The 141,777-nt window shown below is 56.1% G+C and overlaps 1 protein-coding gene across 1 annotated transcript; it reads right to left on the bottom strand.

Moving 5' to 3' along the window:
- Positions 1-89,578: 89,578 nt before the first annotated feature.
- On the bottom strand, positions 89,579-116,975 carry COL6A1 (collagen type VI alpha 1 chain). Its single transcript, XM_058296373.2, is given in 36 exon segments — positions 89,579-90,972; positions 91,047-91,076; positions 91,534-91,714; positions 91,800-91,832; positions 91,834-91,984; positions 92,397-92,506; positions 92,881-93,014; positions 93,306-93,314; positions 93,677-93,713; positions 94,112-94,147; positions 94,967-95,032; positions 95,291-95,353; positions 96,331-96,366; positions 96,505-96,555; positions 97,227-97,289; positions 98,212-98,274; positions 105,622-105,684; positions 106,740-106,802; positions 107,092-107,127; positions 107,222-107,275; positions 107,426-107,488; positions 108,341-108,403; positions 108,603-108,656; positions 108,963-109,007; positions 109,179-109,205; positions 109,670-109,696; positions 110,109-110,153; positions 110,866-110,919; positions 111,261-111,305; positions 111,382-111,402; positions 111,522-111,542; positions 111,955-112,083; positions 112,516-112,675; positions 114,801-115,001; positions 116,119-116,248; positions 116,771-116,975. Coding segments are annotated over 36 exon segments (3,081 nt in total). The 5' UTR covers positions 116,865-116,975; the 3' UTR covers positions 89,579-90,349.
- Positions 116,976-141,777: the final 24,802 nt, after the last annotated feature.

Here is a 141,777-nt window from a genome sequence, read left to right as displayed (position 1 = left end):
TCTCCACACCACATCTCTTCTTCCCTCTCCCTGCCCTCAGCAGCTACTGTGGCCACTGTCTCCACATCAATGACACAGTTTCTTCAATTGCTAGAGTCACAATAGTTCTATAGTAGAATACCAGTAAGTCCACTCTAATCCATATTTTATTCCTCCATCCTGTGGACTCTGGGATGGTGATGTCCACTCCACCTCTAAATCGAGAGGTGGCTTAGATCCCACATGGTTGATGGATGAAATCTACTTCTTGCAGCTGTAGGCTCTCTTGTTTCGCTGGTGTGGTTGTTGACCATCCTCACCTCCCTGCCAGACGACCTGAATAAGTCCAATGAACCGGAGAGTAGGAGTGGCAACTCTGCTGAGGCTCAGGGCCCAGCTGGCACATGGACAGTCCAGAGAGTCAAGTCTCCTGAGTATACACTAACCCCAGCACCAACCACAGGTTCAGTAAAAGTGACAGAAGAGGCATGTGTAGAAAGGTCACATCTGAGTCCAACTCCATCACACTCAGGAACACAAATAACAAAGTAGGGCCCACTGAAAAGGCACTGAACTCCAGAGCCATCTGCCATGACTGTAGAACCTGTGTGTCTCTGTAGCCCTCAGGAGCACCACTACCTGGGGTTGTATCTACTTTGGCTGTCTCTTGGATCTTGCTGAGATGTGCATAAGCACAACCCCTCTGATGACCTCCCACCTCTTTTTGGAAGACTCTTAGCCATATAAACTCATTTGTCTTTACCATTATCCCCCTTTTATTCAAGGACTTTTTCTAGTTGCATCACCAGCTAGTGATTGGTAGTAATCCCTTGGCGCCAGGGAGGCTTATCCCCAGGAGTCATGTCCCATGCTGGGAGGAAAGTAATGCATATACGTGCTGAGCTTGGCTTAGAGAGTGGGCACATTTAAGCAACATGGAGGCTCTCAGGAGGTAACTCTTAGGCACCCTGCAGCTCTAGGTCTAGTTGGAATTTCAGGCACACAGGCTCATAAGCATAGTCATCAGTATCAAGGGCTCATCTTTGGACCATCCTTCCTCACTGGTCTTTGCCCTTGCCCTTGAGGGATTGTTGCTGATCCATTGGGGAATGTGATGAGGTTGGTTCTTAGAGGTCAGTTTCAATATGGAACCAAGACCAAGTCAACAAGCCTTTGTGCACTTGTGAGAGATGAGATGGAAAAGGTAGGGGAAGTCTTAGTGTTACCACCAAGTTTTGACCCTTGGAACCCCTGAAAGGAGCTCAGCACCCTCTGGACCCCTGGGCCACCCTTTGAGGACCACTGTTCTAAGGGGTCAAAGGGGAGAAACACTGCATTGTGGCCGGGCCTGCTGGGCACCGGGGCCTGGGGAGTCCAGGGACAGCCAGATCAGGACTCCCTGTGGGGATGGCATTCAGGGAGCAGGTGGCACCAGCAGCCGAAGAAGAGAGGAAAGAGGAGCACTCCAGGGGACCCTGGGGGGCTGGGCCTCCCAGCAGAAAGGAGCAGGGGTGCTGCTACACCCACCATACAGCCTCACTCACCTGTTAGAGCTGGGATCAGCCTGCTTCCCAGCAAGGTAGCTGGACACTGTCTCCCAAGTAGTGGCCAGGTCACACAGGGTTTATTCCCAGCATTGAGGTCTGGTGTGGTTGCTCCATAGGCCCGATGGGAGACGCAGGCTCCTGACTGCCTGCTCTGTCATCCTTAATAAGTGACTTCTATTCTCACAACTACCTCATCACCCATGATGACTGCTGGAGCAGCTGCCCTCACTTCTGCATCCCAGGACAGCTGCAAGGAGCATCGGGGAAGGACCAGAAGGAGCTCCCTTCAGGCAGCCTTCCTGGAAGCCCCCCACCAATAGTTCCACTCACATCTCATGGACCACGACCTGCGGTGATAGTGGCTGGACGTGCTGTGTATGGGGTGGTGCGCTGTCCCGAGCAGCAAGGCAGAGCCTGACGGGCGTCGGGGTGAGCGCCCAGAGACGCCCCTGCGGCCTCCTACTGGCCCCACCCTCCTGCACGTGGCCCTGCCCGGGGCTCTGGGTGGGCTCCCTGCCCCTGGCCCAGGTCCCAAGCACGGGGTGTGCCAGGATGCGACAGCCAGCTTCCCCGCCTGCTCCTGGGCCCCTGCCCAGAAGCCCCGAATCCCAGACGACGGCTCACCCCCCCGCTGCCTGGAGAGTGGACCCCGGGCTCGGGTGTTGCTGTCCACTGGCCGTCTCTGCACATTCTGAAATGAGCCAGCATCTGCAGGCTCATAGCACCCCAAGTTCATGGCACCCCCAAGTTCATGGCACCCCCAGCCTCATAGCACCCCCCTGGCTCATGGCACCCCCAGGCTCATGGTACCCTCAGTCTCATAGCACCCCCAGGCTCATGGCAGTCCCAGGTTCATAGCACCCCCAGGCTCATGGCAGCCCCAGGTTCATAGCACCCCCAGGATTGTAGCACCCCCAGGCTCATGGCACCCCCAGGCTCATGGCAGCCCCAGGTTCATGGCACCCCCAGGCTCGTAGCACCCCCAGGCTCATGGCAGCCCCAGGCTCGTAGCACCCCCAGGATTGTAGCACCCCCAGGCTCATGGCAGCCCCAGGCTCATGGCAGCCCCAGGGTCGTAGCGCCCCCAGGCTCGTAGCACCCCCAGGCTTGTAGTACCCCCAGCCTCATAGCACCTCCCAGCCTCATGGCACCCCCAGGCTCGTAGCGCCCCGGCAGGAGGGCGCCTGCCAGCCCGATGGTGGGAAGGAGGGAGGGGGAGAGGGAGAAGGGTGCCAGGGCAGGCCTGGAGGATCCTCTGGCCTTGGGCTTCAGGGGAGGGCCCTCAGCCCCGAGCACCAGCGGCCGCCCCAAGCTGGGCTCCAGCCCGAGCGGCCTCTGGGGAGGCCCTGTGAGCGGCCGGGGTGCACCTCGGCCCGCACCGGGACCAGGGCAGTGACCCCAGCGCAGGGGGGCCCGGTGGGATCGCCCCCACCCGCTGGCCCGTTTCCCGCCGGCTCCCGGGACGGGGCGGGCACCTCTGCACCCGGTCCTGTGCCCCGCACCGAGTGGGGGACGGGGGAACGGGCCCCAGAGCCCGGGCGGTGCGGCAGGCGGCTCCCCACGCCCTCCCTGTGGCTGGAGCTGCGCGGCCCAGCCCCACGCCCTGCCCCACGCACGGAGGGTCGGCCCGGGACCCCCTGGCCCTCAAGGCCGCGGTGCCAGGGGGCGGGGGCTCCGCTCCCCACAGGGCCTGCCGCCGGGAGAGGGCGCTGAGAACACCGGGCTGGGACCAGCAGCCCGAATTCCACCGCCTAGCGCGGCCCCTCCCGCAGCCCCCAGGGGCCACTGCGCCCCCAACAGGCCCTGCCCCTCCCCGGCCCCCTGCTCGCCCCGACTTCCCGTCACCACCCGCCTGGGCACGGCTTCCGCGTGGGGAGGGACAGCCCGCTGGCCCTTCCGGCCCCCTCCCCGGCCATCGTTTCCAAAGCCCCCTGGGGAGGGGCGGCGGCCTGAACTGGACTCTGGTTGGGACCCCCCGAGTCCCACCCGGCCGAGGACCCGCGTGGCAGCTAGAGTGTGGGGGCGTGTGGCGGGCCGGACCCCTGGGACCACAAAGTCCCCGGGGAGAGATGCCGAGGGCCCTTCGGAGCGAGGCTGCCGTCACCCACCTCGCCCGTGGCCCGTGGCCCGTGGCCTGTGCCCGTCCTGCTTTGGGGGAGCCAGGCGAGGAGCAGCTGCGGGACGGGGTTTGCGCAGCCTGCCGGCCCCCGCGGGCTCCTCCCTGGTGGAGCTACTGCTGCGGGTGGGGGTGGGGGGGGCGGGGGCCGGGGGTGCTGGCACGTCCCCGCTGCTGCCTGGGCTCGCCTCCTTGGAGCACCCAGGGCAAGGCACATTGCCAGGAGGAAGCTTCCGGAAGGGCGCCGGCAGCTGGACCGCGTTTTTAATGGGGCGGTCGTCCTTACAGCCCTTAGACGCGTGCTCCGAGCAGACCTTGCCTCCCCGGGAGCGCGCCGTTTCTAGGTGTGCACCTTGGGCTGAACTCCCTCTGACAGGCCGCTTCGTATGAAGACGTGAGCCTACTGGTAGAGCACCCGCCTACCACAGGGGAGATCCGCGGTTCAAACCCAGGGCCTCCTGACCCGTGTGGAGCTGGCCCACATGCAGTGCTGATGCGCGCAAGGAGAGCCGTGCCACGCAGGGGTGTCCCCTGTGTAGGGGAGCCCCACAAGGAGTGTGCCCCATGTGAAAAAAGCACAGCCCACCCAGGAGTGGTGCCACACACTGGAGAGCTGAGGCAGCAAGATGATGCAACAAAAAGAGACACAGAGTCCGGGTGCCACCGAGAATGCAAGCGGACACAGAAGAACACACAGCGAGTGGGCACAGAGAGCAGACAACAGGGGAGGGTGGGAGGGTGGGAGAGAAATAAATAATAAGATAAATCTTAAAAAAAAAAAGACAGGAGCCTAGAGCTGCTGTGAATATCAGGGCCACGGGAGCAGGAAAGAGGAGCCCCCAGCCGGGAGGCAGCACGGGCGCTGTGCAAAGAACAGATTTGACGAGACGTTCTCGGACGAGATGGTTAGAGCTCGTTACAAGCTGTACGACCGGCCATTCGAGCCCCAGATTTAGCACCCCCGATAAACAGGCCACAAAACGAAGCCGGGACAAAGGGCGGGGAGGCGCCGAGCCGCTGGGCACGCCTCCCCCCTGCCCAAGTCCTCGTCTGACCCCCGCAGCGGTTGCCCAAATTTCCTCTGGATTTTGGATTCACAGATGGCGAGTTACGCAAGACTCTCCCCGTGTTTGGCACAGGAAGCTGCCGAGGGGTTTGGAAGGAGCGGTGTGCAGCTCCGGCCAGCTGGGCTGGGGGGCCGGGAGCCCGGCTCGGGGCGGCCCAGGGAGGCCCTTGGTCGGGGGAGCGCCTCTTCCTGGGCCCCCTCCTCTGGAGCCAGAAGCCGCGCCAGGAGCCCCCGGGCCGGGTGAGGGGCGTGCGGCCGCCCCGGGCCGTCGCTGGCGGGGACGTGCTGCCTCCCCTGGCTGGGGCTCCTCGCACGGCCTGGGGGAGGAGGGCACGAGGGCGGGCGCGGGCCCCTCTGCCCCGCTCTGGGAACGCGGCGCACGCTGAGGCCCGTCGCCAGCGAGGCCCCGCGGCCGTGCTCAGGGTCTTGGCCGCCTCCCGGGGGCTTCGCAGCGCGGCGGGGGCCTGGAGGAGCCCCTTCACTGGAGGTCGGTTTTCACACAAGACGCCCCCGTTAAGTGCACAGGTTTTTAAAAACCCGCAAAACCTGGCTGGAGCTCCGAGAGCTTCATTGAAGCGGTTCATGGACTGAGGGGTTCCAGCTGGCAGCGGCGGCGCGGGTAGGCAGAGGGCGCGGGCAGGAAGGCCTGCTGGCGGGTCCGTCTCCAACCGTGGCCAGCGCGCGGGGGTCCCCGGCCAAGAGGAGGGCGGCGGCCACCGCTGCGTTTACTGGGCGAGACAGGCCTTGACAGCGAACAGAAACGCACTTGGATTTTGGTTTTGCTGACACGGGGCTTAGCACGGCCTCCAGCTGGGCCTTCTAGATGTTATTTATCAAGCTGGAGAATCGTGCAAATGTGTACACACGTGGGAGCACTGGCTTCATCAAGACAGAGAACTCGCCCTTCGTCCCCAAGAGAGCCTGCGTCCTCTCCTCAGTCAAGTCGCCCCCACCCCGTGCATATCCCACTCGCTTTTTTTTTTAATAATTTAAAAAGAAAATTTATTTCTCTCCCCTTCCCCCCCCTCCCAGCTGTCTGCTCTCTGTGTCCATTCGCTGTGTGTTCTTCTGTGTCCACTTGCATTCTTGTCAGTGGCACCGGGAATCTGTGTCTCTTTTTGTTGTGTCATCTTGCTGCATCACCTCTCTATGTGTGTGGCGTCATTCCTGGGTGGGCTGTGCTTTTTTCACACGGGTCGGCTCTCCTTGCACGTGGGGCTCCCCTACACGGGGACACCCCTGCGTGGCACGGCACTCCTTGCGTGCATCAGCACTGTGCATGGGCCAGCTCCACACGGGTCAAGGAGGCCCAGGGTTTGAACCCTGGACCTCCCATGTGGTAGGCGGACGCCCTAACCTTTGGGCCAAGTCTGCTTCCCCTGATTTGCTTTTGTAACCGTGCTCTCTGTGCTACTTCCGTGTGAGGGAGCGAGACGATGCACTCCTCCGGCGCCAGCGGCACCTGCTCACCTGCTCGGTGGTGCGGGCCAAGCACGGCTTGTGTCTGCTCACTCGGGGGCACTGCCAGGCCCTCAGTGGGCTGCCGACGGTGGGCAGCGGCAGGAGCCAGCCTGCTGAGCTCATCACCCAGCCTCTGGCGTGGCCTGGACCGTGCTCCCCAAAAAGCTGCGCGAAGCCCTCTCCCCAGCGCCCTGCGGGAGGCCTGTTTGGACGAGGGTCTTGATGTGACTATTGAGAAGAGGCCTCGCTGGGCTGGGTGGCCCTGGTCCAAGCTGACTGGTGTCCTTGTGGAAGAGGGAAATGAGGACGGGGTCACAAGGTACAGGGGCGACGGCCGCAGGCCACGAGGCAGACCGACGTGGCCGACTTCAGGCCCAGGAGCGCAGAGGATGCCGCACACAGAGTGGAAGAGGCAGGAAGGAGCCCCGAGCCCCCAGGGAACAGCACTGCTGGCCTTGCGTTTGGACTTCCGGCCCCCGGGCTGTGGCACTTTGTTAGCAGCCCCCGTCACTCAGACATGCCTTCACTTCTGTGGGCATCCGTGGGATGGAATGGCCGGGGCACACGGTGAGTGCACGCTCAGCTCCCAGGAGACGTCAGTTTCCCCAAGTGGCTGCACCACTGGACATTCCCAACAGCAGCCTGTGGGCGCTCCAGTCCCTCCACGCCTGCACCGCGTTTGCGCTGTCAGTCTTTGATTATAGGTGTTAGTGAGGGCGTGTGGTGGAAGCTCTTTGCAGTTTTAATTTGCATTTTCCTGAGGACTAATGATGTCATGCACAGTTTCATAAACTCTTGTGTGTAAACTCACTTTCAAAGACCCACTGGAAATTCATATATTTTCTTTTGTGAAGTGTCTGTTCTAATAATTTCCCATCTTTTTTTTAGGCTCATATAGAAATTGCAAAGCAGGGCGGAGTTCCCATGCACCTGCATTCAGTTTTCCCAATGGCACTACCTACACAGCCATGATATCTTATCAAAACCCAGGAAGACACTGGCTCAGAACTATTAACTAAATACACATCTTATTAGGATCCACCAGTCGTTGTATGCATTCTTTTTTTAGAATATGAAGATTTATCACATTTGTAGGGTTTCAAATACAGAACTTTTCTATCACCCTAAGAAACTCCCTCACGCTTCCCCTTTACAGTCTCATTCTCCCCCAAACCCCAGCACCTCCATCTCTGTAATTCTTTCATTTCACGGATGTTTTGTAAATGGAATCATCCAGTCTGTAACCTTTTGAGATTGGCCTTTTTGCCAGCAAATGCATTCGAGAGCCAGTCGAGTAGCTGTCTGTATCAAGAGGTGGCTCCCCTTTGTTGCTGAGTGTGTCACGCTGTGTGGAGGGCCCCAGCGCATCCTTCAGCTGTTGAAGGACATTTGCATTCCTGGGACAAACGTACTTGGTTTTGGTATAATATTCTTTTTAAATATTGTTGGGTTTGACTTGCTGCTATTTTGCTGATAGTTTTTTAGATTTTGTTCATGAGGCATATTGGTGCATGGTGTTCTTTTTTTATGCCGTCTTTGGTTTTGGTATCAAGGTAAGGCTGGCTTCATAAAATCACATGAGAAATGTTACTTGTTCTATTTTCTGTAAGAGATTTTTGGTAGAATTGGTACTATTCCTTTATTTTTTTCCTTCTTTATTTTTTTTCAATTGTTATGTTAAAAAAAATGAGGTCCCCATATACCCCCACGCCCCTCACCCCACTCCTCCCACATCAACAACCTCTTTCATCATCGTGGCTCATTCATCGCATTTGGTGAATACATGTTGGAGCGCTGCTGCACCACGTGGATAGTGGTTTACACTGTAGTTTACACTCACCCCAGCCCACCCTGTTTCTTTTTTAAGGGTTTGGTTGAATTCATCAGTGAAATTGTCTAGGCCTGGAAACTACAAACTCAATTTATTCAAGAACTATATAATTATTTAGAGTATATATTTCATCTTGGGTGGGTTTGGGTAGTTCATTTTTGTGAGTTTTTGAGTAATCAGCTCATTTCATCTAAGTTGTCACATTTATGTGTATAGAGTTGTTCATAGCAGTCCTCTATTTTCCTTTTAACATTTACAAGTTCTATAGTGGTTTCCCTTCTTTCATTCTTACATGGGAATTTGTGTCTTCTCTCATTTTTTGTCAGTTTTGCTAAAGACTTATTAATTTTTTATTTCAAAGAACCAACTTTTGTTTCCATTGATTTTCTCTGCTGTACTTTGTTTTAAATTTCACTGATTTCTGCTCTTAACTTTGTTTTTTTCTCTCCCTTCTGCTAGCTTTGTGTTTATTTTGTTCTTTATAGTTTCTTGAGGTGGCAGCTTAGAATACAGTTTTGAGATATTCCTTCTTTTCTAATATAAGCATTTATTGCACCACTTTTCCCTCTAAGCACGGCCACGGCTTCAGCTGCACCTCACAGATTTTACACCTTCTATTTTCATTTTCATTCAATTAAATATAATTTTTCATTTCCTTTGAGACTTCCTCTTTGTCTCATGAATATTGTTAGAAGTATGTTGTTTAATTTCTAAGACTTTAAAGATATTCCTATTATCTTTCTGTTACTGATATCTGGTTTGATTCCATTACAGTAAGAGAGCATACTTTGCATGATTTTTTAAAATGAATGAATTAAAAAAAAAATTCTATCTCCCCCTCCCACAGATGGTTCTCTTGTCTATCACTCATTGTTTTCTCACTTTCTCCAGGAGGTACCGGGAACTGAACCCGGGACTTCCCACGAGAGGGGTGTGCCCAACAGCCTGAGACCATCTGCTCCCTGCAGGCTGTGGCATCAGCTGGCTTGTGGTATCTGCTCACTGCAGTGCCTAACTTGTTGCAGCAAGGTGGTGTCTAGCTCGTTGTGGCGGAGGCGGCATCTAGCTCGAACTCCCATGTGGTAGGCGGGCACCCAACTGGTTGACCCACATCCACTTCCCATTCTGCATGATTTTAACTCTGAAATTTGTTGTGGAGCAGGTGTAGCTCAGTGGTTGGGCACCTGCTTCGCATGTATGAAGTCCCAAGTTCAATACCTGGCACATCTTTAAAAAAATTGTTAAAAACTTTAAAATTGGGAAGTGGATTTGGCTCAGTGGATAGAGTGTCCATCTACCACATGGGAAGTCCAAGGTTCAAACCCAGGGCCTCCTGACCCATATGATGAGCTGGCCCACACAGTCCTGATGTGCGCAAGGAGCGCCGTGCCACACAGGGGTGTCCCCTGCGTAGGGGAGCCCCATGTGCAAGGAGTGTGCCCCATAGGAGAGCCGCCCAGCGCAAAAGAAGTGCAGCCTGCCCAGGGTGGTGCCACACACACGGAGAGCTGACACAGCAAGATGACACAACAAAAAGAAACACAGATTGCCTGTGCTGCTGACAAAAATGCAAGCAGACACAGAAGAACACGCAGCGGATGGACACAGAGAGCAGACAAGAGGGGGAGGGGGTTGGGGAAGGGGAGAGAAATTTAAAAAAAATTTTTTTTAATTAGCTAGGATATGGTTTATCTTGGTGAATATTTCATGTGTGCTTGGAAAGTGCTGTGTTCTGCTGTCATTGGGTGGAGGTTTCTATACATGTCAGTTAGAGCCCTTTGGTTGACAGTTGTGTTCAGTTCTTCCGTATACCTGCTGAGTTCTGGCAAAGGAGTGTTGAAGTCTCCAGCTCTAATTCTGAATTTGTCTACTCCATCAGTTCTGTCTTCATATATCTTCATATGTCTTCATATATCTTCATATGTCTTCATATATCTTCATATATCTTCATATGTCTTCATATATCTTCATATATCTTCATATGTCTTCATATATCTTCATATGTCTTCATATGTCTTCATATATCTTCATATGTCTTCATATATCTTCATATATCTTCATATGTCTTCATATATCTTCATATATCTTCATATGTCTTCATATGTCTTCATATATCTTCACATATCTTCATATGTCTTCATATGTCTTCATATATCTTCATATGTCTTCATATGTCTTCATATATCTTCATATGTCTTCATGAATTTTGCTTCATATATCTTGAAGCTGCCTTGTTAGGTGCATACACATTTAGGGTTGTTACATCTTCTTGGTGAGTTGACCCTGATCATTTTGTAATTTCTTCTTTATTTGATAATTTTCTTTGTTCTAAAGTCCATTTTAGTTAATATTAAAATAGGTACTCCAGATTTTTCTGTGTGTGCTTGCATGGTATCTCTTTTCCCATCCTTTTCATGCTACATATCTATATAATTATATCTGAAATGAGTTTCTTGTGTTTAGTATATAGTTTGGTCATTTAAAAAATCATTCTGACAATCCTTATCTTAATTTAAGCCATTTACATTTAATGTAATTATTATATTTGGTTTCAGGCTTACCATTTTATTTGTTCTTCTTTGATTCACCTATTTTTTTTTCCTGCAGTTGTTGTTGTCACTTTGTTTCCCCATTCTCACCTTCTTTTGGGTTATTTGAACATTTTACAATATTTTATATTATCTATTGCATTGTTGATTATATCTTTACAGTTTTAAGAATGGTTTTTATGAGGATTAAAATATGCATGCTTAACCTTTTGCAGTCTGCTTAGAATCAATATTTTACCACTTCAAGTGCTTTGTAGAAATCTCACCACCGTGCAGGCTGCCACACTTTCTGTCCTTTTTGTTCTCTTTGTCCTGTGTTCTACATCTACATGTGGTGAAAACCCCATCAGACAATGACATGATTTTTTTACTGCAATCATCAAAAGTATTTTAAAGAACCAAAGTAGGGAAGAATAGTCTATTATATTGATCAGATATTTACTATTTTTGTTGCTGGTCATTCATTCCTAATGTTCTGTGTTTCTCTTCTGTCTGAAGAACTTGCTTTAGCCATTCTTTTAGGTCAGGTCTGCTGGCAGAAAATTCTCGTAATTTTCCCTTCGTCTGAGAATGTCTTTATTTCACCTTAATTCCTGAAGGAAGCTTTTGCTGGACAGTTATTTTCTTTTAACACGTGAAAATTGTGAGGTCCCCTTCTGGCCTCCGTGGCTTCTGATGATAAATCCACATCCTGGTTCTTGCTCCGCCATAAGCAGCCATTTCCTGGGCTGTGTTTGCGGTATTTCTGTCTTCAGTTTACAGCAGTTGGCTTGGGGTGTGCCTGGACGTGGGTTTATTTGGGTTTTCCTGCTGGGTCTCGCGCAGCGCCGTGAGCTTGAAGGAGGCGGGGGTGGGAGGCCGGCCTGCCCCTGACTCTGGAAGGCCGGCTCCCGGGCCAGGCCTGCCCACAGGACCACCAGGGAAGGAACTGGGCAGCTCTGAGCAAGTGCCCGCGGGAGCCCCTGTGCCGTCGGGCAGCACTTTCCAAGGGCAGCTCGGCCGGGCTGGCAAGCTGACGGAGACAGGGCCTGGGGGTGCTGCGGGTGGCCGGGCAGCCTCCGGTCTGCTGGGGGAGGAGCGCACCTTTTCCTGGTCACTGGGGCCACAAAGTGGCTGAAGGGCCCAGCTTTGTTCACCGCCTGCCCCCCCCCTTTACTCACCATGAATCTAGGACGAATCAACTTCAAACAAGTGAATCCAGAGGGGCCATGTCGTGGGAAACTGGCTAACCTGTTCCTTGTTGTAGATGGTGCACCTGCTCTGTTGCAGATGTTGCAGTTGTTCCCTGTTATAGTAGATGATGTCGCAGTTCTGATAGTAAATAGCTGCTTGGTAGTTCTGAATAAATACAAGCTGGAAGCTAGGGTCGAGGCTCTCAGTTCCAGAAGCTGTGAGTCCCCTCGTCCCAGCTTCATCTCCTCTCTGTGTCTCTCTCTCTGTCCTTTATTTCTTTAAGCTCTAGGCCACCTTCCCTCCGAGCCAGCCTGTCACTGAGCTGACTGCGGCAGGACTGTCCTTACCGCACCTGGATCAGTGGAGCTCTGCCCCTAACGGCTAAATGATATTTCACGGCAGGGACCAGCCTGTGGCTGGGCGTTGAGGTTGTTTTTCAATATTATAAATGACATGGGGCTGATAGCTTTGTGTGGAACTATTAGCATTCTCTTAGGAAAACAGACCTGTGGATGCTTTTCGAGAACACATCATAATCACAAAATTATATTGAATGTTTCTCAAGACCAGACTCCAAAATGCAGAAGCTGAGGGGTCTCCTTGCTTCGTGCTCTCCTGAAGTTGGAGGTGGCGGCCGCTTCCCGGCTACGGTCCATCAGCGGAGGTAAAGGCGGCTGCAAGGGGCAGCAGACCTACCCCTGGACTCAGTCCACTGTGGCCTTGCTCTCCAGGTAAGAGGAATTTAGAGCCACCCCTCGTATCATCAGCATCTGTACATCTTTACCTCCGAGGAGAAGCCGGGGACGGTGAACTGGGGAGGGGCGCTCTCAGCTTGGGGTGGGGGCAGCAGACAAGCCTGGAGGTTGGATGGGGTTCCAATCGGGGGGCTCCCAGGCCCCCTCTTCCCTGGCCTTCTCCTCCCTAGACCTCTGCCTCCCCAGGGTCTCTCCTTCCAGGTCCAGCATGACTTCTGGGTCCTGGGGAAACTGAGGCATGGTGTGTGCCTGTCCTGGGGATGAACGGCCACGTCCTGGCTGGGGGACGATGGGCTGAACTCAGGGCACTGACCCGGCAGGACGGGGAGGAACATGGAAGGAGGAGGGCAGGGCAGGGAGAGCGGGGGTGTGGAAGGGAGGAGGGAGAGGGCTCCCCTGGAATGTGGGAGGGGCACGGGGGCCCGTGAACACAGAAGGCACGGTAAGAGGGCCTGGCGGGACCAGACGGGGGTGTAAACAGTGGCCAGCTGCTCCAGGAGGACAAAGCGAGTACAGCATTTGCCAGTCTCCGTGGTGTAAATACCCCACCAAGAATAAATGTTCTCGAACACAGAGCTGGGAGGAGAGGGAGCACAGTAGTGGGTCATGTTTTCACCCAGATGCAGCCAGTGTAAAGAACCCAGGACCCTTTTAATGTAACATTTTGTGTGATCTATGTATCTTTTTTAAAAAAGGGGAAAAAAAGATAATTAAAAAAAAAGAACCCAGAACTACAGCTCTAGGTGTGTGCAGCGAACAGTCAGGAGGTGATGAGCTTTGAGTATTGATTACCTTTGTTTTAATGAAATTTATTTCATGTTAAGTTCATGTAGTTTGAATTTTAGTAATGGCTGTGTGGGGTGACTGCCCGCAGAGTTCTTGACAGTGTGCGTGGGGCTGCGTGGGGCCACGTGGAGTTAGGGCTGGGGGCCGGCTCTGGCCTGGTGGGCTGCCTGGGGCCGCGTGGGATTAGGGCCGGGGGCCGGCTCCGGCCTGGTGGGCTGCGTGGGGCCGCGTGGGGCCGCGTGGGGTTAGGGCCGGGGGCTGGCTCCAGCCTGGTGGGCTGCGTGGGGCCGCGTGGGGCCGCGTGGGGTTAGGACCGGGGGCCGGCTCTGGCCTGGTGGGCTGCGTGGGGCCGCGTGGGGCCGCGTGGGGTTAGGGCCGGGGGCCGGCTCCGGCCTGGTGGGCTGCCTGGGGCCGCGTGGGGCCGCGTGGGGTTAGGGCCGGGGGCCGGCTCCGGCCTGGTGGGCTGCGTGGGGTTAGGCCGGGGGCCAGCTCTGGCCTGGTGGGCTGCGTGGGGCCGCGTGGGGTTAGGGCTGGGGGCCGGCTCCGGCCTGGTGGGCCGCGTGGGGTTAGGGCTGGGGGCTGGCTCTGGCCTGGTGGACGGTGTGGGGCCATGTGGTGTTAGGACCGGGGGCCGGCTCTGGCCTGGTGGGCTGCGTGGGGTTAGGCCAGGGGCCGGCTCTGGCCTGGTGGGCTGCGTGGGGCCGCGTGGGGTTAGGGCCGGGGGCCGGCTCCAGCCTGGTGGGCTGCGTGGAGTTAGGCCGGGGGCTGGCTCCGGCCTGGTGGGCTGCGTGGGGCCGCGTGGGGTTAGGGCCGGGGGCCGGCTCCAGCCTGGTGCGCCACGTGGGGCTGCGTGGGATTAGGGCCGGGGGCCGGCTCCGGCCTGGTGGGCTGTGTGGGGCCGCGTGGGGCCGCGTGGGGTTAGGGCCGGGGGCTGGCTCCAGCCTGGTGGGCTGCGTGGGGCCGCGTGGGGCCGCGTGGGGTTAGGACCGGGGGCCGGCTCTGGCCTGGTGGGCTGCGTGGGGCCGCGTGGGGCCGCGTGGGGTTAGGGCCGGGGGCCGGCTCCGGCCTGGTGGGCTGCGTGGGGCCGCGTGGGGCCGCGTGGGGTTAGGGCCGGGGGCCGGCTCCGGCCTGGTGGGCTGCGTGGGGTTAGGCCGGGGGCCAGCTCTGGCCTGGTGGGCTGCGTGGGGCCGCGTGGGGTTAGGGCTGGGGGCCGGCTCCGGCCTGGTGGGCCGCGTGGGGTTAGGGCTGGGGGCTGGCTCTGGCCTGGTGGACGGTGTGGGGCCATGTGGGGTTAGGACCGGGGGCCGGCTCTGGCCTGGTGGGCTGCGTGGGGTTAGGCCGGGGGCCGGCTCTGGCCTGGTGGGCTGCGTGGGGCCGTGTGGGGTTAGGGCCGGGGGCCGGCTCCAGCCTGGTGGGCTGCGTGGAGTTAGGCCGGGGGCTGGCTCCGGCCTGGTGGGCTGCGTGGGGCCGCGTGGGGTTAGGGCCGGGGGCCGGCTCCAGCCTGGTGTGCCGCGTGGGGCTGCGTGGGGTTAGGGCTGGGGGCTGGCTCTGGCCTGGTGGGCTGCGTGGGGCTGCGTGGGGCTGCGTGGGGTTAGGGCCGGGGGCCGGCTCCGGCCTGGCCGGCTGCGTGGGGCGCGTGGGGAGTGTGGGGGCTCGGGCTCCAGCAGCCCCTGGAGGGCTGGGAAGGTGGGCAGATGCAAGGCCGCACACGGGACTCCTGACTTCGGCGGGGACGGCCCCCGCCCCTCCCGTGACTCAGAGCTTGGAGCTGGGATCTGGGTCACTCGCCTCCCCATGACTCACACGCTGGCCGCGGAGCCGTGGGATGCTTCCCCGTCCCGAGGAGGCCGCCCACTGCCCGGGCGCTCGTCCCAGGGCCCGGCGAGGCAGGGCGCAGGCCAGCTCCCAGCGAAGCCGCAGGGCGTGGGCGAGGCTCCCGGGAGGCTTCTCTGTTTGGAGATTGCTTGGGAACGCGTTTTCTGTGGGTTCCCTTGAGGCCCCGAGTGGCGTGGAGCCAGCGGGGCAGAGTGAGGGGCTGTGGGAGCGTCGCCAGCCTGAGGCCCGGATGCCAGCGAGGCCGCGCGCTGGCCACAGGCCTCCTCGGCCGTCCATCGTTGCTTCACCCATTCGCTCATTCATTCTCCTTTTTAATAGACTTTATTCAGAGCAGTTTTAGGTTTACAGAAAAATTATGCGAAAAGTACAGCCTGTCTATGTGCCCTGCCCCCGCTATTAGCCTCTTGCATTAATGGGGTGCAATTGTTACAATTGATGAACCAATGTTGATACATTAGTCACTAAAGGCCGTAGTTTACATTGGGGTTCACCCTTCTCTTTTTTTTCCCAGACACTGGGACCATGGATTGACCCTGGGACGCGTATGTGGGAAGCTGGTGCTCAACCACTGAGCCACATCGGCTTCCCTGAGTTCGATTTTTCATGTTTTACGTGTTTTTTTTTTTTTTTTTTTTATTTCACAGGCACCAGAGACCAAATCCAGGCCCTCCCATGTGGGAAGCAGGTACTCAACTGCTTGCACCACGTCCCTCTATGCCTTTTGTTAGCTTCACATCTCATCTCTTTTGATAGCTGAGAAATATCCCATTGTATGCATGTGCACAGTTTGTCAGTCCGTTCTCCTATGGGAGGGCATCTTGTGCCCAAGTTTGGCAATTATGAATAAAGCAGCTCTGAGCGTCATATGCAGGTGTGTGTGTGTGTGTGTGAGAGACAGAGAGAGACAGAGAGAGAACATTCTCACTCATCTGGGTCAATACCAGGGAGCCGTGTTGCTGGGTCGATTGTAAGGCTGTGTTTAACTTTATAAGAAACTGCCAGACTGTCTTTGCAGCAGCCGCATCCTTTTGTGGTCACCAGCTGTGAAGGAGGGCTCTTGTGACAGCGTTTGATGTTGTCAGCACTTGGGGTTCCAGCCATTCTAATATGTGTGCAGTGCTATCCCACTGCTGTTTTGTTTGCAATCCCCTAATGATATCTGATATTGAGCATTTCTTCATACGCTTAAAATTTTCTTTGGTGAGGTTATTTATCATTATGTAATAGCCCTCTTTATCCCTAATAACTTTCCTTACTCTGAAATCTGCTTTGTCTGAAACTAATATACCTATGCCAGCTTTCTTTTTGTTAGTGTTAGCACGGTGTATCTTTCTCCATCTCTTTACACTTAGTTTAAAGTGAGTTTCTTATAGATGATGTAGAGTTGGGTCTTGTATTTTTATCCACTTTGATAGTCTCTGTGTTTTAATCGGTGTATTTAGACCATTCACATTTAAAGTGATTACTGATAGAATTGGATTAATATCTACCACATTTTTCAGTGTTTTGTATTTGTTGTGTTATTATTCTTTTTGGTTTTCTACTCTTGACCTATAGTTTTAACTGAGCATGGTATGTGATTTCATTTTCTCTTTCTCTTAGTAAATCAATTATACTTCTTAAATTTCTTTTAGTTGTTGTTTTAGGGTTTGCAATGTACATTTACAAAGAATTTAAGTCCACTTTCGGATATCGCTCAGTGGGTGCCTGGGCAGAGCAGGCACCTTGTGACCGTACTGTGAGCTCTCCTTCCTGCCATGTAACGACGGTGGAGCACGTTTCACCTACCTGTGAACTAGAGTCACCCAATATGGTATTACTGTTATTCTGATAAAGCTGTTATGTTAGGCCAGTTAAGAATAAGGAAAAGGAGGTATTTTATTTTACCTTCACTTACTCCTTCTCGAGCACTCTTCCTTCTTTATGTGTTCTGAGTTTCTGACCGTAGATAATTTTCCTTCTCTCAAAAGAACTTCTTTTAACATTCCTTGTGAGGCAAGTCTACTCATGATGAATTCCCTCAGTTTTTATTTGTCTTAGGCGTCTATTTCTCCTGCACTTTTGAGGACAGTTTCCCTGGACACAGAGTTGTCTTTCAATACTGTAAGTATTTCCCTCCATCTCTTCTTGCTTGCATGGTGTGGTAGATTGAACCACGTGTCCCCAAAAGGCACACTCTTAATCTTGATCGCGTTCCTGTGGGTTAAAACCTGTTGTAAAGAGGACCCTTGAAGGTGTAGATCAGCTCAGGTGAGGGCTCACTTGTGAATAGGATCTTCTAAGACCCCATTTGGATGTGGCCCGACAGACACGGCACGGGCCTTAATCTATTACTGAAGTCCTGTATAAGCAAAAGAAATTCAGATGTGGTAGGTCAGATAAAGTCAGAGGGGTGAGGGACGTTGCCTGTGGCGGGAGGCAGAGATGCGAGCCGAAGACCCCCCAAGATGAGTCCGGGAGAAGCAGCCTTGCCCGTGCCTCGACTTTGGACTTCCAGCCTCTGAATCTGCGAGACAGTAAACTCCTGCGGCTAAGCCAACCAGCGTGGGGAACGTCGGGGAGCCCTGGTGAACCCGCACACGTGGTTTCTGAAGAGAAGCGCGGTGCCTTCTTACCTCTGCTTCTCTGTCGGTAAGGCGGGTGTGGTGGTTTAGAGCTGCGCGCACCACAGAGGGTGATGTTCTCAGAACCGCTCCACGCCTGCGGTGGGAGCCTGTTGTAAGTTGCACATTTGATCAGGGTACTTCGTTACGGCGTGGCTCGAGGCCGGTCTTCGTCCTTTCACGGGAGTCCTTTTTTAAGAGCGTGGACTTCAGAAAGAAAGCCACGGAAGCCAGACGCTGGAAGCCATGGAACCCGAAGAGCAGGGAGAGACCAGCAGGTGCGGCCGTGTGCCTCGCTGTGGACAGAGGGGCCGGGGAGTGCCAGCGTCTGGTCTTCAGGGAGAAAGCTTGGCCTGACGAGGTCTTGATTTGGTCATTTTCATCCTTGAAACCGTACGCTCATGAGATAATCAACCCCCACAGTTCAAAGCCAACCCAGGGGAGCAGACGTAGCTCAGCGGTTGAGCGCCTGCTTCCAGTGCACAGGGCCTGGGCTCAGTCCTTGGTAACTCCTTTTAAAAAAAAGCCGATTCATCTTACAGTGCCTGCTTTGGGCAGCCGAGCGAACTGAAACAGTGGGTAAGATGTTTTGTTTCCTCTGCATCGTTCAAGATTTTCTCTTTGTCGTTAGTTTTCTTCAGTTTGAGCATGTGTCCAGCTGTAGAATTCTTGGTGGCTATTCTGCTTCCCTGAGATTCCTGGAGCTGTGCTTTGGTGTCTGTCCATAATTTTGGAAGTTTATCAGCCATTATTACATCAAATGTCCTCTGTTCCTTTCTCTTTTCTCCTGGTATTTCCATTATATTAATAGGTATGTTACACCTTTTGAGATTGTCCCAGTCCTCGGAAATTCCATTCTGTTCTGTATTTTCCTTTCTTTTTTTCTGTCTTTGAATTTCAGTTTGGGAAGTCTTTATTGGCATTTCTTCAAGCTCCCTGATTCTTTCTTTGGCCATGCCCAGTCTACCCGATCTACTGACAAGCCCATCAGTGGGCATTCTGCCTTTCCGTTTTAGTTTGCTAAAGCTAAGCCAGAACTGGGTCGGCTTTTACAATGGGAATTGATGAGCTTGTGAACGTGCAGCTCTGAGGCTGTGAAAATGCCCAAATCCAGGCTCATCGGGAGACGCTTCTCCGGGAGACTGGGCGCTGGTCGCCCACACGGGGTCTGGCAGCATCCGCCGGGTTCTCCCTGCACTTCTGGGTTTTGTTGCGTTCAGCGGCCGACGGTCATGGCTTTCCCTTCGTCGTCTTGCTTCTGTGGTTTTCTCCTCTCTCCGAACTACGTTCTCTTATGAGGGCTGCACCTGGCCAGGCCTGACTTGAAGTATCTAATCGAAGTCCCAACTGACAGCAGGTTCACATCCACAGGAGGGATTCGCTTTGAGAACATACTTTTCTGGGGTACGTGTAGCTTCAAACCATCCTCATTTCTGCTGTGATGGTTTTAATTTTCAGAATTTCCTCCTGAGTCTTTCTTAGAGTCTCCAGCTCTGTACTTACATTAGCCTTCTGTTCTTGCATGTTATACACTTTTTCCATTAGAGCCCTTAGCATCTTAGTCATAGTTATTTTAAATTCCCCATCTGATAATTCCAAAATCTCTGCCACATCTGAATCTGGTTTTAATGCTTGCCCTGCGTCTTCAGACTGTGATTTTGTTTTTGGCTTTTTAGCATGCCTTGCATGAAAATCACATGATGAAGTGGGGGTACTGATGTGGTGGCAAGATGTGGGGGGTGAGAAGCGTTCCACAAAGCCATGATGAGGGCAGGCCTCTCGACGGCTCTTGTGATCACCACGAGGGGTCTGAGCTGCTTCCCCACCCCGTAGGTGAGGCGGGGATCTGCTGGGGCTGGAGACGGGTGTCATCCTCCCCCAGCGGGGAGGCTCTGCTGAGAGGTGCCCTCCAGCGCAGGCCTGAGCTGAGACGGAGTGCTTGTACATGTCTCAGGGTGGTCACTCCCTCTCCCTGCCTGAGGCGAGAGGACTTGTTCTCAGGTTTCCTGTGGGAACCTGGGGCTGCTCACAGCAGGGGCACGTCTCCAGGGTCTTCCTCTCCAGCCTGTGCTCAGCTCCAGCAATCAGCCGTCAGCCCCCAGTGTTCCGCCGCCTCTGGGTCCAGCCGGTTCCCGCCGGTGGCGGCTCCGCTGGGCTGAGAGTGGCTGCATCTGCCCCCTCCCAGGTTTGGGCGTGGTGGCTTGCCCTGTGCCTCCGTCCTCTGATGCCTCCGTCCTCTGATGGGTCCAAGGGCAGTTGCTGGTTTTTTTTTTCAGGTTTTTTCTTGTGAGGATGGGAGGGAAACTCCCAAGCTCGTTCCATGTGGCCTGGAAACATCCACTCACTCTTTCCAGTGCCTCTTGCGGAGAGCCGCAGTGTGGGCTCCCTTGGCTCAGGGCTGCGTGGCAGGGAACGGGGCAGGCGTATTTGGGGCATGAAAGAAGACCTTTGGCAGCCAAACTCAAGCCCCGGCTTCCCTTGGCCACAGCTGCCCCGCTCAGCAGCCCCAGCAGGTGGGAGCAGCCCTCGGTGCCCAAAACACGGGTGCCTGCACCCCAGGTGAAGTCCACAAAACATTTCACCCCACGTCCTAGCGACACTGCTATTCGCTGTGCTTAAAACGGTTGGTCTAAGGTGTACTCTCTATTTGGCACTAGCAGAGTATTTCCAAGCAGTATTTCAAACCCTTGAAAAGTATTTTTTGTAGTCGTTGAAAGTCAGGCTAATCGGGGTTTGTTCAAGTCCGCGTTCCTGCGCGTACCGGTTGGGGGGCTCTGGGAGGTTGTTCCAAGACCAGCTTCAGCGCGCAGGGGGGGGCAAGGCTGCTCGGGGGCGCTGCGGGCACTGAAAGGATTTGCACGAAGCTCTTCAGGTGCAAGGCAAGGGGGCGGAAGGACCGCTGCTCGCTGCGTGCCGCACTGCGACGGGGGTGATCCATTTCTCATCTCAAGGGCGTCGTGTGGCTTGTGTTTTCCTCCAGGTAGTTTAGATATCCCGGTGAGGAGACCCCAGGGAAAGCACCTGGATCCTGGAGGAGCGCCGCCTCAGCCCTGGGCACCCGGGGAAATCCCTGGGCCTGCTGTCGGGGCAGGACGGCACTGCCCGCTGCTGCCCTTCCCCGCCGGGCGGAGGGAAACGGCCACGGGGATGTGCCCTGTCGCCGTGTCGGGCGAGGACACCGGTCCTTGCAGTGCGATGAAGGGGGAGAGCCCGGCTCTCTAAACTTCCTGAGTATTTGAAAGGCGTCTGCACGGAAGGCGGGTCACCCCTGCCCAGGGGCCCAGGGGGCGAAACCAGGGCCACGCGTGGACGGACAGGGAGCTGGCCTCAGCCCCAGGGCAGGGTTTTCTGGTGAGTGAACCGGGTGGAGGGCTCTTCATCGTAGACGCTTCCGGCACAGTGTGGGCGATCGCTTACCGAGAAGGTGCCCAAAGATGTCTCATCGGGTCCCTTCCAAACTGCGAATTCTGAGTCAGTGGAACCCACCGCAGGCTGGGACTTGGGCGCCTTCGCGAGCAGGCTTGGCTCGTGGCCGGGAGGCTGAGCCGCCTGCGGGGTGCCCCTGCCCGTGGCGCGGTGCAGCAGGGGCCGGGCTGGGTTGGTCCTCACCGTCGGGCGACCTGCTCCCCTGGCTGGGCCAGCAGCCCCGACGCTGGGTCCAGGGTCCAGTGACCCTCTCCATGGGGCTGGTCCACCCCTCCCAACACTATCTGAGAGGTGGAGAAAGTACTTAAATACTATTGAAGCGCTCTTGGACTGGAAACCCAAAATGTGACGCCCAGAAGGACCGTGGAGACCCCGGCCCGCGGCAGACTGACAGAGGCTCAGGGGAGCCCTGGACGCGTGGGCCCAGGTGTGCTGGCGCTTTCAAGAACCAGAACCTGCGAGCCCTGACCTGCGCCCCGCACAGGCAGGTGACCTGCTCACCTGGTGGCACCGTCACCTTGGGAAGCAAAGTAAGAGCCATCGACTCCGAGCCAGCACCCCAGGGACACCCACCTTGCTCTGTCTTAGTGTGAGAAAAACGACCTTGCTGTTACATCTTAAAATGACATTTTCCAACACTAAAATCAGTGACGGAATTGCACGTTTTCTTTCTTAAGGTGGGCGTGTTGATAAGTGCATTTTGTGTTGGTCACTAAACCCTTACATTAGACGTCATGTGTGCTTAGCACTAGCCGGGCTCGGAAGGACTGAGCAGAGCGTATGGGAAGGTTTCCCACTGTACCAGTCAGCCAAGGGGTGCTGAGGGAAAGTACCAGACTCTGTTGGCTTTCAGAAAGGGTATTTATTGGGGGTAGAAGCTTACAGTTACCAGGCCCTGGAGAGTCCAACTCAAGGTACATGAGAGGTACTTTCTCACCTACAGTCTGTTGCCTCGTGTTGGGGCGAGACGGCAGGTGACGTCTGTGGGGGCTCAGCCTTCCTCTTCCTCTTCAGGCTCTGTGGCCCCAGCTTCTTGCCTCTCAGCTGCAGGCTGGCCTGAGGCTCGTCTCTCTCCCTGGAGCTGGCTTCTTTCTGCCTCAGCTCTCTGGTCTCTCCACAAGGTCAGCTGTAGCTATCAGGCTCATCTCTTCCCGGCCTCTGCCGTGTCTAGTGAGCCGTCTCTCTTCCTCTTGTTCTTCTCTGTGTATTCACTCACTGGGGCTCCAGCCTCAAAACTGAAAACTCTTTCCTCTGCCGTGTTGTTTTCTCTGTGAGTCCCTGCCCACCAACGGGGGGGGGGACTCAACGTCCCAGTCAAAGCCCTAATCATAATTTAATCAAGTAAAAGCGAAACCTCTAATTTAACACAATCTAAGGCACCCAGAGGAACAGAGCAGTTCACAAACACAACCCAGTATCTATTTTTGGAACTCATAAACAATGCCAAACTGCCACCCCACGCTCAGAGAAAAGAGCGCACAGAAAGGGTTTCCACCCTGCGCCTGGCGTGCTCGCGGGTCGCGCTTCTTGAGTGCTTACGTTGGGGACATGCGGTTGGCACGTCCCATGGCCAGGCCCTCGTGCCGTGGGGCGGTGGGCACCTTGCGTGCCAGGTCCTCGTGCCATGGGGCGGTGGGCACCTCGCGTGGCCAGGCCGTGGGCACCTCGCGTGCCTGGCCCTCATGCCGTGGGGCGGTGGGCACCTCGCGTGGCCAGGCCATGGGCACCTTGTGTGCCTGGCCCTCATGCCGTGGGGCTGAGGCCTGGGGGTGGGTTTGGTTTGGGCGGGAAGGCTTGGGGAGGAGTGGGGGGCTGCCGACGGTGTCGGACAACTCCTGGGCTCGGCGGGGTGGGTGGGAGGCTCAGGCCGTGGCGTGGGCCCAGGACCCCAGCCTCAGCCGGGGTGTCTGAAGTCAGCGCTGCTGCGTGGGATGCCCCCAGCACTGCGTCTTGTTGGATGCAGGGCAGAGGGAGAGGGCGGAGGGCAGGCCTGGGTCTTGGAGGGCAGGCCTGACGGGCAGTGGCCCGGCAGCCAGGGCCATGGCCCTGCGGCCTTTCCCTGGCCTCACACCAGAGGGCCCAGCACCCGGTCAGAGGCAGGTTCCTGGGCTGCACCTGCAGGGCCCTGGCCCCGGGCCCCGGCACCCTGTGCCTCCCAGCTTCTCCCGGACCTCGACCACGGCCTCGCTGCCTGGGCCACACCCCCTCCCGTTTGTCTGTCCTGAGCTGGCCACACTCCCCTCCTGTCTGTCCGTCCTGCTCCGGCCACGCCCCTCCTGTCTGTCTGCCCTGTGCTGGCTCCACAGCTGGTTCTCCTCACGCGTTCCTTTGCACCGTCACCTGCTCGCCCCCTCCTGGGTTCCCATCCCTGGGTGACAGCTGCAGGCCGGCCGCCCACCCCTCCAGCCTGGCCTGGCTCCAGGCCCCTGCTCCTGCTGCCCCGCTGTTTTGATGGTCCCTGGCTCCATCGCTGGGGTCGACGCCCGTGGCCCACACAGTGTTTATGAAGGGGCTGTGTCCCTGGCGTGGGAGGTTGCGTGGCTCGAGGGCTGCGCCCACGCCCATGCCTGCTGCCCTGTGCTCCCGAGTGGAGGGTACTCCTCCCACGTGGACAGTCCCAGCCCCTCGCCCGGCTCCGGGCTCCCTGCAGGGCTGTGGCTCCTTCTCTGGGGACTATCCAATGACGCTTGATGCCACGCAGGCTGCAAGCCCCCGGACACTGCCCAGGCTCTTTGGCTCTTGAGGCGTCCAGGGGGAGCCCAGTGCTTTCTCTTTTTCACAGGATTCAGCCCAGCCCAGGGTCAGTCAATCCCCGAAAAGGCCCATCACGGCAAAGGCACGGGCCCCACGTGGCATGGACCCACGTGGCATGGGCCCACATTACAGAGTTCCACGTGACACAGGCCCACGTGGCAAGGGCCTCACGTGGCACAGACGCCGACATGGCACAGACCTACATGTGGCAAAGGTACCCTTCCCCCCACTCTGCTCCCCCTTCTTTGTTTGCCAGCCCCTCAGATCTTTTGGTCCGTGTCTGGCCCTCTCGCCTGCTTTCCTCCCCTCTTCGACTCCCACGTCTTCTCCGGCTAGCCTCCTCTTGTCCCGGCAAGCTGTCAGAATTCCTAGGGCCCCCTCTTGCTGCGCGCCCCCAGTTTCAGTCTGGCAGGTCTCGGACGCCTCGCTCTCCCTCATGCCACAGACGCGGGCTTTGAACAGGTGCTGGCTGAGCGCGGGGGTGGCCTGGAGCCACCCCGTAGGCCCCCTGGAGCCAGGTCCAGGCCAGAGGACTGTCCTGCAGCCACAGCCCGGGCGGTTCATGGTTGGGAAACTGGGTGGGGATGGCAGAGCTGGGACCATCCCGGCACTTTTGGTTACATGGAAAGCATTTCCTTGAGAGCCTTTGAGCTGCTGGGAACGGGACAAGCTCAGGCCCAGAGGGGCGGCCTGCAGAGAGGAGGCTGCCACGCCCACCTGGGTGTTCCCCGAGGTCCCAGCACGCCCACCTGGGCCACCTGGGCCACCCGCGAGGTCCCGACGCCCACCTGGGCCACCCGCGAGGTCCCAGCACGCCCACCTGGGCCACCTGGGCCACCTGTGAGCATCCAGCACGCTCACCTGGGCCACCCGCGAGGTCCCAGCACGCCCACCTGGGCCACCTGGGCCACCTGTGAGCATCCAGCACGCTCACCTGGGCCACCCGCGAGGTCCCAGCACGCCCACCTGGGCCACCCGCGAGGTCCCGACGCCCACCTGGGCCACCCGCGAGGTCCCAGCACGCCCACCTGGGCCACCTGGGCCACCTGTGAGCATCCAGCACGCCCACCTGGGCCACCTGGGCCACCTGTGAGCATCCAGCACGCCCACCTGGGCCACCCGCGAGGTCCCGGCGCCCCCCTGAGGCAGCGGAGGCTGAAGCAAGCCGGTGGCGGCCTGCGCTCCTGCCCCCTGCAGGGGCGGGATTTCCTCGCCCTTCGGCCACTGGCCCGGGTCCAAGGAGGAAGGGCAGGCTAGCTTCCGCGGTCTCCCCGCCACCCCCCTGCTCAGCTCATTTTGGGTGTTCTCCTCCCTGCTTCACCCCCTCCTCAAATTCCGCCTCCAGGCAGACCAACTCGGGGCGCCTCCACCCCCAGGCCCCGCCTTGGCCCTTCCCGAGGCCTGGACATGCCCCCGTCCCGGGCAGCAGCCCCTTGCCTCAGGGCTGGATGCTCCCCCCAGCCCACCCCCCGGCTTTCTGATTTGGTGGGGGCAGGTGGGGCCGGGACGCTCCGTCCTGCACCCACGGAGCGGCCGAGGTGAGACCCGTGCTGCGCCGAGCCTGCCGCTGCCCTGCCGCGCCCCCCCCCCCCGTGCCCTGCCCCCGTGACCTGCCGCCGCCCCTGCTGTCCCCGCCCCCCCGCTGCCCCTGCCGCTGCCCCCTGTGACCTGCCGCCGCCCCCGCTGACCCCGCCCCCCCCGCTGACCCTGCTGCCCCCTGCTGACCCCCGCCCCCCCACTGACCCTGCTGCCCCCTGTGACCTGCCACCGCCCCAGCTGACCCCGCCCCCCCGCTGACCCTGCCACCGCCCCCTGTGACCTGCCACCGCCCCGCTGACCCTGCTGCCCCCCACTGACCCCGCCCCCCATTGACCCTGCTGCCCCCTGTGACCTGCCACCGCCCCGCTGACCCTGCTGCCCCCCACTGACCCCGCCCCCCATTGACCCTGCTGCCCCCCATTGACCCCGCCCCCACTGACCCTGCTGCACCCCGCTGATCCCGCCCCCCACTGACCCTGCTGCCCCCTGCTGACCCCGCCATCCCCCCACTGACCTCGCCGTTCCCCGCTGACCCCGCCGTCCCCGGCCGTGGCCTCCTGTGCGCCCCGGCCCTTGGGCCCTGCATTTCCCCTTGTCCCCTTTGTTTAAGCCTGGGAGTAGAGGTCTCTTTTGTGCCGTGGACAGTGACGGGCAAGTCCACTGACAAGGAGCGCTCACTGCTGACCGTCTGCCCACTCCTCGAGCCTGCGGCTTGTTAGAGGAAGTAGAGACCAGGCGAGAGGCCGCAGGCGCCGCGGAGCGAGCCAGCCCAGGAAGGACGCCCGGCCGCGGGGCCTGGGCCTGGGCCTCCTCTCCCCGCGCGGCCCCTGCGGGCGCCCTCGCAGCGCACCCGGCCCACTGGCGTCCTTTGGCCGGAAGTCCTTCCAGACAGTGCTGGGTAAGACTGCGTCCCCAGACCCGGGGCCACACTAGAGCCCCGGCGGCTGCGCCTCGCGCCCGAGGTGGATGCACCTGCGCAGGTGTCTCCGCGCGGAGAGCTGCCTGTTCGAAAACGGGATTTCTTATTTTTATTTGGATTTTTTTGAAAAAACTTTTAAAAATTTCCAGCTATAAAATATACTTATTTTGGGTCTGCGTAGATTTGTGTCAGCTCGGCAATCAGGATGTGACTGTTTCCTCACCGTAGACTCCTGGGGACCGCACCCAGCCACTTGGATCAGGCCTCCAGCCGCGGCTCTGCCTTTTCCCGAAGGTCCCGTGACGGGGACGGCAGCGCGTCACTCCCAGGAGGCTTCGCTCCCTGGCCTGGGTCTCCGTGTGCGTCGTCGCGCGTTCCTTTCCTTGCCGGGTTCTCTGCCATCGTGTTTAGTCTTTGGTGATAGACTTTTTGAAACTGCTCAGTTTTTAAAAATGGGTACATGTTTTCTTCCTGTTGCGTTCTGAGAGTTCGTTTTATATGCTGATGTCTTTGTCAGACCTGGACTAGCAAATACTTTCTCGCAGTCCGTGGCTTGTCTTATTCTCCTAGCAGTGTCTTTCAGAAAGAAAAGGTTCTGATTTCGACGAAGTGCAAGCTTGCTGTTTTCCTCTCACGGCTTGCGCGTGGCTGCCAGCTGGGCCTCGTTGCCTGCTCGAGGTCACCAACACTTCCTCCCGTGCTGTGCTCTAGATGTCTCAAAGCCTTCGGTGTTGCTTCGCTCCGCGATCGTTTGGGAGCTGACGGCGCTGCCTTCCCGGCAGGGGCCCCTGGCCCAGCACCGGCGGGCGGGCGCAGTGGGCATGCGGGGAAGTCCGAGCCCCCAGGAGCCCTGGCACGGGGCAGTGTTTCCTCCACCAACTCCGTTCTCACGTTTGTCAGCTCTGCCCGACTCATGTACAGAGGCTGCCAGGGTGGGCAGAGCCTCCTGGGGAGGGACGGGAGGTCAGGGGTTGGGGGTCAGAGGGGTCAGAGAGGTCATGGGGGTCAGGGAAGTCAGGGGGGGTCGAGAGGTCAGGGAGGTCAGAGAGCAACAGGGAGGTCAGGGGGTCAGGGGGGTCAGGGAGGTCAGGTGGGTCAGGCGGTCAGGGAGTGACAGGGAGGGATAGGGAAGGACAGGGGGCCAGGGGGGTCAGGGGGTCATGGGGTCAGGGGGACCAGGGGGGTCATGGAGTCCAGAATCCGTTGGACGAGCCCCGGCTCGGTCCATGGCCGTCGGCCGTCACCTCCGGGATGGGGAAGGGAATTCCCGGCGGTGTTGGCCCCTCGTCAGGTGACCCCAGACTGTCCCTCTCTGGTGCCTGCCTGCCCGCCCGGCAGCCCCCACGCCAGCTGAGGCACGTCTGGGCTGCCTGGCGCCCAGGCAGCCGGCCCTTCGGTTGGGGGCAGCGCCTCGCCCAGGCCACCAGCACCGGCTGTGCTGCCCAGGGCCACGCGACCTCCCTGCACGGCTCAGCAGGCGGGTCACCGTCCCCTCCCGGGCCGCCCAGGGCTGCGCCAGCACCGAGCAGCCCCACGTGGCCAGAGCCTGAGTGGCCTGGCCCCGAGTGGTCCATCTGGAAAGGCTGCGCCCACCTGCTCTGGGTCCCGAGGGCTGCTCCCCGCCCAGGAGGAGGAGACGGGAGTCAGCCCCCAGCCAGCCCAGCCCCCAGCCAGACCCAGACCCCCTGCCAGCCCAGCCCCCCAGCCCCCAGCCAGGCCCAGCCCCCAGCCAGACCCAGACCCCAGCCAGGCCCAGACCCCCTGCCAGTCCAGCCCCCAGCCCCCAGCCAGGCCCAGCGCCAGGCCCCAGCCCCCAGCCAGCCTCCAGCCCCCTGCCAGGCCCAGCCCCCCTGCCAGCCCAGCCCCCAGCCAGGCCCAGCCCCCCTGCCAGCCCAGCCCCCAGCCAGGCCAGGCCAGCCCCCAGCCCCCAGCCCCCAGCCCCCAGCCAGGCCCAGTCCCCAGCCAGGCCCAGCCCCCCTGCCAACCCAGCCCCCAGCCCCCAGCCAGGTCCAGCCCCCGCTGCTGGCCCCAGCCCCAGGCCCCAGCCCCAGGCCCCCCAGCCAGACCTAGCACCAGGCCCCAGCCCCCAGCCAGCCTCCAGCCCTCTGCCAAGCCCCCTCTCACCAGAGCCCCTCCCTCCGGCAGATCCTGAGCTGAGTGTTTCCTGGAATGTTGGACGTTTACGTTGCTGTCAAAATTTGATTAAATATTTGCTTTACAGACTAATTCGTGGTAAGTATTCCTAAAAAGAGTTCCTGGGTTTCAGGAAAACAAGCTTTTTGTGTGTGTTTGTGTCTAGTATTTAAATAGAAATAACCTACAACAGGAAAAGGCACCAGTCCTGACCGAAGGCCGGTTCTCCCCCCGGGCACCGCTCACCTCCCAGCTGAGAGGAGCTGGCCAGGACCCCTCCTCCTCCAACGCCAGCAAGACCCCCCTTCTCAACGCCTCCTCAGGTAGCCTCTGCTCTGACTCTGACGCCGACGTGAGACCTGCGTCCTAGAACTTCACGGATGGAGTCCCACGTGGGGCTTGCCCTCGGCCTGCTGCTCTGACTGGCCCGGCGCACTCCGGGAGCGCCACTTTGTCGTGTGGCAGCTCTGCACTGCGTGGCTGCAGCCGCTGGCCTTGCCTGCTGGCGGTCAGTTAGGTGTTTCCTCGGGGGCTGCTGTGAGCCCTCAGCTACAAGCCACGCCCGAGTGTGGACAAGCGCGTTCGTTTCTGGGGCGTAAACGCTCGGTGTGGACTTGCCGCGTCACAGGATGTAATAGACACCACTAAACTGTGTAACTTTACACCCCGACCAACAGACCCCACCGCCGCTGGGCGTTTTGGTTGTTGCACATCCTTGCCAACACTTCAAAATGACAGTTCCTTTAATTTTGGCCAGTTTGGTGCCTGTTTAGTAGTATCACTTTGTGCTTTTTAATTTCTGTTTTCCTGAAATTAACGATGCTGTGGCAGTTTGATATTATTTATGAATTCCAAGATTAGGTATAGATTATGTCTGGAAACTGGTTGGTTCCTCTGGGGTGTGACAACCCTTGATTGTATTAGATTCAGCTGAGACATCTGATTAATTTGTTAAGATTAGGGCTTTGATTCCACCATGTGTTAGAGTGTGGCTCAGCGTCGAGTCCCAGGCCCCTTGGTGATAAAACAGACTCTCACATGGAAGTGGACACACAGAGCAGATACGCAGGAAGAGAGAGTGCGCCACAGCATGGCCCTGGGAAGAGAGGCGAACCCGGCAGTCCACAGCTGACCTTGTGGAGAGAGGAACAGAGTAACGGAGCCCGGAAAGAAGCGAGCCCCAGGAAGACAGACGAGCCCCAGGCCAGCCCACGGCTGGGATGAGAAGACGCTGGGCCACAGAGCCTTAAGAGGAAGAGGCAGGCTGAGCCCTCGCAGACGTCGCCCGCCATCTTGCTCCCACACGTGGCAATGGAGTTTGGTGAGGACGTAACTTGGACGTGGACTCTTTAGAGCCTTGTGACTGCAAGCTTCCACCCCAAGTGAATACCCTTTACAAAAGCCAGCAGAGTTCTGGTGCTTCGCTTCAGCGCCCCACGGCTGACTAATGCAGACAGTAAGCACTTTTCAACTCTGAGTCATGTGGATAATTTCTTTGGAAGTGCTTATGTAAGTCTTTTGCCCTTTTTAAAAACTTGAGCTGTTTATCTTCTTTTTATTGATTTCTAAGAGTTCCTTATATGTTCTGAATGAGTCCTTTGACAGAAATAGGTACTGTAAACATTTTCCCCAGTCTGTTGCTTGCCTTTTTACTTTCTTATTCATAAAGTGTTTTGCTGAGTTGAAGTTTGTCATTTTTATGAAGTCCCACTTGTCAAGTTTTTTCTCTTATGATGCACTGTTGAAAATCTTTGCCTCCCAGGGGTGTGAAGATACCCTATATTTGTGGTTTCACTTTTCACATTTTGGTCTACAATCGGTCTCAAATTATTTTCTGGGTATTGTGTGAAGCATTAGTCGGCCAAAGGGGTGGTGATGCAAAATACCAGAAATCTGTTGGCTTTTGTGAAGGGCTTTTATCTGGGGTAAACGCCTACAGTCACAAGGCCCTGAAGACTCCAACTCAAGGCTGCTGTCTCACCAAGGGCAGCGGCCACGCGTTGGAGGAAGATGGCCACTGGTCTCTGAGGGGCTTCAGCCTCCCTCAGCGCGTCCTTTCTCTCAGATAAAGCTGGCTCAGGGCGTGTCGCTCGGGGCTTCCTCTCTCTCCTGGCAGAAGGCTCGTTTCTTTCTGGGCCTTCTGTCCGTCTTGGCTCTCTTCCCAAGGCCAGCTGTGGACTCTCAGGCGAATGGCTCAGCGACCCCTGGGCGCCAGGATCAAACACGGCAGAGCTCTCTCTTCCGCGTGTTTTCTTGAGGGAGTGTTTGTTTATATCAGCTCACCAAGGCCTGGGCCTCAGCCTGAGTTATGCCCAATCAGAAGCCCTAAGTTGATTTTATCAAGTAAACTTAATCAGGGGCCCCTCAGTGAATTTAAGATAATCAAAGGCTATCACACCCAGAGGAGTAGATTAGTTTGTAAACATAATCTTCTCTTTTTGGGATTCACAAAGATAATCTCAAACTGTCACATGTGAGTTAAGGGGCAAAGCTGATTTGTTCCAAAGAGACATCCAGGTGTCCAACAGCATTTATTGAAGTGACTTTCTTATCTCTGTTGCATTGCTTTGGCGTCTGTGGTGATTTGAAGCTGCATGTACCGCAGAAAAGCACGTTCTTAAGTGAGTCCATCCCTGGGGGGGAGACCCGTGGTAAGGATGAAGCTGCTTCAATCAAGGTGGGACCCACCTCATGCGGGATGGGCCTTCATCCTCTAACTGGAGTCTTTTATAAACTGGATGAATACAGAGAGAGAGAGAGAGAGAGAGAGAATGCCATGAAGCGAGAAGCTGAGAGGAAACCCAGAAGAGAAGGGAGAGGCCAGCACATGCCGCCATGTGCCTTGCCGTGGACAGAGGAGCCCAGGGTCACCGGCGGCCAGTCTTTGGGGAGAAAGCATTGCCTGGAGGGTGCCTTGATTTGACCATTTTTCTCAACCTCAAAGTGGTAAACTAATAAATTCCCATTCTTAAGCCAACCCATTTCATGGTGTCTGCTTTTAGCAGCCTAGCAAACTGAAAGAGCATCTTTGTCAAGAATCAATGGATAGTATATGTGTGAGTCAATCTCTAGACTCTATTTTGTTTCATCTATTCAGCGTACTTACGCCAATACTTCACTGTCTAAATTACAGCATTATGGTAGGACTCAAAATGTGGTAGTGAGACTCCTATAACTTTGTTCTTTTCTTCAATATTATTGAGGCTAATTTTGGAATTAGTTCATCACTTTATCCAGAAAATGTACAAGAATTTTCATTGAGGTTGCACTGAAACTATAGATCACTTTGGGAAGAACTGACATCTTAAATACACCAAGTCTTCCCATATATGTTTTCGCCTCTCTTTAATTTCTCAACATTTGTAGTTTTCAGTGTGTGTGTCTTGTGCATAGTTTAAAAAGTTATTATTGTATATCTTATGTTTTATTATGCTATTGTAAAAAGAACTATTTTTAATTTTATATTACATTTGTTTATATCTAATATATAAAACACAACAGATTTTTTAAAAAATCAAATTTATTGATACATATTGATAAAGCATAAATCCATCCAAAGTGTATAACCTATATTTGGTATAATCACATAGTTGTGCATTCATCACTTCAATCATTCTTAGAGCACTTGCAGTATTACAATAATAATAATAATAATAATATATAAAAAACAAAGAAACAAGCAAAACTCATCACCTTTCAATCTCTATGCTTCCTCTGCTGCTATTCTTTTTCCTTCTCTCTAGTATATTTGTACTTACACTTTGTAAAAACAGTCGTACATGCAGTGTCACCCATATTCGGGTTTTGTATGAAGTTTACTGTTTTACACGGTCCCGTGTCACAGGCATCAGCTCCCTTCAGTCATAGACGTGGCCTCAGGCTTCCCCACTCACCCACGTCACACCCACACAAGGGCTGTTAGCTACAAACACCATGATGTGCTTTCACCATTTCTACTCATTTCCAAAGATTTACAAACAACCTTTTTTGCCAATTCTGCACCGATTAACCCTCAGCTTTCCTTTCTCTACCCTCCTTCTATATTCTAGTGACCTATATTCTAATTATTAACTCCATGAGTTTACACAGTACATTTAGCTCATAACAGAGCAATCGTAGAGTATTTGTCCTCCTGTGTCTGGCTGGCTTCACTCAACATAATGTCCTCCAGGCTCATCCATGTTGTCATATGCTTCACGACTTCATTTCTTCTTACAGCTGCATAAAATTCCATCATGTATATACACCCACAATTTGTTTATCCATTCTTTGGTTGATGGACACCTGAGTTGTTTCCAACTTTTGGCAATCATGAAGAATGCACTATGAAAATCAGTGTGCAGATGTCTGCTCATGTCTCTGCTCTCAGTTCTTCTGGGTATTTACCCAGTAGTGGTACTGCAGGGTCACATGGCAAGTCTATATTCCACTTCCTTAGGAACAGCCAAACGGTCCTCCACAGTGGCTGTGCCATTCTACATGCTCATCAACAGTGAATAAGCATTCCTCTCTCTCCACATCCTCTCCCACATTTGCCGTTTTCTAACTTTTTAATAGCAGCCAGTCTAATAGGTGTCAGTGATATGTCATTGTAGTTTTGATTTGCATTTCCCTAATCACTAGTGATGTTGAACATTTTTTCATAGGTTTCTGTGGCAGTTTGATATGGTTATGAATTTCAAAAATAGATGTTGGATTATTTTGTAATCTGGTCTGTACCTGGACGTGATTAAGTTATGATTAGGGCTTTGATTGGGCCACGTCACTAGGGCATTGAGTCCCCACCCCTTGGTGTATGGGAACTCACAGATAAAAGGCATGGTGAAGGACAGAATTGGGGGTTTTCTGATGTTGGAGTTTTAATGCTGGAGTTTGATGCTGAAGCCTTAAGCTGGAACCCTAGGAAGTAAACCCATAGAGGAAAGAGAAGCCAGCCCCAGAAAGAGGGGAACCCTGAACCCAAGAAGAAGCAAGCCCTGGGAAGAGAGGAAACTTGACCCCAGAGAGAAGCAAGACCCTGGAAGGGAGGAACCCAGGAAGCCTGAGCCCTGGCAGATGTCGGCAGCCATCTTGCTCCAACACGTGAAAATAGACTTTGGTGGGGGAAGTAACTTATGCTTTATGGCCTGGTATCTGTAAGCTCCTACCCCAAATAAATATCCTTTATAAAAAACAACCAATTTCTAGTATTTTGCATCAACACCCCTTTGGCTGACTAATATAGTTTCTTTGCCATCTGTATCTCTTCTTTGGACAGTTGTCTTTTAAAGTCTTTTGCCCATTTTTTAATCAGGTAGTTTGTCTTTTTATTATTGAATTGTATGATCTCTTTATATTTCATGGATATTAAACGCTTATCAGATATGCGATAGCTAAATATTTTCTCCTAGTCAGCTGCCTTTTCACCCTTTTGACAAAGTCCTTTTGGTGCAAACATGCTTAATTTTGAGGAGGTCCCATTTATCTATTTTCTCATTTGTTGCTCGTGCTTTGGGTGTAAGGTTTAAGAAACTACTGTCTATCACAAGATCTTGAAGATGTTTTCCTAAATTTTCTTCTGGGAGTTTTATGGTTGTTGCTTCTATATTTAAAAGGTCCTTGATCCATTTTGAGTTAATTTTTGTATCAGGTGTGAGATAAGGGTCCCCTTTCTTTCTTTTGGGTATGGATATCCAGTTCTCCAAGCACCACTTATTGAAGAGACTTCTGGCCCAGCTGGGAGGGCTTATTGGGCTTGTCAATACCACTTGTCTGTAGATGTGAGGGTCTATTTCTGAGTTTTCAATTCAGATCCATTGGTAAATGTGTCTGTTTTTACGCTAGTACTGTGCTGTTTGCTTTTTTGTTTTGTTTTGTTTTTGTTTTTTGTTTTTTGACCACTGTAGCTAAGTAATATGCTTTAAAGTCAGGAAGTGAGAATCCTCCAAACTCATACTTCTTTTTAAAGATCTTTTTGGCTATTCAGGGCCCTTTACCATCTCAATAAATTTGATGATTGGTTTTTCCATTTCTGCAAAAAAGATTCTTGGGATTTTTATTGGGATTGATTGAATCTGTAAATCAGTTTGGGTAGAATTGATATTTTAATTATATTTAGTCATCAATCCAAAAATACAATAGATTTTTATATGTTGGCCTTGTATTCTAAAACCTTGCTGAATTAATGTATTAGTTCTACCACTTTCCTTTTTTATTTCTTAAGACTTTCCACACCAACTCTCAGATGACTTCTTATTTTGCAATATGTGTTTTTTTAAATTTCTTGCTTTATTGCATTGGCTACGACTTCTAGTATGTTGAAGAGAAGTAGTGAGAGTGAATATCCTCATCTCATTCCTGATCTTAACAGAGAAATAAACATTAATAAGGATGTTAACTTTAGACTTTTACAGATGCCTCTTAATAGGCTGAGGAAGTTCTCATCCTTTCCTAGTTTGCTTAGAGTTTTTATCACAGATGGGTGTTGAACATTGTTTTTTTTTTTTTTTAAAGATTTATTTTTATTTATTTAATTCCCCTCCCCTCCCCCAGTTGTCTGTTTTCTGTGTCTTTTTGCTGCGTCTTGTTTCTTTTGTCTGCTTCTGTTGTCGTCAGCGGCACGGGAAGTGTGGGCGGCACCATTCCTCAGCAGGCTGCTCCCTCCTTCGCGCTGGGCGGCTCTCCTTACGGGGCGCACTCCTTGCACGTGGGGCTCCCCTACGCGGGGGACACCCCTGTGTGGCACGGCACTCCTTGCGCGCATCAGCACTGCGCATGGGCCAGCTCCACATGGGTCAAGGAGGCCTGGGGTTTGAACCGTGGACCTCCCATGTGGTAGACGGACGCCCTAACCACTGGGCCAAAGTCCGTTTCCCTTGAACATTGTTGAATGCTTTTTTCTGTACCAAAAAAGATGATTGTATGGTCTTCCTCTTTTATTCTGTTAATAAAGCTGTTTAGATTTATTGATTTTTGAATGTGAAACCAACCTTGCATTCCTAAAATGAATCCCATTTGGTTGTGGTATGTTATCTTTTGACAAAGTAATTTTTGGAAAAGAAGAACCAAGTTGGAAGCCTCATGCTTTCAGATTTTAAAACTTACTACAAAACTATAGTAACCAAAAACAGTATGTTATTGGCATAAGGGCATACATATAGACTAATAAAATAAGAAACGAAAGTCCAGTAGTACTTTTATGGTTGTTTTTCAACAAGTGCCAAAACAATCGAATGGGGAAAGAATAGTCTTTTCAACAAATGGTATTATAACAAGTAGATATCCACATGCATAATAATTAATTTAGACCATTGCCTCATACCAAATATAAAAATTAACTCAAAATGGATCAAAGACATAAAGGTAAGAGTTAAAACTAATAAACCTCATAGGACAAAACATGGGTGTCAATCTTCAAGATCTTGGATTAGCAATAGTTTCTTAGATATGATGCCAAAATTACAAGCATTGAAAGAAATAATAGATAAAGTGGACTTCATCAAAATAAAAAGAAATGTGCTTCAAAGGACATTTTCCAGAAAGTTAAAACAAAACACACAGAATGGGAGAAAATAGTTGCAATACACATATCTGATAAAAGCTAGTAATCAGAACACAAAAAGAATGCTTATAGCTCAAAAGTAAAAGGCAAATAACTCAACTGGAAAATGAATGTGATGGTTAGGCTAATCTCTCAACTCGGCCAGGTAATTGTGTCCAGCTCTTTGGTCAAGCAAGTACTAGGCTAACTGTAATACAAGGCATTTATGGACTTTAGTCACCATTGACTTTGGTGGTAAATCACAGATAGCTGATTACAATTACATCAATCAGGGAGATTGCCATCAGCAATGAGTGACACTTTATCCAAACAGTTGCATGCCTTAAAAGGGGAAGTGATTCCAGCATGGAGTGAGAATTTCCCAGCTCGTCTTTGGACAGCCAACATCTTCCAGAACTTGTCAAGAATCTTCACTGGACTTTCATTGCAACCCCTGGTGCAGCCTGCCTGTGGACCTGGACTTGCGCATCCCCACAGTCACGTGAGAGACTCTATAAAATCGCATACTATTGACAGATAACTGTTGTTGATTCTGTTTCCCTAGAGAACTCTGACTAATACAGCTTGGAACCGGGAGTGGTTCTTGAGGAACAGTCTTAAACTTGGGGTCTCTGAGGTGGTTCTGGGAGTTTTGCAATTGGCTCTCTACTCTAATTGGACACAAGGGTATTGACGACTCTCTCTCCAATAACGAAGAGGCTGCTCGCAGTCCATGGCAAGAGTTGGCAATCGAGATCCACAAAACAGCACCACTGGATTCCCCTCCTTCCACGCTTACAAGAAGCAAGGATCTGGGTGAGAGTGTTTTCAACACCTTAACAGACTTCTGTGGAGTCAAACTGTATAATGATGTTGGCTGGCTCCTCCTAGATACTCTGGAAACTGTTACAAAAGAAAGAGATGAGTGCGTGATGCGAAAGTTTCTATGTGTGCTCTGAAAGAAAATCTTGTCTCCTGTAGACATGGGTTCGAAATGTCTGAAAACCAAACTCAGACTCTCATTGTAGGAGGAGCAGATTTACAAAGGAAACTAAAATCTCAACCCCGTGGGGTTTCTGCAATTAAAATGAAGGCATTGATTGGAAAGGAATAGAACCCCGAGATTGAGATGGAGACCTATGGGATGATGATAATATTGGTGGAGACAATGGAACTCTGAATTCTGCTGAGACTTCACCAGATAAGCCTGCCTTGGCCTGCCCTGTCCAGGCCACACCTTGTCAACCTTGTATCATCCTGCCTCCAGCCTGCCACAGGGAGTCTGAAACAACTTCCAGCCGTGAGGTGGCGACCAGCCAAACTGAAGCCTGCCCTGCCCAGCCTCCGGCCTGCCCCCGGGAGCCTGGACCTCCTCCCAGCCCTGGGGTGCATGCCAGCCAAACTCCAGCAAGCACTACCCAGTCTCCAGGCGGGCCCTGAGGAAACTGCCTTCCAACCCCTGCCTGAAGAGATTAATCCTACCAACCAGAAAAAAATGCAAGGGAATGTCCTGAGGTCAGTAGCTTGCAAGGCATTTCTAATCCTTCTCCTTACCCACCCCACCACCTCTCTTGTCTTCCAGACCTATTACTAGACTAAAATCACAACAAACCCCTAAAGGTGAAATACAAAGTGACCCATGAGGAAGTAAGGTATACTCAGAAAGAACTGCATGAGCTTTCCAACTTATGTAGACAGAAATCAGGGGAATATGTGTGGGAATGGATACTAAGGGTGTGGGATAATGGTGGAAGGAATATAAAGTTGGATCAGGCTGAATTTACTGATATGAGCCAACTAAGCAGAAATCCTGGATTCACTGCTGAAGCTCGAGGGGTTAGAAAGACCTCTAACTGTTTGTTTGGGTGGCTGATTGAAACATGGGCCAAAAGATGGCCTAGCATGTCGAGGTTGAGATGCCCGATTTGCCCTGGTACACAGGAGATGAGGGAATTCAGAGGCCTAGGGAGACTGGAATGCTAGAATGGATTCACCGTTTGAGAGCCGCCCACCCACCCAGGAAAGTTCAGAGGACACACCTTTCACCAGGGCTGTGAGGAATGAATTTGTAAGACTAACTCCATCTTCCCTGAGGAGCTCTGTGGTTGCTCTTCTCTGTGGTCCAGACATCCCTGTAGGGAGGGCTGTGATGGAATTAGAATCCTTGAACTTTATGGGATGATTGGATGTCAGTCTGGTAAAAGTCAAGTATCTGGCAGTTAATTGGGGAAGTCAAGGTGGGCGTGGCTACTGTAACGAAAGGCAGATTCCAAAAAGGCACTCAAAATATCTGAGTCATGTAGAGTTATGGCGTTGGCTAATGCATCATGGAGTACCTAGCAGTGAAATAGATGGCAGTCTACTAAATTTTTTTTGGATCTGTATAAACAGAAGAGTTCTAGGTTGAGTGAACAAAACCCTAAATCAAATTACAGATGCAGAGGATCATGGTCCTTCCTACAACCAAAAAAGAGGCAGAAGGCTTAGTTTGGTCTCTTTGGATTTTGGAGACAACACATTCCTCATTTGGGTGTGCTACTCTGGCCCATTTACTGGGTGACCAGAAAAGCTGCTAGCTTTGATTGGGGACTAGAACAAGAAGATGATCTGCATCAAGTCCAGGCTGCTGTGCAAGCTGCACTGCGACTTGGGCCATATGATCCAGCAGATCCAATGGTGCTGGAAGTTTCCATGGCAAGTAGAGATGCTGTCTGGAGCCTTGGCAGGCGAATCACAACACAGACCCTTAGGATTTTGGAGCAAAGCCCTGCCATCCTCTGCAGATAACTGCTCCCTTTTGAGAAACAGCTTTTGGCCTGCTACTGGGCCTTAGTGGAAACTGAACACTTAACCATGGGCCATCAAGTTACCATGAGACCTGAGTTGCCTGTCATGAGCTGGGTATTGTCTGACCCACCAAATATACAGTTGGGCATGCACAGCAGCACTCCATAATAAAGCAGGAGTGATAGATACAAGATAGGGCTTGTAGCAGTTTGATATGGTTATGAATTCCAAAAATAGATATTAGATTATGTTTGTAATCTGATCTGTACCTGGGCCTGATTGAGATATGATTAGGGCCACATCATTAGGGCATTGAGTCCCCGCCCCTTGGTGGTTGGGGACTCACAGATAAAGGCATGGCAAAGAACAGAGTTGAGGTTCTTAATGTTGGAGTTTTGATGTTGGATTTGATGCTGAAGTCTTAAGCTGGAGCCCCAGGGAAAGAAAGAGACAGAGCCGTTTGCCTGATAGTCTACAGTTGACAGCAAAGCCCAGAGAGCCTCATAGTCTACAGCTGACCTTGTGGAGGACACAGAGGAGCTGAGCCCAGAGGAACCCACACAGACGTCAGCAGCCATCTTGCTCCAACATGTAGAGATAGACTTTGAAGAGAGAAGTAACTTATGCTCTATGGCCTGGTAACTGTAAGCTCCTACCCTAAATGAATACCCTTTATAAAAACCAACCAATTTCTGCTATATTGCATCAGCACCCCCTTTGGCTGACTAATACAGGGCTCGAGCGGGTCCTGAAGGCACGAGTGAGTTACATGAGGAAGCAGCCCCAATGCCCATGGCCACCACCCCTGCCATGTTACCTTCTCTTTCCCAGCCCACAGCTTTGGCCTCTTGGAGATTCCCTTACAATCAGGTGACTGAGGAAGAGAAACCTCGGGTCTGGTTTACAGATGGTCCTGCACGATATGCAGGTACCACCCGAATGTGGACAGCTGCAGCACTACAGCCCCTTTCCGGGACATCCCTGAAGGACAGGGGAGAGGGCAAATCCTCCCAGTGGACAGAACTTCAAGCAGTGCACCTGGTTGTTCATTTTGCTTGGGAGAAGAAATGGCCAGAGGTGCATTTGTGCACTGATTCATGGGCTGTGCCAATGGTTTGGCTGGATGGTCAGGGATTTAGAAGGAACATGATTGGAAAATTGGTGACAAGTAGTTCTGGGAAAGAGTTATGTGGCTAGACCTTTCTGAGTGGGCAAAAAACATGAAAATATTTGTGTCTCACCTGAATGCTTACCAGAGGGTAACTTTAGCAGAGGAAGATTTTAATAATCAAGTGGATAAGATGACCCACACTGAGGCTAATGCTCAGTCTCTTTCCCCAGCCACTCCTGTCACTGCCCAGTGGGCTCATCAATAAAGTGGCCGTGGAGGTGGGGATGGAGGCTATGCATGGGCTCAGCAACACGGACTTCCGCTCGCCAATGCTGACTCGGCTACAGCCACTGCTGAGGCCCAGTCTGCCAGCAGCAGAGACCCACACTCAGCCCCCAATATGGCACCATTCCTTGAGGTGACCAGCCTGCTACCTGGTGGCAGGTTAACTACGTTGGACGACTTCTACCACGGAAGGGGCAGTGATTTGTGTGAACTGGAATAGACTCATACTCTGGATGTGGGTTTGCATTTTCTACTCACAATGCTTCCTCCAAAACTACCATCTGTGGATTCACCAAATGTCTTATCTACTGCCATGGCATTCCACAGGGCATTGCTTCTGATCAAGGAACCCATTTCACAGCAAATGATGTGGGGGAATGGGCACATGCCCATGGAATTCACTGGTCTTACCATGTTTCCCATCACCCTAAAGCAGCTGGATTGATAGCACAGTGAAATGGCCTTTTGAAGACTCAATTATGGTGCCAACTAGGTGACAATACCTTGCAGGGCTGGGGCAGTGTTCTCCAGGAGGCTGTGTATGCTCTAAATCAGCATCCACTCTACGGTGCTGTTTATCCCATAACCAGGATCCATGGTTCCAGGAACCAAGGGTTGGAAATGGGAGTGGCCCCACTCACTGTTACCCCTAGTGACCCACTAGGAAAATTTTTGCTTCCTGTCCCTGCAACCTCAAACTCTGCTGGTCTACAGGTTTTAGTCCAAAACAGAGGAGTGCTGTCACCAGGCAACATAACAATGATTCCACTGAACTGGAAGTTAAAACTGCCACCTGGCCACTTTGGGCTCCTCTTGCCTCTGAATCAACAGGCAAAGAAGGGAATTACTGTACTGGCTGGGGTGATTGATCCTGATTGTCAAGGGGAACTAAGACTGTGTATTAGTCAGTCAAAGGAGTATTGATGCAAAATACTAGAAATTAGTTGGCTTATATAAAGGGTATTTATTTGGGGTAGGAGCTTACAGATACCAGGCCATAAAGCTTAAGTTACTTCCCTCACCAAAGTCTATTTCCATGGGTTGGAGCAAGATGGCTGCTGACGTCTGCGAGGGCTCAGGCTTCCTGGTTCCTCTGGGCTCAGCTCCGTTGTTTCTTCCACAAGGTCAGCTGTGGACTATCAGTGAACAGCTCTGTCTCTTTCCCCAGGGCTCCAATTTCAGCAGCAAACTCCAACATTAAAATCCCTCAACTCTGTCCTTGGCCATGCCTTTCACCTGCAAGTCCCCACCAACCAAGAGGCAGGGACTCAATGCCCTACTGACACAAGAGGTAAGGTTTACTTAGTCAAGTAAACCTCTGAATCCAATATACTATCATATGCCCAGAGGAAAAGATCAGTTTACAAACAAAATCCAATATTTCTTTTTGAAATTCATCAGTAATATCAAACTGCCACTCTTCACCCTCTGAATTTGAAAAAGACATTACAGTACTTTTAAAAAACTTAAATCAGTTACAATGCAAGTACTAAATCATATCACAATCAATTTTTTAAATTTTTTATAAATTTTTATTTATTTCTCTTGCCTTCCCCCCCACCCCGTTGTCTGCTCTCTGTATCCACTCGCTGTGTGTTCTTCTGTGTCCACTTGTATTCTTGCCAGCAGCACCAGGAATCTGTGTCTCTTTTTGTTGCATCATCTTGCTGCTCAGCTCTCTGTGTGTGTGGCACCACTCCTGAGCAGGCTGCACTTTTTTTTTGCGCTGGGTGGCGCTCCTTATGGGGTGCACTCCTTGCGCGTGGGGCTCCCCTACATGGGGGACACCCTGCATGGCACAGCACTCCTTGCACACATTGGCACTGTGCATGGGCTAGCTCACCACATGGGTCAGGAGACCCTGGGTTTGAACCTTGGACCTCCCATGTGGTAGGTGGATGCTCTATCCGTTGAGCCAAATCTGCTTCCCCACAATCAATTTAAAGAAATACAGTTTGTCCTGGGGCAAAGTCATGTCTGCTATAGACCTCTGAAATTACAAAACAATTTATCTGCTTCCAATACACAAACGGATAGGAAAAGGATAAACATTTTCATTACAATGAGGAGAAATTGGGAGGGAAACATGAGTCACAGTTTCTCTGCAGTTCAATAGACTTGCAGGGCACCCTCTAATTGATTTCAAAGTCTGAGAGTTATTCTTAAGAAGATGGTTTCTTCTCCTTGGGGCCTTATGGGAACCCCCCCTTTCCACACGCTTGCCCAATGGCCACTTTCCACACATTTGCACCCTCATCAAGCATCTGGGTGTTGACAAGCTCCAGACCTCACCCTCCAAGAGTGTTGGGGTGATTGCCACACCTTACCCAAACTTTGGGTTAGAGTCTTAACCCCCCTAGTACAAGTGACATGAAGACAACATTCCCCCTAACCTTTGGCAATCAGGCTCAACCCTCTCAGAGCAATGGGACAGGTCCACCCCTCTCAGACCTGTGGGGTGCTGACCTTAACTGCCCTAATCCTTAGGGAATATGCTCCACCCTCTCTGTACCCTGTGGCAGCAAAACTCTCCCAGAACATCAGACTGGAAAATTCACCCTCTTAACTGCTGGGGCAAGCCCACCCTCTCTGTACACATGGGTGGGGTTCTTCTCTTGGTCCAAGGTGATGTCCTAATTCCAGATCTCAGCTTCCATGGTTTTCCTCTTAAGGCTGTTTCTCCTTCAACCTCTCCTTTCTATGTCCTTTTTATTCTTGGCTGACAGTAGTTTTGTTCATATAACTCTCTCAAAAACCTTGTTTGTTTGGCATGCAGGAAGCAGGGGTCCAAGCAACCAGACAGTAAGACTTTCCACAAGTCTTTCTGACATAACTTTATCTTCCATCCTGAATTATGAGTTCCAAGTTTAGTTAAGTCCTCCAATGGAGCACTTTCATCTGGGAGCCTGATTTCCAGAGACTTGGAATTTTCAGAAGCAGTTTCTGTTTTCTTTGTGCCCAACAGTCGGTCCTCAGCATCTCTCTCTCATCTAGCATTTTGCTCCAAGCTCCAAGCAGAAGCTATGCAGATTCCACATTTACTTTGGAAATTTCTTCATCTAAATGTCCAGGCTCGCCATTTTCAAATTCTGCCTTCCATAAACACAAGGAGTTAATCTTGCTAAGTTCTCTGTAACTTTAAAGCAAGGATAGCCTTTCCTCCAGTTTCCAATAATAGTTTTATCATTAACTTCTAAGGTATTATAAAAAGTCTCTTTAGCATCCACCTCACAATCATTTCCTTCTAAGGCCTTATCAAAAATAATTTTAGGCTTCATAGTGCTACCAATAGTCTCTGCAAAGCAATTTAGGCCTTTTCCATCAAGTATCTCACAATTCCTCCAATGTGCCATGTCAGAGGGCCCTACTTTGGAATTTGTGCTCCTGAGTGAGATGGAGCTGGACTCAGATGTGACTTTTCTACACATGCCTCTTCTCTCACTTTTACTGAACCTGTGGTTGGCGCTAGGGATGGTGCATACTCAGAGGACTTGAATCTCTGAACTGCCCATGTGCCAGCTGGGCCCTGAGCCTCAGCAGAATTGCAACAGCTACTCTCTGGTTCATTGGACTGAACCAGGTCAGCTAACAGGGGGTGAAGAGGGTCAACCAGCACACCAGGGACTCAAGAGTGCCTACAACTGCAAGCAGAGGAACTGCATCCATCATCCATGTGGAATCTAAGCCCCCTCTTGATCTAGAGGTGGAGAGAACATCACCATCCCAGGGTCCACAGAATGGAGGAATAAAATATGGATTAGAGTGGACTTACTGATATTCTACTATAAAACTATTCTGACTAGTAATAGGAGAAATTGTAGCATTGAGGTGAGGTGAAGAAAGTGACCACAGGAGTTGCTGAGGGCAGGGAGAGGAAAGAAGAGATGTGATGTGGGGGCATTTTGGGGACTATGAGTTGTCCTAAATGATATTGCAGGGTCAGATTATGGACTTTATATATCCTGCCTTAATCTATTGAATGTACTGGGGGAGAGTGAACTACAGGGTAACTATTATCCATGTGGTGCAGCAGTGCTCCAAAATGTGTTTGCCAAGTACGATGAAGGTGCCACAATGATGGGGGAGGTTGTTGGTGTGGGAGCAGTGGGGTGGGAGGGGTGGAGGTATAAGGGAACCTCTTATATATATATTTTTTTCAGGTAGGGAGGAACCTTTATTTTTTTTTGTCTTTATTCATTTTTTTAATATTACATTAAAAAAATATGAGGTCCTCATATACCCCCCCACCCCCCTTATCCCACTCCTCCCCCCATAGCAACATTCTCCTCCATCATCTTGAGACATTCATTGCATTTGGTGAATACATCTCTGAGCATCACTGCACCTCATGTCAATTGTCCACATCATAGCCCACACTCTCCCACGTTCCATCCAGTGGGCCATGGGAGGACATACAATGTCCGGTAACTGTCCCTGCAGCACCACCCAGGACAACTCCAAGTCCCGAAAATGCCTCCACATTTCATCTCTTCCTCCCATTCCCCACACCCAGCGGCCACCATGGCCACTTTCTCCACACCAATGCAATATTTTCTTCGATTACTAATCACAATAGTTCATGAATAGAATATCAGTAAGTCCACTCTAATCCATATTCTATTCCTCCATCCTGTGGACCTTGGATTGGTTGTGTCCATTCCACATCTATGTCAAGAGGGGGCTTAGATTCCACATGGATACTGGATGCAATCCTCCTACTTTCAGTTGTAGGCACTCTTGGCTCCATGGTGTGGTGGTTGACCTTCTTCAACTCCATGTTAGCTGAGTGGGGTAAGTCCAATAAACCACAGTGTAGGAGCTGAAGTCTGTTGAGGCTCAGGGCCTGGCTATCATATGGTCAGTCCAGAGATTCAGATCCCCTGGGTATATATTAAACCCCAGCACCAACTACCATTCTGGTAAAGTAACAGGAAAGGCTTGTGAAGAGATCACATCTGAGTCCAGCTCCATCACGCAGAAACACCAACTCCAAAGAAGGGCCAACTGACATGGCACTGAACTCCATCTGCCATGACCATAAAACCTGTGGGTCTCTGTAGCCCTCAGAAGAACCAATACCTGGGGTTGTATCTACTTTATTTGTCTCTGGGACTCTGCTCAGGTGTGCATAAGGGCAACCCCTCTGATAGCCTCCCGGCTCTTTTTTAGAGGCTCATAGTCATATAGACTCATTTGTCCTTTCCATTTCCCCCTTGATTTAGGTCAAAAAGCATTTTTAATTCCTGTTATTATATGTAGACAGAGATATTCTGCTGGTCCAAGTTGGCCCTTTTATTCAAGGTCATTTTCTAGTTACATCATCAGCTGGTACTTGGTAGTAATCCCTCGGCGTCAGGGAGGCTCATCCCTGGGAGTCATGTCCCACGCTGGGGGGAAGGCAACGCATTACATGCTGAGTTTGGCTTCGAGAGTGGCCACATTTGAGCAACATGGAGGCTCTCAGGAGGTAACTCTTAGGCACCCTGCTGCTCTAGGCCTTGTTCTTATTTCAGGTGCACTTATATTTTTTAATGTAACTTTTTTTGTGTGATGTATATGTCTTCAAAATAATACAATTTACAAAAATGATGGGGTGGGGGTTGGGAGCGGGGTATACGGGAACCTCTTACATGTTTTTTATGTTTTGCTTTTTTTTAAAGATTTATTTTTTATTTATTTCTCTCCCCTTTCCCCACCCTGTTCTACTTTCTGTGTCCATTTGCTGTGTGTGTTCTTCAGTGTCTGCTTGGATTCTTGTCAGCAGCACCATGAATCTGTGTCTCTTTTTGTTGCGTCATCTTGGTGTAGCAGCTCTTTGTGTGCGTGGCCCCACTCCTGGGCGGGCTGCACTTTTTTCGCGAGGAGTGGTTCTCCTTACGGGGCGCACTCCTTGCACGTGGGGCTCCCCTACGTGGGGGACACCCCTGCATGGCAGGGCACTCCTTGCTTGTATCAGCACTGCACGTGGGCCAACTCATCACATGGGTCAGGAGGCCCAGGATTTGAACCTTGGACCTCCCATGTGGTAGGGGTATGCTCTATCAATTGAGCCCAATCCACTTCCCTTTTTCATGTTTTTTAATGTAACATTCTTTGCAATCTATTAACTTTAATTTTAAAAATGTAATAAATAAATAAAAATAAAACCATTCCTCATTTCGGTAATTGCAAAAGCACTTCCCCACTCCTTGGCACCAAATTCTCTATTAGTCCGTCAAAGGGGTGCTGATGCAAAATACCAGAAATTGGTTGGTTTTTTAAAGGGTATTTATTTGGGGTAGGAGCTTACAGACACCAGGCCATAAAGCATAAGTTAGTTCCCTCATCAAAGTCTATTTCCACGTGTTGGAGGAAGATGGATGCTGATGTCTGCGAGGGATCAGGCTTCCTGGGTTCTTCTGGGCTCAGCTCCTCTGTTTTCCCCACAAGGCCAGCTGTGGACAATCAGGCGAACGGCTCTCTTTCCCTGGGCTCCAGCTTAAGACTTTAGCATCAAACTCCAACATCAGAAAACCCTCCACTCTGTCCTTCGCCATGCCTTTTATTTGTGAGCCCCCACCCACCAAGGGGTGGGGACACAACACCCTAATCATAACTCAGTCATGCTCAGGGACAGATGAGATTACAAGCATAATCCAGTATTTCTTTTTGGAATTCACCGATTATATCAAACTGCTACACCGTGTGACTAGGCTGTTCCAATACTGGTGCACATCTAAGGGAATTGAAAACAACGTCCACTCGAAAACTTGTATCCAGAGTCTTACAGAGGCTTTACTCATGATCGTGGAATCTGGAAACAACCTCACTGCCCATCAGCCGGTGAACGGCCTCTCTCCAGTGGAGCGTTGTTCAGTCATAAAGAGGAATGAGCTGCTGGACATGCCACGACATGGAGAACTCCAACGCACGGTGAAGCGGTCACAGAAGGCGCCTGCTGAGTGAGCCCACGTCTGTGAAATGTCCCAGCAGGCAAATCCAGACGCCGCCGATCCACGGCTGCCCTGCTCTGGGAGAGGAGAACGGGCGTGACTGCAGGGGCTTTCCTTTGGGGATGATGAAACACTCTGAAATTAGGTAGCGGTGATGTGAACACACTAAACGTTCTGTGACTGCACTAACAACCACTGAATTTCACACCTTACAGAGTTAACATTCATGGCATGTGAAGTGTATCTCAATTTTAAACAATACTGTGTTCTTGGGAGAGTAAAGAGAGAGAAATAAATTCAGAAAAAGAAGTCACATGCGCCCACTGAGAAAACGCGCAGGCAGGGCTGGCACCCTTGGGCCTGCGGAGGGTGGGGCCCTCGCGCGGTCTGGGTGGCGTGGCCAGGAGCCCCCGGTTCAGTCCACAGCGCTGGAGCGTGGAGCAAAGCTCTTCCCCTCTTCACTTTACATGAACCGGGAGGACTGAAGCGTTATCGAACAGGAAATGGAAAGTAAATATGCCTGGTCACGGGCTGGGGCCCACCCGAGCCGTTCCAAGGTCGCGACCTCCAGGCCGCTCTGACAGCCCCGCGCGCCCACGGGCGCCCGGGCCAAGCGGTACTGGCCGCGCCCGGCAGGCCCACCGGCCCGGGCGCCTCCTCCACTGGGCAGGGCTGGGAGGCCTTGGCGGGCAGCGCGCCTGGCACGGCGGCCGCGCGTGTGCACACGTGTGTGCAAGGCATGGGGAGGCCGAGAGGCAGAGCGGGCGTCCCTGCGGGCCTTGCTGGGGGTCTGGAGGGCGTCCCGGCCACGCGGCTCAGCTGCTGCCCTGGATCGCCTGGGTCCACGCGTGCCAGCGGCCCATGGACGCTCAGGGCCTGGATGCCGTAGGCATCGCTCGGAAGGCTTGACTGGACCTGCCCTCCGGCCCCCACGCCTGCCCCACCACTGCCTCGGTTTCCCCATAGATAAGGGATTAGTCACAGCAGCCCCCACCCACCCTAGGGCCCCGTGAAAGCTGAGGGTGCTGCTGCGGTGCAGCGGATCTGCGCGGCCCAGGGCTCACAGCGGTGAAGCCCACACGTGCCCTCGCTCGCGCTGCTCTGCCCCGCGGCTCCTGCGCACCCGTTCCCACAGCACCACCCGCCGCGCTCTGCCGTGCAGGTGTTCCCATCACCCCCCAGGGCCCCGCTAGGGGCTCTTCCCCCGGCCTGTGCCATCAGGTCCTAGAAACCCACCTGGACGCGGCGTGGGGGCGCCCCTCCCCCGGCACCCTCCCTGCGCCCTGGCCCCTGGGGCCGCCCAGGGTGATGGGAGGCCTCTCGGGCCCTGCCTTGGGCCAAGGGCACCCCATGCCTGAGTGCTCTGGGAAAACCACGGGGTCCCTGGAGAAGTGTCCCCTCCCGCGGTGAGGGCAGTGGAGGGCGGCTGAGCCAGCCCCGGGCTGAGGCCGCTTTGCTCCAGGGTGCGGGGACGGGCGCTCTGGGTCAGCCTCGTCCCGGCAGGCCGCGCCCAGCCTGTGGCCCTGGCCTGGGTTGTGGGGCTCGGGCCCAGCCCCTGGAGGACGCCCAGGACCCCGATGGGGGGCCCCCACTGGGGTGTCCCAGAGGTGCGGGGTGGCTGGGCCTCCCTTCCCCGGGCCCCCGAGGGCCTTGCTGGGAGCCGGTGCCCGGCCAGTGGTGGCCAGTGGTGGCCGGGAAGTGGCCCAGGCGCTCCCCACGCCCGCGCAGGAGTGGACCCCAGGCCCCCGCGGCCCAGGCGCCGGGCAGCCCGCAGACACAGCGGCCCCGCGGAGCGAACCCGCTCCCACGTGCGTCGGCGGTTTGCGCGGAGCCCTCCCCTGGAGGACCGACGGCTCTCGGCGCCCGCCGGCTGCCCGGGCGCCCCGTCCCGCCGCCGTGGGCAGCGTCCTCCTCTCTGGCCCGCGGACCAGCCCCCAGCCCGGCGGCCGGGAAGCCCCCTCGCATCCACCTCGCCCACGACCCGCGGAGGGGCCTGTGGGCCCGCGCGCCTCCCGGTCTCCCCGGGATCCCGCGCGCAGCGAGGAGGGGCTGCGGGCTCCAAGCGGGGCAGCCCCCTCCCCCGCCCCCGCCTGCTCGGGCCCCTGCCCGCCCCGTCCTCCGCCAGGACTTCGCCAGCTCGAGTGGGGCGCAAGGAGCCGGGAGCGCCTCGCCCACCCCCTGCCAGCGCCGGGAAGGGCGGGCGGCCTCGGTTTCCCCCGCGCCACCGCCCGCAGGGCCCCGCAGCGTGGAGAGCGGCTGAGCGCCCGCCCGTGAAGCCAAGGCCCGCGAGGCCTGCGCCGGAGCTGGGCAGGTTCCCGGCCCTGGTTCCGAGGCTGGAAGCCCGTAACCAAGGCGACGCTTCTCCAAGACGGGCTGCGGGGCTGGGGCGGGGACCCTCGGTCTTAGCTTCCCGCGGGCGCGGCCCCTCCCGGCCCCTCTTCCCCCCCCCAACCCCCCAGGCCCCCCCAGGCATCCCCCAGGCCCCCCTGGCCCCTCCTGGCCCTTCCGGGACCTCCCTGGCCACTCCTGGCACCCCCCGGTCCCCCCCACCCCTCCTGGCCCTCCCTGCCCCCCCCCGCCCCCTCCCGGTGCCCCCTGGCCCCCCCCAGTCCCCTCCCGGCCCCTCCCGGCACCCCCTGGCCCCCCCCACCCCTCCTGGCCCTCCCTGCCCCCCCCCCAGTCCCCTCCCGGCACCCCCTGGCCCCTCCTGGCCCTCCCTACCCCCCCAGTCCCCCCCTCCGGCCCCTCTTACCCCCTCCCCAGCCCCTCCTGGCCTCTCCCCTGCCAGGCTCCACTGGCCTTCAGCTGCCGCCCCCTGGGGGCTTTGTCCCTGTTGAGTTTCACTCTCTCGTAAAGGCCCCCAGATGGAGGCCTGCCCTGACCGCCCTGACCGCGCTGGCCGTACAGCTGAGGCAGCCCTTCGGAGGCCTGCTTGCAGGGTCCACACCACAGGAGTGAGTGAGGCTGGAGAACAGGCTTTTCTGGGGTCCACAGCTCCAAACCACCACAAGTGAGCTAGTATTAACAAAAATAAAAATAAAAGCAGAAGAGCGAAGAAAGCAAACACAAAGCTTGCTGTTTATGCCACTGACATTCGGGGGATGTTTGTTTCTACAGCATCTCCTAGCCTATCTGACTGATACAGACCCCAGACACCACACACGGCAGAAGATGCTCCAGAGCTTTGCAGTAGCAAAGCCGTTCTAAAACGAGGAGCAAGGGGACGGCTTTGGCTTGGGGTCTCGTAGACATTCGACTCTGCTTCTGTGTCGCGGGTGCCGTGTGGCTCCCACCCTGGGCAGCTCTTCTGCCTGAACCCCTGGGACCCTCCGCTCACCCCGGCCCCCAGTCCTCCATGTCAGAGCCTGCCCCATGCCCTGCCGCCGCCCCTTGAGCATCCTCGGTGGGGCCCGGCCGGGCTGGGCAGGGCGGGTGGTCCCCACCCTGACCACAGCACCCTGTGGCCTCGGGCAGCTCAACCTCTGTGTGCCTCAGTTTCCTCATCTCTGAGATGAAGTTAAAATAGCAGCCACCTTGTTGGGTCACCTCAGCGGGAGGCAAGAACACTCAGAAGGAGAAGCCCACTCCCCACACCTCAGGGAGAGTCAGCTGCCGCGGCGGCCCCATTGCTGTCACCGCCGCTGTGGTTGAGAGCGCCCGTCCAGCTCGCCGCGGTTCAGCTGTGTTTGGTTGAGGTGGTGCCTGTCATACGTGCGCAGCTTGCCCAGTTTCCACAAAATGGACACGCTCGTGCATCCACTCCCCCCATCCACCCCCATCCGCTCCCCCCATCCACTCCCCCCTCCATCTGCTCCCCGCTCCGTTCCTCCATCCACTCCCCCCTCCATCCACTCTCCCCATCCACTCCCCCCATCCACTCTCCCCTCCATCCACTCTCCCCTCCATCCACTCCCCCCATCCACTCCCCCCTCCATCCATTCCCCCATCCACTCCCCCCTCTATCTGTTCCCACCTCCATCCACTCCCCCCTCCATCCACTCCCCCCTCCATCCACTCTCCCCATCCACTCCCCCCATCTACTCCCCCCTCCATCCACTCTCCCCCATCCACTCCCCCCATCTGCTCCCCCCTCCATCCACTCCCCCCTCCATCCACTCTCCCCTATCCACTCTCTCCCATCCACTCCCCCCATCCACCCCACATCCACTCCCCCCTCCATCCGCTCCCCCCTCCGTCCCCTTCCCCCCTCCACTCACTCCCCCCTCCATCCACTCCACATCCCCTCCGTCCCCTCCCATGTCAGGCGTCTGTGGTCGCGGGGGCGGGGTGTCCTCAGAGCACCTGTGATGCCACGCCCCGTGTTGCACCCCCGCTCTCTCCGGCGCCCCGTGGCACATGCTGGAGCTGACCGCCATGGCGCCAGGTATTTGAAATGCTTTGGGAGGAGAGAACACCGTTCATGAAGTTCTGCATGACAAGGAGCAGGTGACGAACTCCTGCCCAGCCTGGAGTGTTCTCGTCAAGGACGGCTCTTCGTCCACCCTTCCCTGGACACCTGCAGGACCTCACACTGGAATCCAGCCCCTGCAGAGCAGGGCCTCAAGTCGCTTCCCTCTCCTGCCACAGGCGGCCACCTGCCGCTGGCCCTGCGGAGCTGCCTGCTGCCACTGGCCCTGCGGAGCTGCCTGCCCTGCGGAGCTGCCCGCCACTGGCCCTGCAGAACTGCCCACTGCTTGCCCTGCGGAGCTGCCCGCCACTGGCCCTGTTTCTTCTCCTGCCCCTGACCATGTGCTCTGAGATCCCGTGTCTCCAGCCTTCCTTTCTGAGGCCCCGAAAAAATCAGCTCCAAGGCAACTGGCAAATGGAAATGGGAAGGGGAGAGCAGAGCTCGCTGCTGTGGAAGGACGCAGGCTGCAGAATTGGGGGAAAGCAGATGAGCAGGCAACACTTTTTTCCTGGTGTAAGTTATTTGCCGCTCCAGGAGTAAATTCCAAGAGCCGATGGAGAAATGCCTAAGGAGTATCGACAGGGCACAGAGACCCACAAATATTTAAAACACCGGTGTGAACAGAATGGAATCTGGTGACATTCCACTTCCCATATGTCTAGTCTGCTGGGCTGCTGAAAACAGATACTGTGAAATGGGTTGGCTTTTAAAAGTGGGAATTCATAAGCTTACAAGCTTACTCTCAACAAATGTCCAAATTGTTTCATTAATCTCTAGCCCAAAGACCAGTTGCCATCGGCCCTGGGCTCTGCGGCTGCTGGCTGGGCACAGGGCAGTGTCTGCCGGCCTCTTCCTTCCCTTCGGGGTTTTGTTGCTTCCGGCTTCTGGCTTCCGTGGCTTTCTCTCTCTCTCTCTCTCTGAAGTTCATTCTCTTATAAAGGACTCCAGGGAGAGGACTGAGACCCACCCTGAGTGAGGGGGGTCACATCTTAAGATCCTGCTCACCAAAAGGCCCTGCTCACCACGGTCCACCCACAGCAATGGACGCACTTTTAGAATATGCTTCTCTGGGGCCCACACGGCCTCAAGCCATGTCATCTAATGTTCAAACTATCTGGGATTTTAGATCTAAATTATTTTTTTTATTATTAATAATAATACACTTAAAGATTGTATCTTTAAGAAATTTACTTGAATAAATTTCATAACCAAGTAAAGAGCAATTAATTAAAACTAAATTTTCTCACCTCTCCTAGAAGGTTTTAGTTTCTTTCTCACCAGTTTCATTCTGTGTTTTCCTTCTTTTGGAGTTTTTATTTTTTATTTATTTCTCTGTCAGATGAAACTATTCTTTAACTGCCCATGTGTATCATTTTTATGTATGGTGTGAGGTAAGGATCTTCTAGAAAGATTTGTTTGGATCTGTCCTCCATATGACTTAATTTTCTTTCACATTTTTTTTCACTTTACATTCTCTTCTGTATTCTAGGAAATATTCTTGAGATTTTCTCTTAAAGGATCTATTTTTCTGTAAAATCTACACTGCTATTCATATTTTGCATTTACAAAATTGTGGAATGGCATATATAAAAAGAATACATATAATAACAGTCACAGGCCACCACACAGCTCTAACAGATTTTGGCATTTTGCCATATTGCTTCCAGTCTTCTTTCTTTAAGAAATAAAACATATTTATCTCCAGTTCCACTCCTCTTCTCACCCACCCTCTGTTGCTCCCAGGTAATCCGGGCCCTGAATTTAGGCACCTCATTTGCGAGTATGAGGAATGGGAGCCACTGTTGCTCCACCTTTGGAAAATTTCCAGAGAACGGCTTTATCTTTTTCTTGACTTAAAGTGAAGTTTTATAAAGTTTGATATTTACAATAGATTTTTTGCGGGGAGTTACTGGGGCTGGATATTCAACCCGGGACCTCATATGTGGGAAGCTGGTGCTCAACCACTGAGCCACACTGGCTCCCCTGAATTGGTTTTTCATTTGATTTCTTGTTGGTTTTTGTTTTGTTTTGTTTTTTAGGAGGCACCGGGAACCGAACCTGGGGCCTCCCATGTGGGAAGCAGGCGCTCAACCACTTGAGCCACATCTGCTCCCTACAACAGATTTTTTAAAAATGTTTTAAAAATTTATTAGATAAGTTGTTGGTTTACAGAACAATCATGCATAAAATACAGGATTCCCATATCCCTTCCTATTATTAACATCTTACATTGGTGTGTTACCTTTTGTTACAATTGATGAAAGCATACTTTAATAATTGTAGTACTCACTGTAGTCCATGGTTTAACTTAGGGTTCACTGCTTCTGTTGTGCAGTTCCATGGGTATTTTAAAAAATTTTATTCTAGTACTGTATTAGTCAGTGTTCTCTAGGAAAACAGAATCAACAAGAGATATCTGTCAATAGTATGAGTCTCACGTGACCATGGGGAGGCACCAGTCCAGGTTCCGCCGGCAGCTGCAGCCAGGGGCTGCAGGGAAAGTCCAGGGAAGGTCCTCGATGAGTTCTGGGAGATGCTGGCTGTCCAAAGACAGTTGGGAAATTCTCTCTCAATGCTGGAATCACTTCCCCTTTTAAGGTGTTCAAATGACTGGGTTAAGTGTCACTCATTGCTGATGGCAATCTCCCTGATTGATGTAATTGTAATCAGATATCTGTGATTTACCACTGCAGTAAAGTCAGTGGTGGGTAAAGTCCATAAATGCCTTTGTATTTCAGTTCGCCCAGTGCTCCCATGACCAAACAACTGGGCACAATTACCTGACCAAGTTGACACATGAGCCCGACCATCGCAAGTTCCATATATACAGCCTAACATTTCCCTTTTAATCCACATTCAGATATATAATTCAGTGATGTGAATTACATTTACAAACATCGTGCTACCATCATCGCCATCCATTAAACTATAGATTTTTGATAAATCTTTTATCGGTTTAAGAAAGTTTCCTTCTCTTTCTCCTTGCTAAGATTTTATGTTTTGCATGAGTGTTGGATTTTAAGAAATGCTTTTCTTAGCACCTATTGTGAGGGCTGTGTGGGATTTCTCTTTTACTGTATCCCTGTGCTTTTGTGAGTTAGTATAGTTCCTGATCTCCACATGGCCATACTATTCCTTAGTTATTGGTGACTTTTGTCATTGCATCTTGTCCCTCTTCATCTCTAGTAATTTTTTTTTTGGTCTTAAAATGTTATTTTGTCTAACATTAATAAAGACAAATCAGCTTTTGTTTGGTTAGTGTTTCCTTGGTCTATGTTTTTTTTCCCTTTTTTCTTTTAGCTTCTTAATGTACTTTATTTTAGATGTCTTATGTAGGCAGAGTTAACTGAATTTTGTTTCATTTTATTTTATTTTCATATAATCTGCTGATCTCTATGTGACTTTAATCCACTTAGAATTACAGTAATTGCTGACATAGTTAAACATTTTTTCTACCATCTTGTTTTAGTTGCCTTGGCCACTCAAGCAAATACCATGACGGCTGGGTTAAATTCTGGGAATTTACTGGCTCATGGCTTCGAGGCTGAGCCCAAGCCCAGGTCAAGGCGTCGTCTCGCCAGGTGATGCCTCCCTCCTGAAGACAGCGTCCCGGGGGCTGGTCCTGGGTCTTAGCCAGTCCCGCGGCAGAGCGCGCCGCGCCCGCCGGCCTCCCTCTTTTCCTCCTGGCTCCACTGACGCTCTGCTCTGGCTGCGGCCCGGGCACTTTCTTCCCCTCGGCCTGAATGTCATTCTCTTAGGCAGTTCTCCGGGAATAGGGCGCAGGCCCGCCCTGCCGAGCTGGGCCACGCCTCGCCTGAGGTGGCCACGTGCAGGGGTTCTCGTCTATGGGAACGGGTTAAACTTACAGGGTTGTTCTGGGTACCTGCAGCTTCAAACCAGCCCCCGTCTTATTTTGGGTTTTCCGTTTACTTGGATTTTTTCCTCTGCTTTTTCTTTCTTTCCTCTAATTGGTATGCTCATATCTATTATGCCCTTTCTGCTAGTTTGGAAGTTACGATTTATATTGCCATTCTTTCAGAGGTTACCCTTCAGGTTTTACCATACATTATTCATTAGAAGATTTCTAGGAAAGTTTAAAGTTATTCAGTATTTCCTGAACAAGACCTTACCATGGTCCAGTGGCCCATTGAACTCCGTCCTACCTTGTAATTGTTGTCTATTTTAATTTTACCTTTTTAAAAGAATAAAGCTTTTTTAGTGGTTGTTTATTATAAATGCCACAATTTGACCATCTTTCTTTTATTTTATTTTTTTTATGATCAAAATATTTTTTTTTATTTTTTTTTATTGACTTTGTAATAATATTACATTAAAAATATATATGTGAGGTCCCATTCAACCCCCCCCCCCACCCCCCCCCCCCCCCCCCAACAACACTCGTTCCCATCATCATGACACATCCATTGGATTTGGTAAGTACATCTCTGGGCACCTCTGCACCTCATGGTCAATGGTCCACATCATGGCCCATACTCTCCCCCATTCCATCCAGTGGGCCCTGTGAGGATTTACAATGTCCGGTGATTACCTCTGAAGCACCATCCAGGGCAGCTCCATGTCCCAAAGACGCCTCCACCTCTCATCTCTTCCTGCCTTTCCCCATACCCATCGTCCACCATCCATCTTTCTTTTAACCCATGCCTTTTATCCAAATTCATTTTCCTTTTGGATAAAGTACATTGTTTAACCCTTCTTTTAGTGAGCATCTTTGTATAATAAGCTTTTCCTGTTTCTTTTCTGACTTTCTGTGGCTGCTTGACAAATCACAACGAAAGGCAGGTGTTAGTGTCAACCATTGTATTACGTGCCCTGATGCTGGCCCAGGACTTCAGAGAGAGCCCGCAGGTGGCTCATCTGCTGCGTGACGTCTGGGCCTTAGTGAGTTGGGGCTCCCGGGAGGCTTCGCCCCTCACGTGCCTGGTGTCTGGGGGGGGGAGACTCAAGAGATGGGCTCACCTGGCACTATTGACCAGGTTTCCAGACACGACCTCTCCATGCACGGGGCTTCCTCCCAAGATGGCAAGATAGTTCTTACACGGTGGCTGAGCACTCCTGGAACAAGACTTCTGCTCCCAGGCAGAAGCTGCACAGCCTTTTATGGTCTCGCCTTGGAAGCCAGATAGCATCACTCACTCGTATTATCACATCCTTAGCTTCATTTTACTCTGAGACTACATTTTCCTGACATTTTTCTGAATTTTATTTTTGCCCTGGGGTCATTTCTTGTTTTGAGAACTCTTTGCTGTCTGAAAATACTGTCCTCAGCCCTCTGTGTTTGCTCTAAAGGCTTCTTGAAAACTGAGCAGTACACTTTTTTTAGCTCATGTCTCTCCACTCAGTTGTTTTTATTATACTTTTATTCTTGAACAAAACTTTAGCGGATATAAAATTCTAGGTTGTTAGTAGAACTATTTCTCCATTATTTTCTTTAAGTAATATGCTTACATGGTACAAAATTTGAAATGTATGAGAAAGCATAAAATGAATAATAAGTTTTCCTTTCTCTTCTATTCCCCAAAGGGCCCAGTATTGTTAGCTCCTTATATGTCTTTCTAAAGATATTCTATAAATTTACACAAACATACCTGCATGTGCGCACATATTAGTTGTATATCACATGCGTTTTTGCTCTGTGCTTTTTCATTTACTATATTTAGGATAAAGTTCTACAGCGGCACATGAGCTGAATAAACCATCTCATTCTTTTCAGCAGCTGCAAAGTGTCTTACATTTTTAAAAAATTTATTTGTCTTTATTTTTTTTTTAATGTTACATTCAAAAAGTATGAGGTCCCCATATACCCCCCACCCCCCTCACCCCACTCCTCCCCCCATAACAACAACCTCCTCCATCATCATGAGACATTCATTGCACTTGGCGAATACATCTCTGAGCACTGCTGCACCTCATGGTCAATGGTCCACACCATAGCCCACACTCTCCCACAGTCCACCCAGTGGGCCATGGGAGGACATACAATGTCCTGTAACTGTCCCCACAGCACCACCCAGGACAACTCCAAGTCCCGAAAATGCCCCCACATCTCATCTCTTCCTCCCATTCCCCACACCCAGCAGCCACCATGGCCACTTTCTTCATCACAATGTTACATTTATTTCCATTACTAATCACATTAGTTCCAGAATAGAATACCAGTAAGTCTACTCTAATCCATACTCTATCCCTCCATTCTGTGGACCCTGGGATGGTGATGTCCTCTCCACCTCTGTATCGAGAGGGGGCTTAGATTCCACATGGATGATGGATGCAATCCTCCTGCTTTCAGTTGTAGGCACTCTTGGCTCCCTGGTGTGGTGGTTGACCTTCTTCACCTCCATGTTAGCTGGCTGGGGTTAGTCCAATAAACCAGAGGGTAGGAGTTGCTAGTTTGTTGAGGCTCAGGGCCTGGCTATCACATGGACAGTCCAGAGATTCAGGTGCCCTGAGTACACATTAAACTCCAGCACCAACCACAGGTCTGGTAAAAGTAACAGGAGAGGCTTGTGGACAAAGATCACATCTGAGTCAGCTCCATCACACAGAAACACACACTCCAAAGAAGGGCCAACTGACATGGCACTGAACTCCATCTGCCATGACCATAGGACCTGTGGGTCTTATTCTGCTTATCTTGATGAATAAATCTTCTATTAATCTAATCGATCATTTTCAGGTATTCTGTCTTTATCCCAGATGTTCTCTAGTTATGATATATCTGGGGGTGGATATTGTTTTCTTTGCTTTGAATTTGGACTGTGCTTTCTATATGAGAGACAAGGGAAAACAGTGAGGCTTTGAGACCACACAGCAGTTTGGCATCAGAGCCAGGATGAGAAACCAGGTCTCTGAACTCCTAATTCAGGACTCTGCCCTTATTTCCACCTAAATGCCATCTGATTTCTGCTTCCTTAGGTACCAGGGAAGGGGAGAGCAACCAGAGACTTGGCTTTGTGATGATGTTCTTTCCTTCCTAGTTGGATGTACGTTTGTTGGGGGCAGGAATTCTGTCTTCTTTTTTATCTTATCCTGTTGACAATGCCTTGTCATGAAGCATGGTGTGTTTATTTGAAAGAGAACAGACTTTGAAACTGGGAAAACCTGGGTTCAGATCCAACTCTGTCATCAGTAGTTGTGTGGCCTTGGACAAATTACTTTATTTCTCTGAGTCTTACTTTTCACATTTATAAATGAAGATCACACTATCTTCTCCACGTCTTTATAGGGCAGGGGTTCTTAACAAGGGGCCCACGAGCTTGACTTGAAATTCAGAAACACATTGTTCTTGTGGGGATGTGTTGATGTGGGTGTGATGTATTTATTAAATAATATATTTAGTATAGCGTGGACTTAGTAAGGGGTCCGTGGTTTTCACCTGTCTGGCAAAGAAGTCCGTGGAACCCTGTTAAAGGGTAAGTGGAGATATTTGGGGTTTAGAGCCGATGCGTGGCAGGTGCTTACTACGAGCCTGCTGAGGCGGTGGTTGAGGTTGTGAGCTGGGGCTGTCAACTATGGAACTAGAGCCGCCCAGACTTCACATTGTCAGGAGGCGAGGGACAGGGCCCAGGGTGGGATGAGAGACAGTTGCTCTTCCGGTATCCCCTGAACCCCTCCGACCTGAAGGTCTGCCTGACTGGAGAAGGCTCAGACCTCTCCTGGAACACCAGGTGGCTGGGGCTGCCATTTTTGGGTACTTCTCTTTATTTTGTTGAGTATAGGAGGAGATTTATGAAAGCAAGAAAGCCAGATGCCAGCCCTTGGATTACTTTGTGAATTAATTCCAGAGCTCCCCAGTAATGTTCCCAGGAATCTCTGGGCAAATACTGAGTAACGGGAGTGGGGATTTTAGGAATTGGTCTGCTTTTGTTGGAAGTCAGCTGGTTTCCTCCAGCCCTGGGGTGAATGGCAAACTCCAAAAAGGGTTTACGTCCCTGAAGTTTTATAATCGCTCAAAAGCAGGGTGATGCACATGTGACTTTCAAAGAATACATTTTGAATTCTTCAGGACAAAATATGTGCACCGAAGGGCTTGGAAAGAGAAATTTATTAATTCGGCAGCCGGCACTGATGAGCAGCTTTGATGCATGCGTTTCAGGTGCCCCGTTGACTGCTGGGCTGGGCCTCTGGCATGTGCTTCTGGTGGCCCTTGAGGTTACTGCAAACAGAGCTGAAGAAAGCATGTGTCTGAGGGCAAAGGAAGAAATGTCTTCTTTTGAAAATCCTGGCAATCCAGACTGTTCTCCATCCTGCAGATTCCCCTTAAACAAAAGCTGTTTTTAAGAGATGCCAAATCGTGGCTCATGCTTTGAAAATGTTCCCTGAACTCTGATAATCTCACTGGGGTCAGATTCGGCCTCAAACCACATGTCAAAAACTCCATATTTCTGGTTGAGTTTGCAAGTTCACAAAAGGAGGGAAAAATATGACAATAGAGTTTATGAAAAATATATTTTTTAGAAGGAACTTAGGGATGCAGGATTTGATCACAAACCTTGTTCATTGCATGTTATCATGATCGATCTATGCGTGACCAATTTGTCTATATCTTTACCAACATTTGGTGTTGTCAGCTTTTTAAATTTTAACCTTATAGTTAGTATAAAGTGGTGTCTGATTGTGGTTTTAATTGGAATACCTGTAATGACTAATAATATCGATTTCCCCATTGATGTGCATATTGGACATTTGCATATCTTCTTTTGAGAAGTGACTCTTCAAGTGTTTTGTCTACTTTTAACTGGACTGTTTTTCTTTTTTATTACTGAGTTTATATATTTTGGATACAAGCCATTTTTTAGATATTTGTATTGCAAATATTTTATTCTACTCTTTGGCTTGCTTATTTTTTTTTAGCAATGGATATTGATGAACAAAAGTTTTTAACTGTGGTGAAGTTAAATTTATGAATTTCTTTTCCTTTCATGGTTAGTCCTTTCTGTGTGTCCTAGAAAAAATTTTTTGTTAGCCCAAAATTTACAAAGATAGTCTCTTTTATTTTCTTTTAGAAGCTTTATAGCTTTAACGTCATGCCTAGGTTTTTCGTACATCTTGAATTAATTTTTATGTGTGATGTCATAAAAGTATCAGAGTCATATTTGTTTTATACAGTTGGACCAGTTGTTCAGTGTAATATGTTGAAAAGTCATTTGTCTCCCTCTCTCCCATCCCCCTCACCCCCACTGAATTGCTTTGGTGCCTTGATTGAAATTTTTCAGAAGATGAATAAATGCATAAAGAAATAGTATGTTTCAGAGATGAATGGAAACTTTAAAAATGAAAATGAAAATTCTAGATCTGAAAAATACACTATGAGAAAGAAAAAAACGCACAATGGTTTTGGATAATGCATATGTAAGGACAGTAAACTTGAAGATAGGTCAGTGGCAATTGTCTACACGGGGAGGGGGAGACTTGCGCAGGTGGCGTGGTATACCTTGCTTTATGCTCCTCCTCACTCCCCAGTCCCATCGGCCATCCTGCCCCAGGCCCTGCAGGACAGCTCTGTGCTCCCGTGGAGTTTCTCCATCCATCGCAGGCCAGCTCTGCCAACCGCTCACCCACAAAGGGCTTGTTCCCTTATGAAGTTCAGTTCTAAGGGTTGTCTCTGTCTTCTCCTCTTCCTAGACTTAGAGAAAAATGTAGTTTTTATTTTGTCTGTGTTTTCTGTGCCCCCGAGAATGAAAGTCTTTCACACCTTAGAGCAGAAATCTCCTATTTGAGTATTTTGCTCTTTCTTGTCAAGAATCTTTCCCTATCAATAAAATCAGGTTGACTTCATCATTTTTTAGGTTTAAACATTTTTAATTTAAAAAGAAAAATGCCTTTTTCTTGTAGGCAACTTGGAAAAGTACTAAAATGCACACACACACAAAATAAAACATATAACCCTTCCCTTCCCAGAGAGAACAGTTATTTTTATATTACTGTAGGTGGTTTTTACCTGTTCTTGAGTTTAATAAAATTGAAAGCAGAGTATGTACTCTTCTGTGTCTGCCTGTTTTTTGCTTACATAAATTCTGTTAGTGCCAACCATCCTGTCATATGTCTCTATTTAATCTGTATGTTTACAGAAAAATTATGCAGAAAATACAGAGCTCCCATATATCTTCCCTATTCTCAACACCTTGCATCAATGTGGTACACTTGTTACAACTGGTGAAAGAGCTTATTATGACTGTACGATTAACTCGAGTCCCACGGTTTACATTGGAGCTTAGGTCGGGATGTGTGAGTCCGACACTTCCTTCTCTTTTTCATGGTGACTTTATCTACCCAGGGACTCTCATCCTTCCACATCGATGTGACGACTGCCTTTCCATTTCTGCCAAGAAGGGTGTTGGCGTCTCTACTGGGACTGCACGCGTCTGTGATCACTTTGGGTGGAATTAACACCTTTACACTATTTAGTCTTCAGTCCATGAACAAGGAAGGTCCTTCCATTTATTTCAGTTTTCTTTGATTTCTTTTAGCAATGTTTTGTAGATTTTTGTGTGCACAAGTCCTTTACATCCTGGGTTAACTTTATTCCTGGGTATTTGTTTCTTTCAGTTGGTACTGTAAATGGAATTTTTCTCCTTGAATTTCTCTCCAGGTTGCTCATCACCGGTGTATAGAAACACTACTGATTTCTTCCAGTTGTTAATCTCTCTAATGTTGTGTGATGTTCCCTTGCTGAATTACACCACCATTTATTTATCCATTAGCCAGCTGACGGGCAGTTAAGTTTCTTCCAGTTTCTTGCTGTTGTGAGCAAGGCCGCCATGGAGGTCCTAGTCTATTTTTAGGTGGATGCCTGCATTAGTTTAAAGAGCTCCCCAGGGCGGGGTTGCGTCCCCGCGAGGCGCCTCGTCAGCTCTGGAGGTGGCAGGGCCTGGACGCAGCCCCACACCCGGGCCTGCGGTTCCAGCTGCTTCACGGCCTCTCCAGCCTTATCCATCTTTCCAGACTTTTCTTCCATTTGTTTGGCGTGCAGCAGATTCTCATCGAGTTTTCACGTGTACTTCTCTGATGCGCCCCTATTATTTTTAATGGCTGCATGGATTTTCATTTTCTGGGAAACAAGTTTGTGAGAAAATTTACATTTCAAATACTTCCGACTGCAGTGTTCCAGAAAGCCCTGCCAAGACAGCTGACCCCTCGGCTCTCCTCTGCTCTGGTGTGTTCTCAAATGTTTTGTTTGGTTTCTGTAGCGTCCAGAGCACAGAAGGAAGTTAACATCCCCTCACCAGACCTCGGCCTCTTTCCTCGGTGGCTTCCACCCTGGCTGCGCGTGAAACCCGGGTTCTTTCCAAAGAGGCCGGGGCGCCCCCCCCCCAGATTCAGAGTCACCCGGCGGGGTGGGGAGCGGGCGGGGGGAGAGTCTGGCACATCACTATTTACGAGCCACCCCCAGCCTGCATTCCTCACGTGACGCCAGCAGGACTCGCCCCTGAGGCCTTGGCCGGGCTGGAACTGCGAGGCCCTAGGAGAGGACGGCAGCTCCTGCGTCCACAGGCCTCGGCCCCGGTGGTGGTCAGGCCTGCAGCTCCTGCGTCCACAGGCCTCGGCCCCGGTGGTGGTCAGGCCTGCAGCTCCTGCGTCCACAGGCCTCGGCCCCGGTGGTGGTCAGGCCTGCAGCTCCTGCGTCCACAGGCCTCGGCCCCGGTGGTGGTCAGGCCTGCAGCTCCTGCGTCCACAGGCCTCGGCCCCGGTGGTGGTCAGGCCTGCAGCTCCTGCGTCCACAGGCCTCGGCCCCGGTGGTGGTCGGGCCTGCAGCTCCTGCGTCCACAGGCCTCGGCCCTGGTGGTGGTCGGGCCTGCAGCTTCTCTGAGTGCCCGGCCAGTGGAGGAGGCCTACATAGGGAGAGTCCGTGCTTGCGACGTGCTCCTTTCTTGCCCCTTTGCCTCCTGAGCTCTGGGGACCTGCTGGAACCCACCCTCATACCTGCTTTCTCCGCAGGGAAGTGAGCAGTTCTCACAGCTGCCGTGACAGTCTCCTCTGCCGCTCAGGGAGCACTAGGGAGGAATGGAATCAAAAGCCAGCCTGAGGAGATCCTCAGCAGACCCAGCTGGTAAAAGATGAACGAAAGCGCAGAACACAGAGACAGAACAAGCAGGGTGGAAACAAAGTCAACCTGGCATCGAACGCCGTCCTGCAAAAGGCTCAGTGGTGCAGGGGTGGCACGACCTCTCCTGGCGTGCACAGCTCTGCCGTGCTCCCAGGGACGAGCGCAGCCATTTCATCCCAAAGCACGGTGGACACTGCTGACTGGGCCTACACGTTCATCTGGACGCCCCATCAAACGTCCCGAGCCCTGAGCCCTGGTCTGGGCGTGAGGTCATCTAATCCAACGGCCCTACGAGGCAGGTGCTGTTTCACTCCCACGCCCCAGGCGAGGAAACGGACGTACTAACAGCTGAGACCTGAGCCCAGGCCCGTGGCTCACTCTCAACCTCGGCCCAGGGGTCAAGGGCCCAAGGCCGGAAGCTGGGCGAGCCTGAGGTCAAGTTCCACTTCGCCTTCCAAGATCCAGATATTCCTGCTAGCTGGTACGAAGCCGCACCCCCGACCTCGCGCTCCAGGAGTCTGCCCCCGGCCCCACCCACGTCCGCCTGGGTGCAGAACTCCTCACGTATCCGCACCCCTCAGACGCTTCTTGTGAGCGACGTAGACTACCTCGTGCTACCCGGGAGGAGAGAAGACCCATCTTCAGGGCGTGCCTTCCCAGGTCTACCCTGCTTCCCCAAGCCCTCTTCCCTAGAATGTCAACATTGTCCTCTGGCCGCCCACATTTCCTGTGGGGCCCTTGAGCCCTTCTCCCCCCACTGTGGTGTCCATCCACTCCACCTCTTCCCTTTCTCAAGTCTTACTGCCCTCCTTGGCCGCAGCGAGAGGAGAGGAGACTAAGCCCTTTGCCATCTTATCTTAAGTACTTGCCAAAGATTTCTTTCTTTGTGTCATGTCCACTAAGACACTGTCTGGTGAAAATGCACTCTACTGTGTGTTCAGAAAATGCCAGTTATGTCCCCATCCGCCCGGAGAAGTAAAGGTGCAAGTTGCGCTTGGGAAGGCCGCAGCGGTACTGCTTGTTGCCAGGGGCCTTGGGGGCGTCAGGCTCCCTCACCTGGTCCTGGTGTCCTCAACAGGCAACTGAGGACCACAGCGACCACTCACGCCTGTGACGAGGGGTCACCAGCTTCTGCCATGCTCAGTTTTATGTGTCAGCTTGGCTAAATTGCGGCGTCCAGCTGTTTGGACTTTGCGGCAGGGATTAGTGTCTACACCCCATTGACTTCAAGTAAGGGAGACGGCCTTTTATAACGTGGGTGGGCCTCGTAGGTGGTCTTAGAGCAATGAACTAAGGGTTGCAGAGCGAAGGAGAAATTCTGCCTCAAGACTAAAACACCATTAGAATTTCCAGCCTGCCACTTCCTGTACGGGTTCAGACTCAAGACTGGAGTATCACTCTCACCAGAATTCCCAGGCTTCCAGCCTGCCTTACGAACCTTGGACTTGCCAGCACGCACAATCTCACAAGGCAATTCCTTAAAATAAATCTCTTTTTCTGTCCATCCTCCATCTCTCTCGCTACCTATCACCTGCTGCGATGCACAAGCACACGTACGTGCACAGAGGCAGGGAAAGCTGGTTCTCACTCTCCCTGCCTCCAAAACCAAGAATAGGACAATAAAGGGTTCAAACAAGCCAAGCCAAAGAATAACGGTACCTTCCACTGTCGAAAGGGTAAGGGGGGAATTTGGCTTCCTGCAGCAAAGCGACACCCGCGTCCACCCTGTCTGGAAGCAGAAGGCGGGGACAGAAGTCAGAGCCCCAAAGGAAGCACTCACCCACCCCACCAACACCAGAGAGGCTGAGGAGGCTGGGAGTAAGAGGCCTGGGAAAGGAGGTGGGATTTCAAAGAGGTCGGCGCCTCTCGCCCACTTCCTCCTGCCCCCACCACAGTCGTGGCGGTTTCCCATGGGGGGGAGTGGGGTGGCCAGATGAGGGTAAAGAACACAACTAAACATCCAGCCTGAGGTTAACTGATCGCACAGAAGTAAATAACCCAACAAATAAAGTAGAAAACTTGTTTGCTTTTTAAGATTTATTTTTTTAATTTCTTTCCCCTTCCCCGCCCAACCCCGCCCCCCATTGTCTGCTCTCTGTGCCCATTTGCAGTGGGTTCTTCTGCGTCTGCTTATATTCTTGTCAGCACTGGGAATCTGTTTCTTTTTGTTGCATCATCTTGCTACGTCAGCTCTCCGTGTGCGGCACCACTCCTGGGCAGGCTGCACTTTTTTTCATGCAGAGTGGCTCTCCTTACGGGACACACTCCTTGCGCATGGGGCTCCCCTACATGGGGGACACCCCTGCATGGCAGGGCACTCTTTGTGCGTACCAGTTCTGCGTGTGGGCCAGCTCAGCACGGGTCAAGGAGGCCCGGGGTTTGAACCCTGGACCTTCCACATGGTAGGTGGGTGCTCTATCAGTTGAGCCACATCCGCTTCCCTAAAAAACATGTAAAAACATGATAGAAGGAGACCTTTCTTCTGAAGGGAGGGAAGCCCTCGATCTTTATACCTAAGCCATTTTTTTTCAGGAACATTTTATATAGAACACTACATAAAGAGAACTTCTCAAGTTGTGCAATGACTTGAGTGGGCATTCAGGCAGAAAGGACAAATAGCTTGTGAGGGAGAAAACCATTCTAAATTGGGCTTCTCCTAGAGTGGGATAATGTCGGCCAGCTTCTGAGGGAAACGAAGGCGTCTAAGTCGCGGTGACCACTCTCTCGTGCGTGCTCACATTGTCCGGCTCTCCTCTGAGGAGTCTGTGAGACTTGACCTCAGTGCTTCTCCCTGCCCTCACAGGGGCACGCACGGTCATTCCTGCATTTTGCAGAGGAGGTACTGAGGCACGGAAAAGCCCACGAGCATCCAAGAAATGCTGTGTCAAGAAGGGGCCATTACGGTAAGAAAGCAAAAAGGGTTGATCTGAAATATGAAATGACTCTCGGTATGAGCCTCCCTGGACTCTGTAAAGCAAAGCAAAACTTAACCAAGAGATGAAAGGAGAAGCCACAAGAAAAAGGACCAGTGATGAGCATGGCTTAACAATGTAGAATGCCTAATCACAAAAACTGTGGGTCAGAGTCTCGGGAAGAAAATGCCATAAATTTTGATGAGGTGAAAATGACAAAACAAATCAAGAAGTTTGGGGGAGGGAGTGTGAGTATATTATAATACTGATCTTTCACAGAGGGAAGGCACAGATAGTTTCTAAGTTGGGAAAATCAAGAAATAAAGGCCCCATGAAAGGAACTAAAATAAAATAAGAGAATAAATTATAATTTAAAAAATCAGAAAGCAGACACTGGGAAGAGAGTTGTGATGAAGAGGAAGTGTTCTGAATTTATGTTTTTTAGCAGAGAGTCAGTAAATATTGTCTAAATAAACCGAGGAAACAAATGTTAGGAGTAATTTAATAAAGAAGAAACTGTAGTAATTATACAGATTTAATACATGCAGATTACCAGAAAGAAAGCATTACACTGCCAAAAGAAGAAATTCACATAGAAGCATAATAAGTAGAAAATATAAGATGTTGGCATTAAGCCAAAATATCTAATATGGCAAATGCAAATTAGATACCATCACCCATTGAAAGAAAAAGCAAAGCCCAAGTATATGCTACAGATAAGATATTCATTCAAAACAAAGTGATTCAGAAAGGGCACATTAAAACCCAGAAAAGACAAGCAGATTGGATTCAATGCGCAAATTATAAAATGTATCAGCATATTACTGTACATTGATAAGGAGGATAAAATTATCACAAATCTCAATACACAAAATAACATAGTAATAAAAACATGAAAAGATCACCACTTCTGGAAAGATGGAATGGACATACTTTTCCCTATTCTTCCCACTAAATATAACTGAAAGCTCTGTACATTATATGTAAAACAAACATAAAAACACTCTGGAAGGTGAAGATAACACAGACTGATGAGGTTCTTTGACTTCTGAGGAGGAAAATTGTGGTTTTCTTTTTGACAAGTATATCCCAGACTTGGAGCTGAAAAAGCTGGCAATGCAGAATACCAATGGGCACAGACAAAGCAGACAAGCAGATGAACAAACCCACAGTGAAAGCATTGTCTTTCCAGCCCAGGGACCAGCCTAGGAAGACAAAAAACTTTTTGACAATAACCTCTCTACTCCAGTAAAAAATAACCACAAACAACTGTTGCCCTGCCTCCATCCATACCAGTAGAAGCCAAATGGGGAGCCTAGACTTCAAGCCCTATGGGGTACAGTGAGGCACCCCAACATCCTGCCAGGTGGTGTCACAGAATGTCGAGGAGGAAGCAGCACTTTTCATTCCCACCAGCTGGTGAAGAAGCATGACTCCCCCCAGTTCCATGGGGTCTGCGTGGGCGTCTGGACTTCCCCTCACTTGGCAGTAGTGGAGCACCCATCTCCTCCCCACTGGGTGGTATCAGGGGAGACCTAGTGAAAAGCCAGGACCTCCACTATGGCCCAGTGATAGGAGGCACCCACACTGGACCACACGAAGGCGCAGAACGCCCACCGTCTCCTAGCAGAGAGGAGGAACCCCTCCTCTTGGGTGTCAGATGAGGCTGGGAGGGAAACCTGGACTTCTACGTCTACCTAGAAGTAACACGGTGGTATCTTCCACCTTCCTGTCCCAGAGTGGTGTCCAAAAAATCCAGCTAAAAAATAAGGTATAAATTAAATGAGAGCCAGAATTAATAACAAATACAAAAAATGTCCAGATTTGAATAAAAAATCACTCACCATACCAAGAACCAGGAAGATCAAATTGAGTGAAAAAGACAATCAATGGATGCCTATATTGAAATGACAGATGCTAGAATTATCTGACAAATATTTTAAAGCAATAAAGATAAAAATACTTCAACAAGCATGTATTAGACAGCCAAAGGGGTGCTGATTCAAAACACCAGAAATCTGCTGGGTGTTATAAAGAGTATTTGGGGTAGGAGCTTACAGATACCAGCCCATAAAGCACAAATTTCTTCCCTCACCAAAGTCTACTTGGAGCAAGATGGCAGCTGACGTCTGCAAGGGCTCAGGCTTCCTGGGTTCCTGCATTCCTGGGGCTTGCTTTTCTCTGGGCTCAAGGTTCCTTCCTTCCTGGTACTGGCTGCTCTATCCTCTGTGTGCTGACTTCCTGGGGCTCTAGTTTAAGTCTTCAGCATCAAACTCCAACATCAAAATTCCAAAATCAGAAAAACCCCAACTCTGTTCTTTGCCATGCCTTTTATCTGTGAGTCCCACCCACCAAGGAGTGGGGACTCAGCACCTTAATCATAACTCAATCATGCCCAGGTACAGATCAGATTACAAGCATAACCCAATATCTATTTTTGGAATTCATAACCATATCAAACTGCTACACTCCACCCTCTGAATTCCAAAAAGATCTTATAATATTTGAAAAAAATCTTAAATCAGTAACAATGCAAGTAATAAATCATATCACAGTCAATTTAAAGAAATACAGTTTGTCTTGGGGCAAAGTCTGGTTTGCTATAGACTTCTGAAACTTACAAAACAATTTATTTGCTTCCAATACACAAATGGATAGAAAAAGGATAAACGTTTTCATTACAATAAGGAGAAATTGGGAGGGAAACATGAGTCACAGTTTCTCTGCAGTGCAGTAGACCTGCAGGGCATCTTCTATTCAATTTTAGAGTCTGAGAGTCATTCTTAAGAAGATGGTTTCTTCCCCTTGGGCCTTATGGGAACCCACCCTTTCCAAATGCTTGTATGGCCACTTTCTTGGTTGCATCCTCATCAAGCATCTGGATGTTGACCAAGCTCCAGACCTCACCCTCCAAGAGTGTTGGGGTGATTGCCACACCTCACCCAATCTTTGGGTTACAGTCTTAACCCCCCTAGTACAAGTGACATGAAGACAACATTCCCCCTAACCTTTGGCATACAGGCTCACTCCTCTCAGAGCAATGAGTTGACCACCTGGCCTTCCCTAGCCTTTAGGGGACAGGTCCACCCCTCTCAGACCTGTGGGGTGCTGACCTTAACTGCCCTAATCCTTGGGGAATGTGCCCCACCCTCTCTGTACCCTGGGGCAGCAAAACTCTCCCAGAACATCAGACTGGAAAATCCACCCTCTTAATTGCTGGGCAAACTTGCCCTCTCTGTACACATGGGTGGGGTTCTTCTCTTGGTCCAAGGTGATGTCCTAATTCCAGATCTCAGCTTCCATGGTTTTCCTCTTGAAACTGTTTCTCCTTCAATCTCTCCTTTCCATGTCCTTTTTATTCCAGACTGACAGTGGTTTTGTTCATACAGCTCTCTCGAAAACCTTGTTTGTTTAGCATGCAAGAAGCAGGGGTCCAAGCCATCAGACAACAAGACCTTCCACAAGTCTTTCCTAGATAACTGCATCTTCCATCCTGATTTACAAGTTCCAATTTTAGTTAAGTCTTCCAATGGAGCACTTTCATTTGGGAGCCTGATCCAGAGACTTGGAATTTTCAGAATCAGTTTCTGTTTTCTTTGTTCCCAACAATTCAGTTCTCAGCTTATCTTGCTGGTCTAGCATTTTGCTATAAGGTGCAAGGAGAAGACAAGCTACATTCTCCAAGTTTAGTTTGGATAGTTCTTCAGCTAAATGCCCAGGCTCGCCATTTTCAAATTCTGCCTTACATAAAACACCAGGAGGTATTTTGATAAGTTCTCTGCAACTTTAAAACATGGATCACCTTTCCTCCAGTTTTCTTTTTTTTTTTAAAGATGCATTTATTTATTTAATTCCCCCCCTCCCCGCCCCCGTTGTCCCCGTTGTCTGTTCTCTGTGTCTATTTGCTGTGTCTTGTTTCTTTGTCCACTTCTGGTGTCATCAGCGGCACGGGAAGTGTGGGCAGCGCCATTCCTGGGCAGGCTGTACTTTCTTTCGCGCTGGGCGGCCCTCCTTATGGGCGCACTCCTTGTGCGTGGGGCTCCCCTACGCGGGGGACATACTTACGGGGTGCACTCCTTTGTGTGGGGCTCCCCTACGTGGGGGACACCCCTGCGTGGGGCGGCACTCCTTGTGTGCATCAGCACTGCGCATGGGCCAGCTCCACATGGGTCAAGGAGGCCCGGGGTTTGAACTGCGGACCTCCCATGTGGTAGACGGACGCCCTAACCACTGGGCCAAGAAGATGCTACTTCTAAGGCATCATAAAAAGTGTCTTTAGTATCCATATTGCTATCAACAGTCTCTTCAGAGCAACCTAGGCCTTTTTCGTTAAGCATTTCACAGTTCCTCAAAAAAAAAATACCCCTTACCCATTTATAAATCCATTCCATCATTTTGGTAATTGCAAAAGCACTTCCCCACTCCCTGGTACCAAATTTTGTATTAGTAGCCAAAGGGATGCTGATGCAAAACATCAGAAATCTGCTGGGCGTTATAAAGGGTATTTATTTGGGGTAGGAGCTTACAGATACCAGGTCATAAAGCATAAGTTACTTCCCTCATCAAAGTCTATTTGGAGCAAGATGGCTGCCGAGATCTGTGAGGGCTCAGGCTTCCTGGGTCCCTATGTTCCTGGGGCTGGTTTTTCTCTGGATTCAAAGTTCCTTCCTTCCTGGGGCTTGCTTCTCTTTCCTCTGTGTGCTGACTTCCCGGGGCTCCAGCTTAAGTCTTCAGCATCAAACTCCAAAATCAGAAAACCCCTAACTCTGTTCTTTGTCATGCTTTTATCTGTGAGTCCCCACCCACCAAGGGGTGGGGACTCAGCACCCTATTCATAACTCCATCATGCCCAGGTATGGATCAGATTACAAGCATAGCCCAATATCTATTTTCGGAATTCAAAACCATATTAAACTGCTACAAAGCCACTATGAAACGCTTGACGTATATGAAAAAATAGAAAGCCTCAACAAGGAATAAAAGTCTTACCGAAGAATAGAAGATATAAGGAAGAACCAAACAGACATTTTAGAACTGAAAATAAAAAGCTCAGTGGATCTTACACCAGAATGGAAGGAACAGAGGGAAGAACAAGCGAACCAGAATATAGAACAACAGAAATTACTCAATTTGAACAACAGAGAGAAGATAGACTGAAAAAAAAAGAGAATAGAGCCTCAGGAATCTGTGGGACTATAACAAAAGGTCTAACTTTAGTGTCATTAGAGTCTCAGAAGGAGAGGAGAAAGAGGGCAGGTTGAAAAATTAATCAAGGAAATAATGGCCGAAAACTCCCCAAATTAGGCAAAAGACACAAATCTACAGACTTAAGAAGCAGAGAGAACCCAAAACAGGACAAACTGAAAAAAAATCCACACCAAGAGGTGCCATAATTAACCTTCTGAAAACTATATGAAAGAAAAATCCTGAAAGCAGCCAGAGAAAAAACAATACCTCACCTATAGGGACAAAATAATTCTAAAGACAGTGGGTTTCTCATTAGAAGCCAGAAAGTCCTGGAGGAAATGGCACAATATTTTTTAAGTGCTGAGAGGAAAGAACTGTCTATTCAGAATCTGATAGCTAGTGAGAACATCCTTCAGGAATGAAGGGATTAACAAGACTTTCTCAGATGAAGAAAAACTAAGGCGTTGTCACTAGCAGACAAGCCCTGAAAGAATGGATAAAGGAAGTACCTTAAACAGAAAAGGAACAATAAAAGAGGAAATCTTGGAACATCCAGAAGAAAGGAAGAACATACTAAGCAAAATCCATGGTAAATTCAATAGGCTCTCCTTCTTCTTTTGAGTTTTCTAATTAATGTACAATGGTTGAAGCAAAAACTGTAACCCTGTCTTATGTGGTTCTAAATGCATTTAGAAGAAACATTTAAGACAAATAAATTATACACAGGGGAGAATAATGGGATATAAAGAGAAATAAGTTTTATCTATTTCAATTAAACTGGTAAAATGATGACACCAGTAGACTGTACTATCTAGAGCAACTACTAAACAGATGTTAAAGGAAATTTCCTCAAAAAACAGTATACTAAATCAAAACAGAATTCTAAAAAAAATTTCAAATAACCCATAGGAAAGCAGAGAAAAACAGAGAAACAACAACAACAAAACCAGAACTAACAGAAAACAAAACCAAAAAAAAAGCCGGACATATGCTGTACTGTCTTAATAATTATATTACATATAAATGGTCTAAATGCACCAATTAAAGCACAGGTTGGCAGAATGGATTATAACACAAGTTCCAGCTATATATGTCTAAAAAGAACACACTTCAAATATAATAATATAGGCAAGTTGAAATTACAGCATACTTAATGAAAAAAAGCAGGAGTGGCTATATTGATATCAGATAAAGTAGAATTCATAGCAAAGTTAATGACTGGATACAGAGATGGACATTATGTAATGATAAAAATGTCAGTCCATCAAAAAGATACAGCATGTGTATGTACATAACAACAGAGCTGCAAAATACATGAAGCAAACATGGATAGAACTTAAAGGAGAAAAAGACAAGTCCACAATTACAGCTGGACACTTCAACTCCCTTATCTCAACAATTGAAAGGAAAATTAGATAATAAAATCAGCAAGGATATAGAAGAACTCAACACCACCATCAACCATTGAGATGTGATCGACATTTAAGGAACACACCACTGAACAATAACAAAATATACATTATTTTCAGGTTTCCATGGAACATATACCAACATATACCTTATCCTGGGCCATAAAAGAAACCTCAAGAAACTTAAAAGAATTAGAATAAAATAGTGTATTCTCTGACCATAATGGAATCAAACTAGAAATTAAATAACAGAAAGGTAATAGGAAGATGTCCAAACACTTGAGAACTAAATAGTACAGTCTACATAATCCATAGGTAGAAAAGGAACTCATTCAGGGGTATTAAAAAAACACATTGAACTGAATGAAAATGAAAATACAACATATAAAAATTGTGGGACGAAACTAAAGCAGTGCTGAAAGGGAAACTTTTAGCATATGATAAATATACAAAAATCAATTGTACTACTATATACTAGTGACACCAACTGGAAATTGAAATTTAAAAATACCACCTAAATAGCAATGAAAATATGATATACTTAGGAATAAATATGACAAAAGAAGAGTTAGACTTGTATACTGAAAATTACAAAACATTGCTGAGAAAAAATAATTCAGACCTCAATAAATGAAGAGATATGTACTGTGTTCATGGTATTAAAAAGCTAATTCTCCCTGCTGTCTATTTAGCAGAAATTGATAATCTGCTTAAAAAATTCGCATGGAAATGCATAGGACTTAGAATACCAAAACAACTTTGAAAAAGAACAATATTGTTAAAATAACACTACTTGATTTCAAGGTTTATAAAGCCAGAGAAATTCAGACAGACTAGTACTGGCATAAGAGACAAATAGATAAACGGAACCAAAGAGAGCCCAGAAATTGATGCACACATATATCCAAAACCGATATTTGATAAAGGTGCAAATGCCATTCAGCAAAGAAAGGATGGTCTGCAACAAACGGTGCTGGAACAACTAGATACCTACATACAAAGAACGTTGGCCCGTATCTTGCACCATATACAGATATTCTCAAGATGAGTCATGTAAAACCTCAAATTATAAAACCGTAGAAGAAAATATAGAACACCTTCAGAACCTTGGATTAGATGGAGTTCTTTCTTTTTAAAGATTTATTTATTTATTTAATTCCCCCCCTCCCCCGGTTGTCTGTTCTCTGTGTCGCGGCACGGGAAGTGTGGGCGGTGCCGTTCCTGGGCAGGCTGCACTTTCTTTCGCGCTGGGCGGCTCTCCTTACGGGGCGCACTCCTTGCACGTGGGGCTCCCTTACGCGGGGGACACCCCTGCGTGGTGCGGCGCATCAGCACTGCGCATGGGCCAGCTCCACACGGGTCAAGGAGGCCCAGGGTTTGAACCGTGGACCTCCCGTGTGGTAGACGGACGCCCTCACCACTGGGCCAAGCCCGCTTCCCTGGACGGAGTTCTTATATATGACACCAAAACTGTGAGCCCTTAAAAAATGTGAAATAGAACCGATCATAATTAAAAATCTTCTGCTCTTTGAAAGACACTGTTAAAAGAATTATTAAAAAAACAAGCTACAGACTGGGAGAAAGTATTTACGAATCATACATATTGATATCCAAATCAATAATAAGAAAATGAATAATCCAATAAAAAATTGGCAAAAGATTTAAACACTCACCAAGGGGAGTAAGTAAGCACATGAAAGATCCTCATTATTCACAGGGAAGTGCGAATTAAAATCACGTATTAGAATGGCTAATATATAAAACACTGGCCATAGCAAGTGTTGGTGAGGATATGGCGCGATTAGAAAACTCATACCCTGTTGGTAAAATGGTACAACCATGTCAGAAACAACTTGGCAGTCTTTTAATAAATTAATGCCAACCGTATGCCCCAGGCATTCCTCTTGGATATTTACCCATAATAAATGAAAGTAAATGTCCACACAAAGACTTGTACACAGATGCCCATAGCTGATGAGTGTGTGGATGAATGGACCCTGCTGTGCACTGGGAGCAGGCCTCAAGTTTTGTTTTGTGCAAAGCTGGCTCTGTGGTTACCTCCTTTATTTGGAACAGTTTGGGTTAATCTAGATATTCAGAAAACAAAGAAATTGAAGTGCTAACGAAAGAGACACTAACATATGTAAGTTAAGTATTTGTCAGGATTTTCCTTTACACACCCTCTTTTACTTGCTCATTTAGGAGGTATTAGTAAATTAATTCCAAGTGGAACCCAAACAATTTTAATTGTGTGGCCATCAGCGCATTTGCAAAAGTTGTTCATTAAACCTTCTTCAAATGAAAGCTAGTCTCAGCACTGAGTATAGCTGGAACTATTTTTATCCCTAATTACTTCAGTGTGTGTTTCCTAAGAACAAGGACATTTTCTTACATGTCACAGTACAATGCTCAAAACTGGGAAATTTAACTTGAATCCAAGTCCATCATCTGATCCACAGATCACATTCAAGATTTTGATGATTGTCCCAGTAATGTCCTTTATAGCTCTTTTATTCTGGCACAGAATCCAATCCAGGATGGCATCTCATTTAGTTGTCACGTGCCTGTAGTTTCCTTTAATATGAAGCAGTTCCTTAGCCTTTCTTGGTGTTTTATGACGGTGACATTTTGGAATTCTGCAGGCCAGTTACTCTGTGAAATGTTCCTCAATTTGTTTTAGTCTGATGTTTCATCTTGATTAGATTTGGTTGTGCACTTTCCGCAGGAACACCACAGAGGGGCTGTTGTGTCCTTGTTGCATCATATCAGGAGGCGGGTGTTGCCAGCCATGCCCCTGAGGAGATGGTGATGCCCGTGAGGAGGCTGCGATGCCTGTGGGAGGGGTGATGCCCCTGAGGAGGGGCGATGCCCATGAGGGGGCCGCGATGCCCCTGAGGAGCCTGCAATGCTCCTGAGGAGATGGCTATACCCCTGAGGAGGCCGCGATGCCCGTGAGGAGGCCGCGATGCCCGTGAGGAGTCTGTGACGCCCGTGAGGAGGCCGTGATGCCCCTGAGGAGGCCGCGATGCCTGTGGGAGGGGTGATGCCCCTGAGGAGGCTGTGATGCCCCTGAGGAGGGGCGATGCCCCTGAGGAGGGGCGATGCCCATGAGGGGGCCGCGATGCCCGTGAGGAGCCTGCAATGCTCCTGAGGAGATGGCTATACCCCTGAGGAGGCTGCGATGCCCGTGAGGAGGCCGCAGTTTCTAGAAGGTTGTTTTCCATATTGATGTTCGGTTTCTCCTGCATCGTTACTTGAAAAGAGTTTTCTTTTCCTACCAGCTCAGATGTTTCTACGCATCGCTCAGCTGCTGCTTTTCTTGGACCCCTTGTGCCCACCCCGTGTACAGTTTCAGGGGTCTGGGAGGAATCTGGGTGGTCACTACACAGATGAGGAAAGGACGCCCACCGCGCTGCTCCTTAACAACGCACCCGCACACCTGCAGAGGAAGGAGGCGGAGACGGCACGTGGCCCGAGGGAAACGCTGAATCTGTAAATGCTAGAGGAAGCACGAGATTTTGGGACTTAGGGCCAGGCAAAAATATTTTAGGTCACAGAAAGCAATTACTATAAGGTAAAAACTGAATATTAAATGTCATCAAAATTGAAATCTGCTTATCAAAAGATAACATTGAAATCATGATGAGCAGACAAGTTACACAGTGGAAGAAAATATTTGAAAACTGTTGCTAACAAAAGTCTTGTGCTCAGAATCTTAAAAGAAACCACACAACTTAATACTTAAAAAATTATACAACCCAATAAAATTAGGCAAAGGATTTCAACTGACAGTTTGCAATGAAAAAGTTTTCAACCACATTAGGCATCAGGAAAATGCAAACTAAAACCACAATGAGGTATCAGTGCACACCCACCAGAAGAGCTAAAATGAACACACTGGCAACACTAGGTGCTGGACTTTTTATACATTTCTGGGAGAAATTTAAAATGATACAACTTTTTGGAAAAGTTTCCTAAAAAGTTAAACACACACTTCCCATACCATCTAGTAATTTGTTCCTAGCTATTTATCCAAGGGAATGAAAATATGTGTCTAAACTTTCTTTACAAAACTTGTATGGAGAAGATTAGAGCTGCTTTAGTCATAGTAACCAAAATCCGGAAAACAAACCAGACAGCCTGAGTAGTCAACCTGGGACCCGGCCAAACGACAACTGCGACTACCCAGCTAGAAAAAGGAACGAGCTCCTGGCGCACCAGCCAACATGGGCAAAACTGAGAAACGTTAGGGTGAGTGAGAGAAGCCAGACCCAGGAGAGCACGTGCTGTAGGATCCGTCTACACGCGACTCTAGACAGGGCGAGTCGACTCCACAGCGTCAGGAAGACAGCGGTTCCCTGGGGGGTGGGGATGCCCAGCTCGGCGCAGGACCCTTGGGGATGAGCCACATGCTCTGGTGGGGCTGCCACGTGGGGGTACACCGTTGTCAAAGCTCATCACTTACCCACAGAATTGCCTCACTGCATTTATGCAATTACATTTCACCAAGGTCAACTAAGAAACTAACAACCAGAGGCCACAGCCCGATTGTCAGGCAAAAGCGTGACAGGAGAGGAAGAAGGACAAGGCAGGTGGGCTGCTCCGCAGGGCGAGTCACCCCGGGATGGCCAGTTATGCCCCGAAGGACACGACCATCGCAGAGCTGAGACCCCGGGCGCCTGCAGAACCCCTGGGGTGGGAGATCTGAAATGCCTCCATCAGTCCAAGACATAGCAAGATCAGCAGGCGGGCGAGCACTTGGAGCCCGTGCGCACAGCAAGGTGCAGCTTACCGGCGAGGACAGATCTCTCCCTGGTAAGAGTAGGGGATGCACCTTTTCTTTTCCAGTGTACATGGAATATTCATGTACCTTGGCCATAACTTAGTACAGTGAAAAAAACTCAATTCCAGGAGGAAGAAGGTAAAAAAATGATAAAACTAGAAGTGAAAAGTTTATATTGTCCTTTGTCTGGATATTAAAACACTCTATTAAAAAGTTCTTGCATCAGGGGGAGTGGATGTAGCTCAGGGGTTGAGTACCTGCCTCCCATGTACGAGGTTCCAGGTTCAATCACTGGTACCTCCTAAAGAAAGGGTCTTGTATCAAATGGCAAATGTAAATGATAATGAAAACATTTCATATCAGAATTCAAAGGATGTAGCTTAGGCAGTGCCCAGTGGCAATCTTACAGGTTTATATTTCTATCAATAAAAATGAAAGTGTTGGAGAAAAACGGCGCTGACTGGGACACGGAGACTGATATGACCACAGGCAGAGAAAGAATTCATTGGGAAGCTCTCCCAACAGAGCGGCTCTGAAGAACAGACTTCAGCCCCCCACCAGCCTGGTGGGGGTCTGAAGAGAGACTTCAGCCCACTTCTAGAAAGGGGGCATTTGAGTTTGTCCAGTACATTGTGAGGCAGGGAAGTGATAGTCAGTGGGAGGGGCTGAGGTCCGCGTGAGGTGCGGGGCCAAGAGGAAGCCCTAGAGGTGGAACCCTCCCTGACAGCGACTAGAGGAGCGGGTTAGGGAGTGACGTTCCTTGGCACGCTGCAGGAGCAGAGGTTTCTTTGATCTGTAGGGATTTTATCTCCCTCTGATATGCAGGTAGGGAAGGTTTCCATCTCCCTTTACTCCCGTCTCTGTGTGTGTCTTTGTTAACCTGTGGGGCAGGGCTGTGCCCTTAGACACGTAGGCTTATGGGGATGGGGTGAGCCTTTCCCCAGAGCATATCAGGGGAAACTGAGCTACAGCTTGTTAATTATTGCAAGCCTCTAACAGAAAGAAAGAAAAACAAATGAATTAAATATCCAACTCAAATATTTAAAGTAAGAACAATCAAGTAAACTGAAAGAAGCTATTAATAAGGACAAGCTAAAGAACTTATGAGTTAGTAAAACAGGAAAACAGTACAATTTAACAAATGAAAACCTGGTTCCTGGAAAATCATCAAAATAGAAAAATCATTAGCTAGCCTAATCCAGAAAAAAAAGCAAATCCACAAATGCGTACAATAAAATATAAAAAAGATGAAAATGACCATCACAATGGAGGAAATTAAAGAAATCTACAGCTCTAGGCCAAACACAAGAAAACCTGAAGGAAAGGCACTACTTTTGTGACTTACGCAGTTGGGTGAGTAGACACAGGAAGCTTCACAGGCAGACCGCACAGGAAGTCAGAGCACGCCCCCGTCACCAGGCCCGCACGACTGCAAAGGGAGCGCGGAGAGAACGCTACGTGTAGGCCAAGATTTATTGCGTTTCTCATGGACAAAAACAAAACAATGGGGCCCCTTGAGTCAGCAACACGGAGGCCCAGCCGTCACCGCGGCCAGGTCAGAGGCTGTGGGCGTTCCAAATGCAGCTGCACGTGCACACACATGCTCATGCACACGCACACACATGCATGCTGTACACACACCACAGCATATGTTATGACGGTGTTCCCACATATGCTGCACACATCAAGCCCTGCATGCTCACAGGCATGTGACAGCGTGCACACGCATGCACTAACCTGTTGCAAGCTCATGTACACACGCAAGCACGCATGCCCACACGAACATGTCATCTGCTGGGGAGGCCTTCCCAAAAGCAGCAGGACACACATGCATGTGCACATGCACACACGCCACGTCATATGCTGAACAGGAGTTACCAAATGCAGCTGGACACAGGCACCCTCCCATGCTCAACGCACATGCTCATATGCACACACATGCACACACAGAATACCATGTCATGTGCTGTGGAAGCGTTAAAAGAGCTAAACACACACGTATGCTCATGCAGACACCCACACTGCACAGGCACTCTTGAACACACAGGCATGCTCACACATGCACACACATGCACGCACACATGTTCACACACTCATTCATGCATGCTTGCAGAGGAGTCGTGCTCAGCAAAGTCAGGAACAAGTCAAGGAGGCCTGGCCACCACAACTACCACGTCACATGTGTAGCGTAACCAAACACGACCGACACAGGCACACTCACACACTACCACGCCACATGCCCCGGAGGCATTACCAGACAAGCTAGACACAACTGTGCTCATGTGCAGACACACGTGTGCACAAACATACATGAGGCATGCTCAGCAAAGTCAGGGAAAGACACGGGGCCTGGCACCTCCACTACCACGTCACATGCTGTGGCGGCGTTGCCAAATTCACACGCACACGCCTGCACACTACCACGTCACATGCTGTGGAGGCGTTGCCAAATTCACATGCACGTGCCTACACACGACCATGTCGTATGCTACGGAGGCGTTACCAAACTCATACGCACACGCCCACACACACCAAGTCGTATGCTGTGGCGACATTACCAAACTCATACGCACATGCCGACACACGACCACGTCATATGCTGTGGAGGCGTTACCAAATTCACACGCACATGCCTACACACAACCACGTCGTATGCTGTGGAGGCGTTACCAAACTCACACGCACATGCCTACACACGACCACGTCGTATGCTGTGGAGGCGTTACCAAATTCACACGCACATGCCTACACACGACCACGTCGTATGCTGTGGAGGCGTTACCAAATTCACACGCACATGCCTACACACGACCACGTCGTATGCTGTGGAGGCGTTACCAAATTCATACACGCACGCCCACACACACCATGTCGTATGCTGTGGAGACGTTACCAAATTCATACGCACACGCCTGCACACTACCACGCTGTATGCTGTGGAGGCATTACCAGATGCAGCTAGGCACATGCACTCTCAGACATGCTCGCACACATGCACACACTCACATATACTTGCAGGCATGCATGCACATGCACACCACACACAACCACATTGTATGCTATGGAGGTGTTACCAGATGCAGGTAGACACACCTGTGCTCGTGCATGCTTGCACATATGCACGTGCACTCACACACGCTCATACACATGCACGTTTACAATGCATGATCACACTCACATGTGTATGCACGCACGCACATGCTCACACATGTGCACACATACGCAAGCATGCATATGCTCATAAACATGCACATAGGCATGAGAACTGGAAAGGTTCTGTAACTGCAAGTTATGGTTCTGGTAAAACCAAGGCAACTGAAAAACTATTAAAGCAATAAGAGAATTCAATAAAGTAGTAGTATGTTAAAATAACAGAGAAATTAGTAGTCCTCATAGACATAATTACCAAAGAAAAAAGTAGATACAATAATCAGAAATAAACAAAAAATATGTGAAACCTTCATGAAGAAAACTTTAAATCATCCCAAAAGACACTGATGTTATTGAAACAAATGAAGGGACTGACACATTCTTGACAAGATAACATCATAAGATGTCAAGTCTTCCTAAGTTAACTTATAAAATACACCAAAGGACCCAGACAGATTGATTCTGAAGTTCACATGAAAAAATTAAGACGACGAGCCAGGAATTACTCCAAGTACTGGGGAGAGGTATGGGGTTATCCTTTGCAGATGTTAAAAATTTTATAAAGTGTCCATAATTAAAAGTGTGATATTGCAGCAGACCAGAAGATCCAAAATAGACCCATATGCATGTATACGATTTAAATATGATAAAAAACAGCCTCTCAAATTGGGGAAAAGATGGACTTTTTTATAAATCTTATTGGATGATTTGGATAGCCACCGGAAAAAGAAAATTGGGTCTTTATGTCACACCACACATTTATGACAAATTTCAAATGGATCGCAGGCCTAAATGTGTAAAATGAAATCAACAAGAAAACACATAAGTTGCTTCGTAACCAGGGAGTAGGGAAACCCTTCCCAAATACCCTTCAGAATTCAGAGTCGGTAGAGGAAATGATCGAGACGTTCAGTGACATTAAAATTCCGACGTCCCTGCGAAACCCACCGAGCCAAGCGGAAGCCGGGCGGCGGGCCGGGCTGGTACCCGCGGCTCCCGCTCGACAGGGGCTCCCCCTCGACAGGGGCTGGTACCCGCGGCTCCCCCTCGACAGGGGCTCCCCCTCGACAGGGGCTCCCCCTCGGCAGGGGCTCCCCCTCGACAGGGGCTCCCCCTCGACAGGGGCTCCCCCTCGGCAGGGGCTGGTACCCGCGGCTCCCGCTCGACAGGGGCTCCCCCTCGGCAGGGGCTCCCCCTCGGCAGGGGCTCCCGCTCGACAGGGGCTCCCCCTCGGCAGGCGCTGGTACCCGCGGCTCCCGCTCGACAGGGGCTCCCCCTCGGCAGGGGCTCCCCCTCGGCAGGCGCTGGTACCCGCGGCTCCCGCTCGACAGGGGCTCGGCTGCCTAACGTTTCCCTGAAACGGACGGGAGGGAGCGAGGCCCGGAGCGCGGGCCGCAGCCTGAGAGGCGCCTCGGGAGCCGGCGCCGGTCGAGGCGAGGAGGAGCGGGGTCCTGGGACAAGACGGGCGCGCCACCGCCCACTGCGCCGCGCGGTGGTCTCCCACAGACGCGCACACGCGCGAGGGCAGGGCCTGCGGCGCGGCGCGTCCACAGCTCGCGGGGGCTCGCGCGGGGGCTCGCGCGGGGGAAGCCACGCAGGTGTCCCCGAGGGGCGCCGCCTGAGGCCTGGAGGCCGCAAGCGCAAGACCCGCGGGCTGAGAGGCCTGAAGGAGGAGCCGGGTCTGCGGGCTGACCCGGGGGACGAGCGTGGACCTGGGAGTGTGTTCACCCACGCTGGGACAGAAAAGGTGCCCCAGAAAGGAACGCGGAGGAGAGAACCGGAAACGCTGAGGAGAGAACCGGAAACGCTGAGGGCGACCCGGAAACGCTGAGGGGAGAACCGGGGACCCTGAGGGGCGAACCGGGAACGCAGAGGGGAGAACCGGGGACCCTGAGGGGAGAACCGGGGACCCTGAGGGGCGAACCGGGAACGCAGAGGGGAGAAAACCGGGAACGCCGAGGGGCGACCCGGGGACGCCGAGGGGAGAACCGGAGACGCCGAGGGGCGACCCGGGGACGCTGAGGAAAGAACCGGAAACGCTGAGGAGAGAACCGGAAACGCTGAGGGGCGAGCCGCGAGCCCCTGGCAGGGCCGCCCGGGCCTCTACGGGACCCTGCCCTTTCCTTTTTGAACTAGGCCAATGTTTCACGAATTTGAAAAATGAAATTAATCTTTTTTTAAAAAATCTGATACTGAAAACGAGCTGGGAAAAAAATGAACTTCTTATCTTACTGATTACGGAAAGGAAAAAAAATAATTTCGAATAATTTAAAATACTGTACTACCATCCATCCTTAGTGTGATATAGGACAAAAGGACTTAAAAGAAGCCTTCCACGTCATTCAGAAGTTTAGGGAGAAATAAGAACAGCTGGAAAATACATTTTTGGAAAATTGTGGAAATTTAAATATGACTGGATAGTAGATGACGTGCAGAAGTTATTTTTACTTTGTTAGGGGCAGCAATGGGATTACGCCTGTGTGGAAAACTGACCTTAGTTTTTAGAGATGAATACTGAGGTATTGGCCTGTGAAATATCGCCATGGCTGTGATTTAAATCACCTCAGCCGTGAAGTCGTGGAGGCAAACATCACAGACGGTAACGGCTGTTCTTCCAGGAGTCGGTAGAGGGATGGCACAACATTCTCTCTATTTTCTGTATGTTGGAAAGTTTTCATAAACGAAAAATAAAAATGTGCTTTAAGAAAAGAACAAGGGCTCGGGGGGCGGCCTGGGGCTGGCATTCGAGGTGGCCTTGGGGGGTCAGAGGTGGCCACGCAGAGCCGGCGAGCCGGCGCGGGAGGGGGCTCAGCGCCCAGCCCTCAGGAACATTTCATTTCCCCTGAAAAATAATTTCCTGAAAAAACTGGTAAGTAGGGACTGTTCTCCTAGGAGGTCACGTCTCCACAGGCCAAGTTTCAGCCGAAGCTCTTGCATAACGGCGCTGTCATCTGCAGCCAGCAGCTTCTCGGGAAGCCGCGAGGGAACGCGCAGAGGCCACGCAGCTGCTCCGCTTGGCGTGGGAGAGGACAGGAAGTCTCTGCCGAGCCAAGGCACGTCCACCCTCCTCCAGGACCCCTTGCAGGGGCTCCGGGCAGCGGCAGCGGGAGGGGTGGCGGGAGGCCTGGCCCCTGTGGCGGGGACGGTCCCCTGAAGCTCAGGTCCCCGGTCACTCACGCCGCCACGTCCGCTGGATTCTCAGGTGTGGACACGACATCTCCAAAACCAGTCACAGGACTGCAGCTTCCGACTCTCTCAGTGGAACACGAAACATGGGCACCCCGCAGCTGACGGCGTCTCAGATCGCGTGACCGTGGTCTCAGTGAGGGTGGCCTCTGGGACAGAAGACGCCCGTGTCCAGCGTCCAGCGGGAGGCCTGGGGCCCTGCGGTGCCCTGGAGCGCGTGAGCCAGTGCAGCCGAGCAGGACCAGGCCCCAGCTCCTCCACGCCAGAGGCCGAGGACAGGCCTGTCACAGCCTTCGGGCCAAATGTTTTTCTGAAGAACCCAAGGTATTTAGCATCCAAAGTGATATAACCCATGAAAAAAACAACTTCAGTTTTATTTTAAAAATAGGTCAGTTCACCCTTCACTGCCCAGGGTAGAACAGGCTGTGTGTCCCGTGGCAGGAGGATGTCTCGGGCTGCTCAGGCAGGGAAGGAAGCTTCTAGGGCGTGCAAGCCAAGCCCGCTGCAGGCCAGGGCCAGCGCTGTGAGCGCGCTCCCACCCCCCAGCCTCCCTGTATTAGCCCCTGGTGCTGCTGTAACAAGTGGCCCTGAACAATGAGGCCGAAACGGCTGAAACCTAGTGCGGGGAGCCTTGGGGGGCTGCGTCCCTGAGGGGGGCTCTGGGGATGGCCGTCCCTGCCTTTTCTAGCTCCAAAGCCATGGAGCAGCTTCCGATGGCTCTGATCTGACCTCCTGCCTCCCCGGGACGTCGGGCCCACCGGACAACAGAGGACATCCCACCCCCAGGCTTACGGTCCATCCACAAAGTCGCTCTGCGACGGGAGGTGGCACGGCCGCGGGGTCCAGGGCGGGCAGTGCCCCCTTTGCTGGCTGGTGGTGGAGCTCGGGAAGCCTGGGGGAGTGGCCGTGGGGCTGCTGGACACGTACAGAGTGGGGCTGCTGGACCCAGAATTCCACCCTGGGGGCTTTACGACCCGGGAGAGGTGTGGGCAGACGTGCCGGGTCACGGAGGGGCAGGTCCCCTAGAAGTGGGGCAGGGGCGGCTGGCGGGCCTGAGAGGGGACGGAGCGAGGCGTGACCTGGACCAGGACGCCCGGCCCTGCCCAGAGGACCCCCAGAGGACCCCGCCCAGAGGACCCTCCCCAGAGGATGGGCAACCGCAGAGGCTGCTGGGAAGAGGGAAAATGGGCCTGAAAGAAGAGCAGGCGCCGGCCCCTGTGAAAGGACACGAGTCGCCCAGGGAAGGAGGCAGGGGGGTGTAAACTGGGGCGGGGGCCGTCCAAGGAGCCAGGGCGCTCCAGGGCGCTCCAGGGCGCCGCTGAGCCAGGGTCCCAGGGGTGCCGCCTGCAGTCAGGTGGGGGGGGGCGGGGGGGCACCGCCTGCAGCCAGGCCCGGGGGTTGGGGGGCGGGGGACGCTGCCTGCAATCAGGCCTGGGGGGGCGGGGGGCCCGCTCCCTCTGGAGAGGAGTCCACAGGGCAGGATAACGACCCACGAGGGGAGCCAAGGCCCAAGAGGGCTGCGGTGATGGCATCTGGCCGCGCGGCAGGCTCCAGCGGGCTCCTGCGCCGGCCTCTCATGGCGGCTGCACGGGCTTGAAGATCAGGTAGTCTCAGGGCCCTAATGGGGAGGGGGTCCGTGGAGCGCCACTCTGGGTGAATGGCTGCCCAGTTCCAGGAGGGACCGGTGGCGAGAGGGAGGGTAAGGTTTTTGAGGACTGGAGGTAAGGAGAGGCACGTGGCTCATTTCTGAGCCCCCAGCACGGCCCCCACGACCCCAGGGTCTGCGCAGCCGGTGGAGGGCTCTGCCCGGGCCTCGCCTCGCTGGCCAGCCCCTGCCCTGGAGGTGTGAGGCCCCGACAGCCCCTGGCTGTTGGCGCGAGTGCGGGGCCGAGGTCCCACGTGCTTGCTGACGTGCTCAGGTCGTTGCCAAGAAGATCCCTTCCTAGCAGGCCTCGCGGTGTGTTGCTTCTTCAAGGCCAGAAGTCGCCGGCCGCGCCTGCGGCTCAGCTCAGCTGGGCAGACCCTCGCGGTCATCTCTGTTTGGGAGGCTCAGAGCCCACTAGTAGGGACCTTAATTTCGTCTGCAAAGTCCCCTGAGCCACGCAGGGCAGCACAGCTGGGGAGGGTACGTCCTCACATGCGTGCCCACCAGGGCAGCCGTGGGATGAGCCCGCCAGAATCGGGCGTCGGGGGCCGTCGCCACATGAATCAGCAGTGAGTGCCCTGCGAGAGGGCGAGAGGCTGCAGTAGGAGAAGCCTCCAGTCACGGGAGCCCCAGTGGACGTCCCCCCGGAGCCTGGACCAGAGCTGGGGCGACTGGGCTGGGCACGGAGAGCAGCCCCAGCAGGAGCCGGATGTGGGGTGCGGGTGCGCAAGGTGCGGCTGGGGGCGTGGGGCTGGGGCCGCAGCAGGGAAGGACAGCCCAAGAGGGCAGATGGGGGAACGGTGGGTGGTCGCAGTGTTCTTTCTCTTTTTCTTCCAGGCAAAGTGTACGTACAAGGTGCTCCGGCTCATTAGGCTGCCGAAAGCAATATGCCAGAAAAGGGCCAGCTTTTAGCAATGGGGGTTTATTAGCTCACGAGATCACAGTTTGGAGGCTGAGTAAAATGAACAAACCAAGACATGGGCGATGCGCTCTCCCTAGACACCGGCTGCCCCGATCCCGGCCTCCTCTGGCTCGGGGCAGGGCACAGGTGCCTCTGCTGCCTCCTCCGGGTTTCGTTGCCTCGGCTTCTTGCTTCCGTGGCTTTCGCTCTCTCTCTGTATTAAACGTCCCGTTTATGAAGGAGTCCAGTAAGAGGCTTAAGAGCTACCCTGAGCCAGGCCTTTCCACTGAAGCAGCCTCGTGAGGAGGCCCCTGACGACAGGCCACGCCCGCAGGAGTGAGTCAGCATTCAGAACGGAACCTCCTGGGGCCACACAGCTTTCCACTGAAGCAGCCTCGTGAGGAGGCCCCTGACGACAGGCCACGCCCGCAGGAGTGGGTCAGCATTCAGAACGGAACCTCCTGGGGCCACACAGCTTTCCACTGAAGCAGCCTCGTGAGGAGGCCCCTGACGACAGGCCACGCCCGCAGGAGTGGGTCAGCATTCAGAACGGGACCTCCTGGGGCCACACAGCTGCAAGCCGTCACACCGGGCAAGGGAAGCGTTTCCACAAATGCGCTGCCGTGCAGTTCACGCCCACCGTGACACGCGCTTCCTCGGCTCTGGAAGCTGCCTCGTGCCCTCGCAGCCTATCCCCGCAAGCAGGAGCAGGTGTTCTGGTTTTTGTCACCTTCATTTTGTTTTTCCTATTCCTGAACTTCCTGTGGTAAGAATCACACATTGCACTGCCTTTTGGGTCTTGGCCGGATGCGTTTGAGTTCCGTCATGCCACTGTGCGCCCGTACTTTCCTCCAGTTTGCTGCCGCAGCGTCCACACAGATGTGCTGCGGCTTGTTCGGGCTCCCTGCTGATGGACGTCTGAACTGCCGCCAGCCTTTGACTGCTGTGAATAAAGCCGCAGTGACCGTGGCCGTACACGTCTTTTTCTTGGACATTTCATTTCCCTGGGTAAATATTTGGGAGTGGAATTGCTGGGCTACACAGTAGGTGTTTAGTTTTAAGAAACTGCTGATGAGAATCCTGGAGTGGCTGTACCAGTTAGTGGTCCCACCAGCGTAAGTGGGGGTCCCGGTGTCGCCGCCCCCACCAGTGCCAGGTGCTCCTGGTCTTTATTCCGGCTGGCCCGGCAACAGGCAGCAGTCTTGCTGTGGTCACATTTGAATTCCCCTGAAGAGACATCGAGTCCTCACTCAGCAGGTGGATTCTCAGCCTCCAGGTGAGCCTGAGTATCTCCACCACGAGCAGCTAAAAGGATGAGGGAAATGCCGAGCTCAGAGTCCTTCCACTGGAGGGAATCATTTTCTAGAAGGCGAGCAACACACCTGGTGCTCCCATCTGTGGCCGTTTGATATTATTCATGAATTCCAAGAAGAGATATTTGATTGTCTGTCAACTAATGTATTCCTCTGGGTGTGATAGCCTTTGATTGTATTAGATTCAGCTGAGATGCCGTTGATTAAATTATATTAAGATTAGGGCTTTAATTTGACCACATCATTAGGGCAACTCAGAGTTGAGTCCCCACCCCCTTGGTGGGCTGTATAAACAGATGCTCAATCAAGGGAACAGAAGCAGACACACAGAGGAAGACAGCGCCATAGACCAGGACGGGGAGAGAGCTTTGATCCTGAGCCCCCGGAGGAGAGATGAGCCATTCTCCAGGGATCCCACAGCTGACCTTGTGGCGAGAACGGAGCAGCTGGGCCTGGAAAGAAATGAATCCCCAAAGAGAGACGACGGGAGAGAGACAGCCCCTGCGCCAGCCCTCAGGTGAGATGGAAGAAGCTGGGCCCACAGGGCCTTCAGAGGAAGAGGAAGGCTGAGCCCTCGCAGACGTCGCCCGCCATCTTGCTTCCACACATGACAGCAGTTTGGTAGGAAGTACCTTGAGGTGGATCTTTAGGGCCTTGTAATGGTAAGCTTTTACCCCAGACAGACACCCCCAGTGTTCTGGAGCTTTCCCTCAGCACCCCTGTTAGTCAGGGTTCTCTAGGGAAACAACAGGAGATGTCTGTCAGTAGTGTGATAGGCTCATGGGTCAGCTCGGCCAGGTAACGGTGCCCAGCTGTTTGGTCAAGCAAGCACTGGGCTAGCTGTAACACAAGGACATTTATGGACTTTAGTCACTAGTGGCTTTACTGCATAGATGGCTGACTACATCTACATCAACCAGGGAGATTGCTGTCAGCAAGGAGTGACGCTTCATCCAATCAGTTGAATGCCTTAAAAGGGGAAGGGATTCCAGCATCGAGTGAGAACTTCCCAGCTCGTCTTTGGTCAGCCACTGTCTCCCAGAACTCATCAAGGACCTTCACTGGACTTTAACTGCAGCCCCTGGTGCAGCCTGCCTGGGGGAGCTGGACTTGTGTGTCCTCACGGTCACGAGAGAGACTCTGATAAAACCTCTTACTATCGACAGGTATCTCTTGTTGACTCTGTTTCCTAGAGAACCCTGACGAGTACAAATAGTGTGAAAGTCCAGTGAAGGTCCTTCTTTCTCAGGCCCCCTTGGGCACTGGAGTGCAGGGCTTGGCGCTGGTCCTTCGGGGTTCACTTGACCCCTCCCAGCGCTGCCCCCTGCAGATATGGCCTTCATTTTCTTTCGTCCTCCACAGCTAGAAGATGACTGTCGGGTGGACATTGTCCAGCCAAGGGCAGTGCCCCTCTTGGCCCTGTGAGGAGTGGGAGGTGACGCCCCCCCCCCCGGGTCTCCCATCCATGTGAGGTGCACAGCTGGTGGTAGCTCACCAGGAAGACAACACGGAGTGAAAGGAACGAAGAGTGAAGAACTTTATTTGGGAACATGACTGGCATGGACCTAGCTGAGGAAAAACCCAGGAAGGAGTGAAAACACAGCTAACACGGAGACTGTCACGAAGACGGAGCTTGGATTGCCATTTTGAGAAGAGCTCCGAATGGTTCACAACGCCGCTTCTCGCCGCAGCGTCCAGTCCAGGCCCAGGTCTGCGCGTGGGGCGCGAGGGGAGGGGTCCCTCGGGGTAGCACCTTATTCTCGGGGTCTGAAGGGACGGGAGGCAGCGGGTCATTCTCTGAGGCGGTCGCGAGTCCTCGGCGGCCCTGCTCCCCCCCCCACTGGCTGTGGAGAAGCCCCCCGGGAGGGGTTCTGGGTTGTTGGGGGGGCGGCAGAGGGGCTGACTGGTCCAGGTCCGGGTTTCCACGCCCGGCAGAGCCCACCTCCCCAGCGCCGTGGGCTTCGGTCCTCCACGTCAGCAACTGAAGGGAGCGTTCTGCAGGGTCAGCGCGGCCAAGCGAGGGGAAGGGGGAACGCGGGCGGCGCAGCCCACCTCCAGAAAGGAGCATGGAGGCTGCGGGGGGACTCCCTCCCGGAGGCGAACGGGGTAGGGGCGCGGGGCGGCGCTGGTCCGCAGAGCGGGCCACGCGCTCAGGAGCGACGGGGTGGGATCGCGTGGAGGCGAGTCAAGTGTTTCGTTTTAAAGCGCTCGATGGCTGGGGGGGGCCGGGGCGCATTTTCACCGTGTTCATCTGGGGGAGGCCGGGAGGGGCGGGCGCGCCAGGCTAGCCCAGCGCCACCTTCCTGGAGACCGTCTGGTAGAAGACGCCGCGCAGCAGGGCCGCGTAGCTGGGCACGCGGAAGAGGTGCCGCTCGCCGAAGGCCACGTCGTACTCGGCCGCCTTGCCCGTGACCAGGACGCGCACGTGGGGCTCGTTCACCTGGCGGCCGACCACCACCACGAAGAGCTCGAGGCCGGCGCGCTGTGCCTCCTGCACGGCCTTCTCGATGGCCGCGGGCGTGGCGCCCTGCGAGTTGCCGTCGGAGAAGAGCAGCACCCGCTTCTTGGCCGCGCCCGACGAGGCCTCGCTGTAGAAGCGGGTCACGAAGCGCAGCGCGTCGTTGACGTCGGTGGCGTCGTTGAGGAAGTCCAGCGCGTCGATGGAGCCCGCGGCCACCGTGTAGTTCTGCAGGAACTGCAGCGCCGCGCGCTCGGGCCGCTGCTGCCCGGTGCCGCTGTACTGTGCCACCGCGACGCGCACGGCGTGCGCCGGGTCGGCCCTGGCCGCCGTCAGGAAGCGCTCGGCCAGCCGCTTGGCGAAGCGCTTGGTGATGTCGAAGTTGTGGCTGCCCACGCTGGCCGAGCCGTCCAGCAGGATGGTGATGTCGGCCGGGGCCGTGAAGGTGACTGCGGGAGGGGCGTGCTGTGGGGACCGCCGGCCTGCCCCCCCCCCGAGCCCGGCAGCCCCCCGCTGTACTCACTCGGGCAGGTGTAGTCTGGGCACTTCTTATCTGGAAGACAAAGGCCAGGCTGGTGAGCCGCGCGGGCACCTTGGGGCAGCGCCACCCCGGGGCTCCCGCCCACCGTAGCGTCGCCCCGCTTGGGGACAGACCGGGCGGCGAGGCTGGGGCAGAGGCGTGGCCCCGGAGAACGGGAGACCCAGGCCCAGGAAAGGCAGCGGTCCACGGGCTCAGCCAACGACGGATGCCCGCGCTCGGCCCCCACCCCCTTGGCCTGTTGGGCAGGGTGGGCCTGAGCCCCCAGCCCCCTGCCCGCTGCGCCGACCGGCTGGACACGCGCGTTCTGGGGAGAGGCCTCCGCGTGAGCCGGGGGCTCAGGGCAGCCACCTGGGGGGAGTCGACGAGCCCCCGCAGCCCGGGGCACCGCCGCCCCAGGCAGGGTCTGTGGGGGGGGGTCTGCGGGGGGGGGGCTGGACAGCCCCCCAGGCAGGGTCTGCGGCCGGCCCACCTATGCAGATCTGCGCCGTGACGTTCTTGAGGAAGGCGTCCTCCAGCAGCTCGGCGTAGCTCTCCTTCACCAGCGAGATGCCCGGCCGGCCTCGCGGCGACAGGCCTTGGCAGGAGATGACGTTGAGCTGGTCGGAGCCCGCGGCCGCGCCGAACACGTCCTTGATGCCCAGGGAGAAGACCTGCGGGGCGGGCGTGCTCGGCACCGGGCGCGCTGGGGCGGGGGCCCTCTCCACCCGGGGGCCTGGGGCGCGGCCGGGGGCCCACCTGGACGTCGGCGCCGCAGAGCACGTTGAGCGGGGGTGGCGTCGCGCTGCGTGTCCGAGCGCCCGTCGGTGATGACCAGCGCCACGCGGCTGTTGGTGGTGGGCGGCAGCAGCCGGTCGCGCGTGTACTGCAGGGCCTCGCCCGTGAACGTGCCCCCCGCCATCCAGCGCAGCTTCTTGACCGCCCTGCGCGAGAGGGGGTCACGCCGGGCGGGGGCGGGGGCGGGGGCGGGGACGGAGGGCGGGGCGGAGCCGGGGCCGGGGGGAGGGGCCTGGGGGCGGGGCCTGGGGGCGGAGCCGGGGCCGGGCTGGGGGTCCCTGGGCGGTGTCGGGGGGATCGGGGCGGGGCCTGGGGGCGGGGACGGAGGGCGGAGCCGGGGCCGGGCTGGGGGTCCCTGGGCGGTGTCGGGGGGATCGGGGCGGGGCCTGGGGGCGGGGACGGAGGGCGGGGCGGAGCCGGGGCCGGGCTGGGGGGTCCCTGGGCGGTGTCGGGGGGATCGGGGCGGGGCCTGGGGGCGGGGCCTGGGGGCGGAGCCGGGCCGGGCTGGGGGTCCGGGGAGCCCCGGGGGGCGGCGCGGGGCGGGGCCGGCGCGCTCACTCCTTGAACGCCTGCGCGCTCCCGACGCCGGGGTCGCGCAGGTCCACGTGCTCCTGCATCTGGTTGTGGCTGTACTGCACCACGCCCGCGTGCGACTGTCCCGGCTCGAACTGCATTCGGGAGCCGAGGCCGCGTCAGGGCCCCGCGCCCCCTCCCCTCCCCTCCCGGCGTCGGGGTGCGGGTTTGCGGGGCGCCCACCAGGCTGTGCTCCGCAGCCGCCACCCCGAGGAACGGCCCTGCCCGCTCGCGGGTCGCCCGGAGCCCGCTTCGGGTCCCGGCCTGTGCAGGCCTGAGGGGCAAAGGCCTGAGCCGGGGCGGGAGCCCGCCGGGAGGGGAGGGGGCTGCTGGGGCGGAAGCACCCCTGGGGGCGCGGCCCCCTTCCCGAGGCTGCTCCCGGGCCGGCCCTGCGCCTGGGGGGGTCCTCTGAGCCGCCCAGGGTCTCGGAGGGCGGGACCCGCGCCTGCGGCCTTGGCGTCTCCCTCACCTTGACCAGCTCGTCCTTGGCCAGCCTGTCGATGACCTTGACGATGAAGTCCTTGGCGATCTCGAAGTTCTGCAGGCCGATGCTCTCGGAGCTGTCCAGCACGAAGAGGACGTCGATGGGGCCGCACTTGCACTCTGCAGGGTCAGCGGGTCAGGCCAGGGCTCCGCAGGGCCCCTCCGCCCACCCCCACCACGCGGTCAGGCCCTGCTGGCCCAGCCTGGGAGGGGCCCCCAGCCTCCAGCCCCTGTTGCTGCTCATTTGCCCGGAGGGCAGCCGGGCCCCCCAGGTGGCCCTGCACAGGTGCGGGCTGGAGGGAGGCCGCACATGATGGACACGGGGCTGACTTCCACCCCCGCAGCGGCCACTCCTCTTACAAGACAATAACACATGAGAAGTTTTCTAGTGAGTTAAAAGGGGAAACTCACCACAGCAAGCTGGAAAAAGAGAAAAAAGAGAAAATTAAGCTGCCGGCAAGACCCTGTTGGTTACAGCCGGGAAGACGCAAGCCCTCCTGGCCGGCTTCCCCTGGACTCCGACCCTGGGCAGCCCTGGGCGGGCAGCATGGCTACTGAGGCGGGGGCTGGGCGGGGGGAGCAGCACAGCTCCAGCCGTCACCCCGCGGGGACGTGCTCGGCCGTGGATTAGCACAGCTGGCCCCGCTGGAGAAGAGCCCCCGGCCTCCCGTCCCCCGCGCCCGGCCCCGCCCTCCGCGCAGACCACGGGGTCTGCAGGGACCTGGTGAGCGGCGGTGGCAGGTGGCGCGGCTGGGGGACGCTCTTTCTAGGGAGATACTCACAGCACATCTTCATGATGATGTCCAAAATCTCACATTCCTGGGAGGCAAAAGGCAGCACTGAGCGCCCCCCCTCCCGCCTCGGCCCCCCAGGCCCCGGGCGCAGCAGGCTGGCTGTGGGCAGCGGAGGTCCCTTCCCAGGTGCACCGGCTCTGTGAGACCCTCACTCCCACCAAATGTGGCCACCAGCACGTGGCGGGCACAGCCCTCTGTGCCATCGTGTCCCACCAAGACTGCCCTGTGCCCCTGTGCCCAGCACGCACTCCCCCGGACACTGTGTTCCCATGGTGAGGACAGGGAGGGGTCCCAAGAGACCCCAGAGGCACATGCAGGTGACGAGGGGCTTGCACAGGGGGCTCCGGCCGGGCGGGTTGGCCTGACGTGGGCCCGGTCAGAGCAGTAGCCCCCGCCCCGGGAGCAGCCTGCTAGTCCACTTACGTCAGGTCCTGGCGGCCCCGTGTGTCCTGGGGGTCCCTGTTAGAGAACAGACGAGAACAGGCTCTGAGGGCCCCTCGTGGCCCCTACGTCTGAGGGGCGCCTTCTCCCCCACGCCTCAGGGCCACCGCACGTCCACGAAGGCGCCCCTCACTCCTGGCCGCCTGTCCCACCCCCCAACATCCCCTCCCACCAGGAGTTCCCTGTGCAGGGAGGCTGCCACATGCTGCCACACAGGCTCCCTGTGCAGGGACACTGCCACACGCTGCCACATGCCACACAGGCTCCCTGTGCAGGGACGCTGCCACATGATGTCACACACTGTCATGCACTGCCACATACTGCCACAATGGCTCTTTGTGCAGGGACGCTGCCACATGCTGCCACACGCTGCCACACAGGCTCCCTGTGCAGGGAGGCTGCCACATGCTGCCACGCACTGTCATGTGCTACCACGCACTGCCACAATGGCTCCCTGTGCAGGGACGCTGCCACGTGCTGCCACGTGCTACCACGCCGGCTGGGTACTGGGGGTGGAGCAGGGCACACTCAGCACCCGCTACAACACCTGGTCTCTGACTGCCAGACCCAGGCCTGTCCTGGTAGAAACGATGCCCCCACCCACTCATGCCCACGCAGCCATGCCTGTGTAACGCCCCCACCCGGCCACGTGCCGTGTCCACCCAACAACCCGCCGCACCCTGGGCCCCGCGGGCCGGGCCTCAGCTCCCCTGCTGCTACCCCTTACGGAGATTCCAGAGACCCCAGATGCTGCCCTCCCTGCTGGGCGCGCTCTGCACCCCATCCCCTGCATCGGAGCCCAGGGCGCCCCCCGCCCCGGGCGGGCGGCTGACGTACCTGGGGGCCCTCGGGGCCCTGGTAGCCCTTGGCTCCTCTGACGCCTCGTGGTGGTACATCGACGTTCTGCAGGAGAACAGCGTCGTGTCCATAGACGCGTGGACTGGCCTCGGGGGCCGTGGGCAGCCGTGGGCAGCCGTGTGCAGCTTGCCACGCTCCAACATGGGACCCACGGGCCGTCCGCAGAGGGCCCACCGCCCCAAGCCAGCCCACGGCCTCTCCTGGCTGGCCACAGGCCCGGCCTGCGGGGCATCAGCCCCTGCGTCCAGGGCAGGGCAGGGGTCAGGGCAAGGGCCAGGCCCGGGGCCCCCAGGCCACACTCACGTCCTCTCCAGGCTCCCCAGCGTCGCCCTCATCCCCCTTGAGGCCGGGGTAGCCTTTTGTGCCCTGTAGGTAAGAGGGACCCTTGCATTAGGAGGGCAGGATGAAGTGGACGTGGGTGGACGCATTGGGTGTGTGTGATTGCGTGGGCGCGGGGGCGGGGCACGGTGAGGCAGGCTGTTGGGGGGACGAGGCGCGCGGCTGGGTCTGGGCATGAGTGGGTGGGGGCGTTAGGTGGGGGTGGCTGGGTGAGCGTGACTGGATGGGCACAGCTGGGTGGGTGCACCCGGCAGGCATGAGTGGGTGCCTTGAGCAGGGTGCAGTGAGGTGGGCACGGTGGCCCCGTGGAGCAGGCACATGGGGCATGATGGGCGGGTCACCCGGGGACGTGGGCTGATGCCATGACCTTTGGGGTGGGCAGAGGCTAGTGCCCGCGCACCTGAGCTGGGTGCCCGGCTGGCACCTGTCCCCACCGATAAAAGGCCTGGACATGGGAGGGCCGGGCTCGTGCCTCCTGCGAGGCCCCATGTGACAGGAAGCCCAGGACCGGCGTGTGGCCCCAGAGCCACAAGGCCAGCGACCCTGCCACCCTGCCCTGGACCTTGCCGGGGGAAAACCAGCAGGAATGACCAGGGGCTCTGCTCGGCAGGAGGCGGCCAGACGTGAGGGCAAAGAGACCCTGGACGGGAGGGTGGGGGCTTGGAGAGCCCTCAGCGCGCTCCCGGCTCCTGCCTGGGTGGGAGGCCACGTCACCGTCAGGCTGCACGTGACTCAGCCACGCAGCACCTGCCGTCGTCAGCTCGGTGGCCGGGGTCTCCACACGGGTGTGTCCTGCTATGTGGCACGTGTGCACGGGCGTGTGTGCACGAGTGACTGTGATGTGTGCATGTGAGCAAGGGTGTGTGCGTGTGGCGTGCGCACAAGCATACACGCCTGCATGTGCGTTATGGGCACGTCTGTGCGTGTAACACGGGCACACACGTGCGCCTGCGTGTGCACAGCGCACCCCCCGTGGTGGGGCGGAGGGCGTGGCGTGTACTCACGTTTATCCCGGGCGGGCCCCTGCTGCCTGGATAGCCCTGCAGGTGGAAGCAAGGTCAGGGGGCTCTGGGCGGGGACCCCAGTGCCGAGGGAAGCCCACGCGACGAGTTCAGAGCTCGGGCCCCTGCAGCCCGCCCCCCACAAGGCCCAGCGGGGTGCGGGGCTGTGGCACTTACGGGGAAGCCGGGGAAGCCCTCGGTGCCATTTCCAGGGGGGCCGTCTTCACCCTAGGAGAGAGGCCAGAGGCACCTGCGGCACAGGCGGCATGGCCGGGCCCCCACCCCTCAGGCGGCCGTGCCCGGAGCCCCTCCCACGGGTCCCAGGCCCAGGGCCCTTGGCGAGGCTCCGGCGTGGAGGAGCCCAGGGGAGCTGCTGGCGGGTAAGTGCCCGTGGGGACGGCACAGGGACGTCCGCGCCCAGTCCCCGCGGCCGCGCCATCACCAGACCCTCGGCCAATCCCCTCCCAGAGCAGGCGGCCCTCCCTGGCTCCCAGGCCAGGGTCCTGGCCCTGAGGAGCCCCGTCCCACCCCCCGCCTTGGCTCTGGCCTCTGTCCTTCCACCTGTGGCCCCTGAACCCGGCTCGGGCGGGGCCCCCTACACCGGTGGGCAGCGGGCTCCAGGGGTGGCAGAGGGCAGTCGGTGCTGGACTCCTGGGCCCTGCCAGCCGGGGGTCCCGCAGGACTCCCTCCTCGGGCCTGGCGTCCACCAGGGGCCTGAGCCGGCCCCTGCTGCCCAGCAGACGCTGTGCCCGGGGAGGCAGAGGTGGCCGGCTCAGCCGCAGCTGCGTGGGGCGCTCGATCGCCGCCCTCCCCGCCCGCACCCGCCCTTCAGCCGCGCCCGGCCTCCGGGGCAGGGCCTCCTGTGTCCAGGACAGGCCCACAGGGCCGCGGTCACTCACCCTTGCGCCCATCAGCCCGGGGTCACCGGGGGGGCCTGCAGGTCCAGGGGCGCCTCCGGGACCCTAAGGAGAGAGGAGATGGGCTCTGGGAAAGCGAGACGGGCATCCAGGCGAAGCTAGCGGGCGTCGGGGCGCAGGGCCCCTCTTAGGAGAGTGAAAGGGGAGTGCATGAAATTACACGTTTACCCGTGGCCACGCGGCAAGATTTAGAAGCCATACCCGGGGGCTCCTGCAGCCGCAGCCAAACAGGCCTTGGACGACGGGGGGTGGGGGGGCATGGGTGGGGCCGTGTAGGGTGGGGCAGTGGGCGGGCTGTGTGGGCAGGGGAGTGGGCGGAGCCACGGGTGGGGCTGTGGGCAGGAGCAGGGAAGTAGGCGGGGCTGTGGGCGGGGCTGTGTGGGTAGGGGCGGGTGGTGGGCGGAGCCGTGGGCGAGGCCATGGGGTGGGGCCGTGGCCTGAGCCACGAAGGTCCTGGAGGTGCCTGGAGGTGGCACTGACCCGGCAGGCCCAGCAATTCCGCCCCAGGGAATGGCTCCCAAGGACGAGGTGGGCAGAGGAGGGCAGCGGCTCCCTGAGCTCGTCTGTGGTTTGGGGAGTTCAGGGCACCGAGGGGACAGAAGGGCACACCCAGGTGGCATCCAGAGAGCGTGGGGGATCCTGGGCAGGAAGGCCTGGGGCGGGGAGGGACTTGGAGCCAGACGCGTGAGGCGTGTCATAAGGAGAAAAGCAGGCTGGGAAATAAACAAGCCCAAGTGCTCCTGTCTGTCATCTCTGGGAGGGAGAATTTCAGGAGATTCTGATTTTCCTTTTAGAAATGAGCTGTGTTTTCCAGGTTGTCTAAACCTGCCGAACATTTTACTATAAAATGAAGGAAAACAGGTGCCGGTGTCCCTGGAACGGGCGGCTTCTCCGGGGGTGAGGAGGGGCAGAGTGGGGCAGAGGCGGCCTCGGAGGGTGGGCCCGGGGACCCCAGGGGGGTACTTACCTCGGACCCCGGGGGGCCCTCATCGCCTCGGTACCCTTTGGGGCCCACGGGGCCAGGCTCACCCTGCAATGACACGGCCCGTTAGACCCAGGCCCGATCCCCTCCGGCCCATGTGAGTGGAGGGCCCGGGACCGCGCGGCGGCGTGCCCGTCTGTCCACAGGGAGGTCAGTCGCATGCGGCGCCAGCACGCCCTGGCCCTGCCCAGCTGGTCTCATCCAGGACCTGGGCTCATGCCTGCGGACCCCCGTGGCCTCAGTGGGCGCTGGCTGCCAACCGTGGACGTCCCTCTGGGGGGCCGCGGGTGCCAGTGGCTCCTGGACGCCTTGGCCCCCAGGACTCGGCCAGCCCTGTGGGAGGCGCAGACTTTCCTGGGGGGGGTCCAGGGCAGCAGCCCCCATGCGCACGAGGCGCCCCCAGCCCTGGTGGGGCGGGCACCGGCCTCCCTTCCTCGCCCTCTTTGGCGGTTTCTCTCCTCTTCTACAGCACGTTTTAATCACTGTGGAAGTGGGACCTGACCCCAAGCAGGGGCCCGAGAACGCCGGCAGCCGGCCCAGCCCCTGGCCGCACTCCTGCCGGCCTCGTGCTGGACACGACCATCTCCGCGGCACGTGCACGGCACGGCGCCTGCGGCAGCCCAAGCCAGACGCCAGCCAGGGCCTGAGAGCGCCACGCGGGCGTGAGAGGCACGTGGTCCACGCCCCGTTCCTCCTGGGGCGCAGGGTCCCCCCAGGCTTGGCCGAGAGAGCCCCGGCTGTTGGGGCGCAGGGAGCAGGGCCCAGGGCGACGGGCCTGCACCCCGGGCAGTCCCCCGAGCCCCGCGGCCCTGCAGCTTTGCCCTGCCCAGAGCCTCGGGGGAGGCAGCCCGGAGCGGGAGGTTGAGGTCACGGACAGACAGACGCACCTGCCCGGCCGTCCTGGCCCCAGCCACTCGGGTGGTTATCTTTAATTTGGCCGCATGAAAGGGGGATTCTCGGCGGCCGACTTGGCCCAGTGGTTAGGGCGTCCGTCTACCACATGAGAGGTCCCCAGTTCAAACCCTGGGCCTCCTTAACCCGTGCAGAGCCAGTCCATGCGCAGTGCTGATGTGCACAAGGAGTGCCGTGCCACGCGGGGGTGTCCCTGCGTAGGGAAGCCCCATGCGCAAGGATTGCGCCCTGTAAGGAGAGCCGCCCAGTGCGAAGGAAAGTGCAGCCTGCCCAGGAATGGTGCCGCACACAGGGAGAGCTGATACAAGACGACGCAACAAAAAGAGACACAGATTCCTGTGCCCCTGACAACAACAGAAGCGGACAAAGAAACAAGACGCAGCTAATAGACACAGAGGGGTGGGGGGAAGAGGAGAGAAATAAATAAAATAAATAAATCTTAAAAAGGAAAAAAAAAAAAGAAAGAGGGATTCTCTCCGCGTACGGAATTAAAGCGTGACTTGGACGTGGCAGCCTCCTAACCCCGTCTTGCTGGTGCATGCCCTCGATCGGTCCCACCTCGTTCATGGTGAAAGGTCACTTGGACCTTAAAACGAGACCCTTCCAGGAGCACAGAGACGCCGGGTGTGACTGCCAGTGGCCTTGGCGGCCCAGGGGACACGGGGGACGCCTGATGCCGCAGTAATTGCCGTCGACAGAACCAGCACGAGACAGACATGAAGAGCATGCAGCCGCGAGTCCAGACAGAGCCGCGGGTGAGGCGTTTAGAACGTGATGCGGGTGCAGTTTACCCAGACGGGAAGACGGCGCACGCGAAAATACGCCGTGACCGCCAGCTCGCGGCTCAGTGGACGTCGGCTAACCCCTCAACACGAATTCCAAACGAATCCAAGTCAGAGGCATAAAAACAGGTGTTGGTTCAGCCTTGTAAATGAGCAGGACATTCTAAACAAAACGTGCCACGGACCCACGTTTCCTACCCTTTGTGTTTCCATGCACCCCTTTGCCCATCAGGTAAAAACCGCAGACCCCTTACCGAGTCCACACCACATTGTGCATTATTTAATAGATACATCACACCCACATCCACACGTCCCCACAAGAACAATGTTTTTTGGAATTCCAATTCAAGCTCATGGACCCCTTGCTAAGAACCCCTGCATTAGACCAAGTCAAAGGGCAGAGAGCAAAATTTTTTTTAAAAATCCTACAATGTGGAAAAGAGCCTCAAGATGCCTGTGGCATCCAATGGAAAGAGAGCAGCTGCCTGGGCCGGAGGCCTGAGGGGACACAGACCCACCCAGAGGCACACAAGCCAAGACAGGACCTGGCTCCCACCTGAGCAGCCACACACACCTGCAGAGTCTGCCAACACCTGGAGCTGGTGGGCTGTGCGATGCAGGCACTGCCCCACACTCTTGAAGGAGTGTGTGTTGGGGCTACTTTTTTGGAAAGAATTATTTAAAAAATAGCAACACACCCCAACTAATTTGATCAAGAAATTTATCTTCTGGTTTAGTCTTGGAAGTATTTCAAGATAGACAGATAAGTAGATGATAGACAGGTACATGGAGAGAGACGATAGATGGGTAGATGAGAATCTTAGATGGTTAGACGAGTGACGAGTGGAGGGCAGACGGCTGTACCTATGGGTAGGTGACTCATAGGTGATGGGGGGTGGACAGGCATAGCAAAGATGGGTGGGTGGATGGGATGACAGGCCAACGGACAGACTTGCTCTGCAGTCGTTCTCTGTGAAGCAGAGCCGAGGCCCGTGAGACAGAAGAGCGTGAGCTGGGCCCGGGGTGGGCCGGGTGCCGTGACATCGCAGCTGGCTTCCTTTTGTGTGGACAAGCAGGGACACAGCCGCTCCCTCACAAAGCAGTGGGCCAGGGGGACTCACAAGAGACTGAACACTGGGCCCACGGTGCGGAGAGGGGCGGGGAAGGAAGCTTCTTTCCCTCTGAGTCTTTCTCCCAAAGGCGTTACTAATTCCTTACAACTTCCTGACTGTAGTTCCTTTACTTGGAACAAACAAAACCAGGAGGGACAACTCTCCTCACAGAAGGCTTTTGTCTCCTTGCCCAAAGCCCGTCTAAGCCTGTTTGACTTGGAACCCTTCCCCCTCCACTGCCGCCCCCATCAGACAGGCGGCCCCCGGCCACAGCGGCCCGAGCCACCGCCCCGCACATGTGGCCACCAGTCCCTGGGAGAACACCGCATCGTCAGACAGATGCTTTCAACCGTTTCTTACTTGAAGTTATGTGCAAGGAAAGTTTTCCACTGAGCAATTTCCTGTCTCAAAATGGATCCACACTGATCTCATAAGCAGACCCCAGCGCCTGATTCACCCACTCCTGGGCTGGGTGCAAGAATTCACAAAAACTCTCTGCCCTATTGTGGCTGTTGCTTTTTTCTTACTTTAAAATTCTTTTTTTCAAAAATGCCAATTTCTAATTTCTCTCCATTAGAAAATCCACCAAAAGCCATGAAGCCAGGGCCAAGCCTCTGAGAAACTGTCAGCCTCACTCCCCACAAACTCCCTTGGCAGCTCCCTGCGCCACCCACCCCCAGCCTGTGCCTGCAGCTCCCTGCCCCCCACCCCCAGCCTCCAGCCTCTGTGTCTGCAGCTCCCTGCCCCCCACCCCCAGCCTCCAGCTTGTGTCTGCAGCTCCCTGCCCCCCCAGCCTCCAGCCTCTGTGCCTGCAGCTCCCTGCCCCCCCAAGCCTGTGTCTGCAGCTCCCTGCCCCCCACCCCCAGCCTCCAGCCTCTGTGCCTGCAGCTCCCTGCCCCCCCAAGCCTGTGTCTGCAGCTCCCTGCGCCGCCCACCCCCAGCCTGTGCCTGCAGCTCCCTGCCCCCCACCCCCAGCCTCCAGCCTCTGTGTCTGCAGCTCCCTGCCCACCCCCAGCCTCCAGCCTGTGTCTGCAGCTCCCTGCCCTCCCCAGCCTGTGTCCGCAGCTCCCTGCCCCCCACCCCTAGCCTCCAGCCTCTGTGTCTGCAGCTCCCTGCCCCCCAGCCCCAGCCTCCAGCCTCTGTGTCTGCAGCTCCCTGCCCCCCAGCCTCCAGCCTGTGTCTGCAGCTCCCTGCCCTCCCCAGCCTGTGTCCGCAGCTCCCTGCCCCCCACCCCCAGCCTCCAGCCTCTGTGTCTGCAGCTCCCTGCCCACCCCCAGCCTCCAGCTTGTGTCTGCAGCTCCCTGCCCACCCCCAGCCTCCAGCTTGTGTCTGCAGCTCCCTGCCCACCCCCAGCCTCCAGCTTGTGTCTGCAGCTCCCTGCCCCCCCAGCCTCCAGCCTCTGTGCCTGCAGCTCCCTGCCCCCCCAAGCCTGTGTCTGCAGCTCCCTGCCCCCCACCCCCAGCCTCCAGCCTGTGTCTGCAGCTCTCTGCCCCCCAGCCTCCAGCCTCTGTGCCTGCAGCTCCCTGCCCCCCCAAGCCTGTGTCTGCAGCTCCCTGCCCCACACCCCCAGCCTCCAGCCTCTGTGTCTGCAGCTCCCTGCCCACCCCCAGCCTCCAGCCTCTGTGTCTGCAGCTCTCTGTCCCCCAGCCTCCAGCCTCTGTGTCTGCAGCTCCCTGCCCCCCCAGCCTCCAGCCTCTGTGCCTGCAGCCCCCTGCCCCCCCAGCCTGTGTCTGCAGCTCCCTGCCCCCCACCCCCAGCCTCCAGCCTCTGTATCTGCAGCTCCTTGCCCACCCCCAGCCTCCAGCCTGTGTCTGCAGCTCTCTGCGCCACCCCCCCAGCCTCCAGCCTCTGTGTCTGCAGCTCCCTGCCCACCCCCAGCCTCCAGCCTGTGTCTGCAGCTCCCTGCCCACCCCCAGCCTCCAGCCTCTGTGTCTGCAGCTCCCTGCCCACCCCCAGCCTCCAGCCTCTGTGTCTGCAGCTCCCTGCCCACCCCCAGCCTCCAGCCTGTGTCTGCAGCTCTCTGCCCCCCAGCCTCCAGCCTCTACGCCTGCAGCTCCTGCCCTGCTGAGATCCTGGCTCCGCTCACCGTTGTGCTCTGAACTGTCCACCTTGCACCTGGCAGGCTGCTCTCTCCACTTACCTTGTGCCCCCGGGAACCCCAGGCCAGCGCAAAGGCCACCTTCTCACCATCTGCCCTGGCCCCCCCCACACTGTGTCCTCTCCCCAGCCAAGCCACCCACCTCAGCTGAGCAGGGAAGCGCAGCTGAAGGACCATGGCTCGTGGCCTGAGGGGTTTACCAGATGCACCGGTCAAGCAAGTGCCCGGGGAGGACACACACGCCGGGGCCTGGGCTGCGGTGGACGCTTAGTGTGCAGGCCAAGGAAGAAGGGGTGGGTGGGCAGCTGTGGTCAGAGCACCACCATGACAAGGAGCATGGCCGAGGAGGCAGTGTCCCAGGAGGCCACTCGGGCCGCGTTCTGGACATGGGGAGGGCCACTCTACCTGGCACAGCAGCTGGGGCACCAGTGGGCGGGTCCTCAGTCACTGCTCTTGCCCACCCTGGGCTCAGCACACCCGTCCCCTTCCCCAAGCCTTCCTCATCTCGCCACCCATGTGGACGGTCATCTCATCACCCATGTGGGCGGTCAGCGCTGTGAAGGACCCAGGAGCCAAGTCCCCCTCGGGCAGCCAAAGTGACACCAGCCCCGTGCTCGGGAGACTCCGGTCTGAGGCAGCACTGGCCTCGGCCCTTCGCCCAGCTCCCCTCATGGGGCTGCGCAGTGAGGCCAGGTGGGCACAGCCCAAGCAGTGACCGCCCGAGGACGGCCTGTGGGGCGGTGGGCAGGACAGGTACCAAAGTCCGTCTTCCCTCAGCACGGAAGAGACACATGGGGTCCCGATTTCAGGGACCCCAAGCCCGAGACGGGGGACGAGGCGGGGCATGTGGTTAGAGGGGCGCCGTGGTCAGGGCGGGCACTGCGGGTAGAGGGGCACCAGGGTTAGAGGGGGCCCAGTGGTTAGAGGGGCGCCGTGGTCAGGGCGGGCACTGCGGGTAGAGTGGGCACCAGGGTCAGAGGGGGCCCAGTGGTTAGAGGGGCGCCGTGGTCAGGGCAGGCACTGCGGTTAGAGGGGCGCCGTGGTTAGAGGGGCACCGTGGTCAGGAGGGAACACTGGCCAGGTGGGCACTGGGCAAGGGGCGGGCACGTGGCCGGGGCGGGCACTGGGCAAAGGGCGGGCACGTGGCCGGGGTGGGCACTGGGCAAAGGGCAGGCACATAGTCAGGGCGGGCACTGCAGTTAGAGGGGCGCCGTGGTGAAAGGGGCGCCGTGGTCAGGAGGGGACACTGGCCAGGTGGGCACTGGGCAAAGGGCGGGCACGTGGTCAGGGCAGGCACTGCGGTTAGAGGGGCGCCGTGGTTAGAGGGGCACCGTGGCCAGGAGGGGACACTGGCCAGGTGGGCACTGGGCAAGGGGCGGGCACGTGGCCGGGGTGGGCACTGGGCAAAGGGCGGGCACGTGGTCAGGGCGGGCACTGCGGTTAGAGGGGCGCCGTGGTCAGGAGGGGACACTGGCCAGGCAGGTACTGGGCAAAGGGCGGGCACGTGGCCGGGGTGGGCACTGGCCGCTATCTCCTTGCAGAGCCTCAGCACCCGCGGCCTCCCGGCACGAGCGGCAGGAGCACTGCGCAGGCCGGCTCAGCCGTCACCCTCCCTGGGGCAGGGCCTCCCGTGCGCTGGGAGGGTCATCTGAGGCTGACGGGCAGAGCCGAGTGGCTGCCTGGCCTCCCGGGGCCTGGGTGGCTGGCGGGGCGGGCTCTGGCCTCGGGCCCCGCTCGGCAGGTCCCGGCACCTCGGGGCACAGCTGAGGCTCCAGGGGCCCTAAGCTGGGGCAGCCGCAGCCTGCCCGGGGGGGTCTCCCAGAGGGTGAGCCCCGTCTGCTCCCCACAGCTGGCAGCCCCTGCCCTCGCGGGGGAGCGGGTGGGAGGGGGCTGAGGGGCCATGCCCTGGGCCCACCCACAGGAGCCGCAGCCAGCACGACGCCCACGTCCCAGCCAGGACGCCTCCCGGGTGGATGCGCAGGGAGCTGACGTTACACGCGCGTTCACGTATCGCACCGCCCACCCCTAGATGGCAAGCTCCTCGAGGGCAGGGGCTGACGGGCACGTGGACGGGAATGACCAGGGGCTGACCCAGGGTGGACAGGTGGACACGGATGCAGCTGACCGCGGGGTGGACAGATGGACATGGATATGGCTAACCCCAGGGGTGAGGGGCAGGTGGACAGATGGACACGGCCGCGGCTGACCCCAGGGTGGGCATAGACCCAGGTGCTGCTCAGCGCCTTGGCAGGCTCTGCCTCCCCCCCCAGCAGGCTCTGCCTGCCCCCAGCAGGCTCTTACTGGGTCCCCCCCCAGCAGGCTCTTACCGGCTCCCCCCCCCAGCAGGCTCTGCCCCCCCCAGCAGGCTCTGCCCCCCCCCAGCAGGCTCTTACCGGGTCCCCCCCCAGCAGGCTCTTACCGGCTCCCCCCCCAGCAGGCTTTTACTGGCTCCCCCCCCAGCAGGCTCTGCTCCCCCCCAGCAGGCTCTTACCGGGTCTCCGGGGACGCCGATGGGGCCTTCTCTGCCCTGGTCACCCTGGGGTCCAGCTTCGCCCTGGAGAGACGAGCCTGTGAGTGCGGCCTCGGGCGGCAGGCGAGGGGTGCCGGCCCCTCCCGGCCACTCTGGTCACCCCAGAAGGGACGGCTCCCGGCTCAGGCGTGGGATGGGTGGGGGGAGGACAAAACCCCCTCCTCCCCCTCAGGGGCTGCCCGGCGCCCCCGCAGGCTGTGGGTTCTTGGGGTCTGGGGGTTGGGGAGGGGTCAGAACCCCACCCTGAGGCCTTAGCCGGGCGAGCTGACTCCCCGGGGGCTGCCGATGGAGGGGGTCCGAGGAGGGGCGTGTCCGGCCCAGAGGTCGGCAACGGGAGGGGGGCGCCCTGCCCTCGGCGGGGACGTGCGGGCACAGCCGTCCCGGTGACTCAGCCGCGGGCAAGGAGGGCCCCTTCCCCACTCGCAGCCTGCGGCCGGGGCCTCCCATCTGGCCGCAGCCCGCGGCCTGGTGAGTCATGGGCGGGGGGACCGGGGTTTCGTGGCCCCCACAGGCTGGTCTCCCACCGGGTTTGACTCAACACGCCCCCTCTCAAAACTAACAAAGGAAAGCTATTCCAGAGAAGGAAAACGTTTACAGAGTCGGGAGGAACTGCAAATATTTAGAAAAGCCTAAATGCGTGGGGTGAGGGGACGCGCTGAGTAAATCGCGCCCTTTCCGCTGTGGGCGAAACCGTGTGGCAAGTTACTGCGGCCCAGCGGCTGGCGCGCGTGCAGGACGGGAAACGGAGAGCACGGGCTCACAGAGGCTGCTGCGGAGCCGGCCAACGCGCGCAGAGCCACAGGCCACGAAGAGGCACGCGGGGCAGCTGGGCCCTCCCCCGACTCCCCGCTCAGTGGCAGGGCGCCATCCCCCCTCGCCCCGGCCCAGGCCGCCTCCCGGCCTCCACCACCGGCCCCTCGAGGCGAGCGGGCCGGCAAGCCACTCGTGTGCCCCGGACCCCGTGCTGGCGCCTCCGAGCGCTGCGGGTCGGACGCTGAGCCCGTGTTGGAGAGGCCGTGTGGCCCCCGTCGCCGAGGGGCCCGGCCAGAGCCGCCCGCGCTCCCCAAGCCCCGACTCACCGGGTCGCCTCTTGGGCCCCGTGCCCCGGGGGTCCCCCGCGGTCCTCTTTCTCCAGGGCCGCCCTGCGCGGAGGAGAGAAGCGCGCAGGTGACGCGCCAGGCGCCCCTCGGGGCTGCGCACGCAGTTCCGGCTGCCCCAGAGACCCCAGGCCCGAGCGTGCCCACGGCAACCCCAAACAGCCGCTCGTGCCGCTGGACACAGCGCCGGCAACGCGGCGAGCGCTGGAGGGCCGGGACGCAGCCCAGGGCGGGGGTCCCAGGCCCTCGGGGGCTGCCCACAGCAGCTCCATGGTCGGCCCGAGACCCACCTGGTGATGCCGGCAGAGCGCGCCCAGCCCTCGGCCCCACTCACCTTCTCTCCGGGGGTCCCGTCCGGTCCCGCCACGCCCTGGGGGTCAGTGAACAGAACCAGCGTGAGTTTGCAAGGTGACCCCGCGCAGCTTGGGGGGCAGGGCGGGGGGTGCCGAGGCCACAGCACTTACCTCGTCTCCCACTTCTCCCTTCTCGCCAGGGGGGCCGGGCTCTCCGGGCTCACCCTACGGGAGGCCAGGAACGGTCAGGGGGCGCCGCCGGCCAGGGCCGTGGCACGGCCTCCTGCCAGGACGCTCCGTCCACCTGGGAGGGCGGTGGCCAGGCCGCGGCCGAGGCAGGGGTGGGGTGGGGGTGGGGGGCGTCCGCGTTCTTACCTCGTCGCCAGGGGGCCCCGTGCTGCCCTGCCGCCCGGGCTCCCCGTCGGCTCCAGGCTGGCCCTGGAAGACACCAAGGTCGAGGGGCTGCAGGCCTGGGCGGGGGCGGCTGTGGGCAGAGCCACGTCCAGGGCCCTCGAGAGGGCCTGCGCCCCAGCCCCAGGGCTGCGCCTGCCCGCGTCTCCGCAGGGGCCTGCAGGCTCACCCCGGGCGCGGCCTCAGGCTCGTCTGCGCCAGGCGAACGCAGGGCGTAGCCTGGTGGGGGTCAGCCGATGCGGACCCAGCGCCTGCGGCCCCTGCCCCAAAGGCGAGACTCGGGAGCCGTTTTGCTCGATTCTGGAAAACCTGCGCCAAACGCGCTTGGGACTGACCCGACCCGACTCTCCTTCATCTGTCCTAACACTTTCTGTCGTGAAATGGATAAAACCCCAGCAACCGAGAGCTCCGCGTCGGTCAGGCTGTTTCAGGAAGTCCTGGGGCTTGAACCCGGGACCTTGAGCGGGGGAAGCAGGTGCTCAACCAGCGAGGGCACCCGCGCCCCAGGTCAGGCTCCTAGAAGCCCCGTCCACTCACGCTTAGGCTTCCACACGGTGACGATGGGGAGCTCGTGCTCTCCTTGGCCCGCGGCGCGAGGCGCAGAGAAAACTGCTGGGCGCCAGCGACGCCGTGGGAGCCCCGGCCTGGAGGCCGGCCCCTCCTTGCGGGTGTCCCGGCCTCAGCTTCGCTGGTCGCCTCCTCCCAGCGTCCCCCGCTTGGCCCCAGGGAAGCCCCCGTCCACCTCCCGCTGCCTGGAGGCTCAGCGCAGCCCTGGGCCGCGCCTGCCCCGCGGCTGCGGGTGGGAATCTGCGCCCAGAACTCCTGCCGGCCGGTCTCTGCGTGGCGGCCCTGCCCCCCGCCCCGGGCGCAGGCACCCACCTTCTCTCCCTTCCGTCCAAAGGCGCCGGGATCGCCCTTCGGGCCGGGAAGGCCGGGGAAGCCCTGGAAAAAAGACGGCCCCACGCACCGTGACGACGGGCAGGAGGCGGCTGCGGCGCCCGCACACGCGCTCGTCAGGCACATGCGTGTGAGCCGGGGCTGGAGCGGGGCCCTCGGCAGCCACGGGCGCCGCCGCCACGGAAGCAGCCTCAGCCGGTTGCGGCTCTGAAGCCCTGCAGACCCCCAGAGAGCAGGCACTCACGTCGAATCCAGGAGAGCCCTTGCAGCCTGGCAGCCCGGGGTACCCCGTGTCCCCCTGGAAGAAGGAAATGGCACAGCCGTCAGGGGGGCTTGTCCAGGCGCCCCAGGAAAGGCCTCCCCGGCCAGATGCTTTGTGCTTAGGTGGTGGCTTGGGGTCCACTGGGACCAGGGGCTTGGCAGGAAGCAGTCTCAGAAAACGTCTCCTGCCCTCCGCGCCTCCGCAGAGTGCTGCACCCAAGAACGCCCAGCTCTGCTCGGGGCACCCTGTGGCCTTGCACCTGCCCCCACCCTGAACCCTTTAACGGGGGCTGGTTTCCGCTCCGCCTGCAGCCCTCACGCTCGCCAGCCCGGCGGGACTCACCTTCATCCCGTCGACGCCATCGATGCCTCGCTTGCCCTTCTCGCCCTGCGCGGAGACGGGAGGAGGGTGGGACCCAGGCCGGCGCCCGGGCAGGCAGCCCCCCCCCAGGCCCACCGCCCTAGGCAGGCAGCCCCCCAGGCCTACCGCCCCAGGCAGGCAGCCTCCCCCCAGGCCCGCCGCCCCAGGCCCCCCCCCAGGCCCCCCCCACCTACTCACCTTGTAGCCCTTGGGTCCGCGGGAGCCCTGCATGGGGGAGGGGAGCGTGAGGGGGGCCACCACACCCCACACCCGGCCCCCCAGTCTTGCCCGGCAAGGACCACGTGGGCCGCCCCACGAGAGCCACGTGTTTAGGGCCCCCAAGCCAGGGGGTGTGCCGTCCACTGTGGAGGACGTGGGCCAGGGACACGGACGGGAGTGGGGCTGTGACCCCAGAGCGGTGACCCCGGAGCGGTGACCCCGGAGTGGCGCGTGGGCTGCGGCGTGAGCGCCCGCGAGCGGCCCTCGGCGCAGCTGCGTCAGGGCGGCCGTTCCGTAGATGGGCTCAGGGGGCCCGGGTGGCCCCGTCCAGCGATGCAGGACCAATGGTCCCTGGTGCGGGGTCCCTCAGGTGGGGCCGCCTGTGCCCAGCCGTGTGCCCTCCACAGGGCCGCGCTCAGACGGAGGGACGGAGGGACGGAGGGGAACGTCCTGCCGCGGCGTCCACTCACCTTCTCCCCACGACCCCCTTTTTCTCCCTAAACCCGGAACAAGGAGAGGGCACTGTGGTGAGGGGCGGCCAGGCCGCGGGGGGCAGGATCTGTGGGTGGGGGGCTCTGAGGGCCGGAGGATCTGAGGGCTGGGGGCTCTGCAGGCGGGTCCTGCGGGGGGGTCTCTGCGGGGGTCTCTGCGGGGGGGCTCTGAGGGTGGGAGGATCTGCCGGGGGGTCTCTGGGGGGTCTTTGCAGGGGGTTCCTGGGGGGTCTCTGGGGGGCTCTGGGGAGCTCTGGGGGGCTCTGCGGGTGGGAGGATCTATAGGAGGGTCTCTGGGGGGGCTCTGCAGAGGGTTCCTGGGGGGGCTCTGTGGGGTCTCTGGGGAGTCTCGGGGGGCTCTGAGGGGCTCTACGGGCGGGAGGGTCTGTGGACAGGGGCTCTGTGGGGGGGGTCTTACCTTCATTCCCTGGTAGCCGACAGGGCCGAGGTCCCCAGGCTTTCCCTGCAGCACGAGGAGACGCGTTAGCCTGGGGGGGCGACCCCACACCTGCCCCGCCCTCCAGGCCGCGTCACCGGGAGCCCGACCGCGGACACCGGGCGCTCCGCGCCAGGCAACTGCCCCTCGGGCCGCGGAGCCCGGCCACGCCTTCCAAGGCCCCCTTCCAAGGCGCAAGCTCCGGGGGCCGAGGGGCCACGCGGCAGAGGCCAGGACCCCCTCCCCGGGGAGGGCCTTGGCCGACAGGGTGGGCAGAGCAGAGCCCACCCAGAAAAGCCCCGCTCGGGGCTGAGGGTGGGGCCGCGCCCCAAAGTGGCGACGATGGGGAGGGGGCGTGGCATCCTCCTAATCTGTAAAGACCCCTCCCACCCCTGCACCCCATTGGAGTCTCCGGGTGGAGCTTGGGGGCAGCAGCAGGGCTGGGGGCTTCCAGGCACCCCCAGGGGCCGGGGGCTGTCAGCGGGGAGATGGGCTGTGCTCGTGCCCTGTGATCTGCCTGTGGAGAGAGCCCAGCCCCCCGAGCGCAGGCAGGGCCCCCCTGCAGGGTCGGGCTGGGGGGGCGGGGGGGCGGGGGGGCTGCAGGGACATCCCCCGGCCAGGCCAAGCCCTGCGGGGGGTCGCGTCTGGCCAGGGCAGACCCCAGCCACGGATCTGGAAGTTTCCGCAGCCGGGGTCACCGAGCCCCGGCTCCTCTCCCTGCGTGGCGCGCGGCACTCACGGGGTCTCCGGCGTCCCCCTTCTCTCCTGGGAGGCCCGGCTTCCCCCGCTCGCCCTGAAACACACAGGTGCAGGGGTCAGGGGAGCGGCCGGGGCCGCGCTGGGCGCTCTGCTCCAGGCCCAGGTGCCCGTCGCCTGCACCTGCCCTGCGCTGTGGCCCGGGTCCCCGTCTCCCGCGGCCTCGGCCGCCCCGCCCACCGCGCTCCCCTCCCCCGCCTCCCAAAGTGACCGCCGGCCACTCCCTGCCCCCGCCCAGAAGGCTGCGCCCACGCGCAGGGGGCACAGCGGGCGGCCCACGGGGGCCGCCAATCCCAGTGGTCCCAGGGCCCCTGGGCTGGGGGCTGTGGGGCGGGGCTCCCTCCCCCCTCAGGCCCCCACAAACAGGGCTGCGCTCACCTCGTAGCCGGGGTCACCTCGGGGTCCGGGAGGTCCTCTGGCGGGCTGCAAGGAGGGGACGCGGTCAGCCCGAGGCCTCGCGTCCACCCCCCCCCGCCCCCCCGGGCAGCCGCCCACTCACCTGGCACTCGAAGGAGCAGCACTGGGGGTGGGGAACAGGAGCAACAGGTCAGAAGCGAGGCCCGGCCAGGGCCCCGTGGGGACAGCGGGCGCCGGGGCCACCCCTGCCGGCGGGGAGGGCCACGGGGAGGGGGCTCTTACCACTTGCTCCACGTTGTTCTTCTGAAAAGTGAAACAGAAAAATTGGATTAATTTTTATTTGCAGCCTCTGAATTTTCCAGCATCCAGCCCAAAGGAGGAGGGCACGGAGGGCAGAGTGCTGAGGGCGGAGGGGGCTGGAGGGGGTCAGGGGGCGAGGGGGTGGAGGGGGGCAGAGTGGGCGAGGGGGGCAGGCGAGGGGGGCAGAGAGGGCCGGAGGGGGGCAGGGCGTGAGGGGGGTGGAGGGGGCAGGGGGCGGAGGGGGGCAGCAGGCGAGGGGGCCAGAGGGGGGCAGGGGGTGAGGGGGCAGGGGGTGAGAGGGGTGGAGGGGGTCAGCGGGCGAGGGGCAGGGGGTGAGGGGGCAGAGGGGGCCGCAGATGTGGAGGGGGCAGAGTGGGCGGAGGGTAGAGGGGCTGGGGGGGGGTGGGCGCCTCACGATCATGTCGATGATGGTGTCGATGGTCTGGCTGATGACCGCCTCCGCGTCGCGGCTCTGGCCCCAGTCTGCGGCCGTGAAGTTGCGCCGGTACGTGTGGTCGGTGGCGATGATGCTTAGTCGGGGCTCCTGGAGTCAGCAGGGCCAAAAGATCGGGTGCTGATGGGGCAACCACCCGGCAGACCCGTGCCTGCGAAGCCCCCTGCCTGGGGAGGACCCCTGCCTGGGGAGCCCCCCTGCCTGGGGAGCCCACCTGCCTGGGGAGCCCCCTGCCTGGGGAGCCCCTGTGCCTGGGAAGGACTCACCTGCCTGGGGAGCCCACCTGCCCTGCCATCCTGGGGGTCTCCCCAAGCCCCCTGAGCCCGTGGCCTCCCTGAGCCTGGTCACTCTGAGGCCGGGCTGCACCCAGGGAGGCCGGCTGAGGGTCCCGGGCAGCTGGGAAGTGACCCTCCGCATGTGTCCTGGCAGGCGCAGGGAGGGCGCCTGCGGCCGGGCGGGGTCCCCGCCGTGGGCGCTCCCGTGGCCGCCCAGCCCCCCCGGCCCGCGAGCCGCGGCGCCTACCAGGTGGTCGGGCGTGATGGCCACGGAGAAGACCTTGACGCCCAGGTGCCTCGCCTCGTTGACGGCGTCCTCCAGGCCCCCGCACGGCTCCTTGTAGCCCTCCAGCGGGTGCCCGTCGGTCACCACAATCAGGTACTTGTTCTCCTTCAGGTGGGAGCCCCTGCGGGCAGAGCCGGCGTCAGCCCCCGCCCCGCAGCGCCTCGCCCCGCCGTCCCCCACGACCGGCGTCATCAGAGGAAAGGACTTTAAAACGGAAAAAGCGTCCGTGGGGTCGCAGTTCTCCAGACGGCTGTTTGGAGCATGCACACGCCCGGGACGGCGAGGGGTGCCCAGCGCGCAAGGGGCAGCACGGCGGTGGGTGGGCTGGACAGCCGGCGCGGCCGATCGTCTCCACGGATCGTTTAAACTGGGCTTTGGGGCGCCGTCCTTTTGTGGGAGATGGATGTGGAGAGCGTGGCGGGCTCCTGCACAGGGGCCTCGAGCGTAGCCTCCTCCAGGCTGGCGGCCCCGCAAGGAGGGCCTTAGAGCATGGCAGGCGCGAGGCTGGCCATGGCGGCCGCGCGCTCTTCAGGAGGACCCGCCCCCTCTGCGGGCTCCGCCGAAAACGGACGGTCCCGGTCTCATGCCGAGTGCACAGACCACCAGCCGTGTCCACCCGGCAGCCAGGACAGAGACGCGGCCGCAGAGGGAGCCTGTCCCTGGACGGACATGGCCGAGCGTCTCAGAGCAGGCGGTGGCCGGGGTGGGCAGACAGGTGGGCCACACCCCTCGGCCACCGCAGCCTGGCCGGGCGCAGTGGGGTGGACACTGGGTGTCCGCCTGGTGTGGCCGCGGCCTGGCCGGGCGCAGGGGGGTGGACACTGGGTGTCCGCCTGGTGTGGCCGCAGCCTGGCCGGGTACAGCAGAGTGGACACCAGGTGTCCGCCTGGTGTGGCCGCGGAGACTGATGTCACTTGACGTGTCCAGCATTGGAGTGGCTGGGGGCACGTCCCTGCGGGGCCTCAGCCCCTACGAGGCGGCCCCTCCCCAGCCCCTGCGGGCACCCAGGCGGCTGGGAGGGAGCACCGCCACTCCAAGGGCCCCTCAGCCGGGAGATGCGCTTGGGCACGGGTGTGGCACCCGCTGTGCTTCCGACGAGACGGGCTCGACTGCACCTGCCGGGGTGGGGCCCAGGCTGCGCCGGGGACCAGCCTCTCCTCCCCCTCCCTGAGGGGTCCCTGGGCCCCTGGCCTGTGTCCACGGCCTGCCCCCGCCTCCCTCCCAAATCTGGCTGCAGAGCCCCGAGCGCCCTTCACCCAGCAGGGGGGTCCGGAGTCTCTTCCCAGCTGGAAAGATGCTGGAAGGGACGTCCTCCTGCCCGCCCAGGCCAGGTGCGCCCGGGGCAGCCCCCATGGCCAGCGGGCGGGCGTCGGTACGAGGACGGGCCCTCCCCACTCGGCCACCCGGCGTCGACCCCGCCCTGAGGCTTCCTGGCTCCGGGACCCTGGCCACGGGGAGGGGCGGGGCTGTGGCTGGACCGAAGCCCCCCGCGCTGACCCCAACCACCCTCCCGACAGCCTCAGCAGAAATCGGTCAGCCTGTCTGTCTCGCTCTCCATCTCTCTGTGTCTCTCCGTCTCTCCATCTCTCTCCATCTCTCTCTCTCCATCTCTCCATCTCTCCATCCCTCTATCTCTCCATCTCTCCATCTCTCCCTGTCTCTCCATCTCTCTCTGGCTCTCTCTGTCTCTCTCCATCTCTCTATATCTGTCTCTCCATCTCTCTCTCCATCTCTGTCTCTGTCTCTCTCCATCTCTCTGTCTCTTTGTCTCTCCATCTCTCCTCTCTGTATCTATCTCTCCATCTCTTTCTCTCCATCTCTCCATCTCTCCATTTCTGTCTCTCCATCTCTCCCAGTCTTTCTGTATCTTTGTCTTTCCATCTCTCCATCTCTCTGTCTCTCTCCATCCCTCCATCTCTCTCTCTCCCTCTCTCCATCTCTGTCTCTCTTCATCTCTCTGTATCTATCTCTCCATCTCTTTCTCCATCTCTCCATCTCTGTCTCTCCATCTCTCCCAGTCTCTCTGTATCTTTCTGTCTATCCATCTCTCCATTTCTCCATCCCTCTATCTATCCATCTCTCCATCTCTCCCTGCCTCCCCGTCTCTCTCTGACTCTCTCTCTCTCTCCCCATCTCTCTGTATCCATCTCTCCGTCTCTCCGTCTCCCCATCCATCCCCGTCTCCCTGTCTCTCTCTGGCCGTCTCTGGCCTCGGGGTCTCTGGCCCCGCCCGCCCTCGCGCTCACCCGATGAGCAGCTCCTCCAGGCCGCGCTTGATGGCGCAGTCGGTGAAGGTGCCCTTGCCGAAGTACTTGACGGCGTCCACGCTGGCCTTGAGCTCGTCGCGGCCGCTGGGCATGCGCGTGAGCCCGCGGATGATCTCCACCTCGTCGCTGTAGTGCAGCGCGCCCGCGTTCCACACCAGGTTGCGGTCACAGCGGTAGTACCTGCGGCGGGAGTGGCGGTGAGGGGTCCCCGGGGGGGGGAGGAGGGAGGGGGAGGGGGCGTGGTGAGGGTCCCCAGGGAGGGGGTCAAGGTCCCCAGGGAGGACGGGTGGCCAGCCCCTCCTCGGGGGTCCACCAGCCCAGGAGCTGAGCTCACGGCCGTCCCCGGGGGGCCGTGGGGGCGGGGCCAGGCAGGCCCTGTGTGGACATGGGGGGGGGGCTCGGGCCCTGCGGAGCCGCTAGAAGAGGTGACAGGAAGCCAGCCCCCTGCCCTGCACAGCTGGCCATGCCCCGGGGCTGCCCTGCCGCGACCACACCTGCCCAGGGCACGTCGGGCAGTTCCCACCCTGACCCTTAAGCCCTGGCGTGGGGCAGCCCTCGGCCTGGAGGGGCCGTTCGGCCTCTGCGGGGCCCGTGTCCCTCCTGCGTCCCTCCTGCGGCAGGGGCTGAGGGCTGCACAGCAGTGCAGGTGAGGGACGCGCCAGGTGAGGGACGTGCCGGCCCTGGCCTGTGCCCCTCCTCTGATGGCCCAGGGACCCCCCGTTTCCCCCCCCGCTTCCCCCGCCTGCTCCCCCCCAGCCTCCCCCCCCGCCTACCCCCCCCCCCCGCCTCCCTCCCCACCTGGCCACACCTCCCACCCCTGCCTGCCCCCCCCACCTCCCCCCCCCCCCGCCTGGCCACGCCTCCCACCCCCGCCTGCACGGATTTGCAGGACGAGCAATGAGTGAGCCATGTCCATGACTGGGGCTGAGCCGGGCCCTGCGTTCCCGCGTGGGCAGCGCCGGCAGGACGCCGTCCCCCAGGCCCCTCCAGCCTCTCCTGGCCCTGCCCGGCCTCCTCTCCTCCCAGCGTCCACCCCCAGGCCCCTCCAGGGCCCCTCCTGATCCCCCACTTCCTCCCCCTCCAGCACCCCTCCAGGCCCCCCGAGCCCCCGGCCCCCCAGACATCGGGCCCCCAGCCCCGGCGGGCGCCAGCGCCCTTGAACGAGGGGCGTCCTCCCCGACCACGGGGTGCGGCCGCACGCGAGCAGGCAGCAGAGGCCTGGGTGCGTTTGGGGGCGTGAGCCCAGTGCCGGCACCGACATGAGGGCGGGGCGGGCGGGGCGGCAGGTGGCCCTCACCTGTCCCTCAGGTTGTCCACAAAGCGTTTGGTGAAGGCCTTGACCTTGTCCACCAGCGCGCCGTAGGGCTTCAGCCTCAGGGCCACGCTCTCGGACGTGTCCAGCACGAAGAACAGGTCCACGGGGCAGTCTGGGCGAGGGCGGTCGGGGCGTCAGCCATGCCCGGGCCGGGCCACCCACAGGCGCGCTCAGCCGGCCCCCGCCCGCGACGGGCAAACCCGAGGGCCCCGCGTGCGTGTCTGCGGAATCGCACCGGCGCGACTCGGGCGGCCTCCCCGGCCGAGCCCCCCGCGGCCCGGCCCCCAGCCCCGGGGGCCATTTGCCCACCAAGGTCTCAAATCCAGACTAGCAGGGGCCCCCGCCCGAGGAGGTGCGTCCCGAACAGGCCAGACGCGCCGACTGCGCGGAGGACAGCCGCTCAGCGGCGGCGACCGTCGGGGAGGCCCGTCCACAGCAGCGGGAAACGCGACCATGCGAGGCCTCCCGCCCGCCCCATCTCCGGCCCAAGGTCCCCGTGGCGCGGAGGGCCCAGGGGACGCCCTTCCAGGGACAGAGCGGGAGCGCCGGGCGCCCCGGGGAGCTCCCCGCGGGAAGGGCAGGCCCGCGTCCCCGCGCCCCGCGCTGAGCACGGCGTCTGCGGGCGAGCACCCACCTTGGAAGGCCGTGGCCCTGGCCGCGGGGACGTCCTGGGCGGCCGCGCAGCAGGCCTGCAGCAGCAGGGGCAGCAGAGCGCGGGGCAGCCTCATGGTGCGGCCGCCGGCGCCGACGACGAGAGCGTGCGGGCGGCGGGCGAGCGCTGGAGGAGAGGCGAGAGGTGGCTTCTGCTCCCGCCGCGGCTTTAGGCGGGACAGGGAGGCGGCGGCGGGAGGGGCCGGCAGGCGGGTGGAGCCTGCGCGAAAGTCACGGGACCCCTGCCCGGCCCTTCCCGTCCAGCGCCTCCCAGGAGGGCCGGCATCTGAGCCGAGCTAGCGGGGCCGGACCCTCTGCTCAGTGGGCGGACACCGCGGTTTAAGCCACCAAAGAGCAGGCTGGCCCTAGACGCGCTCCGGCAACTTCGAGTTTTCCAGCACAGACTTCTGCTGTGGAACTGTCGGCGATCACCCCCGGCCGCCCTCTACCATGATGTCGCGTTTAAATGCCTCAAATACGTCGAGTTCTCATGCAAATATTAATTCACAGTCTAGTCAAATACCTACTGTGACGGTCAGGCTCATGTGTCAGGTCCGCCAGGTAACTGCCCAGTTGTTGGTCAAGCAAGCACTGGGCTAACTGTACTACAAGGGCATTTATGGACTTTAGTCACCATTGACTGTACTGCAGTGGTAAATCCTAGAGAGCTGGTTACAATTACAGCAACCGGGGAGATTGCCATCAGCAGTGAGTGACGCTTAACCTAATCACTTGCATGTCTTTAAAGGGAAAGTGATTCCAGCATTGAGAGAGAACTTCCCAGCTCGTCTTTGGACAGCCAGCATCTCCCAGAACTCGTCAAGGACCTTCCCTGGACTTTCACCGCAGCCCCTGGCTGCAGCTGCCGGCGGAGCCTGGACTGGTGCGTCCCCACGGCTGCGTGGGCGACCCTGATAAATCTCTCACTGTCGACAGGTATCCCTTGTTGATTCTGTTGCCCTAGAGAACCCTGACTAATACACCTATTTTCCAAAGATATTTCCCTTTTGCTTTGTGAAAATAGACCCCCAAAAAAATGTATTCGTTGTCCCTGTGCTGAGAGCAGATGTGAAAATCCAGCCGGGAGGAGAGAGGAGAGGATGCCAAAGAAGGTTCCAGAAGACCCTGCCCCCGTGGAGCTGCTGGCACGTCTAACGGCAGCGAGATGTCTTACAGTTTAAAAATACACAAACTACGCCTAACCACCTTGTTGAAGCCCTCGAGAAAGTATTGAGACCCTAACTCCGGTCCACCCCTCCAGTTATTATTCTAGGATTTCTTCCAGCACGGTCCCCACATCACTTGAAAGAGAGTATCAACTTACCACACGTGCAATTTCAATGCCGTGGGCATTTCTCCCTGAGGCCTCGGGCTCTGTTGCTTCGGGCTTCAGGCTCGGGTCCCCACAGGGCCACTGGGCCTCCCAAACCCAAGTCGTTTCTTCTGCAAAGAGGGGCAACTCCACTGAGCTTGCAGGATTGAGAGAAGAGTAAGAAATAACTTACGTGAGACGCACGGTACAGGAAGGGACCCTAGAGCACCCGCCGAGTCGTGCCGGGTGCCCAGCCCCACGGACTGCGAGATGATACATGTGTGTCGTGTTGAGTTGCGAAGTTTGGGGGTGATTTGTTACACAACAAACGATAACTAACACATAATGAGACGTAGACGCTGCTCTGCCACGCGGGGCCTGACTGAGCTCAGTCGCGCAGTTGGAGAGTGACACCCACTCTGCGTCAGCAAGTCTGCGGCGTGGCGGCAGCATTCTACGCTGATGGCGCTGGAGGCGGCGGTTCGCCCGGCAGGATGGCCAGCGTCGCCACCTTGAAGTCCGGCAGGCACCGAGCACCAGCCCGTCCACGCGTGGCTCGTGGCCCCTGCCACGCCAGGCCTGTGCGCCTCCGGAGTGAGGACACCAAGCCTAAGGCGGCGCTGGCTGCGGCGGGTCCACGTGGGCTCCTCCGCCGCAGGGCTCAGGGGTCTCAAACGCGTTATCGTTTCTCTTACGAAAGAGGTTCGTGCTCCTGACGGAAGCGTGGAGAGCCACGTGGGAGCGGCTCCGCGTTCCACGAACCCCCGGCCTGGCTGCGCACGACGCCACAGCCGGACCCCCTTCCTCGGGGTCTTCTCTGCCTTTGAAGGTGGTCAGGCCACGAAGCCACAGAGTTCCCAGACCCCAGCTCGCCAGCGTGGCGCGGTGACCTTGCCGGGGCTCGTCGCACGCCCCCACGCACGGCGCACCCTCAGAGGAAATGAGGTCATCTGCCGCCCCTCTCGCCCCCTTACCACCCCAGGAATGTTCCGGGACCTTGGGGGGAGGCTGGGCAGCTCTGTCTCAGGCACCCCACCCACAGGCTGCTCCAGGCCCGTCCCCGCTCACGTCTGTCTCCGCCCCAGCCGCGCCAAGCAGCCCTGGTGAGGCCCGAGCAAAGTGGACGGAGCCCCCGCACCGCGGCCGCCCATGGGGTCGTGGGGCTGGCTGGGCCGTGGGCCCTCCACAGCCCTGCTCTGGCTGCAGGGAAACCGGCGCCCCACGCAGGCGCCCACCTCCGCCGCGGGGTGAGGGGCCCCAGAGCACAGTTCCCGAAACGGGAGATGCCCGAGAGGCACGGCAGGCACCTGCCACTGCAGCCGCTTCTGACCAGGCGCCAGGGGTCACGGGGAGGCCGGGCCAGGGGCCCTGTGCTCAAGGACCCCCCGGGAGACCCCGAGGGGCAGCAAGGCCGAGCTGCGGGGAGAGCACCGAGCCGGTCCGGGGTGGACGGGGCCACATTTGGGAGTGGACGGGGACCGATCCAGGACCATCCTCTTTTGCCGCTTTCCGGGAGCCGCCCTCGCCACCCGCTGCCTGGACGGGGAGTGGGGCTGGGAGGCCCCTTGCCTGGGACCCCAGAACCAGCCTTTGGGGAGGGGACCAGCCTCCCACGGCCCTTCCCCGCAGCCCAGGGGCAGCGCTTCCCTGCAGGAGGACAGCTGCGGCGCGGCTCGGGCGGCGGGGTGGGGGCCCAGGGAGGGCAGCGGGGACCCCAAGGAAGGTGGCGGGGGGGCCCAGGGAGGGTGTGGGGGCACCCCAGGGAGGGCGGCGGGGGACCCAGGGAGGGCGGCGGGGACCCCAGGGAGGGCGGCGGGGGGTACCCAGGGAGGGAAGCGGGGCCCAGGCGGCTGGACTGGAGCCCCCAACCTCCCACCCTGGCGGCTGTTTTGGGGCCACTGATTTGTCGTCCTGGCCGGGGGCGGCCGAGGGGCACCGTGGCCCAGGGCAGGGCGCGGCTCTCCTTCCTGGAAAGGAGCAACTCTCCACAAGACTGTTCTTAAAAAAAAAAGACAGGAAGAAATCACGCAGGGTCTGCCCTGAGGCGGCAAAGGGAGGCCCGGGCCTCGTCCCTCCTCCCCTCTTCCTCCCCCTCTCTCTCCTTCCCCCCTCTCCTCCCCCGCCCCTCCCGCCCGTGCCCCTGCTTCGTGGAGTAACAGCGCCCCCTCGGCCATCAGAGCGGACGCCCGAACCCCAGCTGGAGGACAGAGCTGCGTCCTCCTGGCCGGCCCCTGCCCTCCTTGTCCCTCCCCCCTTCTCTGCACCCCCGCAGGGCTTCTGGAACATGCCGTGTGGTTGGCTGGAGAGAAGCTATGAGTTGGGAGCCGGTCGCAGCCCCTGCTGCCCCCCCCCCGGGGCCCCTGTGCCCCTCAGGGCAGGGACGCGAGCAGGTGCCTCGGGGCTCGGGGGGGGGAGGCCAGCACCCCCCCAGCCTCCCCGCCCAGGGCCCCCCAGAGGGCAGCGCCCCACTGCTTGCAGGGGGACAGGCAGGGCAGTGGCTGACACCTGCAGCGGGGCGGCGGCTCGTCCTGGGTGCGACCTGGGGGCACGTGAGGCCGTCATCCTCGTCCCCGGAAATGCGGCCCCAAGGCTGGGGACGCTTAGAGGAAAGCCGAGCGCTGGTCCCCGGGGCCCAGAGGGGGCCTGCCCAGGGCCACCCTGCCCTCCTGCGCCCCTTCCCGGGGCAAATGCTCCTCTCGGGACCCCTGGAGCCCTGCCACGCCGGGGCCTCTGCAGAAGTGGGGGTGAACCCCGCTGCGTGGACTTGGGGCGCCACCAGCCGGCAGCACCCTGGGCAGGTGTGGGTGCAAACTCCCGCCCCGGTGCCTGCCCACCCCAGACCCTGGCCACGTGCTCACCCGCCACCAGCCGTGCCCCTGGCCCGGGGGCTCCCCTTGCCCCCCCCCCCCGCCAGGCCGCCGGTACTGACCCTGCCCTGGTTCTCAGGGGCGGTGCGGGGGCTGGAGCCCCAGTGCCCACAAGGGCGAGGGGGCCAGTGACCGCTGGGCACGAGCCTGCGACTGGGTCCCGGCCTCGTGGCGGACACGCAGCCTAAGCCACGGGCGGCCTTGGGGGCAAAGGGCTTCGGCCCACGTTCCCCAGCCCAGGCCCACGTGGACGCGGGCACAGGGCGGCCGCACCCGGGGCGGGTCAGCGAGGCCAGAGCCGCCCGCTGAAGACAGAGCCCGCCACCTCCCTGCCCCGGGGCGCCCCGGGACCCCCGGGCCTCTCGTGCACAGGCGGGCGCCCCCAGCCGGCCCCCTCCGATGCCTCCCCTGACGTGGTGGCCGGAGCGGGCAGCCACTCCCTGCCAGGCGCGCCAGCCTACGCCAGGACGCGGGTGTTTCTGGCTCACGGCTGGCGGGAGAGGCCGGGCAGGGCCGGCGGCGCCCCGATGTGCGCGGGCCCAGGGGAGCACGCCTCGGGGGCTGGGGCCGGGTGGGCAGCACCCACTTGGACGGGGCTCCGAGGAGCAGCGTCGGGAGCGTTTCCATTCCAGACGCCCCTTTCAGCGACGCCACGTGCCTCCAGGGAGGGCGCGGGCGGGCGGAGCCAGGGCAGGGGCCACCAGGGTCCCCGCAGCGTCCCACTGCCCGGGCCCTGGCCGTGCCCACCCTGCCCCTCTGCCTCTCTGCTTTCCCTGCCCCTCTGCCCTCTGCCCCCTGCCTGCTCTGCCTCTCTGCCCCCCCTGCCCCCCTGCCTCTCTGTCCACTCTGCCCACCCTGCCTTCGCTCACCAGCTCCCTCTCGGCTCTGCTGCTCTTAGGGCGCAGGACGGGACATGTTCCCCCAGGACAGCTGCGCTGGCGCGGGCCGCACGTGGACCTCAGGCTACCCCGTGGGCTCCCGCTGCTCCCCTGAGTCTCCGACAACAGGTCCAGGTGGTGGGCGCTGCCCTGGACCTGCCCTGGCCCCGGCTGCCCGGTGCCCTGGCCACAGCTGGCCTGTCTGAGGCTGCGCTCGGCCGGCAGTGGCACTAGGCACTGGCGCTCTAACCTGCAGGAAGTGCCTCTCGGTGGGGGGTGGGCGCAGCTCCCCCGGTTGGTAGGACAAGGCCAGACAGCACAACAGGGGAGGGCAGGGGGCATCCCCCATAAACGGGGCGTGGCCGGCGGGCTGGAGCGCCGGGAAAGTGGTGGACGTTCCGCTCTCGCCACTTCAGAAGGGTGTGGCACGGGCGCTCACAGCCGGTTCCCGTCATGGGCCATCGGCAGCCTCTGTCCAATGTGCAACGTGGTTCGTTGCTAGAAACGTGTCTTACAGGCTTGTTTACAGAATGTACCACGATGCAGGCCTATGGCGCATCGGCTCTAGCCGATGGCTGGCCGCGGCCGCAGGCTCAGCAGTTGGGGGTCGCCAATCAGTTACGGGGTCAGGGACAAAGCCGCAGCCACCCGGCTTGGGGCCACCATTGCTGAGCCCGCAGGACGTGGCAGTAAAACATCACGGAGGGAGTCATATGGGGGCATGGCAGGAACCATCCAGAACAAGCAGGCGAGCCCCCGGGGCAGACCTGGTTGCTGGGGGGGGCAGGCCAGGAGGACTTGTCCTCTCCCGGGGCTCGCGCCCCTTCCGCTCTCTTCAGTTGCACCGGGTGGACGCAGCGCAGCCCTGGAAGCTGTCGGCACGGGCTCCTCGTCGGCCACGTGGGGCCTTGGTGAGTCCACTCTGGCGCTGCCGGGCCCACGGGCCTCGCTTGGTTTGTTCTGTCACCCGCAGGCCGAGAGCTTCATTTCCTTCAGGCACAGGGGCTTTGTCTGGTGGCCGCAGCCTCCTCAGAAACAAACCTGAATTTGAAAGGCGGTGGACGGGACAGCAGAGGCGGCCACGCCTGACCACGTCTGACCACGCCTGACCATGCCTGGTGGCCACGCCTGACCACACCTGACCACGCCATCCCCCGTCCACGCCTGATGACCCCGCTGTATTTGCCAGCCAAGGGGCGCTGATGCAAAACACCAGAAACTGGTTGGTTTTATAAAGGGTATTTAGTTGGGGTAGGAGCTTACAGACACCAGGCCATAAAGCATAGGTTACTTCCCTCACCAAAGTCTGTTTCCACGTGTTGGAGCAAGACGGCTGCCGACGTCTGCCAGGGCTCAGGCTTCCTGGGTTCCTCTGGGCTCAGCTCCTCTGCTCTCTCCACAAGGCCAGCTGTGGACAATCAGGCGAACGGCTCTGTCCCTGTCCCTGGGGGTTCTGCCGTGTCTGAGCCGTCTTATTCCTCTGTGCTCTTCTCCTGGCTCAGGTCCTCCCTTCTGGGGCTGGCTTCTCTCTCCTCTGTGAGCTCCCTTCCTGGGGCTCCAGCTTAAGGCTCCAGCATCAAAACCCCAACTCTGTCCCTTGCCTTTTACCTGTGAGTCCCACCCACCAAGGGGCGGGGACTCAGCGCCATAATGACGTGGCCCGATCCAAGCCCTAATCATTACTCAATCACTCCCAGGTACAGACCAGATCACAAGCATAATCCAGTATCCATTCTTGGAATTCATAACCGTATCAAACTGCTGCAAGTCATCCCCATCCGCACCTGACCCTTCAGAGGACAGGAGCCGGCCGCTGACCTGGAGGGGAGGGGGCCCAGCCTGAGGCCCGGGCACGGGCAGAGTGTGTGGCCGTGCCGGCTCGACCTCCATGCAGTCCCCACATGGGAGAGCTGAGGCCCCAGGGGGCTGGGCACCCCCAAACCATGATGGTGCTCACGGGCTGAGCGTTGGGCGCCCCCCCAGGCCGTGTTTGTCACGGGGGTCTGACTCGGGGGGATTCGTGGGGGCCCGTGGGAGGCAAGTGGGCTCCCCACATGACACGAGCCCCTGCCTGAGGCTGGCCGAGGCCACGCGGGGAGGGCCGAGGCCCGACTAGAGGTGGAGACACCTCGGGGCGTGGCTGCTGCTGCCTGTGGCACCCGGCGAGTCCACGTCGCCGTTTCCTTTCTCCCCCACACCCTTCCCAGGGATTCGAGTGCTCCAGGCCTAACAGGGCTGCGGGGCAGAGAGGTCTGGAGCCTGTCCTGGGTGCGGCTCTGCCCACAGCTGCCCACGTGCCCCTAGCTCTGGGTGCCGCTGCCCCATGCGGCTCTGGGGCAGACACACACGTGAGCCCACTAACACGTGGCACCTTCCCCTCCACGCGTGGCACCTTCCCCTCCACACGCGGCACCTTCCCCTCCACACGTGGCACCTTCTTCTCCACATGTGGCACCTTCCCCTCCACGCGTGGCACCTTCCCCTCCACACGTGGCATCTTCCCCTCCACGCGTGGCACCTTCTCCACATGTGGCACCTTCCCCTCCATGCATGGCATCTCCTCCTACACGTGTGGCATCCTCCCCTCCACACGTGGCATCTCCTCCTACACATGTGGCAACGTCCCCTCCACACGTGGCACCGTCCCCTCCATACATGACACCTTTCCCTCCACATGTGGCATCTTCCCCTCCACGTGTGGCACCTTCTCCACATGTGGCACCTTCCCCTCCATGCATGGCATCTCCTCCTACACGTGTGGCAACGTCCCCTCCACACGTGGCACCGTCCCCTCCATACATGACACCTTTCCCTCCACATGTGGCACCTTCCCCTCCACACGTGGCACCTTCTCCTCCACATGTGGCACCTTCCCCTCCACGCGTGGCACCTTCCCCTCCACACGTGGCATCTTCCCCTCCATGCGTGGCACCTTCTCCTCCACATGTGGCACCTTCCCCTCCATGCATGGCATCTCCTCCTACACGTGTGGCATCCTCCCCTCCACACGTGGCATCTCCTCCTACACATGTGGCACCATCCCCTCCACACGTGGCACCGTCCCCTCCATACATGACACCTTTCCCTCCACATGTGGCATCTTCCCCTCCACGTGTGGCACCTCCCCCTGAACTTCATGGGTCTCTGGAGCAAAACAGCAGAACCCTGAGACGTCAGTATTTCTGAAATAACACCGACTGGGACATTTTAAACAAGAAGCCACCAGTGTTTATGGACACGATGAAGTTGTCAGTGACGAGCCCTGCGATGGCGAGGTCAGGACGCCGCTGGTGAGGGGCTCGGTGTGCCCTCTCCTGACCTTTCTCCAGGGGCCACCTGCCCTCCCTGCCCCGGCGCCCGGCTGTGCCGCTGCTGCCCCCGCTGATGACGTGGCCCAGCTCTCGGGGTCCAGAAGCCCCTCCACCCTCTGCCTGTGCCCTTCAGAGGGGGGACACAGAACCGGGGTGTCTCGGGGCAGGGGAGCTGGGGGGGACACACGTCCATCCCGCCCTGGCCAGTGGGGGGTCCGGAGGCCGCAGTGGGGGCTGGGCGCTGCCCCCAGCCCAAGGACCTCTTCCTTGCAGTCCCGGGGCCTCGGGGCGCCCCCGCCGTATGAGGACGGCGCTCATCTGCTCTGAGCTCCGAGCAGGGCGGGCTGGGCGGCGGCTGTGCCCGGTGGCCCAGGACCGGCTGCGAGCCCCACACCGTGGGATGGGACCAGTGGGAAGAGGGGCGCAGGCCAGGGAGACCCCCCCCAGAGGGGCCGGTGGGTGGGCCCACCGCGACGATGGTGCCACGTGTGCTGAGTGTGCACGTGTGTGCACGCCTGTCACGCTGTGTGCTCTTGTGCCATGTGTGCATGTGCACATCTGTGTTGTGCGTCCATTCATGCACGTGCACACACGTGTATTTGCCATGTGTCATATACTTGTGTACTCACGTGGTATTGTGTGTACACTTGTACGTGCTCTCGTGTGTTTATGCATGTGTACGTGCTGCATGTTGTGCTGTGTGCACATACCTCTGTGCCGTGTGTGCAAGCGTTGCCGTGTGTGTGCATGTGTGTTATGTTTAGGAGCTTATGTGTGCATTGTGTGCTGTTGCACACGTGCTTGTGTGTGTCGTGTGTGTGTGTGCTGTGCTCGGCGTGCCTGTGCAGGGCTCAGCCTGAGAGGCTGCGGCAGCTCCTCGGGGACCCTCGGGCGGCGCAGGCCGCCTAGACCGCCCCCCCCAGCAGGGCCCCTCCCCGGGTGGGCAGCGAGCGCGGCCTACCCCCCTCCCCACCCGGCCCCGCTGCCTCCCTGAGGCCCTGGTATGTGGAAAAGCAAACATCTGGGAACGATCTTCACCCGCCTTCCCCAGATCCTGGTGCAGGGCTCGGTGCGGCGGGCGGGGGGGGGCCTGGGCCGGTGCCGGGAGCCTCAGCCACGGGGACCCTCCCGAGGCCGCAGGCTCCGCAGACGCGGGGGCGGCCAGGACATTCCTGCAGGCTGGACTCACTTCCTGCTCAGCTGGCCTGGGAGGGGGGGTCCCGGGCCCTCTGGAGGCTGCGGGAAGAGGGGGCGGGGCTCCACCCTTGGGAAACGGGACTCGGTCAAGTGGAGACCCCCAGCCTGGCTCTGCCTGAGCCGCTCCCCACCCGCCTTCCCTCCTGGCGCCCTTCTCGGCTCCCCCATCTCCCCCCAGCCCCCCATCTCCCCAGCCCCCCCATCTCCCCTTCTGCCTCCCCTCTCCACCTCCCCTCCACCTCCCCTCCCAGCTGCCCCCCTCCCCTTCACCTGCCCTCCACCTCCCCTCCTGCCTCCCCTCCCCACTCCCCCCTCCAGCTCCCCCTCCCCTCCCCCTCTCCTCCACCTCCCCTCACCAAGCAGGGTCTCCCCAGCCTCGGCCTGAGGGTGCCTGCACCCCACCGCACCCTGCACTGGGGAGCCACTGCTCACTGGAGCTGTTTGCACGGGTCTCCCCACGCCCCTTCTTGGGACAATGTCCTTCCTGGCTGGCCAGCGAGGCCGAGGACCCTGGAGCAGCCCCACGGCCTGTCGAGCCGGCCCCGCGCGACTTCAATAAAGAGGCAGGAGGGCCTGCCCGGAGCTGCAGGCCCTGCAGAGGCCGGAATGCCCCTCCCGCACCGGCGAGTCCAGTGTGCGGGACCCGGGTCCAGCGCGGGCTCGGCCAGGTCACCGCGCCCCACCCCGGCCGCCGGGCCGGCCCGCCCTCCAGCTCCCGTCCTGGTGCCCCAGGACCACCGGTGTCTGGGAGAACCCAACCGGGACCGGCCGTCTGCAGCGGGCCACTCAGACCCTCCCTCCCAGGCCGGTGGGAGGCTCAGGTCCCAGCTCAGCACCTCGGGCCTCAGCCGGGAACACGAGGCTCGGTCTCCCCGGTTGGTGGGAGAGTCCCCGGGCGTGTAACCCCTCCTCCTGCGGGCGCGCCTTGGCGGCCTCCTGGGGGTGGAGCGCGTGGGGGGCCGCAGGGGTCGCCCCGGCCCGCGTCCGGGGTGCTGGGCAAGGGGCTGCAGCTGGCTTGGGTCGCGAGGCGTGGGAGTTAGGTGCCCGGAGAGGGGCGCGCCCTCAGCCAGGAGACCCCGCCAGGCCAGGACAGCGGGCAGGGGGCTGCGCGACAGCGGCCGCGGCGGGGAGGGGGCGCCGTTGGCGCGGGCTGCGCGTTTCTCGGGCGGACCCCGGGCGCAGCCCCTGCCCGGAGCCGCTGGAGGCCCCCGCGGGGAGCGGCCCGGGCGGGGAGGGGCCTGGGCGGCGGGGGGCGGCGCCCGGGGGCGCAGGGGGCGGGCACGCGCGCCGGGGCTCGGCCTTGCCCCGTGACCGGGACCCCGAGGGGCCGGGACCCCCGCGCCCTGGTTCCGCGCCGTCGGCTGAGACCCCACGCGGGCTCCGATCCACGGGACGGGCGGGGGCGCCCTCTGCGGGCCGTCGCGGCGCAGCGCGGGAGGCTCCGCCCTGGGGCGGGGGGCGCGGGCACGCGGACCCAGGCCCACCCCGCCCCCGGGCGCGCCCCCGGGGCCCTCCCTCCGCCCTGGGGTCCCTGCCCGGGTTTTAGGCGGCGGCGGCCAGGGTGGGGTGCTGGGAGGAGCCCTCCTGCCGGGACCCTCTGCACCCGCCCCGCCCCAGCCTGGCCTCGCAGGGGGTCTCCTGGCCCCACACCCCGGGGGCTGTGGGGGGGGCAGCCCAGGGGGGCGGCCTCTAGTCATCCGGGGGCCCTCTTGACGGCGGGTGGTGGGCTTTTGTCAGGGCCGTGGTATCGGCGAGCATCAGCCCCTGCCCATGACCCTCGTTCTGTGTGTGAGACCACCCAAAAGGCCCCCTCTCCAAACGGCCAATCAGATAACAGCCCTTGGGCCCAGCAGCGGCCACAGGCTCCATTCTAGGTGCTCTGGTCTGTGACCTCAGGACTGCCTGGGACCACCCAGGAAACCCAGGCCCACTCGGAACCACCCAGGATGCCCCCCCCCCTCCCCGGGACTGCCAAGAACCACTCAGGAAAACTCAAGGCCACCCAGGACCGCCTGGACCAGCTGGGGCCACCCAGAATCACCCAGGACCTCCCAGGACCGCCTGGACCAGCTGGGGCCACCCAGAATCACCCAGGACCTCCCAGGACCGCCTGGGACCAGCTGGGACCACCCTAGACCTCCTGGATGCCCTGGGACCACCCAGACCACCCAGGACTTGGTTTCATTGTCATCGACCCCATTTGCAGACAGGAAACTGAGGCCAAGCGGGTGCCACTAGCTCCAGGGCAGGGGGTGGGCGGAGATGGTGGACAGCCCGAGTGGAAGGACATGCAGAAGGGGGGGTCTCCTGGCTCCTCACGGTGGGGGCGCCTCCCCCCAGGGCGTGTCACAGTTTTCCTTTTGTGGGTTTTGGACAGTTGTGGTTTAGTTCAGTCTAGTTTACTCTTGTACACGGGGTTTTCTCACCCATCAGCCTCTATATGCCATCGTGTGCTTGGAAGGTGTTGATTTCCACGTGCTGGTTTTTTTTTGGTTTTTTTTTTTATTCATTTTTTAAAAAAATATTACATTAAAAAAATATGAAGTCCCATTCAACCCCACCCCTCCCACCCCCCACTCCCCCCACAGCAACACTCTCTCCCATCATCATGACACATCCATTGCACCTGGTAAGTACATCTCTGGGCATCGCTGCACCCCATAGTCAATGGTCCACATCATAGCCCACACTCTCCCACGTTCCATCCAGTGGGCCCTGGGGGGATCTACAATGTCCCGTAGTTATCCATGAAGCACCACCCAGGACAACTCCAAGTCCCGAAAACGCCTCCCCATCTCATCTCTTCCTCCCATTCCCCACACCCAGCAGCCACCATGGCCACCCTTCCCACATCAATGCCACATTTTCTCTGTGGACATTGGATTGGTTGTGTCCATTGCAAATCTATGTCAAGTGGAGGCTTAGATTCCACATGGATACTGGATGCAATCCTCCTGCTTTCAGTTGTAGGCACTCTAGGCTCCATGGTGTGGTGGTTGACATTCTTCAACTCCATGTTAGCTGAGTGGGGTAAGTCCAATAAATCAGAGTGTAGGTGCTGAAGTCTGTTGAGGCTCAGGGCCTGGTTATCATATTGTCAGTCCAGAGATTCAAATCCCTTAAATATATCTTAAACCCCAACACCAACTACAATTCCAGTAAAGTAGCATGAAAGTCTTGTGAAAAGAGATCCCATCTGAGTCCAGTTCCATCACGCAGAAACACCATCTCCAAAGAAGGGCCATCTGACATGGCAGTGAACCCCATCTGCTATGACCATAGAACCCGTGGGTCTCTTTATCCCTCAAAAGAACCAATACCTGGGGTTGTATCTACTTTATCTGTCTCTGAGACTCTGCTCAGGTGTGCATAAGGGCAATCCTGAAAAACTCCAGACTCTTTTTTAGAGACTAGTAGCCATATAAACTCATTTCTCCTTTCCATTTCCCCCTTACATTAGGTCAAACAGCATTTTGAAGTCATGTTGTTATATGTAGACAGGGATATTCTGCTGATCCACATTGAACCTTTAATTCAAGGTCTTTTTCTAGTTGCATCTTCAGCTGGTATTTGGTAGTGATCCCTCGGTGCCAGGGAGGCTCATCCCCGGGTGTCATGTCCCATGCTGGGGGAATGCACTGCATCTACATGCTGAGTTTGGCTTCGAGACTGGCCACATTTGAGTAACATGAAGGCTGTCAGGAGGGAACTCCCAGGCACAATGCTGGTCTAGGCCTTGTGCAGGTGTATAGGCTCACAAGCATAGTCATTAGTATCAGGAGCCCACTGTTGGACCCTCATTCCTTCCTGGTTCTTACCGTTGCACCTGGGGGACTGCTGCTGCTCCCCTAGGGACCATGACAGAGCCCCTCCGGCCAGGAACCCAGTACCCCCCCAGCTGTTGTTTTAAATTGTTTCCACTATGAGTATATCTAAACATTTCCATGCCCCCTGGACATATGCCCTGTATAACTCCCTGTCAACCATATATCACCTGTCCATAACATTCCATATCAGTATTCCTCCACTGCCATTGTTGAACCACTCTGTGATCCAAAACTTCCTGAAAAGTGAAGCCCAATATAATGTCAGGTTCCCTTACTAGTAAAATGGAATATAGCGATGAGTTTAAAGGTTAGATCTAGAGTACATATTGATTTGGAAAAGTTTCTACATCCTATCTTTTTCTTTTCTTTTTTCCTAATTATTGAGCTTCTCTTCACAGGAGCCCTAGATCACAGTAATTCATATATACAATATACAGTACTCCCACACATCCACCATAAAACCTTTTCCCTTCCACAGTGATAATCTTTTAACTTATTCATATCATATTTACTGAAACTGATGTACAGACTCCGAAACAATAGCTTTCAAACAAGGTGACATCTGTGCTTACAATGTGGTCCATACTTTAGGATATACAGTTTTCTAAATTTTTTAGTTATTCTATGTTTTACATTATGGTTTACATTATTAGTCTGTCATCCCCTATATGTTTTTGGTGTAATATTACTTGTTTTATATTCATCCTTGTGTACTCTCGCGAAACTCCTCTCTTACCCCACATTTACTTTGGTTCCATCCATTCCACATCCATTTCCCCTCCCCTTGGGGCCCACAGTGACAGCCAATCTCCATTTCCCGAGGAGCCACATCCAGATATACTTGCAACAGTGTTCAGGGCCTGACTTGCTCAACTGCCCCAATGCCCTGGGAGCCACACTTTCTCTCGAGAGATACAGTTCCCTCTATTTGATGGCATTAGTCCTCCCCAGGATGTGGGTCCACCCCCACTCTCACTACTTGGGTCTCTACCCAATGGTATAACCCACCGTGGCAAAATGAGCATTCAGACATTCCCCAGGAGTCCGTCCCGCGTCAGACCATCCCCTCCGAGCATCCTAAACAGGTAACCCTCCTAATTATATTTTGATACGATTTTCTCAGCATTTTACTCTCAACCAACACCTGACAGTCTCCTATGTTCGTATGTTGCCCCTCCCTCCCCCCAATTTTTTGGGCAATATTACCCATCCGCCCATCCCCAGCCCCCCTCAAACCCGCAAAGCCCCACCCAAAGGCAACCCCTTGCCCCCATTTTATCTCTTCTTTGTGCTCATACTTACCGCCAGCTCATCATAGATTCCACCCCTGCAGACGTCGGCTCACATCCTTCCTCCACCCCCCGATTTCCTGTAAGCCTATCTTCCAGTCTCTAGATCTCTGAGGCAGCTTGCTTATTTCATATCATTGAGGTCATGTAGTATTTGTCCTTCAGTGCCTGGGTTGCTTCACTCAACATAAGGTTCTCAAGATTCATCCATGTTATCATTCCAAAGAAGAAATACAAATGGCTAAAAAGCACATGAGAAAATGCTCCAAATCTCTAGCTATCAGGGAAATGCAAATCAAAACTACAATGAGATACCATCTCACTCCCATAAGATTGGCAGCTATGAAAAAAACAGAAGAATACAAATGCTGGAGAGGATGTGAAGAAAGGGGAACACTCATCCACTGCTGGTGGGAATGCAGAAGGATCCAACCATTCTGGAGGACAGTTTGGCGGTTTCTCAAAAAACTAACCATAGATTTGCCATATGACCCAGCAATACCACTGCTGGGTATATACCCATCAGATCTGAAAACAAGGACACAAACCGATATATGTACACCAATGTTCATAGCAGCATTGTTCACTATCGCCAAAAGTTGGAATCAACCCAAATGCCCATCAACAGATGAGTGGATCAATAAAATGTGGTATATACACACAATGGAATACTACTCGGCTGTAAGAACAAATGTACTACAAACATGTGCTGGTTTTATACCCTGGCCTTCACTGAAGTACCTTATTCCCTGAGGTAGTTTTCCCCTTGATTCCTTTGGGTTTTGCACACACATGATCAGGCCATATGAGGTACCTTTCTTTCTAGTTCCTGCGCATCTGGCGCTTTTTCCTATGTTGACTGATACCTCCATCCCGACATTCGGCAGCCGAGCCGGTGGCGGTGGACAGACTCCTTTTGGGCCGGTGCCCCCGGCCCCAGCTGCTCCAGCTCCCATTTGCGCACTGCTACGAAGACTTGTCCTTGACCGTGGGCGCAGCCTCCGTGGAAGTGCCTGGAGGTTTTGCCCGCCTGGACTCAGCCGCAGCCAGTGGCTGACTGGCCCAGGGCCACGAAGGGGACCCCCCGAAGGGGAGACCACTGCTGACCTCCAGCAGGGTCAGGCTGAGGTGTCTGCTCGTGTTTCCTGAATCAAGGACTGCTCTGACCTAACCACAGTATGATTGTTAAAATCAGAAAATTAGCATTGATTTGCTACTATCCTCTAATCTACAGAACTGATTCAAATGTTATCTTTTGTCCATTTTGTCCTTTACAGCCAAAGAAAAAATACGCATGCATGCACATACATGTGCACATGTGTACCCGCACATATGCAATGCCTAATGCACACATGTGTACATGCATACACACCTGCACATACAGTGCATAATGCACACGCAATACACAATGCACACGTACATGCACACACATGCATGTACCTGCATACACGTGTGTTGTGGGGAACGGGCTTACCTGTTCCCTATTTGTTGCACTTGTCCCCAGTTATTGTAATCGTTGCCGTGCTGATGAGGAGCACCTGCTTTGGAGCTCCTAATAAACACGATGCAGAATCTAGGGTGGAGGCCCTCAGTTCCAGAAGCTGCGAGCCTCCTGGCTCCATCCTTGGTTCCTCTCGTATTTCTCTCTGTTCTTCATTTCTCTAAGTTCTGCATTGCCTTCCCTTCGAGCAAACCTATTGATGAGCTGGTTCTCAGCACACATGAGATGTACATACACACATATACACCTACAGAGAATGCACAACGCATGCATGCACAAAGGCACACATATACAACACACATCACATGCATATATGTACAATGCACATACATGTGTACACATACATGTACTCGCAGACATACACACAGGCCCAGCCCAGGCACATGCTGCCTTCACGCTCCTCTTTCGTCTGTCATCTGGAACATTCCTCGAGTTTCTTTACCTTTTCTGACTCTAGCAATCTTGAGGGGCACAGACCACTTACTTTGTAAAATGTCTCTCCATTTTTGCTCGTCCAGTGTTTCCTCCCAGTCAGATTCAGCCTTCGTGGGCCGCCCGGGCGGGATGGTTGTGGCAGGGGTCCCCGCAGGGGTGAGGCCAGCTCAGGCTCCGCCACGGGCGTCTCCAAGCTCACCCACCACTGAACAGTTCCACTTCCCGTGTTCTGGGTGACTCTAAGTTTCTTGTTTCTCCTTAACCTGCCACCGCTGTGTTAGCACCTCGGACGAGTCCTCGGGACGCGCCATGACTTCTCTTTGTAACGGTGACTTTGTAATTTCTTCGTTCTCCACAGTGGCTAGTGTGCCTTCTCATGAGAACATGCTCCTCTCTCCATTTCTTTGATTCTTTCTTTCAGGATGGATTCACGGATTCTGTGGCAGCTTGGAATTAAGAACGCAGAGAATCACTCTCTCCTGCCCGTACCTGTAGCTCTCTCCACCATGTATTTGCCTATTTTCTCAATCCTGGAATACACAGGTTGATAATCCATAGCCCTGGGAAAAGACTTATTAACTGGAGTTTAATATTTTTTACAGTTTTTTTAGCCCAAGTCTAATTACTCTGTTCAGATGTTTTTCTCCCTTCCCTCACCTTCAGTCTGCTTAAAAATTAGGTTTGTATGTGTTCACCGAGTGTGATGAGTGTGCCACAATGATGGGGAGGTTGTTGGTGTGGGAGGAGTGGGGGGGGATGGGGGTATACGGGAACCTCTTACGTTTTTTATAATGTAACCTTTTTTGTGATGTATGTATCTTCAAAAAATACAATTTACAAAAATGATGGGGGTGGGGGGTAGGGAGTGGGTTATATGGGAACCTCTTATGTTTTTTTAATGTAACGTTCTATGTGATCTATTAATTCTAAGAATGTGTTAATAAAAAAAAGAAAAAATTAAAAAAGAAAAAATAATTAGGTTTGTAATACGTTCCAGTTCCCCACCCTTGTTGGCTTTAGTTATTTATGCTTTTGATTATGTGAAACAATAGCACAGCTCTAAGATCTAGAAGTTCAGAGAAGTGCACTCAGGCTGTCACCCCCACCCCCTTTACCCTGCCCCGCCCCCGCCATGCTGCTCCCCCCAGACCTGCAGGTGCCCAGTCACATCTGTGTCTGGTTTAGTCTTTCTGTGTCTCTTGAGGCACAAGTAAGCAGACAGGTGTATGTTTCCTTATGCTTTTTCTTCCTTGACCAAAAGATAGCATGGTATAGTTTTCTGCATGTTGCTTTTTTTCTCACTCAACAATAAATCTTGAAATCACTCCATATCAGTTCATAGATTTATTCATTCTCTTATACACCTGCACAGTGCTCCAGTATGTGGAAGTACTCCTGTTTATTCAACCACTCACATATGTATGGGCATTTACTTCATTTCCCATATTTTGCAACTGCAAATAACGCCGTGAGGAACAAGCTTGTGCGTACATACTTTCATATTGTTGGAGGTGCATCTTCAGGTAAATGCCTAAAGTGGAAATCCTGGGTATAAAACAAATTTATCAGATGTTATCAAATCCCTCTCCCTAAGTGGTATGCCAATTTGGAATTTTGTTAGCAGTATACAAGAGTGCCTGCTTCCCCGCAGCCTCACCAACAGAATGTGTTATAATTTTTCATTTTTTCCATTCTGAGAGATGAGGGATGGTATCTCGTGTAGTTGGATTTGCTTTTCTCATTAAGAATCAGGTTGAACAACTTTTCATAGGTTAAGGGCCCTTTTTACACCTTTTTTCGGGGGGAAGGTAATATGTTCACACCTTTTGCTCATTTTCCTATTGGGATTTTTGTCTTTTCTTCCTCAAGTTTTTAGAGATTTTACATATATGATGGATTTTGCTCTCTAACTGTGTATATGTTGCAAATAGTTTCTATCAGTTTTTCAGTTTTCTTTTAGCTTTGTTTTGGTGTTTGGGGGCAGGCAGAAGGCTATTATTTTCATGGAGTCACATTTATGGATCTTTTGGTTATTAGACAAATATTTCCTTATATCCAAGTTATACAGGAATTCACCCTCATTTTCTCTAATACTTGCATTGTTTCAGTTTTTACATTTAGACTCCTAATCATTTGATGTTCGTTCTTGTAAGGTGTGATTAATTTTAGTTTTTTATATGGCCACTCAGTTATCCCCGCACCATTTATTATTAAAAAGTCCATCTTTAGGGAAATGGCGTGGCTGTGGCTCAATCGACTGAGCTCCCGTCTACCGTATGGGAGGTCCTGGGCTCGTGTCCCGGGGCCTCCTTGTGAAGGCAGGCTGGCCTGTGCGCCATGGAGAGCTGACGCAGCAAGGTGACGCAACAGAGGGAGACAAGCAGACACGGAAAAAACACGCAGTGAATGGACACAGAGAAGAGACAGCAAAGAAAGGAACAAGCAGCAAAGGGGGGGGAAATAAATAAATCTTAAAAAAATAAAAAGTCCATCCTTAGCCCGTGCTCTGAGCGGCTGTTTTGCCACCAGGCAGGCTCCCGAGGGCTGGACTTCTCCCGCCCGGCTCCGTGCTGGCTCACTTTCTTCTCTGTCTGTTCCCGGGCTGGTGCCATGTGGCCGCGGATGGAGAGTTTCACAAGACGGTTAACGTGGGGCGCCGGGTCAGCCCCCCTTGCAGGCCTTTCTTAGTGCTCCCTGGCTAATCTTGCTTGTTTGTTTTTACATATGAAATCTGTCGATTTGTCTAGATCCATTAAAAAACTTTATATTTGGGGGGGTTGTATTAAATTTATAAATGAACTTGTGGAAAATTGGCATTTGATGAAGTTGGTTATATTTGTTTCCTAGAGCTGCATAACAAAGTACCAGAAATGGTGGCTTAAAACTGCAGAAATTTTTTCTCGCACAGCTCTGAGGCCAGAAGTCCAAAATTAAGCTGTGGCAAGGTGCTGGGGAAGGAGCTTCTTTGCCTGTTCCCAGCTTAGGGTCTATCCAAGCTTTTTCCTCACTTGGCCTTTGGGTCGTCTTTCTGTTTATTTATGTTCTGGAATTGAGTTCTGTGTCAGATATATGCATTGTGAATATCTGCTCTTGTTAATAAGCTCTTGTTTTACAGCTCGGCATTCCGGTGGCCTGTGTGTAAATGCCTCCTGCAGGGCCTGGAGATTTCTCCAGTGTTTACCTCTGTGGCTGATCATTTCAACATGCGCATGTGAAATCGATCTGAAATGGACACTCGTGTGTGTAGGGTGTGAGATGGGTTATTTCAGCATTTTTTTTACACTTTTTAAAATTTAAGTTAATCGATCACAAAGAATGTTACATTAAAAAACATAAGAAACATAAGAGGTTCCCATATACCCCACCCCCCACCCCATCATTTTTTGTAAATTGTATTTTTTTCAAGATATATACATCACACAAAAAATGTTACACTAAAAAATAAAAGAGGTTCCTGTATACCCAACACCCCACCCCACTCCTCCCATGCCAACAACCTCCCCATCATTGGGGCACACTCATTGCTCTCGGTGAACACATTTTGGGGCGCTGCTGCACCACGTGGATAATAGTTTACCCTGTAGCTCACATTCTCCCCCAGTCCATTCAGTGGGTTAAGGCAGGATATATAATGTCCAGCATCTGTCCCTGCAATGTCATTTAGGACAACTCCAAGTCCCCAAAATGCCCCACATCACATCTCTTCTTCCCTCTCCCTGCCCTCAGCAACTACTGCGGCCACTGTCTCCACCTCAGTGCTCAGCATTTTAAAAAACAGAAGCTGATTGTAGTTTGAGGCTTTTATGGGCCCCAGAAAATCACGCCCTTAGAGGTAATGCGTTCCCGTGGGGAGAAGCTCCTGTGGGGGCCACTGGCTCAGGTCACCTCAGTAGGGCACGGCCTGGGCTGCATCCTAATCCTCTTACTGGGGTCCTTTATAAATGGGATGAAAACAGAGAAAGAGACCGAGGGAAAACCAGAGGGCCCGAGAGAGCCAGAGGAAACCGGAAGCTGAGAGCCAGGACACCCGGAGGAGAAGGGAGCGCGGCAGGGGCCGCCACGTGCCCTGCCGGGTGACAGCCTGCCCAGCTCTGCGGCAGCCGTCCTCCGGGAGACCCGTCGGCTGAGAAGGCCGGGTTTGGACACTTCGTGGCTTAGGAGTTAATGCCTCCCCTGTGCAAGCCAGCCTGCTTCAGGCCTGTTGCGTGGGGAGCCTGGAAAACGGGAACAGGGTGCTGAAGGCTATTTAACAAACGGCAGCCGTGCTTGTCTTTGGATGGTTCCACGATGGGTGACTTCACCTTTTGTCCTCTATTTCTGAATTCCTACAGTTCTTTGAATGAGCCAGTAAAACCGCGCTCCGTGAGGCAGTCTTGGCAAACTCAACCCGCCACGCTCCTCTGCGCCCTGGAAGCGCCGGTGGGCCCAGCCGCTGAGCCCGCCTGGCCCCAGGGACGGCTTCTCGGGCGCTTTCCTCCTCACCCACCCCTTCCTGGGCCACCTACCCCCCTCCAGGGACTCTTCCCCGGAGCGTCCTGGAACACAGATCTGGCCACGAGCTTCTTAGACTGCGGCCTGCGGAACGGGGTCCAGCGCCTCCGGGAGCGGCTTCCACGCGCGGGCACCGCCGCCGGCCCCTCGCCGCCCATGGCTCACCCCGCCCCGTGCCCCCTGCTCCGGGCTCGGCAGCCCCTGGGTGGCCTTACCCGGTGCTACGGGCCGTGGCGGCTGCTCTGGGAGTGCAAAACCACGTGGGAAAGTCTCCTTCTCTGCACGACAGGCCCTGCACGTCCAAGCCCAGCTGCCCCCACGTCCCTTAGGGAGACGCGCGGCTTCCCACGCCCTGAGCCGTCCGCTGTTCCGGGCGGGCTTTTTAAGGGCTGCTTCCCAAGTGCCTGGCCAATGACGTTTAGCATATAAAAATCGACGGATTTGGGGTGCTGGCTCTGGGTGCTCAGTTTTGTGAACGCTCGCCTTAAACCACCCTGCTCCCCACTGGGGGCGGCTCCCTGGCCCCCGGTGTCGTCACGCCGCTCGGAAGGACCGAGCCCTGCGGTGCGGTGCCCGTCGCCTCGCCCGCCAGGACGCCCCGGCCCCCGGCAGCACGGCCGAGGGTCTCCTCGTCCGTCCCGCCCACCTCAGGCCCTCCTCCCTAGCTCCGTGCGTTGTGCCTCGGTTGGCGTCGGGGCTGTTTTCTGGACGACAGTCTGTTCCTTTCGCCCCCAGGACACGCTCCGCGTCTGAAGGGGCGGTGAGGCCCGGCTCCCTCCCACGGCCCCTGCGCACACGCACGCCGCGTGCTGGGCCGGCCCTGAGCACGCCTGGGCATCTCTGAAATCATGTTTCCTGACCCTGAATCCAGACTTCTGCTCCAATCGTTTCCCCGAGCTCAGATACGCCGAGGTGCCCGCACTGGTCAGCTCCGCCGGGCGGGCCGGCTGACCGCTGACGGGACGGGCACGCAGGCCTGCTTTGCAGGGTGTCTGCGCCTCCTTCTAAAAAGCAACACTTATTGGCATATTTATACACTATTAAAAAGTAATACATAGTCATTGAATAAAATTTGGAAAACACAAGGGAAACAGTCACTGAAACTGCACCACCCAGAGGGAGCAGGTTGGAGTTTATGCTTCCAAACTTCATTTACAGAAAAAGCAGCTCACAGGAGAGCCGAGCTATGGCAACTTGCCAAGTTTAGAGTTTAGAGTTCTAACCTCCAACAGGGCACTCTAAAAGGGTAATGCACCAAATACCAATTTTGCTCAAATATGCACACTTGTTAAGCAAAAGGAGCTGTGCATGTGATAAGATAGATACAATTTGACACATGAAATTAGCCATCACAACTTCTTTTCTAAAAGTAAATAGTATTAGCATTTTCCTTATTATTGGAGAATGTGGATTTTAATGACAGCATGTGAATGTGCTGCAATTTATGTCAACAGCCCCCATTTTTCATCTCATTTCTTTCACTGTTATAAAAATAATTCATAACCACTTTTGTACATAAATATTTGAACCCATCTGTGATTATTTTCTCACAAAAAAAATCCTACCATAGGAATTGCTGCTAGGAACTTCTTAGGTCGATGTTGGCCTCAAGCACAAGAAGGTGTAACGCAATCCAAGGGGTTGGTGGGAATTATCTCCTGGAGGCAAGTGAGGGCCAGACACGCAGCCTCCTCTGCCCCGCTCCCTGGCAGCCCCGTGGGGCCACGGGGCTGGGGCTCTCTCGGCTTCCTTCGCCGTCCTCTCCCCCACGGGGAGCCCCAGCTGGGAGGCGTCGCGGCAGCTGGTTCTGTAGCCTGTGGTCAGGTGGGCAGAGAGAGCTGCTGCCCTGGGCCAGACGTCTAGAGTAAGAGCTCTGCAATGTGTATACAAACCACATTTCCAGATTTTAAGTCAGCTCAGCCAGAAAAGGTTGCTGTCCTAACACATGCTCACCTAAGGACTCGCAGCTCTTCTTACTTCCCATGTGTGGAAATAAGTGCCTTAGCTGTGGTGCAGCCGGCGAGGAACGAGGTTTGGAGTCGGCAGGCCCACAGCTGGCGTGCAGCAGCCGACCGTGGGAGCAGTGTCGTGGAGCCGCGCGGGATCGTCGTGTCAGCGGCTAAGTCCAGGTTCCGCCTTTGCGGGACTGGCCGACCGACACGCAGCTGCACCGCGTGCGTTCCCGCGAGCTCTGTAGGAGAGTCCCAATCTCTCCCCCTCAGAGTTTGCCAGACGGGATAAAGAACAAAATCCAGCTGCTTCTGCCTGCTCGGAGTTTAGCTTGCTCTTCTGGGTTCTTCCAGTGGAGGATGGGTTATTGATTTGATATGTTTCTTCTTTTTTAGTGATGCATGTTACAGATAAAACTTTCCCTCTAAGCTCTGCTCTTGATGCATCCCGTAAGCTTGGTGTGTTGTGTTTTCATTTTCACTCATCTCATGGCATTTCTCTAACTTCTCTGTGAGTTCTTCCTTGACCCTTGGTTATCTAGGAGCATATTTCTTAATTTCTACATATTTTTAAATTCACCAAACTTTCGTGTTGTTGATTTTTGATTTAATTCCCCTGTGGTCAGAGAACATATTTTATATGATTTCAGTCCTTCTAAACGTCCTGATGCTTGTTTTATAACCTGGTGCAAGGCCTCAGAGAAGGCGCCACGTGTACTTGGGAGGAACGTGCACTCGTTTTGCTCTTGTTGGGGGAGTGTTCTCAGAAATGTCAGGAATCGTTCATTTAATGTGTCGCTCAGGTATTTTGTACTCTTACTGATCTTCTACCCAGTTTTTCGATCCTTTGTTGAAAGCAGGGTACTGAAGTCTCCAACTAGTACTGTTGAACTCTTTCTTCCTGGATTATCAGTTTATGTTTCTTGCATTTTGGGGTTCTCTTAGTTATATACATGGTTATATAATGGTTATATCTTCTGGTTGAACTGAACTTTTATCAATAGAAAATGTCCCTCTTCAGCTCTACTAATATTTTTTTGGTTTAAAAGTCTATTTTGTTTATATTATTGGAGCCACTCCAGCTCTGTTGCAGTTTTCATGTGCAAGGAATAACTTTCTCATTCTCTTAATTTCAACCTATTTGTGTCTTTGACTCTAAAGTGTGTCTCCCGTAGATATGGTTTAAGTTTGCCAAACAGCTGCCAATGCAAAGCACCAGAAACGGGTCGCCTTTTGTGAAGGGGGCTTATTTGAGGTAGAGCCCACAGTGCGGCGCCCTCCGAGGTGCCTCCCGCGGGTCGGCCCCGCGTGGGGAAGCAGGAGGGCCGCCTGCGGGGCAGGGCTCGGCCAGGGCCCTCCACCTTCCACAGCAGCGGCTCTGAGCTCTGGGCAGGAGCTGGGGGGCTCCCTTGCCCGGCTGCCCGCCGTGCCCCCCGTCCCCCGGTCACTCGGCGTTGCTCTCCAGCAGCGCAGAGCTGGGCAGGCGACGTCGCGGTCGCCCTCTGCCTGTGGCCTGGCTTGGCTCTTCCAGCCGGCGCCGGGGGCGGGGAGAAGCCAGGCCCCCCCCCCGTCGGGGGGCACAGCCCCTGCTGCAAGAGCCGCGACTGCCACTGCTCTGGCTCTTTTTCATAGGTTTCGCTGAATAACTTTTTTTTATATGTGTGTACTTTAATATGTCTATTTATCTTGGAAATGTAATAGCATACATATTTAAATCCTATTCTTGTCACTTAAGACTATAGCACAACGAAAAACAGACAAAAAGAATACAGCATAGCGAGCACTGTGGCTCAGTGGTTGAGCACCTGCTTCCCACGTACAAGGTCCCAGGTTCAATCTCTGGCACCTCGTGGTCAGAAAAGCGCTGCTTACAGCTAGCCCGGCGCGGGGCGGGTGGGCACGCACGGAGGAGCTGCCCTGGCCCACGGCTCTG

This window comes from Dasypus novemcinctus, chromosome 4 (assembly GCF_030445035.2).
Source record: "Dasypus novemcinctus isolate mDasNov1 chromosome 4, mDasNov1.1.hap2, whole genome shotgun sequence".
Taxonomy (NCBI): Eukaryota; Metazoa; Chordata; class Mammalia; order Cingulata; family Dasypodidae; genus Dasypus; species Dasypus novemcinctus.
The sequence above is the reverse complement of the archived record's forward strand: the minus strand, read 5'-3'. Positions and strand labels throughout refer to the sequence as shown.